The following is a 127,040-nucleotide window of genomic DNA, read 5'->3' on the forward strand; positions in this document are numbered from 1 at the left end:
ACACACTATATGAAATACACACATAAACATAGGCACATTAAACACACGAAAATGCAGAGATACACACACTTATATGAAATACACACATAAACATAGGCACATTAAACACACATGCACAATAGACACACTTATATGAAATACACACATAAACATAGGCACATTAACACACATGCACAATACACACACATATATGAAATACACACATAAACATAGGCACATTAACACACATGCACAATACACACACATATGAAATACACACATAAACATAGGCACATTAACACACAAATGCACAATACACACACATATATGAAATATACAAATAAGCATAGGCACATTAACACACATGCACAATACACACACATATATGAAATATACACATAAACATAGGCACATTAACACACATGCACAATACACACACATATGAAATACACACATAAACATAGGCACATTAACACACAAATGCACAATACACACACATATATGAAATATACAAATAAGCATAGGCACATTAACACACATGCACAATACACACACATATATGAAATACACACATAAACATAGGCACATTAACACACATGCACAATACACACACATATGAAATACACACATAAACATAGGCACATAACACACATGCACAATACACACACTTATATGAAATACACACATAAACATAGGCACATTAACACACATGCACAATACACACACATATATGAAATATACAAATAAGCATAGGCACATAACACACATGCACAATACACACACATATATGAAATACACACATAAACATAGGCACATTAACACACATGCACAATACACACACATATGAAATACACACATAAACATAAGCACATTAACACACATGCACAATACACACACATATGAAATACACACATAAACATAGGCACATTAATACACAAATGCACAATACACACACATATGAAATACACACATAAACATAGGCACATTAACACATATGCACAATACACACACATATATGAAATACACACATAAACATAGGCACATTAACACACATGCACAATACACACACATATATGAAATACACACATAAACATAGGCACATTAACACACATGCACAATACACACACATATATGAAATACACACATAAACATAGGCACATTAACACACAAATGCACAATACACACACACATATATGAAATACACACATAAACATAGGCACATTAACACATATGCACAATACACACACATATATGAAATACACACATAAACATAGGCACATTAACACACATGCACAATACACACACTTATATGAAATACACACATAAACATAGGCACATTAACACACATGCACAATACACACACATATATGAAATACACACATAAACATAGGCACATTAACACACAAATGCACAATACACACACACATATATGAAATACACACATAAACATAGGCACATTAACACACCATGCACAATACACACACATATGAAATACACACATAAACATAGGCACATTAACACACATGCACAATACACACACATATGAAATACACACATAAACATAGGCACATTAACACACATGCACAATACACACACATATATGAAATACACACATAAACATAGGCACATTAACACACATGCACAATACACACACATATAGAAATACACACATAAACATAGGCACATTAACACACATGCACAATACACACACATATATGAAATACACACATAAACATAGGCACATTAACACACAAATGCACAATACACACACTTATATGAAATATACACATAAGCATAGGCACATTAACACACATGCACAATACACACACATATATGAAATATACACATAAACATAGGCACAGTAACACACATGCACAATACACACACATATATGAAATACACACATAAACATAGGCACATTAACACACATGCACAATACACACACATATATGAAATACACACATAAACATAGGCACATTAAACACACATGCACAATACACACACATATGAATACACACATAAACATAGGCACATTAACACACATGCACAATACACACACATATGAAATACACACATAAACATAGGCACATTAACACACATGCACAATACACACACATATATGAAATACACACATAAACATAGGCACATTAACACACATGCACAATCACACACATATATGAAATACACACATAAACATAGCACATTAACACACATGCACAATACACACACATATATGAAATACACACATAAACATAGCACATTAACACACATGCACAATACACACACATATATGAAATACACACATAAACATAGGCACATTAACACACATGCACAATACACACACATATATGAAATACACACATAAACATAGGCACATTAACACACATGCACAATACACACATATATGAAATACACACATAAACATAAGGCACATTAACACACATGCACAATACACACATATATGAAATACACACATAAACATAAGGCACATTAACACACATGCACAATACACACTATATGAAATACACACATAAACATAGGCACATTAACACACATGCACAATACACACATATATGAAATACACACATAAACATAGGCACATTAACACACATGCACAATACACACACATATATGAAATACACACATAAACATAGCACATTAACACACATGCACAATACACACACATATATGAAATACACACATAAACATAGCACATTAACACACATGCACAATACACACACATATATGAAATACACACATAAACATAGGCACATTAACACACATGCACAATACACACACATATATGAAATACACACATAAACATAGGCACATTAACACACATGCACAATACACACATATATGAAATACACACATAAACATAGGCACATTAACACACATGCACAATACACACATATATGAAATACACACATAAACATAGGCACATTAACACACATGCACAATACACACACATATATGAAATACACACATAAACATAGGCACATTAACACACATGCACAATACACACACATATATGAAATACACACATAAACATAGGCACATTAACACACAAATGCACAATACACACACACATATATGAAATACACACATAAACATAGGCACATTAACACACATGCACAATACACACACATATGAAATACACACATAAACATAGGCACATTAACACACATGCACAATACACACACTATATGAAATACACACATAAACATAGGCACATTAACACACATGCACAATACACACACATATATGAAATACACACATAAACATAGGCACATTAACACACATGCACAATACACACACATATGAAATACACACATAAACATAGGCACATTAACACACATGCACAATACACACACATATATGAAATACACACATAAACATAGGCACATTAACACACATGCACAATACACACACATATATGAAATACACAATAAACATAGGCACATTAACACACATGCACAATACACACACATATATGAAATATACACATAAACATAGGCACATTAACACACATGCACAATACACACACTTATATGAAATACACACATAAACATAGGCACATTAACACACATGCACAATACACACACTTATATGAAATACACACATAAACATAGGCACATTAACACACATGCACAATACACACACTTATATGAAATACACACATAAACATAGGCACATTAACACACATGCACAATACACACACTATATGAAATACACACATAAACATAGCACATTAACACACATGCACAATACACACACACTTATATGAAATACACACATAAACATAGGCACATTAACACACATGCACAATACACACACATATATGAAATACACACATAAACATAGGCACATTAACACACATGCACAATACACACACATATATGAAATACACACATAAACATAGGCACATTAACACACATGCACAATACACACACATATATGAAATACACACATAAACATAGGCACATTAACACACATGCACAATACACACACTATATGAAATACACACATAAACATAGGCACATTAACACACATGCACAATACACACACAATATGAAATACACACATAAACATAGGCACATTAACACACATGCACAATACACACACATATATGAAATACACACATAAACATAGCACATTAACACACATGCACAATACACACACATATATGAAATACACACATAAACATAGGCACATTAACACACATGCACAATACACACACTATATGAAATACACACATAAACATAGGCACATTAACACACATGCACAATACACACACATATATGAAATACACACATAAACATAGGCACATTAACACACATGCACAATACACACACATATATGAAATACACACATAAACATAGGCACATTAACACACATGCACAATACACACACATATATGAAATACACACATAAACATAGGCACATTAACACACATGCACAATACACACACATATGAAATACACACATAAACATAGGCACATTAACACACATGCACAATACACACACAATATGAAATACACACATAAACATAGGCACATTAACACACATGCACAATACACACACATATATGAAATACACACATAAACATAGGCACATTAACACACATGCACAATACACACACATATATGAAATACACACATAAACATAGGCACATTAACACACAAATGCACAATACACACACTATATATGAAATATACAAATAAGCATAGGCACATTAACACACATGCACAATACACACACATATATGAAATATACACATAAACATAGGCACAGTAACACACATGCACAATACACACACATATATGAAATACACACATAAACATAGGCACATTAACACACAAATGCACAATACACACACTTATATGAAATACACACATAAACATAGGCACATTAACACACATGCACAATACACACACATATATGAATTACACACATAAACATAGGCACATTAACACACATGCACAATACACACACATATATGAAATACACACATAAACATAGGCACATTAACACACATGCACAATACACACAACATATGAAAATACACACATAAACATAGGCACATTAACACACAAATGCACAATACACACACATATATGAAATATACAAATAAGCATAGGCACATTAACACACATGCACATACACACACATATATGAAATATACACATAAACATAGGCACATTAACACACATGCACAATACACACACATATGAAATACACACATAAACATAGGCACATTAACACACAAATGCACAATACACACACATATTGAAATATACACATAAGCATAGGCACATTAACACACATGCACAATACACACACATATATGAAATACACACATAAACATAGGCACATTAACACACATGCACAATACACACACATATGAAATACACCCATAAACATAGGCACTATAAACACACATGCACAATACACACACTTATATGAAATACACACATAAACATAGGCACATTAACACACATGCACAATACACACACATATATGAAATATACAAATAAGCATAGGCACATTAACACACATGCACAATACACACACATATATGAAATACACACATAAACATAGGCACATTAACACACATGCACAATACACACACATATGAAATACACACATAAACATAAGCACATTAACACACATGCACAATACACACACATATGAAATACACACATAAACATAGGCACATTAATACACAAATGCACAATACACACACATATGAAATACACACATAAACATAGGCACATTAACACATATGCACAATACACACACATATATGAAATACACACATAAACATAGGCACATTAACACACATGCACAATACACACACATATATGAAATACACACATAAACATAGGCACATTAACACACATGCACAATACACACACTTATATGAAATACACACATAAACATAGGCACATTAACACACAAATGCACATACACACACACATATATGAAATACACACATAAACATAGGCACATTAACACATATGCACAATACACACACATATATGAAATACACACATAAACATAGGCACATTAACACACATGCACAATACACACACTTATATGAAATACACACATAAACATATGCACATTAACACACATGCACAATACACACACATATATGAAATACACACATAAACATAGGCACATTAACACACAAATGCACAATACACACACACATATATGAAATACACACATAAACATAGGCACATTAACACACATGCACAATACACACACATATGAAATACACACATAAACATAGGCACATTAACACACATGCACAATACACACACATATGAAATACACACATAAACATAGGCACATTAACACACATGCACAATACACACACATATATGAAATACACACATAAACATAGGCACATTAACACACATGCACAATACACACACATATGAAATACACACATAAACATAGGCACATTAACACACATGCACAATACACACACATATATGAAATACACACATAAACATAGGCACATTAACACACAAATGCACAATACACACACTTATATGAAATATACAAATAAGCATAGGCACATTAACACACATGCACAATACACACACATATATGAAATATACACATAAACATAGGCACAGTAACACACATGCACAATACACACACTTATATGAAATACACACATAAACATAGGCACATTAACACACAAATGCACAATACACACACTTATATGAAATACACACATAAACATAGGCACATTAACAGACATGCACAATACACACACATATGAAATACACACATAAACATAGCACATTAACACACATGCACAATACACACACATATGAAATACACACATAAACATAGGCACATTAACACACATGCACAATACACACACATATGAAATACACACATAAACATAGCACATTAACACACATGCACAATACACACACATATATGAAATACACACATAAACATAGCACATTAACACACATGCACAATACACACACATATATGAAATACACACATAAACATAGCACATTAACACACATGCACAATACACACATATATGAAATACACACATAAACATAGGCACATTAACACACAAATGCACAATACACACACATATATGAAATACACACATAAACATAGCACATTAACACACATGCACAATACACACACATATATGAAATACACACATAAACATAGCACATTAACACACATGCACAATACACACACATATGAAATACACCCATAAACATAGGCACATTAACACACATGCACAATACACACACTTATATGAAATACACACATAAACATAGGCACATTAACACACATGCACAATACACACACATATATGAAATATACAAATAAGCATAGGCACATTAACACACATGCACAATACACACACATATATGAAATACACACATAAACATAGGCACATTAACACACATGCACAATACACACACATATGAAATACACACATAAACATAAGCACATTAACACACATGCACAATACACACACATATGAAATACACACATAAACATAGGCACATTAATACACAAATGCACAATACACACACATATGAAATACACACATAAACATAGGCACATTAACACATATGCACAATACACACACATATATGAAATACACACATAAACATAGGCACATTAACACACATGCACAATACACACACATATATGAAATACACACATAAACATAGGCACATTAACACACATGCACAATACACACACTTATATGAAATACACACATAAACATAGGCACATTAACACACATGCACAATACACACACTTATATGAAATACACACATAAACATAGGCACATTAACACACATGCACAATACACACACTTATATGAAATACACACATAAACATAGGCACATTAACACACATGCACAATACACACACATATATGAAATACACACATAAACATAGGCACATTAACACACAAATGCACAATACACACACACATATATGAAATACACACATAAACATAGGCACATTAACACACATGCACAATACACACACATATATGAAATACACACATAAACATAAGCACATTAACACACATGCACAATACACACACATATATGAAATACACACATAAACATAGGCACATTAACACACATGCACAATACACACACATATGAAATACACACATAAACATAGGCACATTAACACACATGCACAATACACACACATATGAAATACACACATAAACATAGGCACATTAACACACATGCACAATACACACACATATATGAAATACACACATAAACATAGGCACATTAACACACATGCACAATACACACACATATGAAATACACACATAAACATAGGCACATTAACACACATGCACAATACACACACATATATGAAATACACACATAAACATAGGCACATTAACACACAAATGCACAATACACACACTTATATGAAATATACAAATAAGCATAGGCACATTAACACACATGCACAATACACACACATATATGAAATATACACATAAACATAGGCACAGTAACACACATGCACAATACACACACTTATATGAAATACACACATAAACATAGGCACATTAACACACAAATGCACAATACACACACTTATATGAAATACACACATAAACATAGGCACATTAACACACATGCACAATAGACACACTTATATGAAATACACACATAAACATAGGCACATTAACACACATGCACAATACACACACATATGAAATACACACATAAACATAGGCACATTAACACACATGCACAATACACACACATATGAAATACACACATAAACATAGGCACATTAACACACAAATGCACAATACACACACATATATGAAATATACAAATAAGCATAGGCACATTAACACACATGCACAATACACACACATATATGAAATATACACATAAACATAGGCACATTAACACACATGCACAATACACACACATATGAAATACACACATAAACATAGGCACATTAACACACAAATGCACAATACACACACATATATGAAATATACAAATAAGCATAGGCACATTAACACACATGCACAATACACACACATATATGAAATACACACATAAACATAGGCACATTAACACACATGCACAATACACACACATATGAAATACACCCATAAACATAGGCACATTAACACACATGCACAATACACACACTTATATGAAATACACACATAAACATAGGCACATTAACACACATGCACAATACACACACATATATGAAATATACAAATAAGCATAGGCACATTAACACACATGCACAATACACACACATATATGAAATACACACATAAACATAGGCACATTAACACACATGCACAATACACACACATATGAAATACACACATAAACATAAGCACATTAACACACATGCACAATACACACACATATGAAATACACACATAAACATAGGCACATTAATACACAAATGCACAATACACACACATATGAAATACACACATAAACATAGGCACATTAACACATATGCACAATACACACACATATATGAAATACACACATAAACATAGGCACATTAACACACATGCACAATACACACACATATATGAAATACACACATAAACATAGGCACATTAACACACATGCACAATACACACACTTATATGAAATACACACATAAACATAGGCACATTAACACACAAATGCACAATACACACACACATATATGAAATACACACATAAACATAGGCACATTAACACATATGCACAATACACACACATATATGAAATACACACATAAACATAGGCACATTAACACACATGCACAATACACACACTTATATGAAATACACACATAAACATAGGCACATTAACACACATGCACAATACACACACATATATGAAATACACACATAAACATAGGCACATTAACACACAAATGCACAATACACACACACATATATGAAATACACACATAAACATAGGCACATTAACACACATGCACAATACACACACATATGAAATACACACATAAACATAGGCACATTAACACACATGCACAATACACACACATATGAAATACACACATAAACATAGGCACATTAACACACATGCACAATACACACACATATATGAAATACACACATAAACATAGGCACATTAACACACATGCACAATACACACACATATGAAATACACACATAAACATAGGCATATTAACACACATGCACAATACACACACATATATGAAATACACACATAAACATAGGCACATTAACACACAAATGCACAATACACACACTTATATGAAATATACAAATAAGCATAGGCACATTAACACACATGCACAATACACACACATATATGAAATATACACATAAACATAGGCACAGTAACACACATGCACAATACACACACTTATATGAAATACACACATAAACATAGGCACATTAACACACAAATGCACAATACACACACTTATATGAAATACACACATAAACATAGGCACATTAACAGACATGCACAATACACACACATATGAAATACACACATAAACATAGCACATTAACACACATGCACAATACACACACATATGAAATACACACATAAACATAGGCACATTAACACACATGCACAATACACACACATATATGAAATACACACATAAACATAGCACATTAACACACATGCACAATACACACACATATATGAAATACACACATAAACATAGCACATTAACACACATGCACAATACACACACATATATGAAATACACACATAAACATAGCACATTAACACACATGCACAATACACACACATATATGAAATACACACATAAACATAGGCACATTAACACACATGCACAATACACACACATATATGAAATACACACATAAACATAGGCACATTAACACACATGCACAATACACACATATATGAATTACACACATAAACATAAGCAAATTAACACACATGCACAATACACACATATGAAATACACACATAAACATAGGCACATTAACACACATGCACAATACACACACTTATATGAAATACACACATAAACATAGGCACATTAACACACATGCACAATACACACATATATGAAATACACACATAAACATAGGCACATTAACACACAAATGCACAATACACACACATATATGAAATACACACATAAACATAGCACATTAACACACATGCACAATACACACACATATATGAAATACACACATAAACATAGCACATTAACACACATGCACAATACACACACATATATGAAATACACACATAAACATAGGCACATTAACACACATGCACAATACACACACATATATGAAATACACACATAAACATAGGCACATTAACACACATGCACAATACACACATATATGAATTACACACATAAACATAAGCAAATTAACACACATGCACAATACACACATATGAAATACACACATAAACATAGGCACATTAACACACATGCACAATACACACACTTATATGAAATACACACATAAACATAGGCACATTAACACACATGCACAATACACACACATATATGAAATACACACATAAACATAGGCACATTAACACACAAATGCACAATACACACACACATATATGAAATACACACATAAACATAGGCACATTAACACACATGCACAATACACACACATATGAAATACACACATAAACATAGGCACATTAACACACATGCACAATACACACACATATGAAATACACACATAAACATAGGCACATTAACACACATGCACAATACACACACATATATGAAATACACACATAAACATAGGCACATTAACACACATGCACAATACACACACATATGAAATACACACATAAACATAGGCACATTAACACACATGCACAATACACACACATATATGAAATACACACATAAACATAGGCACATTAACACACAAATGCACAATACACACACTTATATGAAATATACAAATAAGCATAGGCACATTAACACACATGCACAATACACACACATATATGAAATATACACATAAACATAGGCACAGTAACACACATGCACAATACACACACTTATATGAAATACACACATAAACATAGGCACATTAACACACAAATGCACAATACACACACTTATATGAAATACACACATAAACATAGGCACATTAACAGACATGCACAATACACACACATATGAAATACACACATAAACATAGCACATTAACACACATGCACAATACACACACATATGAAATACACACATAAACATAGGCACATTAACACACATGCACAATACACACACATATATGAAATACACACATAAACATAGCACATTAACACACATGCACAATACACACACATATATGAAATACACACATAAACATAGCACATTAACACACATGCACAATACACACACATATATGAAATACACACATAAACATAGCACATTAACACACATGCACAATACACACACATATATGAAATACACACATAAACATAGGCACATTAACACACATGCACAATACACACACTTATATGAAATACACACATAAACATAGGCACATTAACACACATGCACAATACACACATATATGAAATACACACATAAACATAGGCACATTAACACACAAATGCACAATACACACACATATATGAAATACACACATAAACATAGCACATTAACACACATGCACAATACACACACATATATGAAATACACACATAAACATAGCACATTAACACACATGCACAATACACACACATATATGAAATACACACATAAACATAGGCACATTAACACACATGCACAATACACACACATATATGAAATACACACATAAACATAGGCACATTAACACACATGCACAATACACACATATATGAATTACACACATAAACATAAGCAAATTAACACACATGCACAATACACACATATGAAATACACACATAAACATAGGCACATTAACACACATGCACAATACACACACTTATATGAAATACACACATAAACATAGGCACATTAACACACATGCACAATACACACACATATATGAAATACACACATAAACATAGGCACATTAACACACATGCACAATACACACACATATATGAAATACACACATAAACATAGGCACATTAACACACAAATGCACAATACACACATAAAAAAATGTCATGCACACATATACACACGCAGTCATACACATGTGTACAAGCACATTCATAGCCCTTACGAGTGATAACTTACGGTATATAAGTTGTATTTTTAGGCACAGTTTTTCCATTCAGATAGGCAAGTTTAAATGGCGAACAAAAAGCAATTGCACCCCTTCATTGACGTCAGACACCATAAATGGTGTCACCATAAATAATGTATTCACACCATTGTATGACTTGTTAGGATCACAGGGATACAGAATATACTGTGTGTCTTAATAAAAAACTTTAGAAATCAGTAGATAATTAAGTGTATAACAAATATGTAATCACAGTATTGAACTATAATTGATTTGCACCTTTATTTTTTACTACATTTTTAAAAACATTTTTACTATTCCACTTTTAGCTATAGAGCACGGTCTTATATAGATATATCTGTATGTCCTTGTACAAAGAATACTATTGAGGTCTGACTATGTGGGGAGTCAGGAGAAGACAGCAGCGCGCATCCTCTATAAATGCAGAGCGATGTCCCCAGGCAGATGGCATGGTACCAGAGACAAACGCAGATCAGCTTGGCACACGCGGTGCTAGGAGGGCACCAGGGCCCTCCACTAGTGTCCTAATGTCTCCCCTTTGTAAGCCACTGCTGTGTGCAATAAGCAGACCAAACTTCTGTAATTGTTTTGTCATATAAAACACAATAAACCCTTCTTTGTTTCCTATGCTAACATTAAACATATTTGACATATTTGATGCATAGTTCTAAAAGTGTGGCAAAGGTAGCCATGAAGTCTGGCCTATGATCACTGAATAGCTGCATTCACCAGTGCTATCTCCATCCACACCAGTACGAGCGCTCAGTAACGCGGCGGAGTAAAGAAAACAGGAAGCAGCATGTGCATGTAGTACATTCCTGGGCTGCTGGCCGGGGCAGAGGAGCGATCAATGGCGCTATTATAAGGCCGAGCCAGGAACGTATAGTGACACCTGTATTCCTGGAAATACATTTCTCTATGGGTGGATGTAGGGCAGCAGCTGTACTGAGCAATGCTGTAACCACAAATGCTGGGTAAGGCCTTAGGTTAACTGTATGGTTACCATAGCATGTGAGTGATAGTACAGTAATTATAGAAATGTATGTCTAAGATTATGAAATCATCCATGATAATTTACTTGATAGGGCCCTTAATGAAAGTCAAATTAAGACTCTGAATATAGATGTCTTACCGGGATATCAAGACCCCTACTCTGGGAGAACGCTGACCAGGGGTGAAATTGGATGCTTTCTCAGCCATTACTATGTTTGGAAAGAGGTGAGTGAATAAACTGCTGAGAAATCTCCAACAGGAACACACAGATCATTTGTAGGAATTTTATTAGGCCTCATGCAAATGACTATGTTTCCAGATTGTATGTGGTTCATTCTATTTTACTTTGTAACATGGAGACCATGTTGGTCACATTAGGCAACACACACATCGATATGGCTGTATGAGCAGACAGCGCGTCCGTGCCACATGCTCCATCACATGACAGGGGAATTCTGCCCATGAGCCTGAAATATAAATGCAATACAGATGCAGAATTCACAATCACCATTTTTGTATTACAGATCATTGTTATAATATTTATGTAAAAAATTTACACATGAAAATAATGTTTACCACCCAATATAAACAACCATCCTAAATCAGTAGTTCCCATCTCCTCCTCTCCCTATCTCCTGCACCAAACACTCACTTTCAACTCTCCAAGAATCCATACACAGGTGACAGAAATCAAATTCATTTTCACTTTCAATAAGAGATCAGGTTACAGCTGATGCCCATATTAGCCTATGGAGATGATGGAGTTGCTGATCCATAATTTCCTCCTTCCTGTGCATGTAAGCAAAAGAGATGTAGAGCAGGATATCATGTTACATCTGTGTTCGATTTCAAGAAGCGCCCCCCCCCACCCCATCAAAATATTTCTCCTCTTAATATATTGCAGTCATCATATTATACAGCACTCTGTACTTATAATTGCTCATTTTGCCTGTGTACCCAGCTAATTCTTCTGTTTTCCATCAGGTCTATGACATCATGTGATTAAAAACTGACTAGATGAATCCTTTTAAGCTCTATGTAGAAACAGGAGGTCAATTGTCCCTGTATAAGTCATAAGTCACTGCAAAAGTCCCTGACAGGGGAGCAGAGAGCAGCTGGGTCAGGGGTTGAAGAGGGGAATGATAAATGCAGGGACAAGAGACTTCCTGTTTCTATATAAAGCAGGATAAAGAGAAGAATTAGCTGGGTAGAAGGGGAAAATGAGCAATTGTAAGTACACAGTGCTGTATAATATGATGACTGCAATATATTAAGAGGATAAAAACTTTGATGGGAGGAGGAGCGCTTCTTTAACAGCAGTAGTATGGAGAACATTAGCAGAAATTAACAATGCTTCTATAAATCTAGTACTGGTTTGAGATTACTGGAAGGAGCAGCAAAATCTATGCATGTATTTGGCTTCATCTTCAGATGCTTTCTCCTCCGTCCATAGACTTTTATGACCAGTAACTGTAACCAAATCTCTTAGAAGGTAGGCAGGAGGAGAAGGTTTGATAAGTGGAGAGAGCTTTTTTTGGTAATAAGATATATTACAATGTTTTTTTTATCGTCACTTGTAATTATGATTTATACAGTTGTGTAAAGTTGGAGGCACACTTTAAGTAAAATGCTGACACATAACTGATGTAACTATTGAGCTAGATGCACAAAGCCATTTGTATTTCATATCCTATCAAACACCATGTTCTTCCATGAGAAATGACTCTTTACCTGACCATTTTATTCCAGGTGGTTGACCGTGGTCTTCAGAAGACGCTGGTGATAGAAGATGATGTGCGATTTGAGTATCAGTTCAGGAGTAAACTTGTAAAACTCATGAATGACATTGAAACAGTTGCTTTAGATTGGGATTTAATGTAAGTATCTGCAGTTATAATTCTTATAAGGTGATATTGATAACCATGTACAGTGCCTACAAGTAGTATTCAACCCCCTGCAGATTTAGCTGGTTGACACATGCGGAATTAACTTGGCATTGTGACATTTGTACTGTAGATCAGCCTGGAAGTGGGAAATGCACTGCAGCAAATTTTTTTTTTTTTTTTAAAAACGTAAAAAGTTAATTCAGAGTGTCATTTATTATTCAACCCCTCAAACCACAAGAATTCTGTTTGGTCCCCCTAAAGTATTAAGAAGTAGTTCAGGCACCAAGAATATTGAGCTTCACATGTGTGGATTAAAGATCTATTTTGCCAGCCTTTTCTGACTATTTAAGACCCTCCCCAAACTTGTGAACAGCACTCAGACATGGTCAACATGGGAAAGACAAAGGAGCATTCCAAGGCCATCAGAGACAAGATCGTGGAGGGTCACAAGGCTGGCAAGGGGTACAAAACCCTTTCCAAGGAGTTGGGCCTACCTGTCTCCACTGTTGGGAGCATCATCCGTAAGTGGAAGGCTTATGGAACTACTGTTAGCCTTCCACGGCCAGGACAGCCTTTGAAAGTGTCCTCCCGTGCCGAGGCCAGGCTTGTCTGAAGAGTCAAGGCTAACCCAAGGACAACAAGGAAGGAGCTCCGGGAAGATCTCATGGCAGTGGGGACATTGGTTTCAGTCAATACCATAAGTAACGTACTCCAGCGCAATGGTCTCCGTTCCAGACGAGCCCGTAAGGTACCTTTACTTTCAAAGCGTCATGTCAAGGCTCGTCTACAGTTTGCTCATGATCACTTGGAGGACTCTGAGACAGACTGGTTCAAGGTTCTATTGTCTGATGAGACCAAGATCGAGATCTTTGGTGCCAACCACACACGTGACGTTTGGAGACTGGATGGCACTGCATACGACCCCAAGAATACCATCCCTACAGTCAAGCATGGTGGTGGCAGCATCATGCTGTGGGGCTGTTTCTCTGCCAAGGGGCCTGGCCATCTGGTCCGCATCCATGGGAAGATGGATAGCACGGCCTACCTGGAGATTTTGGCCAAGAACCTCCGCTCCTCCATCAAGGATCTTAAGATGGGTCGTAATTTCATCTTCCAACAAGACAACGACCCAAAGCACACAGCCAAGAAAACCAAGGCCTGGTTCAATAGGGAAAAAGTCAAGGTGTTGGAGTGGCCTAGTCAGTCTCCTGACCTTAACCCAATTGAAAACTTGTGGAAGGAGCTCAAGAATAAAGTCCACATGAGACACCCAAAGAACCTAGATAACTTGGAGAAGATCTGCATGGAGGAGTGGGCCAAGATAACTCCACAGACCTGTGCCGGCCTGATCAGGTCTTATAAAAGACGATTATTAGCTGTAATTGCAAACAAGGGTTATTCCACAAAATATTAAACATAGGGGTTGTATAATAATTGACCCACACTTTTATGTTTAAAATTTAATAAAATTCAACTGAGCAACATAACTTTTTGGTTTGTAAGATTTATGCTTCTGTTCATAAATCCTACTCTCGTTTGCAGTTTGAAGGCTCTAACTTATTTGCATCTTATCAAACCAGCTAAATCTGCAGGGGGTTGAATACTACTTGTAGGCACTGTATGTGAAGAATGAGGAATGGAAGGAAAAAAGGAAAATAATACCCGCAGCACATCTTATCATTTTTAGCTCAATAGAAGGTAGTGTTAAATTCTGTCTCATGTATGAAAGAGGTTGTCCACTTCAACATTTGTTTCCAACTGGCTTAAAATTGGTTAAAATAATATAAGTAATAACACCCACCTTTACCAAGCCCCGGCCATACCGGGTTTGATGCTGCATGGTCCCTTGATGGTCTCTACGTCCTGCTGAATCAGCGATGTCTTCACCCAATCTGACGTCGTCACTGTATTATCTTAAGCCATTCTGAGACATTAACAATGTATAATGCTTCCCACTATGCGCTTTTGGTGAGTTTTTGACGCTACAGATTTTCTGCACCATTTCTGCACCTATTATTATTATTATTAGGTTACTTGTGGTTTCTCATTGCGTTTTTCAGTGCGTTTTTTTTACATGCATTTTTATTACATTTCTGACGCTGCGAGTTTTTTGTCTCTTGTGGGTGTCATGCTTTAAATAAAGCTGCTTTGTTTTTGATACTTCTTGGTATTTGGCTTTGACAAAACTTTATTGCTATAATTAGCTGCGGATTACATGCATTTTTGATTTGTATGCATTGCAGAAATGCACTAAACACGCATATGTGTCTTTTACCTGCAGGTTTTCCCCATCTAATGTAAGTCTATGGGGAAAATCCACACAGAAAACTCAGTGTACCCAAATTTACAGGTCACACATTTGAAACACGCACCGCAGGTCAGTTTACGTTCAGTTAAATAAAGCACAGCGGACATGAGATTTCCATAAATCCCATACACTTTGTTAGAGCTGCAGCAAAAATATGCAGCATCAAAAACGCACCAAAAGCTCAACGTGGGAACAGAGCCATAGAGGATAACCCCTTTAACAATTTGCAGCCGTATAAACAAAAAATCCCAACATGTTGGCATGAAAATTGCCAGTAGAACAAGACGTTGTACTGTAAGGACGTGTATTTCTGGGGTGGTTTCATGCACAATGTTTTTTTGATAAATGTCACTGCAGTTTTATATGCAGTTTTTGCAGCTAAACCAAGAAGTGTATCCAGACGGAGCAAAATAATACATTCTTCCTTCATGTTTCCCGTTTCTTTTGAATCTTCTTCAGCTATTTGCTGAAAAAACTGCATTAAAAATCAGCATCATTGGTGTATGTGCACACGCTGACCTTTTCAGGTGGATTCCACCACAGAAACCACTTGAAGAACCTATCTGAAAGTGCTCAAAAGAATAAACAGATTCATTTCTATGTAAAAATGACTTGCTACATATGCTCAGGGCTTTTGAACATCTTTTAACCACTTTAGTTTATGAAAGAGACCAAACATTTAAAAGTGGCATGTCCATTCTGCTGGCATTTTCCAATCTGAAGACACTCTGTATTTTACAATACAAGTCAACAGGAAAGCTCAAAAGATATGTGGACGTCTTTTGGAGAAACTTGCCAATGTTTCTGCTTAAAAACACTAGTAATTTCTTCATTATTGAAAGGAGTGAAAAAAACGACCAAAAACCACAGTAAAAAAGACGGCATAAAAACCCTCCAAAAAACGCCAGCAGCAAAAACTGTTGCTCTGAAGCATCTTCTGCTTGAAAACTTGTGGGCTTTGACTCCTGAAAAAAATTCAGTGTGAACATAGCCTTAGACCAGGATTTCCATTCATAATAGGATTCAAAAATAGGCCCATATTATGATGTAATGTGTAAAATTGTACTGTGTATGTTTATAGCCATTGGGAAAGGTTGATGAGCTGCTAGAGCCTCCATCATGCCAAAACAGTGCTTGGTACTCTGACATTGGGCACCCGTCAGGTTGACCCCATACACAAGTACAGTCTTCAGGAATTGCTTCATGTACATGGTCTTATGTAATTTACATGAAAGATTTATTATACATACAGTACAGACCAAAAGTTTGGACACACCTCATTTAAAAATTTTTCTGTATTTTCATGACTATGAAAATTGTACATTCACACTGAAGGCATCAAAACTATGAATTAACACATGTGGAATTATTTACTTAACAAAAAAGTGTGAAACAACTGAAAATATGTCTTATATTCTAGGTTCTTCAAAGTAGCCACCTTTTGCTTTGATGACTTCTTTGCACACTCTTGGCATTCTCTTGATGAGCTTCAAGAGGTAGTCACCGGAAATGGTTTTCCAACAATCTTGAAGGAGTTCCCAGAGATGCTTAGCACTTGTTGGCCCTTTTGCCTTCACTCTGCGGTCCAGCTCACCCCAAACCATCTCGATTGGGTTCAGGTCTGGTGACTGTGGAGGCCAGGTCATCTGGCGTAGCACCCCATCACTCTCCTTCTTGGTCAAATAGCCCTTACACAGCCTGGAGGTGTGTTTGGGGTCATTGTCCTGTTGAAAAATAAATGATGGTCCAACTAAACGCAAACCGGATGGAATAGCATGTCGCTGCAAGATGCTGTGGTAGCCATGCTGGTTCAGTTTGCCTTCAATTTTGAATAAATCCCCAACAGTGTCACCAGCAAAGCACCCCCACACCATCACAGCTCCTCCATGCTTCACGGTGGGAACCAGGCATGTAGAGTCCATCCGTTCACCTTTTCTGCGTCGCACAAAGACACGGTGGTTAGAACCAAATATCTCAAATTTGGACTCATCAGACCAAAGCACAGATTTCCACTGGTCTAATGTCCATTCCTTGTGCTCTTTAGCCCAAACAAGTCTCTTCTGCTTGTTGCCTGTCCTTAGCAGTAGTTTCCTAGCAGCTATTTTACCATGAAAGCCTGCTGCACAAAGTCTCCTCCTAACAGTTGTTGTAGAGATGTGTCTGCTGCTAGAACTCTGTGTGGCATTGACCTGGTCTCTAATCTGAGCTGCTGTTAACCTGCGATTTCTGAGGCTGGTGACTCGGATAAACTTATCCTCAGAAGCAGAGGTGACTCTTGGTCTTCCTTTCCTGGGGCGGTCCTCATGTGAGCCAATTTCTTTGTAGCACTTGGTTTTTGCAACTGCAGTTGGGGACACTTTCAAAGTTTGCCCAATTTTTTGGACTGACTGACCTTCATTTCTTAAAGTAATGATGGCCACTCGTTTTTCTTTACTTAGCTGCTTTTTTCTTGCCATAATACTAATTCTAACAGTCTATTCAGTAGGACTATCAGCTGTGTATCCACCTGACTTCTGCACAACACAACTGATGGTCCCAACCCCATTTATAAGGCAAGAAATCCCACTTATTAAACCTGACAGGGCACACCTGTGAAGTGAAAACCATTTCCGGTGACTACCTCTTGAAGCTCATCAAGAGAATGCCAAGAGTGTGCAAAGAAGTCATCAAAGCAAAAGGTGGCTACTTTGAAGAACCTAGCATATAAGACATATTTTCAGTTGTTTCACACTTTTTTGTTAAGTATATAATTCCACATGTGTTAATTCATAGTTGTGATGCCTTCAGTGTGAATGTACAATTTTCATAGTCATGAAAATACAGAAAAATCTTTAAATGTGAAGGTGTGTCCAAACTTTTGGGCTGTACAGTACATCTTCTATTTTTTAAATGTTTTTGATACTAAATGAAGTGTTGTATGGTACAATGTTCTTTTGCTAGCATAGCCCAATACGATAATTTATAGTGGCACTACAGGTTCTTCTTCTTCTTCTATAGCTACATTGGAAGGAAGAGAATGCAAGTGAAACGTCCGGAAAAGGCAGTCCTGAATGTAATGAATCTGGTTGAAGCAGATTATTCATATTGGACATTGGGTTACGCCATCTCACAGAAGGGAGCGCGAAAACTCATTAATGCTGAACCGTTGGGCAAGATGTTACCAGTGGATGAATTTATTCCAGTCATGTTTAACAAACACCCAGTGTAAGCATACCCACACATTTATTGTTATTTTCATGTAAAAATACATAATATAATTATCGACAGCCACCAATTTTGACCAGGCACTTTTTCCAATACTTAGGTATGTGGATGGGCTTTCAGCGTCATATCAAATGTAACTCTTTTATTACCATTTCCCACCTTTCTACATTAGGACTAGTGCAGGTTTTTAAAAAATGTTTACTGATGAAATGTGCCATAACACGACTGATTCTTTATTGTCTGCACCTTGACATGCAAAATGCATTATTTTTAAAGGGAATCTGTCAGTAGGATCAACCTTACTAAGCCTCATTACCTATGTCTAAAAGTGAATAAAATGGTACCTTAATCTCTGCAATCTGATGTCTTATTCCAGGGAAATATGTTAATATGTAAATGATCTGTTAAGCTCTATGGGAGAGACACTGATCTGCATGAGAACCTGCCTCCATAAATGAAGCATTACCAGTGTGAGACATGTAGATCAGGAGAGCAGACTGTCAGTCATTACATACAGAACCTAAAAGCCATCCCACCACGACAAGGTGTACCCCAATCTGGATGGTACATAACTCTTGTAGGATCAGTCCTGAGCTGCCCTTATCTATTTTTACGCCTGCTGATACATAGTGAAGGGAGCAACAAGAGCTAGGACCCCTCCTGATTGGGGACACCTTGTCACTGTGGGACGGCTTTTGCGTTTTTTTGATCAAAGCAGTGTTAACTATGTTATTTACATGTACTATTACTATTCATTTATTTACTTACTATAGGGGATTTGCTCATTTTGTTTTTATTTTAGGTTCTGCTTGTTAAATGGCCACAGTGTGAATGCACACCTATTCATTGCACTTATACAAACAAATGGTCCAGCTCAATTTTTTATTTTTTTTGTTTTGTCAGTCATTACATGTCTCACTCCAGTAACAACCCCTTTCATTTATAATAAGCTTTGGAAGCTGATTGTCAGGGAGATCAGTGTCCGGCCCATAGCCCTGAACAGCTCATTTACCTATAAGAAAAACATGTATATCTCTGGATTAAGACATCTGATCGCAGATATGAAGGAATCATGTTAATCAGCCCCATGTGACCCACATGCCCGTATAGACGGAGTGTTGATCCTTTTGACAGACTCCATTCAAAGGGTACTTTTTGCCACTCTGGCTAAAATTGTAAAATATTTGCTTTCCCAATGCTCTTGCATTTACCCATCTACATCTACCCAGCATACAAATTGAACTGTCCGAGGGGTTAGTGCAGAACACAAGTTCTTCAGCCCACTAGAGTGCCATGCAGAGAGATCACGTCCTGTCTTATTGGTTTAAGAAAAAAGTAAAATTACGAGTGATGAAAGCAGGGATTTTACTGGGCTTTTAATTATGAAGATGTGAAAACTTTTCTGTAAACCTTAGATAAACCCAGATTAGGCTAAAGAGGGAAAGCAGGAAAGAGATAGGACAGAACGGAGATAAAAGGACCGATACACTGCACCTAATGAAGCTGTACACCCTGTGACTGCATGATGTGCCGAATTGTTGCATGGTCGGGTAAAAAAGGGTAGCTCTAAACCAATTGGCATAACAAAAACTGAGGACTAATAGAATTGTTGGGGATGCTAATCACACCCCAGAACCAACCTCCTATTACCCAGTACCACATCAGAATAGAAGCCTTTTCAGTGCCATAGTAGATATCGGTATTTACAACTTGACCTTCTCCCATGCCTCCTCTGGATCATTCAGAAGGTCATTGGTGAACTTCAAATGGGCCTGGACATGTGCTGGTGTGAGTAGTGGGACCTTGCGTGCCCTGCAGGATTTTAATCCATGACGGCGTAGTGTGTTACTAACGGTAATGTTTGAGACTGTGGTCCCAGCTCTCTTCAGGTCATTGACCAGGTCCTCCAATGTAATTCTGGGCTGACTCCTGACCTTTCTCAGAATCATACTTACCCCACGAGGCGAGATCTCGCATGGAGCCCCAGACCGAGGAAGATTGACAGTCATCTTGTGTTTCTTCCATTTTCTAATAATTGTGCCAACATTTGTTGCCTTCTCACCAAGCTGCTTGCCTATTGTCCTGTAACCCATCCCAGCCTTGTGCAGGTCTACAATTTTATCCCTCGTGTCCTTATACAGCTCTTTGGTCTTGGCTATGTTGGAGAGTGATTGATTGAGTGGGTGGACAGGTGTCTTTTATACCGGTAACAAGTTCAAACAGGTGCAATTAATGCAGGTAATAAGTGCAGAGTAGGAGGGCTTCTTAAAGAAAAACTAACAGGTCTGTGAGAGCCAGAATTCTTGCTGGTTGTTAGGTGATCAAATACTTATTTCATGCAATAAAATGCAATTTATGTATTTATTTAAATATCATACAATGTGATTTTCTGGATTTTTTTAAGATTCTGTCTCTCACAGTTGAAGTGTACCTACAATAAAATTTACAGACCTCTGCATTCTTTGTACGTGGGAAAACTAGCAAAATCGGCAGTGTATCAAATACTTATTTTCCCCACTGTATAGCAGCGATCAGGTTAAAGGCAGTCTGTCATGTTGAAAATGGTATCTTATCTGCAGGCATAATGTTCTAGAGAAGGAGAAGCTGGTCAGATTGCTATACATTTTATGGTAAAAGATTCAGAAAGGCCTCGCTCAGATATCCATTTTTCACGTACCTGTTCAATCTATGATTTTCACAGATAGAATGTTTATTTATTTATTTTGTGTACCCATTATAGTCTATGGGGCTGTGCACAAGTCATTGCCCCTTTGTGGACCATATGTCCATTCAAAAATTAAAGAGACATTTCCGTATTATATCTGCGTCATGGTTAAAAATGAACCATACAAGTCTATGAGTATGTGAAAGTCACGGATAGCACGTGGAAGGCATCAGTGTACAGTCTGTGTGCTGTGTAATTTATTTATTTTTCCATATGTAAAATCACTGATGAAACACAGACCAAACACTGAAGGTGTTTTGGGGGCTCACTATAAAGGTATGCAATCCTCTTAATTGTCTGCTGCCGAATCTGATGTCAAATAAGGTGTGTGCACGCCTGGAGAATAACACACTTGATTCTCAGGGAATCAAATGCAGAACTCTCTCCTTATTAAGGAAGTAATACATGCTTATATAGCCAATCTCTTGGGAGTTCCCAAGGGTGCGTATCTTTATTCAATAGGTACAAGCAGCAGTTATTGCCTTTTATAATTCTGTTATCCGTAGCTGTGCAATAACCTTTATAAGAGAAAGTCCATACAAGTCTTATGATCTCTAAATATAGCATTGGTGCGGTCCAGGATGCTCACGCCATTTTGGATATCTCCATTGATTACTGATATACTTAACAAATGAGGCCTTAAGTTTGCATTTTATTAATTGAAATCTTAGGTGTTTGCATGAATAGGAGTCCAGTAGGCTTTCCTATTCAGTGATTGACAGCTTTCTCCATATGACTGTGCATGTAGAGATAACTGTCAATCACTGAGCAGGCCCTTCCACTGGACTCCTATTCATGCAAACATGAATAAAATACAAGTTATACTGAATCTTTCCCAACAAACCTGTATATCATTCTGCTCTGCTTCTTCTCTACACCATGCTGTCCACAGATCGGTGTGCATGTACAACGTGACAGGCTCTCCCTATGGTGCAGTGATTCAGTTCTCCTGTAAGCTACAAGGAGTACATTATGTACATTGTACAGTATATATAGAATTGGTTGATAGTGTGGTTTTGTTAGGATTACTGAACTGGTCCTCCATTCTATTCCTGCAAGCTCTTTCCTGTTCTCCTGCATTAGCCTGATTGTAATTTATAGAGTTTTATATGTTCATAATTCAAGTGTTTTAATATATTTCTCTGGTGGGAAATGATTTTTTTGCTCAAACATTTGCTCATCTTTTTTTGCTCAAACATTTAGGAAAAAAACTAAATACTCTTTCCTTAGGTTTAATATGCTTTCTTATTGTGTTATAATGCTTTCACATTCTCTTATTGTGTCTAGAGAGAAGTATATGGAACACTATTACCCACGGGATCTCAAGGCCTTTTCTGCGGAACCTCTGCTTGTCTACCCAACTCATTACACTGGACAACCAGGATACTTTAGTGACACAGAAACATCCACCATATGGGACAATGAAACGGTGGCAACTGATTGGGACAGGCAATACTCTGGAAAGACAAGACAGCAGGGTCAAATACACACGGATGCTCAGAATACAGAAGCATTGTCACCGCAGACAACACTGGACACATCATCTCGGGATGAACTATGATTAATAGAAACTTGCGTGTACAGAACCTAGATTTTGTATAGAAAAAAATGTTTACTGTGAATATTTGGAAATAGCAAATCATTTTCTATGGGTGAGCACATGTCTCTACCATTGCCTACTAATGACCCTCCCTATCCCTCTACATCTACAGGTTTTTATAAAAACGTTTCTGAATTACATTTTTCCATGTTTGGTGATGTAGTTAATGACTACAGTACTATGACACCAAGAAAATCGCAGGAAAATAAAATTAAAATTTTTTCATTTGCTTGTTGTCTTAGATAGATTTCATATTTTTGTGTATCGTGCTCCGAATATGGACCATAATGCACGGACTGTCTGTAGGTCTCATGACACCCGCGGCCAGTGCATGTATTGTGGTCCGTACTCGGACCGTATTTCACGGACGCCTGAAATCGGTATCTTGTATTTTCTGGTTCTTAGCATGTACCTCTTGACTGCAAGTGTTGCACTACTGTTATGACCCTTGTGCACATTGAGTCCAAGACAACATTTTTTTTACATCCTCATATGATACAACAAACTTATCGATAAGATGAAAATAGATGCAAGTCTCCCTAATATAAACCCGATAAGATTCCAATGGAATCCTTTGTAGAATATATTTTTAGGTTTCTATTAATGTACATTAAAACATATTCTATGTGCTATGTGGTCAACTTTGAACATATTTTGATACTGACTATTTTGATACTAAAACTATTTTGACTTTGATACTTCAAACTGTATCAGTAATTATGCTATCAAGACTGTGTGCAAATTATTTAAGTTGGATATCTATAACGTCTTCATTACGGAATCTGAAGATATTCTAAGATTAAAAAATAAATCATACAATTATTGTTTGTTATTGAACATGCGATGTTAAATAATTCTAGAAAGTAAGTAATAATTCTTAATATTAATAAAACCCATGGAAATACTCAGTGAAACTTGTTGAATTCAGTGCTAAGAAGAATAACTTGAGAAGCCTGCAGAGACTGGGAGGGGGCTACAAAATAGCACATGTGGCATGTGTGTTACAGGGAATACAGTCACATCTTAGGTTGCCAACTATTCATTTTTATTTTTTAGTTTTTTTTCTGCTGAAAAACAAGTATAATGAGAATTTTGGCTAAGTGGAGCCTTTTTATAATTTAAAAAGAAAACGTATTGCCACTATACTGGGACTGAATTGCCAACTATGTAACCTTTGACAGATTTGTTTTAGGAACATTATTGGGCTTTTTTTCCTCACCTGGATTTAACAGTAGATTGTTTCCTTTTACGTTTGTATATGTCTGCTATTAAATTACAGTATAAAAAAAGTATATACCTCAACATATACAATCTTTTTGTTGTGTCCTTGTTTGTATCTTTTTTGCAACCCACTTTTACCGATACAATCAAAAAGATGTTTTCCGACACCTAGGCGTAAAGTCAGGATACTCTTAGTCTTCCCTATAGAAGCAGAGCCAGACTGCCCATCTGGCAATTCTGACAAATGCCAGGTGGCTCATCCGGCAGTGAACCACATCGGCCAGCAACACTTTTTAGCGGTATTTGCATCCTCAGTACACAGATACTGTTAACAACTATGTCAGAGCAGAGTGCCATCGGCTCTCAGGCCGAGGCTGGCACCACAAAGGGGACATCAGATATCCAAATGACATCACTTCATCATGTGGTCTGCACCGAGCCAGAGACTGCAGTGTGTGGAGCGGGGAGTGGTGATTATTATTCTTTGCCAGGCACAGTGGAAGTATTTATATTATAAGGAGGTACATGGGGCATTATTGATATAAGGAGGTACAGGAGGTATTATTATTATTATTATTATTATTATTATTATAATGAAGTACTTCATTATAATGGGCATTTTTACTATAAATAGGCAGAGTACGGCATTATTATAATTATTATTATTATTATTATTATTATTACAATGAGACACAAGGGGCATTATTATAAGGAGGCAGGGGTATTTTTATTATAAACAGGCACAGGGGGACATTATTATTGTAAGAAGGAACAAAGGGACATTATCATTATAAGAAGCCACAGGGGCAGTATTACTATAATGAGGTACTGTGGTGTATTATTACTAGATGGGCAAAGAGGGCATTAGTAGTTTGCAGGGGCAGAGAGGGAACACTATTACTGTATGATGCACAAAAGGAGAGTACTATTACAGTGCAGGGCACAGAGGGGGCATTACTTCTGTCTAGGGACAGGTTATTGCACAATATGGTTTATGTAGCGGAGGTGAATGTGAGGAGGGTACAGGAAAAGCAGTAATCCAAGAATGTCTCTGTGTTCCTTACTGCAAGGACGAATTATGGATGGAAGATACAGTCATGACGGTCTGGGCCAAATGGAAAAATAAAGGGAAAATGAATGAAAACAATCAGCGAGAATGTTACTGCTGAGTCCGTGGATTTATCTATACTACAGTATATTCTGCAGAGTACTTGTGTGGAGCATATACAGTGGCATCTAAAAGTTTGGGCACCCCTGGTAAAAATTACTGTTATTGTGAACAGTTAAGCAAGCTGAAGATAAAATGATCTCTAAAAGGCTTAAAGTTAAAGATGACACATTTCCTTTGTATTGTAGGCAAAAAAAAATATATTTTACATTTTAAAAATTAAGAAAAGGAAAATAGGCCGATGCAAAAGTTTGAGCACCCTGCATGGTTAGTACCTAGTAGCACCCCCTCTTGAAAGTTTCACAGCTCGTAAATGCTTTTTGTAGCCAGACAAGAGTCTTTCATTTCTTGTTTGAGATATTTTCATCAATTCTTCCTTGGATAATTCTTTCAGTTCTGTAAGATTCCTGGGTCTTCTTGCATTCACTGCTGTTTTGATGTCTAGCCACAGATTTTCCATGATGTTCACATCAGGAGACTGTGAGGGCCAGCTTGCACCTTTTGAGAGCCAGCTTCAGCTTGTGCCTTTTGAGGTGGTCTATTGTGCATTTTGACATTTGTTTAGGATCATTATTAGTGATGAGCGAGCATGTTCTGGTAACCCTTTCAGCGATCATGCTCATAAATCTCGAGTAATGAGCATGCTCGCTCATCACTAATCATTATCCATCTGTAGAAGCCATCCTCTTTTCAACTTCAGCTTTTTTACGATGGTGTTATGTTTGCATCAAGAATTTGTTGAAATTTCACTGAATCCATTTTTCCCTATACCCGTGAAATGTTCCCCATGCCTTTGGCTGCAACACAACCCCAAAGTATGATTGATCCACCCCCATGCTTAATGGTTGGTGAGATTAAATTTTGTGCCCTTTTTTCTCCACACATAGCTTTGCTCATTGTGGCCAAAGAGTTCTATTTTAACCTCAAGGTCCACAGGACTTGTTTCCAAAATGCATCAGGCTTGTTTAGATGTTCTTTTGCATACTTCTGATGCTGAATTTTATGGTGAGGATGCAGGAGAGGTTTTCTTCTGATGACTCTTCTATGAAGGTCATATTCTTGCAGGTGTCTCTGAACAGTAGAACAATGTACAACAACTCAAGAGTCTACTAAATCTTTCTGAAGGTCAAATGCAGTCAAGCAGGAGTTCTGATTTGCCTCTCCAATAATCCTATGAGCAGCTCTTACTGAAACTTTGCTTGGTCTTCCAGACTTTATCTTCGCCTCCACTGTACCTGTTAACTGACAATTCTTAATTACATTTCGAACTGAGGAAAGGGGAACTTGAAAACGCTTTGCTATCTCCTTATAGCCTTCTCCTGCTTTGTGGGCCTCCACCATTTTCATTTTCAGAGTGCTAGGCAGCTGCTTAGAAGAACCCATGGCTGCTGTTTTTTGGCACAAGATTAAAGGAGGCTGGGTTTTTATAAAGCTGGGACATTTGCATCACCTGGACTTTCCTAATGATAGTGAACAAGCCATAACCCTAGCAGGCTAATTAAGTTCTGAAACCTTTTGCAGCTCCCTCCTGTGTGGCAACCCCTGGACAAGAGACTGAGCCACAAGTGTGTAAAATCAGGCTGAATGGTTGTCCTGTCACATACCTACTAGACTCAGGTAGTCTCGTGACACCAGTACATGACAGCCTCATACCCGGAAGTCATATACCCAACAGGTTTATACAGTTAGGTCCATATATATTTGGACAGAGATAACATTTTTCTAATTTTGGTTCTAGACATTACCACAATGAATTTTAAACAAAACAATTCAGATGCAGTTGAAGTTCAGACTTTCAGCTTTCATTTGAGGGTATCCACATTAAAATTGGATGAAGGGTTTAGGAGTTTCAGCTCCTTAACATGTGCCACCCTGGATTTAATTTTGAGGCCACATAATAGTTACGCAGCAGCTTACCTAGATGATATGGTTGTCTTCAGTGCAGAAGCCATCTGTGAAAAGTGCAAGCTGTACTAAATGTAATCAATGGGGCAGGTCTCACAATAAATCCAGAAAAATGTGCCTTAGGGCTAGAGGAGGCCAAGTACCTGGGGTTTGATATTAGCAGGAGCTTGATTAAACCTTAAATTAATAAAGTTTAGGGCATACAGAGTTGGTGTAGGCTGGTAACTAAGAAACAAGTGCAGGCTTTTTTAGGGATCATCGGCTACTATCAGAGGTTAGTGCCAAATTTTGCCTCAAGGGCAGCACTGTTGACAGACCTGACAAGGGGAGGTAAATCTGTAATAATGTCATGGACTCCTGAAGCGGAGCAAGCCTTTCAGTGCCTTAAGTCAGCACTGTGTGAGCAACCCGTGTTAATTACACCAGATTTTAAAAAGGAGTTATTGGTTCAGACAGACACCTCGGACACGGGGTTGGGAGCCATCTTGTCTTAAACTATAATTAGAGAAGAACACCCAGTACTATATTTGACCAGGAAGTTGACTCTGACAGAAAAAAAAACTATGCTATCATAGAGTGCAAATGCTTAGCTGTGAAGTGGGCACTAGAATCTTTGAAGTATTGCCTCTTGGGTAGAAGATTTAAGCTTGGGTCAGATCATGCCCCGCTGATGTGAATGAAACATAATAAGGAAAAAAACACTAGATTGACAAGGTGGTTTCTCTCAATGCAGAATTTTAATTTCTCCATAGACCAGGAAAATCACAGGGGAATGCAGATGCATTATAATGAATTCATTGTAAGAAGTAGTCACTCTATGTGAATCCTCCCAACGCACGCACTGCACGCTGTGAGTATTTGCCGCTGTCAGTGCTGGGAATGGCGGTCACGTGACTGTAAGTGTGCGATATGCATACTCCCAGCCAGAACCTGACTAGACTGTTTCCGGTCCACTCAATATAAGTGTATTGCGTTAGGCTGAATACAGCACTTCTCTTCATCAAGACTGACTTGAACAGTGCTGGTCTTCGTGAATCGAGCCTCTTTATTACTTGTTGTCTTTTCCATTAATTGTATCATTTCATATTCAACCTTTTCAGCTGTGTTAGCAACTTACCATTATTGCTATCCTGATGGATATTTACACATACAAATTCTACATTGTCGCAACGCCCCCCAATGTCTTCATTGAGCACAGGTCTTAAGTTGGATTCAACAAAAATGCAAACCCCTCCAACTTTTTTGTCTTTCCTGTCCTTTGTTACGGATCCGGGTGGTGGAACCTCTGTGCCACGGTGCAAGGAGGGACCCAGAGGGGCGTAACTAAGAATCAACTCAGACCGACCTTGGTCGTACGGCGGCTAACGACTCCGTGACCAGGGAGGGACCGAGCAGAGGGACCAGGTGCTACTCAGGGGATGATCTTGTAAGAGAGCAGGTGGCTCCCATGTGTCAGCAGACTGGGACTGACCGGTATAGCGGATGGACACAACAGGCAGGCAGAAGTCTCTGGATAGTAGACAGGTGGTCACGGCACATGACGGCAGAGCAGGATGAAGTCTCTAGGTAACAGACAGGTGGTCACGGCAAGTGACAGCAGGAGCCTCCAGGTAGGCTACGGCAAGTGACGGCCAAGCAGGCTGAAGTCTCAAGGTTAGCAGGCGGGTGGTCACGGCAAGTGACAGCAGGAGCCTCCAGGTAGGCTATCAGGTAACAGGCAGGTAACAGGTGAGTGCTCCCAGGTGAGCGGGCTAGCAGGCACGGCAGGTAGCAGGCAGGTAACAGGCAGGTGCTTCCTGGTAAGCAGGCGGACTTGCCCATAGACAGACTGGCGGGTAGAACGGAAGGCAGACTGTTGGGCTGGAGAGAAGTCAGACTGGCGGACTGGAACAGTAGTCAGGCTGGCAACTGGACCTGAGGGCTGAAGCAGAGGTAAGTATGCTGTGCATCAACTTTTGCTCGGGCACCTCCATTTTGGAGGAGGTGCCTTATATATGGGAGGACCCTCGGCTATTGGCCGGGGACTCCTTAGGATGGCGCGCTCGGCCCCTTTAAGAGAGAGGGAGCGCGCACGCCCTAAGCACAGTGCCCGGGAAGCTGCGCGCGCTGATAGCAGCAGGAAGAGGAGCGCAGGAGGACGCCGCGCGGGGAGCGGGGTAGGTGAGAGGGACGGCGTCTCTGCCTGGCAGGGGGCAGAGACGCCGATGCTACATCCTTTCTGAATGTAGTGTAACCCTCTACGTTTGTTACCCAGTCATGGCTTTCTTCCAGCCAGTTTTCCGTAAAACCCATCACATTGTAATCTGACAAAAGAGTCTAAAATTTGTGCATTTTTTTTGCAAGACTTCTTGCATTTGCCAGCAGACATTTAATACTATTAGTATATATATTACTCCTACTCACCTCACTACTTTCCTTGGATATCCCAGGCCCCACTAAATCCCCATTGACCCCTACTGTCTATATCTCTCTGTCTGCTCTATCTATCCCTTTTTTTGTACACCCACTCTCCCATACAAAGATTCTAGTTGACCATTTTTTCCCCCAGCATAGCAGCACCCTCCCCATTGAGGTGCAGTCGTTCCCTACCATAGAGTCTGTAACCGACAGAGAAGTTGGCCCAGTTCTCCATGAACCCAAACTGTTCTTGCACCAATTTCAAAGCCACTTATTTATCTCAGTGAGCTCCCGCTGCCTTTCTAGTGATGCTCATGGCATCGGCAGTATTTCTGAAAACACCACCTTGGAGGTCCTGAACTTCAGCTTTCTTCCTTGTTCCATGTACTTGTTTCTAAAGACCTTCCATCTCCCTCTGACTTTGTCATTGGTGCCAATGTGTACCATGACCACTGTGTTTTCTCCAAGCTCACCCATCAACCTGTCTATCTGATCATTATGTGAAACCCGAGCACCAGGTAAACAACACACTGTTCAGCTTTCACGATCTTGGTGGACAGATGACCCTGGCTGACCGCCCAATTATGGAGTTTCCACCCACCAACATCTGTCTGGCCTTTGCTGCACTCCTATTTCCTTCCTTCTGGCATATTTACTAGGTTGTGCCAGGTCAGGGCTGGGCTCACTGGCACTTTTCCCCCTACCTCATCTTTTAAGGGCAGATGCAGACGGCCATATTATCAGTCAGAGTGCGATCAGACAAAACATCTCATCGCACCCGGACCGATGTTAGTCTATGGGGCTTTGCACATGTCTGATCTTTGCTTGAATTGAGGATCCAAGGAAAAAATCTCAGAATGCCCGAGTTTGAGCTGATATTCTTGGAAACCATCGACTGCCCTCAGATGAAATCTGAATGCCGTCCGATTTCCAAACACTGACAGAATGGAGAAGATGGAAAAATTTTGTTCTTCATCTTCTCCTCATCTGAGAGAATCAGATTACACTATGCTGACACTCTGATCAGACTCTGATCAGAGTTTGATCAGAGTGTCATTTGCAGGAAGCTGGCGGGGGCAGTGCACACGCAGATTGAGAAGTCGGCTTCCGAGATCTCAGGAGACAAGATTTGAATCTATGCATGTGCCACCTCCAGCAGCCATTTTCCCAAAACCTTCCACAGGGAAATCAATGGGAAACTGTGGGGTCTCTGCTCATCGCCGACATTTTCTGACAGCCTAAGGCCCGCAGCCTCATAGCGCCAGGATACCCCATCCTCCCAGCCCAGGGCTCACAGCATCACCCCACTCCTGGCACCGCCAGTTTCCTGCAGCAGCGACCATGCCTCCTGTGACTTGCTCCATCGCAGCTGCATCCCCGGTAAGCTATCGTAAAATCGGACTATAAAATGCACCACCATTTAGAAAAAAATAATTTTTTACTATTTTCCTCTCCAAAATTTGAGGTGTGTCTTATTTTCCTCAAAATACGGTAATTTTGGTCTCATATGGCTTCTGTACTTCGAATTGCTACTGGTACTATACACTGTCACTATGATGAAGACATTCTTGCTGTTCGCACAGTAATTTTAGTAATTTTTATTATCATTTAGCCTTTTTGCAATTACTTACACTGAAAAATAACTGGGCTTTAACAGGGATCTTAAAAACGTCTGTTTCTCATACTCTATTTCAGTTAACTCTCTTTTTACCTGAACTTTGATTCCCTCCAAATAAATCGGAAGGATTTATTTATGTATATTTTTAAAAAAATATGTAAAACATTATTATCGTTTACTACATTTCTTAACTCATCAGTGTTGTTTTATATTTGACACCTTACATTTTATTAATTTGTGATTTTTGCACTTTTTTATATTTGTTCATACAAATCGGTAAATTTACTAATTTGAAATCTTTTCCCGTCAATTGACTTGAGTATATAAACTTTGCAATGTGTGTGTTCCCTTGTACCCGATAAAGGCTCGCTTATCAGAGTAGAATTGGGTTATACGTTTGTTCCCAAATATAGTGGTCAATATTTTTCATATTTAGAATCCACATTCTCTCCTGTGGGGCAACACCGCAAGGAAAAAGTCCATCTTCTTGTGTAGATCCCTAATGATGTCTATGCTTTGTTATTTACAGTATGGGCTTTTTTGCAGCAATTTTATAAAAATGATGTAGGGAAATTTGTCAATCAGCAGCTAGAGAACAGGGTAACATTGCACATCATGAATTCATTGGACTTTTCCAGCAAAGCAGATACAAATTCTACAATGCTGCTAAACAAACCCAAGTGACAGAATGCTGAAATCAGCATGTTTGTATCTACTTATGGACCTGACAGGTTCACTTTAATTAATTTCCAGCAAAACATGTTATACATTTTTAAAGGATATTATTATAATAGTGAATGAGAGTTGTGGAAGCCATAGAATGCTGTCCACTCAGCTGTTTTCTGAGCTCTAACCAATTGCGGCTGCTCCATAGATACAGTTATTTCCATCGCAGCCATGAATTGCTAAAATGAAAATAGAAAAAAAACGTTATAATTGGGGAGCCCATGTTTTGGATACCCATGCCTTCACACAGATTGAATGGATTGTTGTGTTGTAATTTCCTGCACAGGTGGCCTGCAGCATCGCTGTACAAGTTATAGCATATACAAATATCACACACAAAGAAATATATACTGTATATATGTAGAACATATACACACTTACATATACACATATGTATATCTATATACATTTTTGTAAATTCATTTTTCTAAATGCATGGTGCCTGTAATGAAATGTGGTGGCAGTGTCCTTATGTGGGACTCCATGAGTACTGCTGGTGTCAGGGAGCTACATTTCATTGATGGTATCATGAATGTGAAGCAAGGCTCAGGGTTGGTGCTGTAGGCCTGCTGCTGCTTAAAGAAGTTGGCCACGACTTTTTATTATGCCCCCAATGTATCCCCCCGGGGCCCATAAGTGTCTTTGTAATTACCTTCTGTTGCAGGTTCTGCCTGTGAGCGGGGCTATCAGAGGCCGCTCACAGGCATCACGTGACCCTGCACTGACATCACGACAAGTGAGGCGTGACTCAGCGCTGGAGTCCCCGCGGTGGGCGATGTCTGCGGCAGCTCCCGGATGTTGTCATGATGACCCAATGTCGTTATGACAACATCCGGGTCACCAGACAGCAGGAAGTTACTTTGGTCACTCGCAGTGCACGACCAAAGTAACTTCTCCCTGTGCAGCGCTGACAGACTGTATAGCACAGTGATGCTGCGGCATCCCTATGCTATTGGTAGATTGTGGAAAGTGCTGCGGAATATGTTGGCGCTATAAAAATAAAAATTATTATTATTCTAACCCTCCTGTTTGTTTTTTTCCATCTTGTGTCTTGCGGTCACGTGACCATCTGCCTTTATATTCCAGATCCGCCCTTTTGGCTGTGCTGGACTTCAGTGTTTGACTGTTTCTCTAGCCAGGTGCTTCGGTGCCTTTCTCTGTCAGTTCGCTTGGTCCTTCTGGGACCTCTAGTACCTTTTTGTCAGTTTGTATTTTTGTGTTCTGCAACAACTTCTGTGTTTAGGAGGTGTCCCATTTTTGTCCCAGTCCTTAGTTCTTTTAGGGACCCCTCCCCTTATGCTATAGGTCTTCGTTCAGACTAGCCAAGGACAAAGGTGGGTCTTTTCGCTGGGAACAGGCAGCCCGCTACATTGTAGGGACTCAGCTTAGTCTTACTGTAGGGATAGCTTTCCTCCTTCTTTCCTTAGTACTTGTTGCAGATCATAACAGTAAGTCCAGCCCAAAAAACTAAAAGGAAAGAAATTCGGGGATCAGTATGGTTTCCGTCCAGGATTTGGCTCAACGCTTGCAGAGATTGTCTCTGGAGGTGGCCGAGTTACAGCAACACGTGAGTAGCTGTTCTGGAGCACATCTTGTGGAACCCAAGGTAGGAATGCCTGATGTATTTTATGGTAAACAGCAAGATTTATATCCCTTTAAAAATGCTTGTTTGTTATATTTTCGTTTGAGACCAAGGTCCTCTGGGAATGAATCACAGTGCATTGGTTTTATTATGTCACTATTGCGCAATGAACCACACGGGTGGGCCTTTTCTCTCCAACCTAATGATCCATGGTTAAGGTCTGTAGAATAATTTTTTTCTGCTATGGGTCTATTATATGACGATCCTGATATAATCTCATCTGCTGAGGCAGAACTCAGGCGTTTGAATCAGGGGTCAGATGATGTTGAAAATTATTGCACACACTTCAGAAGATGGGCTTCAGAAGTCTTATGGAATGATCCTGCTCTGAAATGTTTATTTCTTGCTGGTCTGAGTGAAATGGCTAAGGATCTGCTAATTGCATTCCCTGCACCTGAGACTCTGCAGGATGCCATGCAATTAGCTGTTCGTGTGGACAGGAGGCTGAGGTTCAGGCTGAATGAGGTAAAGACTCCTGTAATGTCAGGTCCTAGTCCCCAGAAAATCTGCTCAGACGGCAGAGAACCAATGGAGGTTGGGGCGATATCACTCCGCTCTCAGGAACGAGACTGGAGGTTTGCTGAGGGATTGTGTCTTTATTGTGGTAAAGCTGACCATTTGATTAAGTATTGTGAGCTTCTTTTAAGTAAAGAAAAAAAAAAGGTCAGGTACGCCCGTATTGCTTGTTTATGCTCTACAGGAGTATTTCTTTCTGGGAGTACTACTTTGCAGGGAGATTTGATTGAATTTCAGGTATTTGTGGATTGTGGTTCAACACTTAATGTGATTGATAAAGGGTTTTTGGAAAACCTTAAATTGAAATCCAAACCTTTGTCATCACCTATTTCTGTGATTGCAATTGATAACACTCCCTTGAAATGTATTACTCACAAGGTTGCTGCATTTCCCCTCACTATCAATGGAGTTCACCAAGAAATTTTGGACTTGGTTGTATTAGATAATTTACCCTCTCCGGTTGTTCTAGGATTGCCTTGGCTCAAACTGCACAATCCTTTACTGGACTGGTCTACTATTGTGATTAAGTCTTGGAGTCCGAAGTGCTATGATAAATGTTGTAATGGTCGCATTGTTGCTGTGGAAAAAGGGGAATTACCGGTACCTATTCAAGATTTTTGGAGGGTTTTTTCGGAGGAGGAATCCCAAGTTTTACCTCCTCATAGGGATTATGATTGCGCCATTGAGTTTGTTCCGGGAGCTACTCTTCCCAGGAGTCGCTTGTTTAATCTGACTATCCCTGAAAGAAAGGCCTTGGAGGAATACATACAGACTAGCCTGGCTGCTGGTCACATTAGACCTTCTAAGTCGCCTGTGGCAGTTGGATTTTTCTTTGTTAAAAAAAAGGACGGGGTTTTACGTCCATGTCTGGATTTTCGTGAAATTAATAAGATTACCGTACACAATTCCTACCCATTGCTGTTAATTCCTGACTTGTTTAACTAGTTAGTGGGAGCCAAGTGGTTCTCCAAAATTGATCTCCGGGGGGCATACAATTTATTACGAGTGAAGGAGGGTGATGAATGGAAAACTGCTTTTAACACTCCGATAGGTCATTTTGAGAAATTGGTGATGCCTTTTGGTCTTACCAATGCACCTGCATTTTTTTTCAGAACCTTATTAATGACATCCTGAGATCTTTGATTGGTAAGAATGTGGTTGTGTATATGGATGACATTTTGATTTATTCACCAGATCTAGAGTCCCATTGGCAGAGTGTACGTGAAGTTTTGCAGTTATTGAGTGACAATTCACTCTTTGCTAAGCTGGAGAAATGTGAGTTCACTGTGCAGAAAATTACTTTTTTGGGCTACATTGTCTCCAGCGAGGGCTTTGAGATGGACCCTGTGAAGGTTCAAGCTGTGCAGGAATGGCCTAGGCCTATTGGTTTGAAATCTATACAGAGATTTTTGGGTTTTGCCAATTATTACAGGAAATTCATTAAGAATTTTTCTGTAATTGTTAAACCTCTAACCGATCTCACCAGGAAAGGTGCGAATACGGTCCAGTGGACTACGGAGGCCATTGAAGCGTTTGAGTATCTCAAAGAGAGGTTCAGTTCTTCCCCTATCCTTATGCAGCCTGATGAGACCAAGCCTTTTTTGGTCGAGGTCGATGCTTCATTGGTGGGGGTCGGAGCAGTTTTGTCTCAGGAGCATAGGGATGGAGTACATCCTTCTGCCTTCTTTTAGAAAAATTTTTTGGAAACCGAACTGAATTATGATGTTGGAAATCGGGAGTTGCTGGCTATTAAACTCGTGTTTGAACATTGGCGTCATTTTTTGGAAGGCGCTAGATTTCCTATTCAGGTTTTCACAGATCATAAGAATTTGATCTATCTGGATGCTGCCAAGCACTTGACTGCCCGTCAAGCTAGGTGGGCACTTTTTTTTTCTCGGTTTCATTTTTCTGTTACCGATATCCCTGGTACTAAGAATGTTAAAGCCGATGCTTTATCTCGCAGCTTATCTCCTACGGTCGGTGCCGAGGAGGAGGAGAGCATTTTACAGAAAGGAGTTGTGGTGGTGGCATTGGACTCCGTTTTGGAGGATGGGATTCTGTAAGCTCAAGATGATACCCCATCTAACACTCCCCATGGGAGGTTGTTCGTGCCTAGAACCTTTAGGAGAGATTTGTTTGTGCAGTGTCATGAGTCTCGGTAGGCAGGTCATCCAGGAATTTCTGAGGCTAAGAGACTTATTAGTCGCAGTTTTTGGTGGCTTGGATGGCAGAAAGAAGTCATCAAGTGGGTGCATCAATGTATTGTGTGTGCTAGGTCAAAGGCTTCACATACTCCTGCTGAGGGGTTGCTTTGCCCTCTGGAGGTTCCTAGTGCGCCTTGGACGCATCTCACAATGGATTTTATTACTGATCTTCCTGTGTCCGAGGATCTTGCTGTCATCTGGGTGGTCGTGGACCGTTTTAGTAAGATGTGTCATTTGGTTCCATTCATTAAGTTGCCCTGCGCCAAGACACTCGCTAAGGCGTTTGTTAAGGAGATGGTCAAGTTTCATGGAGTTCCCACGGATATTGTTTCTGATAGAGGACCTCAGTTTGTGGCTCGCTTTTGGCATGCTTTTTGTGACAGGTTGGGAGTCCATTTGTCATTTTCGTCTGGGTATCATCCTGAGTCTAATGGACAGACTGAAAGAAAGAACCAGGATGTAGAACAGTTTTTGCGTTGTTTTGTGGCGGACAATCAAGAGGTGTGGTCTGAGTTTCTGCCTCTCGCGGAATTTGCTCTTAACAATCATACATCCTCCTCTGCTGGGTGTTCTCCTTTTTTTGTTGTACTGGGAGACATATGTCTTTTGGTTGTTCTCCAAATTGGGGTCGGCGGTGCCGGAGGAGGAGAATTTTTCCGGTGATTTGGAGAGAGTTTGGACTAATGTACGTTGCAACCTTCAAGAGGCTAACAAGAAGTCCAAGAAGTATTTTGACAGGAAACGTAAGGAGGTTTTGTTTACTGTGGGTGACATGGTTTGGTTGTCCTCAAAGAATCTGCGGTTGAGGATTCCCTCTTAAAAACTGGGTCCTAAGTTTGTGGGTCCATTTAAAGTGCTTCAGGTTGTTAACCCGTCTGCTGTTACGTTGGATGTCCCTACTTCCTGGAAGATTAATCCTGTGTTTCATGTTTCCTTGTTGAAAAAGGCTGATGTGTCAGATAGGGATGCCACTGTCACAGTTCCTCCTGTGGTGGAAGACGGCGAATATGAAATTTCTCGTATTTTGAATTCTAGATGGCATAGAGGGATATTACAGTATCTTGTCTCCTGGAAGGGTTTCGGTCCCGAAGACAGCTCCTGGGTAAGGACGGATCATGTCTCTGCTCCTAGGCTTATTAAAGCTTTCCACAAGAGGTTTCCGGATAGGCCTGGGCCTGGAGGATCCAGAGGATCCTCATAAAAGAGGGGGTACTGTTAGAACCCTCCTGTTTGTTTTTTTCCATTTTGTGTCTTGCAGTCACGTGACCATCTGCCTTTATATTCCAGCTCGTCACTTTTGGCTGTGCTGGACTTCAATGTTTGACTGTTTCTCTAGCCAGGTGCTTCGGTGCCTTTCTCTGTCAGTTCGCTTGGTCCTTCTGGGACCTCTAGTACCTTTTTGTCAGTTTGTCTTTTTGAGTTCTACAACAACTTCTCTGTTTAGGAGGTGTCCCATTTTTGTCCCAGTCCTTAGTTCTTTTAGGGACCAATCCCCTTATGCCATAGGTCTTCGTTCAGACTAGCCGAGGACAAAGGCAGGTCTGTTCGCTAGGAACAGGCAGCCCGCTACATCGTAGTGATTCAGCTTAGTCTTACTATAGGGATAGCTTTCCTCCTTCTTTCCTTAGTACTTGTTGCAGATTATAGCAGCTATACAGCCAATCAGGCTGCAAAAAGTGAAAGTCCCATAGTAGGACATAGTTTAAAAGATCTAAAAGTGTCAGAAAGTGAAAAAAAATACTAAATATATATATATATATATATATATATATATATATATATATATATATAAAGAAAAAAATAATCCCCAAAAAATTAAAATATATTGTACCCATAATATTTATTTATTCTGAAAAAAAAACAAAAAAAAACAATAAAAGTACACATATTTGGTGCATCCGGAGCGACCAGACCTATAAAACTTTTAACCCCTTTAGTGAACACCGTAAATAAATAAAATAAAAAACGAAGCAAAAAACAATGCTTTATCATCAGACCTATCAAACAATGCCTTATCATCCATTCAAAAAATGGAATAACACGCAATCAAAAAGACGAATGCAAATAAAAAATGTACAGCTGAAAACGTTATCTTGTCCTGCAAAAAACAAGCTGCCATACAGCTCCAAAGACCGAAAAATAAAAAAGTTATAGCTCTCAGAATAAAGCGATGCAAAAACAATTATTTTTTCAATAAAATAATTTTTATTGTGTGAAAGTGCCAAAACATAAAAAAACTATAGAAATGTGGTACCGCTGTAAACGTGATGACCCGAAGATTAAAGCTACCTTATCAATTTTACCACACGCGTAACGGCATAATTTTATTTTTTTTTTTAAAAACCAATTCCGGAATTGTTGATTTTTGTTTATTCTGCCTCCCAAAAATCGGAATAGAAAGCGATCAAAAAATGTCACGTGGTTGAAAATGGTACCATAAAAATGTCAACTTGTCCCGTAAAAAACAAGCTATCATATGACTCTGTTGGCCAAAATATGGAAAAATTATAGCTCTCAAAATGAAAATATGGTGATGCAAAAACTAGTCTTTGCAAAAAAAGTGTCTATTAGTGTGTGACAGCTGTCAGTCATAAAAACCCAATATGTATCTGGCATTGCTGTAATCGCACCAAAGCAAAGAATAAAGTACAGAGGATTTGGTTCAACAAAAAAGAAGGGAATTTAGGAGTATAAAACCATAAATTTTTGTTGATATATTTTAAAAGAATCACAAACAACAGTAATAACAGGGAATTAATAAAACCGTCAGCAAGTGAGACCCATCAAATAAAGAATTAATAGAATATAATTTCCAGCAGAGGACAATACCAAATCATAATATACACCATGCAGAGTCCCTGTCACAAACCCGGATGCCGCCGTTTCGCCTGATGCTTCTTCCAAGGGGCGCCCCTTGGAAGAAGCATCAGGCGAAACGGCGGCATCGAGGACCTGTTATTAGCAGTGAGTATCACCATTTTACTGTCCACCTTTTCCATTCTGTCCTTCACCCTGTGTTTTTCAACTCATGGCACTCTGTCTCTCCATTTTTTGAGGCAGATATATATGGGTATATATGTGGCTATATACAGTACAGACCAAAAGTTGGACACACCTTCTCATTTAAAGATTTTTCTGTATTTTCATGACTATGAAAATTGTACATTCACACTGAAGGCATCAAAACTATGAATTAACACATGTGGAATTATATACTTAACAAAAAAAGTGTGAAACAACTGAAAATGTGTCTTATATTCTAGGTTATTCAAAGTAGCCACCTTTTGCTTTGATGGCTGCTTTGCACACTCTTGGCATTCTCTTGATGAGCTTCAAGAGGTAGTCACCGGAAATGGTCTTCCAACAATCTTGAAGGAGTTCCCAGAGATGCTTAGCACTTGTTGGCCCTTTTGCCTTCACTCTGCGGTCCAGCTCACCCCAAACCATCTCGATTGGGTTCAAGTCTGGTGACTGTGGAGGCCAGGTCATCTGGCGTAGCACCCCATCACTCTCCCTCTTGGTCAAATAGCCCTTACACAGCCTGAAGGTGTGCTTGGGGTCATTGTCCGGTTGAAAAATTAATAATGGTTCAACTAAACACAAACCGGATGGAATAGCATGCCGCTGCAAGATGCTGTGGTAGCCATGCTGGTTTAGTATGCCTTCAATTTTGAATAAATCCCCAACAGTGTGACCAGCAAAGCACCCCCACACCATCACACCTCCTCCTCCATGCTTCACGGTGGGAACCAGGCATGTAGAGTCCATCTGTTCACTTTTTCTGCGTCGCACAAAGACACAGTGGTTGGAACCAAAGATTTCAAATTTGGACTCATCAGACCAAAGCACAGATTTCCACTGGTCTAATGTCCATTCCTTGTGTTCTTTAGCCCAAACAAGTCTCTTCTGCTTGTTGCCTGTCCTTAGCAGTGGTTTCCTAGCAGCTATTTTACCATGAAGGCCTGCTTCACAAAGTCTCCTCTTAACAGTTGTTGTAGAGATGTGTCTGCTGCTAGAACTCTGTGTGGTATTCACCTGGTCTCTAATCTGAGCTGCTGTTAACCTGCGATTTCTGAGGCTGGTGACTTGGATAAACTTATCCTCAGAAGCAGAGGTGACTCTTGGTCTTCCTTTCCTGGGGCGGTCCTCATGTGAGCCAGTTTCTTTGTAGCGCTTGATGGTTTTTCCAACTGCACTTGGGGACACTTTCAAAGTTTTCCCAATTTTTTGCACTGACTGACCTTCATTTCTTAAAGTAATGATGGCCACTCGTTTTTCTTTACTTAGCTGCTTTTTTCTTGCCATAATACAAATTCTAACAGTCTATTCAGAAGTACTATCAGCTGTGTATCCACCTGACTTCTGCACAACACAACTGATGGTCCCAACTCCATTTATAAGGCAAGAAATCCTACTTATTAAACCTGACAGGGCACACCTGTGAAGTGAAAACCATTTCCTGTGACTACCTCTTGAAGCTCATCAAGAGAATGACAAGAGTGTGCAAAGCAGTCATCAAAGCAAAAGGTGGCTACTTTGAAGAACCTATATGATGACCTAATGTTATCAAATTCTGTGTTGAACAAAATGTTCAATATACCCCTTGATAAAATCCTTGAGGGGTCTAGTTTCTAAAATGGAGTCAATTCTGGGGGGTTTCCACTGTTTAGGCATGTCAGGGGCTCTCCAAACGCGAAATGGAATCCGCTCTCGATTCCAGCCAATTTTGCATTCAAAAAGTCACACAGTGTTCCTTCCCTTCTGAACCCTGCCGTGAGCCTAAACAGTGTATTTTCCCCACATATGGAGTATCTGCATACTTAGGAAAAATTGCACAAAAGCTTTTGGGGTCTATTTTCTCCTCTTACCTTTGTGAAAATAAAAAATTTGGGGCTAAACATCATTTTTGTGGAAAAAGTTTGATTTTTTTATTTTCACGGCATCATGTTCTAAACTTCTGTGAAGCTCCAGGGGATTCAGGATGCTCACCACACATCTACATAAGTTCCCTGAGGGGTCTAGTTTCCAAAATGGTGTCACTTGTTGGGGGGTTTCCACTGTTTAGGCACATCAGAATCTCTCCAAACGCAACATGGCGTCCGCTAATTATTAAAGCAAATTTTACATTCAAAAAGTCAAATGGCGCTCCTTCCCTTCCGAACTCTGCCGTGCGCCCAAACAGTGGTTTTCTCCCACATTTGGGGTATCGGCTTACTCAGGAGAAATTGCACAACAAATGCTATGGTGCAATTTCTCCTGTTACCCTTATGAAAATGCAAAATTGGGGGCTGAAAAACATTTTTGTTGGAAAAATGTGAAAATTCTATTTTTATGGCTCAACGTTATAAACTTCTGTGAAACACCAGGGGGTTCAAAGTGCTCACCACACATCTAGATAAGTTCCCTGAGGGGTCTAGTTTCCAAAATGGTGTTGCTTGTGGGGGTTTCCATTGTATAGACACATCAGGGGCTCCCCAAACGCAACATGGCGTCCGCTAATTATTTAAGCAAATTTTACATTCCAAAAAGTCAAATGGCGCTCCTTTCTTTCCGAACTTTGCCGTGCGCCCAAACAGTGACTTTCCCCCACATATGGGGTATTGGCGTGCTCAGGAGGAATTGCACAACAAATTTTGGGGTCCATTTTTTAATGATACCCTTGTGAAAAGAAAAAAATTGGGGTCTAAAATAACATTTTTGTGAAAAAAAATAAATTTTAATTTCTTTCTTCCACATTCCAAAAATTCCAGTGAAGCACCTGAAGGGTTAATAAACTTCTTGAATGTGGTTTTGAGCACCTTGAGGGGTGCAGTTTTTATAATGGTGTCACTTTTGGGTATTTTCTGTAATAAAGGCCCCTCAAAGTCACTTCAAATGTGATGTGATCCCTAAAAAAAATGTTTTTGTAAATTTTGTTGTAAAATTGAAAAATCGCTGGTCAAATTTTAACCCTTATAGGTCCCTAACAAAAAAAAATGTTGGTTCCAAAATTGTGCTGATGTAAAGTAGACATGTGGGAAATGTTATTTATTAACTATTTTGTGTGACATATCTTTCTGATTTAAGGGCATGAAAATTCAAAATTTGAAAATTGCAAAATTTTCAAAATTTTCGCCAAATTTCCATTTTTTTCACAAATAAACACAAGTGATATCAAAGAAATTTTGCCACTATCATGAAGTACAATATGTGATGAAAAAACATTCTCAGAATCAGTGGGATCCCTTGAAGCATTCCAGAGTAATTACCTCATAAATTGACAGTGGTCAGAATTGTAAAAATTGGCCTGGTCATTAACATGCAAACCACCTTGGGGGGGTAAAGGGGTTAACATACAGTGTCCTTTTCCATCCATATTGTGCTGTGTACCCACGTTCAGGCCTGAGTCCTCCTCTGCATCCAGGTCCATGGGTCCAGGATCAGTCACACACACATCAGGAGTCAGTTGGTTCGTTTCAACAAAGTTCACTTTACTGGACAGTTCAGATACAGTCGTATGCAGTATGCGGTTATCAAGCGCAGCACCCTCCAATTGTGCATACGTTCACACAGTACATTGTGAGACACTGGCTCTGTTTCGCCTGGACTGTCACTATCTCAACAGACTCTGTTGCTCGTAGGAACTCCCCATCCGACAACGCAGCTTCTCTGAAACTCGCCACCGTTCCCTCTTGCTTTTCCCCGTCAGACTGCTTCCACATCAAAGAGAATGGCGCACACGTTCCAGTGCCCACTCCCGGCCACAGGTCCCGAACCTCACAAGGGCTTCCGCAAGATTCCTGGTGTGTCCTCATGCTGCCAGAACAATATGTACTTGTGGTGCCCACTGCAGACTGCACTCGAACTTCGACTTGGACCTCTCACTATCTTAGACACTCACTCTTACTCTGAGTCCCTAATCCAGGAAATGCCTTTTATTTAAACTGACCCTTCCCCCCACCCATGCTCATGCTGGGCTTGCCCCAAACATATTAACAGTCCCTTGTCCTACTATACCTACAGTAACTGCCTATCTCTAGTCTAAACACTTCTTCCTATTACTAATCTGTGCACAACAGCATCCTTCCCTATGCATTAACTTTGCACATTAATCACATAACATTAGTGTCAATAAGATTCTATGCAATATTTCATATTGTTTTAAAAACATACAATAAAACCACATTTATGCAAATACAATATAATCCCATTCTATAAAAGTTGTCTTACAGGAGGACAGGCAGGTGACCGTCACAGCCACCCCCTTACAAATGCACAGATATCCTGCTCTATATTGAAAGAGATGAGGCTCCATTACTGCATGCCCTTGGTAGACTTGCACTTTCCAACAATAATCCAAAACAAACATGTTACGGATCCGGGTGGTGGAACCTCTGTGATGCGGTGCAAGGAGGGACCAGAGGGGCATAACTAGGTATCAACTCGGACAGACCAAGGTCGCATGGCGGCTCAATCAACTCTGTGAACCAGGGAAGGACCGAGCAGAGGGACCAGGTGCTACTCTTGACTAGTCCTTGTATGAGAGCAGGTGACTCCCATGGGTCAGAAGGCAGGGACTGACCGGTACAGCAGATGAGCACGGCAGGCAGGCTGACGGGTGATCCGGGTAGACGGACTGGCAGACCCCACAGGTAACTGGCACGAGCCTCCAGGTAGGCTGGCTGGTAGGCACGGCAGGTAACTGGTACGTTCTCCGGGTACACAGGCAAGCCTGGCCGGCCCATAGACAGACTGGCGGGTTTGGACTGTAGGCAGACCATCGGGCTGGAGAGTGTACTTGGCTGGCGAAGATAGGTAGTCAGGCTGGCGGACTGGACTGTTAGTCAGGCTGGCGGACTGGACTGGTAGACTGGCGGACTGGACTGGTAGTCAGGCTGGCAGACTGGACTGGTAGTCAGGCTGGCGGACTGGACTGGTAGTCAGGCTGGCGGACTGGACTGATTGTCAGACTAGCAGCGGGACCTGAGGGCTAAAGCGGAGTTTAGAACACAGAGCTACAACCTTGCAAGGGCACCTCCATTTTGGAGGAGTTGCCTTTTATATGAGAAGTCCTCCGGCCATTAGCCGGGGACTCCTTAGGACAGCTCGTGGCCCCTTTAAGAGGGAGGGAGCACGTGCGCGCCCTAAGCACAGTGCCCGGGAAGCTGCGCGCGCCGGCAGCAGCAGCAGGAGAGCAGGAAGATACCGGGCCAGGAGCGCGGTGGTAAGGGGGATGGCGTCTCTGCCTGTCAGGGGGCAGAGACGCCGATGCTACAAAACACCTGTTGCATTTCAGAAGAACGGGGTGAAAGTGATTCAATGGCCAAGTATGTCTCCTGCTCTGATCCCAATCTAACACCTATGGGGAATTCTGAGGAGACAAGTTCATCACTCTGCATCCAACGTTCAGGCTCTAATAGAGGTCATTATAGAACAATGGAAAAAGATAGATGTTGCATTATGTTGTTCAGTATGTTGTTCAGGACATACAAAATACTGCATGTAGGAGCTTTTGTTGTGGGGTGTATTCATTTTTGCATCAACTAATTTGAGTAAAACTGAAGATTTTGTAATAAAAGTTATGTTATTAAACTTACGTTCATGTTATGGGTTAAAAAAGTGTTCTATGAAACTCAGTCTTGTCAAAATTTTTGAAATTGCTCACGTGTTCAGTGAGGTATTGATTAAAATCTTACTTTTTAAAGGGAGTGTACTCAATTGTACTGATCACTGTATATATTTATATATATATATATATATATATATATATATATATATATATATATATATATATATATATATATATATATATGACGCGCCCCCTGGGCCAGTGTTGTTTGGGGGATACCCGGAGCCGGATCAGATGGGGGTTGTAGTCTCCGAGTGGCGGTGACCCGGTCCGTGCCCAGGGTGTCAAGCTCAGTGTGTGGCAGTCCTACAGATGTTGCTGGATGTTCTTTAGTGTCGACTACGCCACCCGTTGATTTGCGGTCAATACGGCCGCCGCTGCAGCAGGGTCCGCTGAGGCTGGTGGTGTGTGTGCAGCTTCTGGTAGTATAACCCCCAACGGGAGGGGTATAGCCTCAGGGGGTCAGTTGTAGAGGGTGGTGGTTGTGGTGGTGCAGTGAGGATGGTATTAAGACTCAGAGTCGGGCTGTGCAGTTCAGGGTTTTTACTTACTGCTGTTGTTCTGGTCACTCCGGCCTTGAGTGACCGCCCGAGCCGTGCTGCGTCCACCAGGTCCTGGACTCGGCCAACCCCCAGGTAATTCTGGAGCGTGATCCTGAGCTCCCTTTCTGACGTTCCTTTTCTCTGGCCTTCCCCACCAGGGATCCACCTATGTCCGGCTCCCTCGGGTCTCTTGGTGGGTACACCTCTTCTGGGTTCCCTGACCCTATGCTTGGTCTGCCTTTCGGGTGGATTTAGTGGGGGGTCGTGGCAGATCCTGCCCACAACCTCCGGTCTCTGGCTGAGGATTAGTGCCCTCCACCAGCTTGGGATCCGGTACCCTTGTGCCAACCCTTCACCCTGTTGCTTGTATTTGGGCTCTTGGGGTTCCCTCTTCTTCCCCTCTGGGTCCTTCTGACTCCTCTCTCTCTCTTCTTTCAGGACTGCTTGACCCTCTACAACAGACTGACTAGTAGCTGTCTGCCTGTCTGACCCTGATCTAAGATGGTTCCCACCTTATATACTCCCTCTATGTGTGAGCTCAGGTTACCAGCACCCAATGAGCTCCTAGCATTACCCAGACTTCTCCCCCTATCTGCCCCTACACTACTGGGATGTTCCACCCCCCTCCCACTCCAGCCAGGGACAGACACTATCGTACCTGCACATAAACTGGTGGGAGTACCGTTGATCTGTCCCCCGGAAATGGGATCTATGTAGTGTATGCAGCCTACTGAGCTCAGTTCCACACTCCATCCTTACCCGGGAGTGGAATATCACACCTCTGGCTTGAGGTGTAATACCCCTGTAGCAGCCGAATCCTCAGGGTTCTACATTCCCCCCTGGTAAATCACAGCACGTCCTCGGGCTGTAAGAGAATAAACATCCAAAACACACAATTTTTTTTTCTTAAAACATAAACATATAAAACAATATATATATCAGCATAAACTTTTCATAAATAACATTCTTGTTCCTCCGGCCACGGTGCAACTTGTGACCGGGTAAAGTGCGACAGTCTCTTCAAGAAAAACAACAGTTTCCTATAAAACCGGTAGGGGGCGCCTTAGAAAGCGCAACTATATACAAGGGAAGGTATGGCCGCTCTCAGTCCTCGGCCAGTGGGATTAAGGGAAATACGGGTAACAGTTTACACTTGTCCCAACGGGGACATATTTAAAGCAGCAACAGTTCACTGTACCCGGACGGGTAACTATTTACAGTCTCTTTACCGCACTTTAACGACGGCGTCCTCCTGCTCCTTCTTTATCTTCAGACCCGTCCGGGTCCTCTTGCTCCTCCTCACACCGCAGCTCCTCCTCCGTCAGGCGATGCACATGGAGGGCGTAGGGTCCTTTGGCACACTTTTGCCGGGTGAACGTGACCTCGTCCCCTACGTACAGGTCACGACCTCTGTGTCCCTCCGGCAGATGGCTTTCTACGTCTCTGCGGGTTACAAAGACGTCGCCGGGGGTATGATGGTCTTTTATGAAGCCCCACCCATGCTGCAGGTTGAATTTAATCACAGTCCCGGTGGTACGGGGACCATGAGATGCACGGGGGTTCCTCCTGGTCCGGCTCTTCTGCCCTGCGCTCTGTTCCTGCAGCCGCTGCTCACGGATCCGCCTCTCTTTCCGCTCTTGCTCGAAGGCTGCCAACTGCTGGCGGCAGCACTCCACTCGCTCTGCTGCGGCTGCCCGTGTTTCTTGAGTGAACCCCATGAGATCTCCTCCGGTGGGGTCCCACTCGAATTGTGCTTCTTCTAGCGGGAGCGGGGTTCTCCTGACGGGCTTCGGAACCGGAATCAGGGGCTCATCTAGGGGTCTTTCTTTCCGGAGTCGGGGATGGTGAAACTCCGGTGGCCACACAAAGGGCTGCCCATCCGGGCATGTGTGCTGGGCAAATAGATCTTCGCCCAGGTGCGGCACTCGAGATGTTGAGGGCGCGTTGATGGTAGCGGCGCCCGGGTTGACCAGGCCTTGCGTCCAGGCTTGGGGCACCCTAAAGGTAAAGGGCACCGTAAGGACGGCGGCGCCCGGGGGTACTCGGTCCTGCGACCAGGCCGGTGGCTCCGCGGAGGTAGGGGGCGCTGTTGGAATTGCGGCGCCCGGAGGTACTAGACCTTGCGACCAGGCCGTTGGTATTTCCTGTTTGGTCGCGCTCAGGGTCGAGGCGTGTGACGTCACAGGGGTCGCGGCCGCGGCTTCTGCTTGAGGCCTAGTCCGGCACGGTGACGATGCAGCGACGGGCACGGCAGGGGGAATTTCGGGCTCTGCGACGGGGAGCTGGGACAGGTACACGGTTTCTCGGCTCGGGGTAGAGACGTCCCCTTTACCTGCCTCCGTCCGTTCAGCTCCCTTCTCGGCGCCGTCTCCGGCCTTCACTCCTCCTGCACCATCCTCAGAGGCGGTCTGTCTCCTCGTCTCGGGTGGCGTGCTCCGCTGACGGGTTCCGGTCTGCTGGGCCATCTCACGGCTCCACTCCGTCAGCGTGTCTTGCTGCACCTGGGCCATCCTCCGTGCGAGGCCCTCCAGCGCGGTCTGTGCACACTCCCGGTCTCGGGGGAGCTGTGCTAGGATCTCCACTAAGCCTAGTGGGGTTGTTGCTTGCAGCAAGCTCCTGACCACTGGGTCGGTGCTGCCTGTCTCTCCCTCCATCTCCGGGTACGCTTTCTCTGGACTCCTCTCCAGACTTCTTGTCTCCGGGTGCGCTCTATCCAGACTCCTCCAGGCTGCACCCATCTTCGTTCTTTTCTTCTGTCTCCGCCCACATTGAGGGTGGTCCCGGGGCAACTTTGTGATTGTCAGTTCCAGGGGCAGTTCTCTCACGCTGATGGACACTTCCAGCATCACAGTCTCTGTTGGTGGGCGCGGTTTCCGCTTTTGGCGCCATTCTTCGACCTGGCCCACGATGGGAGGTGGCCTCTTGCCACCCTCTGGCACGCCCATAATGGCGTCCGCTCTTCCAAGGCGGGAAATCTTTGGAAATGGCGGGAATCGTCTCCCTGTGGCGGGAAACTCCATGAATGGCGGGAAAAAGCTGCAAATGGCGGACAACCGGCGGGAAACGACCTGTGATGGGGTCCGTTGGCGGGGACCCTCCGGAACCGGTGGGAGACTTCTTTTTGAGGTAACGGTGAACTTTTCTTCAGGCACGCAGTACCCGGTTGTTGCGGGCACGTTATCCTGCCGACTACGCCAAAGTTGACGCGCCCCCTGAGCCAGTGTTGTTTGGGGGATACCCGGAGCCGGATCAGATGGGGGTTGTAGTCTCCGAGTGGCGGTGACCCGGTCCGTGCCCAGGGTGTCAAGCTCAGTGTGTGGCAGTCCTACAGATGTTGCTGGATGTTCTTTAGTGTCGACTACGCCACCCGTTGATTTGCGGTCAATACGGCCGCCGCTGCAGCAGGTTCCGCTGAGGCTGGTGGTGTGTGTGCAGCTTCTGGTAGTATAACCCCCAACGGGAGGGGTATAGCCTCAGGGGGTCAGTTGTAGAGGGTGGTGGTTGTGGTGGTGCAGTGAGGATGGTATTAAGACTCAGAGTCGGGCTGTGCAGTTCAGGGTTTTTACTTACTGCTGTTGTTCTGGTCACTCCGGCCTTGAGTGACCGCCCGAGCCGTGCTGCGTCCACCAGGTCCTGGACTCGGCCAACCCCCAGGTAATTCTGGAGCGTGATCCTGAGCTCCCTTTCTGACGTTCCTTTTCTCTGGCCTTCCCCACCAGGGATCCACCTATGTCCGGCTCCCTCGGGTCTCTTGGTGGGTACACCTCTTCTGGGTTCCCTGACCCTATGCTTGGTCTGCCTTTCGGGTGGATTTAGTGGGGGGTCGTGGCAGATCCTGCCCACAACCTCCGGTCTCTGGCTGAGGATTAGTGCCCTCCACCAGCTTGGGATCCGGTACCCTTGTGCCAACCCTTCACCCTGTTGCTTGTATTTGGGCTCTTGGGGTTCCCTCTTCTTCCCCTCTGGGTCCTTCTGACTCCTCTCTCTCTCTTCTTTCAGGACTGCTTGACCCTCTACAACAGACTGACTAGTAGCTGTCTGCCTGTCTGACCCTGATCTAAGATGGTTCCCACCTTATATACTCCCTCTATGTGTGAGCTCAGGTGACCAGCACCCAATGAGCTCCTAGCATTACCCAGACTGCTCCCCCTATCTGCCCCTACACTACTGGGATGTTCCACCCCCCTCCCACTCCAGCCAGGGACAGACACTATCGTACCTGCACATAAACTGGTGGGAGTACCGTTGATCTGTCCCCCGGAAATGGGATGTATGTAGTGTATGCAGCCTACTGAGCTCAGTTCCACACTCCATCCTTACCCGGGAGTGGAATATCACACCTCTGGCTTGAGGTGTAATACCCCTGTAGCAGCCGAATCCTCAGGGTGCTACATATATACTGTATGTATACTTTCAATTTTGTGCAAAAGTTTTAGACAGGAGTGGAAAAAATGCAGCAAAGTAAGAATGCTGATGACTGGTTTCATTTAAATGAACAGGTACACATAATCAGCATGCAACAGGGAAACCATGTTTGCATTTCTGCGTGAAAGTGAAGGGAATGTGGCGGTGACAAGTCTGCATTGTACAATCATTAGGACACACCTTGGTTGTACACAATACAAGGCGTGCAATAGTAACGGCTTAGCAACCACTTTGTCTTGTCCAGAAATTCATACAGCAACTTATCACATTTACTGAAGTGAGAACTCCGTGCACAGAACCTCTAACGACAGAACAGACACGGTAAGAAAATGTATTTTGTGTGTGTAATGATAATTAAATGAACTTTCTGCTAGTCTTCCTGGCAGTTATAGCGTACAGTCTGCTATATCAACGCACTACACTGTTTTTTCCAGAGACAGTTTCTATTTATGGGACAGATTACACTGTGCTTTATTGTTATCTTTAAATCTGCAATCAAAATGGTTCCAAAAATAATCTATGTAATTCTTATTTTAAATCAATGTGGAATTTTCTTCATAATTAACTGTTTATATTGGTAAAAAGCACTCAATAAATTAATGAGCAGATTTAGGATATCTTGACAAACTTTATTAATGTAATGTATTAATGTATTGAATTACATGAATTTTTAGTAAGTTTCTGTAGCAGAAATGCATTAAATATGTACAGTACAGTATAATAAAGTATAACAAGTGCTTTCTACAGAGCAATAAACATAATCATATTAAGACCGATGTGGCCATACAGCACCCACTTAATGTGAACCCCCTTATCCTATCTTTTATATAAAACAATCACTCCTTTAACCAGGACCAGAACCAATAGTCTGAGCAGCATCTCTTCTCCAAACTGCTCTATCTATCATATGCTATTAAACTGTATTTATGTAAATGTTACATAAATATAATATATATACATAAATACAGCAGGTGAAATAAGTATTGAACAGGTCACCAATTTCCTAAGTAAATATCTTTCTAAAGGTGCTATTGAAATGAAATGCTCACCTGATGTTTGTAACAACCCATCCAACCCACACAGGCAAAGAAATTAAACCATAGATGGCCATAAATTAAATTTTCTGTAATAATGAAAAATGATACAGGGAAAATATATTGAACACGCTTACTGAAATTTATTTAATACTTCATACAAAAGCCTTTGTTGGTGATGACAACTTCAAGATGCCTCCTGTATGGAGAAACTAGTCGCATGCATTGCTCAGGTGTGATTTTTGCCCATTCTTCCGCACAAACACTTTTCAAATCCTGAAGGTTCCTTGGGCTCCTTTGATGAACTCTGAGCTCTAGTTCCATATTGTTAGAACCTTGCTCTTAGTTTTTTTTTTCCTTTGCTGGTCACATGGCCTTGTTGGCCTGTTTAGGCCTGCTCCGCCCTTCTGGCTTTGCTGGACTTCATTGTATATCTACTTTCTAGCTAGCCTGTGCTCTGTGTCTTGCTCTGTTAGTTTGCTTGGTCTACTGACCTCTATGTTCTATATATTTTGTTTGTTCGTCTGTCTGCTACTATTTCTGTTAGGAGGTGTCCCATATTCCTCCCAGTCCTTAGTACTTGTAGGGATTCCCTCCCCACATCTATAGGTCTCCGTACAGACTAGCTTAGGACTTTAGCAGGTCTGATCGCAGGATCAGGTCCCCTGTTACATCGTAGGGATTAAGCTGAGTTCTATCGTAGGGACAGATCTCCTCTCTTTCCTTAGCTCTGGTAGCAGAACATAACAGTAAGTCCAGCCTGCAAATTCTCTAAGGAAAGATTTTTCTGTTCCATCATGGTGTCGGTTCAGGATTTGGTTCATCGCCTGCAGGGACTCTCTCTGGAGGTGGCCGAGCTCCGTCAGCACGTGAGTAACTGTCCTGGAGCACATTTCTTGGAGCCTAAGGTATGTTTGCCGGATTTATTTTTTGGTGAACACCGAGAATTTTTTTCATTTAAAAATGCTTGCTTATTGTATTTTCGTTTGAGACCTAAATCCTCTGGGGATGAATCCCAGCGCGTAGGGTTCATAATGTCACTTTTGCGCAAAGAGCCTCAGGAGGGGGCCTTTTCTTTTCAACCTAGTGATACATGCTTCAGATCAGTGGATAGTTTTTTTTCTGCTTTGGGACTATTATATGATGATCCTGACCGTGTCGCATCAGCTGAGACTGAGTTGAGACGTTTAAAACAAGGATCAGGTAATGTGGAAAAATATTGTACTCATTTCCGTCGTTGGTCTACTCAAACAGGGTGGAACGATTCTGCTCTGAAAAGTCTATTTCTTGCTGGGCTCAGTGAAAGGGTTAAAGACCTGCTAATTGCTTATCCTACACCTGAAGATTTGCAACAGGCTATGCAATTAGCTATACGGGTGGATAGAAGACTGCGTGCAAGGGTTAATGAGAGCAAATCCTCTGCTATGTCAGTTTCTGCGTATATGAGAATGTGTGTACTAACAGTGGTGAACCGATGGAGATTGGATCGGTGACACCTCGCTCTCAAGAAAAAGACCGTCGATTTTCTGAAGGCTTGTGTTTCTATTGCGGAAAATCTGGTCATTTGATTAAAGGCTGTGAGCTTCGTATGAAGAAAGAAAAAAAAATGGTCAGTCACGCCCGTATTGCCTGTTTAAATTCCAAGGGTGTATTTTTAGCTGCTTCCACGATTGCTCAGAAAAAATTAATGGAATTTCGGGTATTTGTTGATTGCGGGTCTACTCTGAATGTAATTGATGGGGGATTCGTGGAAAGACTCAATTTAAAACCTGAACCTTTATCATCCCCCATTGCTGTGGTTTCTGTGGATGGTTCCCCTTTGAAGAATATTACTCTCAAGGTCTGTGAATTTCCTCTCACTATTAATGGTGTTCACCATGAGAAATTGGATTTGGTAGTGTTGAATAACTTGCCTTCTCCAGTAATATTGGGATTGCCCTGGTTAAAATTTCACAATCCTGTACTGGATTGGTCTACCAGTGAAATTAAATCCTGGAGCCATAAATGTTATGACAAGTGTTGTAACGGGCGTATTGCAGCTTTGGATAGGGGAGAATTGCCTGTTCCTATTCAGGATTTTTGGAGAGTTTTTTCTGAGAAGGAATCGCAGGTTTTGCCTCCCCATAGAGACTATGATTGTTCTATTGAATTTGTCCCTGGAGCGACTCTTCCTAAAAGTCGTTTATTTAACCTTACTATTCCTGAGAGGAAGGCTTTGGAGGAATACATACAGACAAGTTTGGCCGCCGGTCACATTAGGCCCTCTAAGTCTCCTGTGGCGGTTGGATTTTTTTATGAAAAAAAAAAGGACGGCGGTTTACGTCCTTGTCTGGATTTTCGTGAGATTAACAAAATTACTGTACGCAATCCTTACCCACTGCCATTGATTCCTGATCTGTTTAACCAGTTAATGGGGGCCAAGTGGTTCTCTAAATTGACCTTAAGGGGGCATACAATCTGTTGCGCATGAAGGAGGGTGACGAATGGAAGACTGCTTTTAACACTCCTGTGGGTCATTTTGAGAATCTGGTTATGCCTTTTGGTCTTACTAATGCTCCTGCATTTTTTCAGAATCTGATTAATGACATCCTTAGACCTTTGATCGGCAAAAATGTGGTTGTGTATTTGGATGACATTTTGATTTATTCGCCGGATCTGGAGTCTCATTGGCGGAGCGTGCGTGAGGTATTACAGTTATTAATGGACAATTCGCTTTTTGCTAAGCTGGAGAAATGTGAGTTCGCTGTACAGAGAATTAGTTTTTTGGGCTACATTATCTCCAGCAAAGGTTTTGAGATGGATCCGGTTAAGGTTCAGGCTGTGCAGGAATGGCCTAGGCCTATTGGTTTGAAATCGATACAGAGGTTTTTGAGTTTCGCCAATTACTACAGAAAATTCATAAAAAATTTTTCTAGTATTGTCAAACCTCTGACTGATCTCACCAGGAAAGGTGCTGATGCTGTTCAGTGGTCTTCTGAGGCCATTGAAGCTTTTGTGTATCTCAAGGAGAGGTTCACCTCTGCTCCCATCCTTATGCAGCCTGATGTTACTAGGCCGTTTTTGGTTGAGGTTGATGCTTCCTCTGTGGGGGTTGGCGCAGTATTGTCTCAGGATAACGGGGATGGATTACATCCCTGTGCCTTTTTTTCAAAAAAATTTTCGGAGACTGAATTGAATTACGATATTGGTAATCGGGAATTATTGGCTATTAAACTCGCATTTGAACACTGGCGCCACTTCTTGGAAGGTGCGGAATTTCCCATTCAGGTTCTTACGGATCATAAAAATCTGATATATCTTGATGCTGCCAAGCGCCTGAATGCCCGTCAGGCTAGGTGGGCACTGTTTTTCTCGCGGTTTAATTTCTCTGTTACTTACATCCCTGGTACTAAGAATGTTAAGGCGGATGCCTTGTCTCGCAGTTTTTCTCCCATAGTCGGTGCTGAGAAAGAGGAGAACATTTTACAAGAAGGTGTTGTGATAGCTGCTTTGGACTCCGTTTTGGAAAATGAGATTCTTAAAGCACAGGAGAATGCCCCTTCTAACACTCCTCATGGGAGGTTGTTTGTGCCTGGGACCTTTAGGAGAGATTTGTTTGTTGAGTGTCACGAATCTCGGTTGGCAGGTCATCCCGGAATCTCTGAGACCAAGAGACTGGTGGTTCGCAGTTTTTGGTGGCCTGGATGGCAGAAGGAAGTCATTAAGTGGGTGCGTCAATGTACTCTATGTGAAAGATCTAAGTCCTCACATACTCCTGCTGAGGGGTTGCTTTGTCCTTTGGAGGTTCCCAGTGCTCCTTGGACACATTTGGCTATGGACTTTATAACTGACCTTCCCCCCTCTGAGGGTTTTACTGTCATCTGGGTGGTCGTGGACCGTTTTAGCAAGATGTGTCACTTGGTTCCCTTTGTCAAACTGCCCTGCGCTAAAACTCTCGCTAAGGCCTTTGTCAAGGAAATTGTCAGACTTCATGGCGTTCCTACTGACATTGTTTCTGATAGGGGTCCTCAGTTCATGGCTCGTTTTTGGCGTGCCTTTTGTGACAGGTTGGGAGTTCATTTATCGTTCTCGTCCGGATATCATCCTGAATCTAATGGCCAGACAGAAAGGAAAAACCAGGATGTTGAGCAGTTCTTGCATTGTTTTGTGACAGACAATCAAGAGGGGTGGTCTGAGTTTCTGCCACTTGCTGAATTTGCTCTGAACAATCATACATCTTCTTCTGCTGGTTGTTCGCCTTTTTTTTGTTGTTCTGGGAGACATCCGTCGTTTGGGTCGTTCTCCAAGTTGGGATCTGCCGTGCCTGAGGAGGAGAATTTTTCCGGTGATTTGGAGAGAGTTTGGACGGATGTGCGTGGTAATCTTCAGGAGGCCAACAGAAAATCTAAGGACTACTTTGATAGGAAACGACAGGAGGTTTTGTTCGCTGTTGGTGACATGGTTTGGTTGTCCTCTAGGAATCTGCGGTTGAGGATTCCTTCTAAGAAATTGGGTCCCAAGTTTGTAGGGCCCTTTAAGGTGCTTCAGGTTGTCAACCAATCTGCTGTTAGGTTGGAGGTTCCTACCTCCTGGAGAATTAATCCGGTATTTCATGTCTCTCTGTTGAAAAAAGCTGTTGTATCGGATTGTGACGCCTCTGCCTCTGTTCCTCCGGTGGTGGAGGACGGGGAATATGAAATTTCTCGCATCCTTAACTCTAGACTGTATAGAGGTAGTTTGCAGTATCTTGTGGCCTGGAAAGGTTTCGGACCCGAGGATAACTCTTGGGTGAGGTCGGATGATGTTTCCGCGTCCAGACTTATCAGAGCGTTTCACAGGAGATTTCCTGATAAGCCTGGTCCTAGGGGATCCGGAGGATCCTCTTAGAAGGGGGGGTACTGTTAGAACCTTGCTCTTAGTTTTTTTTTCCTTTGCTGGTCACATGGCCTTGTTGGCCTGTTTAGGCCTGCTCCGCCCTTCTGGCTTTGCTGGACTTCATTATATATCTACTTTCTAGCTAGCCTGTGCTCTGTGTCTTGCTCTGTTAGTTTGCTTGGTCTACTGACCTCTATGTTCTATATATTTTGTTTGTTCGTCTGTCTGCTACTATTTCTGTTAGGAGGTGTCCCATATTCCTCCCAGTCCTTAGTACTTGTAGGGATTCCCTCCCCACATCTATAGGTCTCCGTACAGACTAGCTTAGGACTTTAGCAGGTCTGATCGCAGGATCAGGTCCCCTGTTACATCGTAGCGATTAAGCTGAGTTCTATCGTAGGGACAGATCTCCTCTCTTTCCTTAGCTCTGGTAGCAGAACATAACACATATCATATTGAACTGAATATACAAATATATCTATATGTGTATATATAAATGTATATATAAGTGAGGTAGCGCTATTCATCACGCTAGGGGTACTCGCTTCACCGGATCAATTAAAGCACACATGCAATGTCTTTCCGGTATTTCACAGTCCAGCAGTTTATTACACATCATAAACTGCACATAACATAGTCCATCTCAGTGGCTCACCGACATATTACACATATAATGTCCAAGAGCCTTTCCAGTGACAGATATGCCCACTTGGCTCCCGATACAGCCTTCAGAAAGGAAACAATATCAATGTCCACATCAAGCAGCGTTTTTACCTTTGTCGGGTTTTAGCTGCTTCTCTCAGCTCGGTTCTGCCACAGCTGTGGCTTTAATACTTCCCAGACGTAGTCTCCAAGCCACGTGCCTTCAAAAGGCTACTGGTATCCTAGACCCAGCCTCTACCTTCCAGGCTTCACCAGGCCTCACCAGGCCTCTCTCTTCCAGCCTCTCCAGGCTAATGGTGTCCCACACACAGGGATCAGGCCTCACGCCTTTCACCCTGTTTCCAAACCACCAGGATTTATATATCCTTTAGTGCACACAGGACCTGCGATGATGTCACAGTCATGTGATCAGTCACCTGAGGGAGAGGTAAATGGTCAGCTAGAGCACACCCCCTGGACCATTACAGTAATGCCGCTGCATTACAATATATATATATATTATACATGCATATACAGTCATGGTGGAAAGTGGTGGCACCCTTTAAATTGTTCCGGAAAATGAAGTATTTCTCCCAGAAAATTATTGCAATCACACATGTTTTGTTATACACGTTTATTTCCTTTGCGTGTATTGGAACAACACAAAAAAGCAGAGAAAAATGCAAATTGACATCTTTTCACACAAAGCCCCAAGAATGAGCCGGACAAAATTGTTGTCACTTTTTCAAAATTGCGGGTAAACAACTTTGTTTCAAGCATGTGATGCTAGTTCAAACTTACCTGTGGCAAGTAAGATTTTCTGGAACAATGTCAAGGTTGCCAACACTTTCGACCATGAATGTATATATATATACTGTAGTACTTTGCAAAAAATTTAGGCGAGTATGGCAGAAATGTTGAGAGTTATTTTAAAAATAGTTTCATTTTATTAACCAAATGCATAGTGAACGAACAAAATAGAAATCTAAGTCAAATCAATATTTGATGTGTAACCCTTCCATTCAAAACAACATCAAGTCTTCAGGTACACTTACACAAAGTCTTTGAAGAAACTTGAAAGGGAGGTTGTTCTTGGAGAACTAACCACAAAGCACCTGTGAATATAGACTTGAGCAAATTCATCTGACCCTTCATATAATCCCACACAGACTTGATGATGCTGAGATCAGGGCTCTGTAGGCGCTGAAGATAATTCTTAATGACATTGGAGGTATGATTGGAGTTGTTGTCCTGCTGCAGAATACATTTGTAGCCAATCTTTTTCAGGGAGTTCTGCTTTTGTCTTGGATGCAATAACAGCTAGAAAATGGCCTAGAGACCACATGTGCAATGCCACGAGGAGGCCTTAAAGAAAGAATGTCATACCAGTCCTTCTCCTGGGATTATGTTGTGGGGTGACATAATGTATGGTAGCAGGACCCCTGTAGTCTTCATTTCATTTTCATTGGTTTGGTGGTGGAACGGTCATTTCTCCAAAGTGTCCCAAGAGACATTTTTCAAAATGATAACACCAAGCCACATGTAGCTTGTGCTACTTTAAGTAGCCACCATGGTCTAAATATGATACCTTGGCCTGCACCATCTCTGGACTTGTTTTCCATCAAGAACATCTGGGATGTCAATGGTAGACAATTATAAAGGTAGCTGCCAGAATCGGATCCTGATGATTTCCCTGCTCAAGTGGCAGAACATTCCTTAGATAACCATTACTAACCTCATTGATAGCAGCCAAGACATGCAAGTGTGGGGATTTCTGCATGTGGCGATGATACTCAATACTGAGTAAATTGAGATATTTTTAACATTTCGTTTGCATATTTTCATCATTTGCATATCATACACATCTATCCTGTGATTTAGATAATTCCAAGATTTTTACTTTTTGATGTCGCAATTTCAATGCTGAGGAGCATAAATAGGATTGTTTCTGCTGCAAGTACATGGATTTTTGTAAATCCTATTTCAAAGAAAAGGACAATTACAGATAATATGCAAGAATCCGCCACGTCATTGTATTTACCTTTCATAAGTTGCATTTGTTACTGATACTAAAGATATGTATTTTTTACATTTATCTGGAGGCATTTTTTACTTACCCCCAATAACACATCACAAATAGTGATGATTGAGCATACTCGCTACTGCTCGGTACTCGCCCAACCATCTCACTACTCGAGATGCTCGGCGAGTATTTCCGGGATGTTCGGGCAGGAGCTTGGGTCCCCGCCCTGCGTGTTTGGCGCTCTTTAGACAGCCAATAACCATGCAGGGATTGCCTGGTTGTGGCATTACAGTGGTTGGCTGGCCGCATAGCATCATCAGGTCTATAAAAGACCTGGCGACTAGTGATGGGCGAGCACTAAAATGCTCGGGTGCTCAATGCTCAGGTTGAGCACATTGGAATACTCGGGTGCTCGACCCGAGCAACGAGCCCAATGTAAGTCTATGGGAAACCCAAGCATTTTTCAGGCGGCTCTCCCCGGGGGTCTGCAGAGGGCCTAAAAATTGCCCAAATCGATGGGAACAGTGCTCAAATGACATGGGGACAGCATGGGGAAGACCCCTGGAAGCATTTCTGACTCCCAGGTCACTTCTGTCAACAACATAGTCAGAGGTATTACGCCACTTTTACGGACTCACAATAAAACATACAAAAAGGAAACCAAAATGGATTTTCCTGGGAAATATGTTAAAGAATATCCTTTCCAGGGTAATGACTTGTATATAAAGCAAAATAAATAACAAAAAACAAAAATGCTCCTCCACACCTTGGGCTATGTTGACACGTAGCGTTTTTGATGCGTTTTTTCAGTTTTGCATTGCTTTCAACCGTGACAAATGCATTCACCAGGAAATGTCATTTTAACATTTTACAACCTTATCTGGTCATGTGGTGTGTGAGATATCATCAGACACATCATGTTTCATTTATGAAGGAGGGACTCTGAAAGTCACAAAGCCTATTTTTATAGGGCCATCAGGCAGCCTTTACTATTCTTAAAGGGCCAGCAGTCGGCCCTCACTATTCTTAGTGAGCCATCAGCCGGCTATGTCTTATTGTTCCCATTACTAAAGAGTGGGTATCCTATACTGTTATTGTGTATGCAGTGAGTGACAGGGCTGCCCAAAATTTGGATGCACCCCAATACCACTTTGAAAATTTGGACGCACCCCAATACCCCTTTGAAGAGACTTAGAGGAGGGCCTCCTGAAAACAATGTTCCCATTATTAGGAAGTGAGTCTCCCATTGTGTTTGCCAATGCAGTGAATGCAAGGGTTGCCAAAAATTTGGAGGCACTCCAATGCCCCTTGGAAGAGACGTAGAGGAGGGCCTCCTGCAAACAATGTTCCCATTATTAGAAAGTGGGTCTCCCATTGTGTTTGCCTATGTAGTGAATGCAAGGGTTGCCAAAAATTTGGAGGCACTCCAATGTCCCTTGGAAGAGACGTGGAGGTCAAAGGGCCTCCTGAAAACAATGTTCCCATTATTAGAAAGTGGGTCTCCCATTGTGTTTGCCTATGCAGTGAATGCAAGGGTTGACAAAAATTTGGAGGCACTCCAATGCCCCTTGGAAGAGACGTAGAGGAGGGCCTCCTGAAAAAAAATGTTCCCATTATTAGGAAGTGGGTCTCCCATTGTGTTTGCCTATGCAGTGAATGCAAGGGCTGCCAAAAATTTGGAGGCACTCCAATGCCCCTTGGAAGAGATGTGGAGGAGGGCCTCATAAAAAAATGTTCCCATTAGAAAGGAGTGGGTCTCCTATACTTGTAATGCCCATGCACTAAGTGTATGGGCTGACAAACATTTACCCCTGGGGGATATACATGAACATACTGTATAAAAAAAATTCTTACGGGCATCATAAACACCCTTTAAAAAAATTCTGTGGGTGTTGCATCACGGACCACGGTCACCCTGGTGATATGGTGGTGGAGGATGAGGATGAGGAGAAGGAGGGGGACAAGAGCAAATAGCCAAAATCAGGAAGCGTATACCCATGTGTGGGTGTGAAGAGGTGCATGGGAATTCACCTACCAAAGAAAGACACTGGATTTGAGTTTATGTTACGCTGCTATCATTCGGTGGTGTTGAGAAGTCTGGCCCAATCCAGCCCTTGTTCATTTTTATAAAAGTCAGCTTGTCAGCATTTTCAGTTGACAGGCGGATGCACTTATCAGTTATAATTCCACCAGCGGCACTAAAAACCTGCTCTGATAAAATGCTGGCGGCAGGGCAGGCCAGAATCTCCAAGGCATAGAGCGCCAGTTCATTCCATGTATCCTGCTTGGATACCCAATAATTATAAGGCACAGAGGAATCACAGGGGACGTTGGTACGGTCGGCAAGGTACTCCCTCAGCATCTTCCCAAACTTTGTACTCCTTGTGAGAGTACCCCGCGCCTCAGGGCTTTTGCGATGGGAGGGGCTGAGAAAATTCTCCCAGAACTTTGACAGTGTTTCCCTGCCTCTGCTGGATTGAAGTTGTGTCTCTCTCGCCTGTACTCCTTGGTTGTCCAACGAACTGTGACCTCTGCCGCCAGCGTTTTCAGATGGGAATTTTTTTAATAGTTCCACAACAAGGGCCTTCTGGTACAGCCCCATTTTTGTAGACCTGTCCGCCTCAGGAATAAGAGATATAAAGTTCTCCTTGTAGCATGGGTCTAGAAGGGTCACCAACCAGTAATGACTGTCACCCAAAATTTTTAGAACGCGAGGGTCATTGGAAAGGCAGCGTAACATAAACTCAGCCATGCGTGCCAGACTGCTAACAGGCAAGACTTCCGTGTCCTCACCAAGAGGATGACTGACCATGCCTTCATCCTCCTCCTCCTCTCTGTCCTCTGGCCATCCACGCTGAACAGACGGTATGACAGCTGTGCAGGTAGTACCGTCTATAGCGCATGAAGCTAGCTCCTGTTCTTCCTCCTCCTCCTCTTCCTCATTGTCACCCAATCCACGTTGGGATGAGATGAGGCTGGGCTGTGTGTAATCACCCTGTATGGTTCCTTGCTCCATCTCATCGTGCTCCGCCTGCAATGCATTCTCTTTGATTGTGAGCAGAGAGCATTTCAGAAGACAGAGAAGCGGGATGGTGACGCTAATTATGGCGTCATCGACACTCACCATCTTGGTGGAGTCCTCAAAGTTTTGGAGGATGGTACATATGTCTGACATCCATGTCCACTTCTGAGGTCTTATGTGTGGAGTCTGAACTGAATACCGACGGCCTTGTTGATGCCGGTACTCAACAACTGCCCTCTTCTGCTCACAAATACTTCCCAACATCTGCAGTGTAGAGTTCCAATGCGTGGGGACATCACACACCAGTCTGTGAGCCGAAAGCTGCAAACGCTGCTGAAACACGGCAAGGGTGGCGGAAGCTGTAGGTGACTTTCTAAAATGGGCACACAGGCAGCGTATTTTAACAAGCAGATCCGGCAGCTCTGGGTAGGATTTGAGAAACCGCTGAACCACGAGGTTAAGAACATGGGCCAGGCATGGTACGTGTGTGAGCTTGCCTTGCCTCAGAGCCGCCACCTGGTTCCAGCCATTGTCACACACGACCATGCCTGGCTGTAGGTTCAGTGGTGTGAGCCACAGATCTGCCTGCTCTTTCAGAGCTGTCCACAACTCTTCAGCATTGTGCGGTTTGTCACCTAAGCATATTAGCTTCAGCACAGCCTGTTGCCGCTTGGCCGAGGCAGTGCTGCAGTGCTTCCAGCTTGTGACTGATGTGGTCATTTCGGAGATGGAGACTGAAGAGGAGGAGGAGGCTGAGGAGGATGAGGTGCAGGAGCTGTAGACTGTGGGGGCAACCCTGATTGACCTAGGGCCTGCAATCCTTGGCGTTGGGAGGTCGTGTTCCGTTCCAAGGTCCGACTGGGTCCCGGCTCCCACTATGTTAACCCAGTGTGCCATCAGCGAGATGTAAAGTCCCTGCCCACAAGCACTTGTCCACGTGTCCGAGATTAGGTGGACTTTCCCAGTAACTGCATTGTTGAGGGCACGGCTAATGTTTTGGGACACGTGCTTGTGTAATGCGGGGATGGCACACCGGGAGAAATAGTGGTGGCTGGGGACCGAGTACCGAAGGACGGCCACCGCCATCAGGTTGAGGAATGCTTCCATTTCCATGAGCCTAAAAGGCAACATTTCGAGCGCAAGCAGCCGTGAAATGTGGGAATTTAGTAGTGTGGCCTGTGGGGCGTTGGCTGCGTATTTGCGCTTGCGTTCCAAGGGGTATGGGCAATGACAACTGAATGCTGTGCTGGGCCAAGGACTTGGATGTGCTTCCTGATGCTGTTACTTGAGAGTGTGCAATGACAGGTGCAGGGCAGGAGGCATCTTCGCATGCACCATGGACAGGGGATTGGCCTGCATGGATAACAGCGGAAGAAGCAACGGTGCCACCCGCAGACACTTTTCCTGGACCCTGGAGTTCGGCCCACAAAGTCGGGTGCTTTGCTGCCATGTTCCTGATCATGCTGGTGGTGGTCAGGCTGCTAGTTTTGCCACCCCTGCTGATGCTGGCCTGGCAGGTGGTGCAAATGGCCTTTTTGGGGTTATTGGCAGAGTCTTTAAAAAACAATCAGACTCGGGAAGACCTAACAGTTGCACTGGCAACTTCCTTCGTGTTGGTGTTACGGGGAACGGTTGCCTGCCTTCTGTCTGCGGCTGCCACACTGCTTCTTCCTGCCTGTTGGGTTGCTCTGCCTCCTTCCCTCTGTGTGCTGCTGTCCTCGCTTTGCATGTCCTACTGCCAGGTTGGGTTAGTTACTATATCATCCACCACCTCTTCTTCCACTTCCGCACCCTGGTCCTCCTCCTTACTTTCTGGCAATTGTGTCTCATCATCGTCCACCTCTTGTGCCACTTTCCCATCATCGCCTTCGAGTGACCGTGGCTGTTCAAATATTTGGGCATCGCTACATGCGATCTCCTCTTATCTCGCTTCAAGTGGACTGGGCGAGAGGCCCGAATCTATAAATGGAAAAGTGAACAGCTCTTCAGAGTGTCCAAGTGTGGGATCAGTTGTCTCCGGGCACTCGGCATGGTGGGAGGAAGGAGGATTAGGGTGAGGAATATGCGGTCCAGACTCACAGCTACCGTGTGGAAGACAGGGTGGTGGTGATGGTGGTGACTAAGTGACTGGAAGCATTATTCGCTATCCAACCAATAACCTTTTGACACCGCTCTGGGTTCAATAGTGGTATGCTGCGGTCCCCTAGGAATTGTAATATATGTAATCCGTGTGATGGAGAAACCACAGTTTTAAATACCTGGCCTGTAGGTAACTATTTTGAACAGCAAACCGGTGCCAAAAACTTTGCTGACACACTGAAAAAAAATGTAAATGGAGGCCAAAAATGGCAGTATTTTCAGCGCAATTACTGTATATGTGAATGTGATCTGTGTGACGGCAAAACCACAGTTTTAAATACCTGGCCTGCCAGAAATGGCAGAATTTTCAGAAAACGTATATGTGATCCGTGTGACGGACAAAACACAGTTTTAAATACCTGACCTGTAGGTAACTATTTTGATCAGCAAACCGGTGCCAAAAACATTGCTGACACACTGAAATTTTTTTTAAATGGAGGCCAAAAATGGCAGTATTTTCAGCGCAATTATTTGTGAATGTGATCTGTGTAACGGAGAAACCACAGTTTTAAATACCTGGCCTGTAGGTAACTATTTTGAACAGCAAACCGGTGCCAGAAACTTTGCTGACACACTGAAAAAAAATTTGAATGGAGGCCAAAACTGGCAGTATTTTCAGCGCAATTATATGTGATCCTTGTGACGGACAAACCACAGTTTTAAATAGCTGGATTTTTAGTGCTGTTATATGGAAAGGACCTGGCTGTATTCTGCAGTGCCAACAAGCAAATGGCGCAGAAAAACAGTGTTCTCTGGATTGCTTTTTAAGCAAATAATGAGGATTAAGATTCAAAAAAAATTATTCCTGGCCCCTGAGACCTGGGCCTTTGTCTAGAAATATCTAACAGCAGCAGAAGGTAGAACTGGAATGGAGCCTCTTGTGCTATATGCACTGCAGTCTGCTATATACACTGCTTGCCTGCCTATATAGACTGCCTGCCTGATATCTCTGCAGATGGATTAGTTCTCAGAAGGACTGTTTGTTGAGATGGATATGTGTAATGTACTTGTTTTCTCCCTACACTACCTAATACACAACCAAATCTCTCCCTAGCTCAGCAGTACCTCTCCCTACACTGCCTGATTGCGGAGTAGATTGACGAGCACAGCGGTGCCAGGTCTGATATAGACCTGATGACGCTGTGTGGCCAGCCAATCACTGTAATGCCACAACCAACATGGCTGCAGCATTATAGTGAGTGGCAGGCACTCCCTACATGTTGATGGGAGCTCTAAAGAGTGCCAAACATGCAGGGAGGGGACCCGAGCATCTCGCAAGTACTCAGAGAGCTCCAATCATCTCGAGTACTGAGATGCTCAGGTGAGTACCGAGTACTTGCGAGTATGCTCGCTCATCACTACTGGTGATGCTAAGCTCATCACAGTCTGACCTTCACACAGGCAGAATAAGGAGAGGTGCTGCTGTGTGAGGAACAGAATTGGGGGTGTAATAGTTAGATATAGGTACTCCAGGAGTATATATATCCATCTGAACTAACAGTCCTTCTGAGGACTAATCCAGCTGCATATATTCAGTGGTGATAGCAGGAGTTAGGCAGGCAGAGATTGTGAACACTACACAGCACAATAGTGTCCATTGCACGTTCTGTCTGCTTCTGCTGCCTGATTATTTTCTTAAAAAAGCAATACAGTGAAACATTTTACTGCTCCATTTCCTTTTTAGCACAGCAGAATACAGCCAGATGTTCTCCATCATCAGACGTGATCACATTTTGCAGCGATAAAAATCCAGAAATTGTAGTGAACGTGTAAAATATTATCCTTCATTTACAGTTTGGCATCAGTGTGTCAGTGAAGCTATTCACACGTGTTCGCTGGCAATAATAGGAAACTACAAGGCCGCTCTTTAAAACCATGGGCGTCCGTCAGAGGTATCACATATGACTGCGGTACAAATCCAGTCATTTGTAGCGACTGTGGAAAATATTGTCCTCCATTTACAATTTACAACAGTGTGTCAGTGAAGCTATTCACACGTCATCACTGGCAATAATAGGGAACTACAAGCTTGCTATTTAAAACCGTGGGTGTATGTCAGACGCATCACATATAACTGCGGTACAAATCCAGCCATTTGTAGCGACCATGGAAAATATTATCCTCCATTTTCAATTTGTAGCAGTGTGTCAGTGAAGCTATTCGCACGTGTTCGCTGGCAATAATAGGAAAATGCAAGCCCACTATTTAAAACCGTGGGTGTCCGTCAGACGTATCACATATAACTGCGGTACAAATCCAGCCATTTGTAGCAACCGTGCAAAATATTATCCTCCATTTAAAATGGCAAGGCAGGTGGCAAGCAATGGGGAAGTGGACGTGATGGTGATGGTGCATGCAGAGGTCGAGGCCGGGGCCGTGGGCAAGCTGAAATTGTGCCACAACAAACACACCTTGTTGCCCGACCTTCCAGTCCCAATTACTAGGGGACTCCAGCACACCACTATTGAACAAAGAGCAGTGTCAAAAGGTTGTTGGTTGGATAGCAGATAATGATTCCAGTCACTTTGCCACCACCATCACCACCCTGTCTTTCACACGGTCAAGTCTCAGTAGCCGTGAGTCTGGACCGCATATTCCTCACTCTGATCCTCCTTTCTCCCACCATGCCGAGACAACTGATCCCACACTTTGACACTCCAAAGAGCTGTTCACTTTTCCATTTATAGATTCTTCTGGCCTCTTGCCCAGCCAGCTTCAACCAGGGCAAAAGGAAATCACATGTAGCGATGCCCAAATATTTGAGCAGCCACGGTCACACGAAGGCGACAGTGGGGGAGTGCAATTACTGTTACAAGAGATGGATGATGATGACACACAATTGCTAGAAAGTTAGGAGTAGGACCAGGGTGCGGAATTGGAAGACGAGGTGGTGGACGATGAAGCCACTGACCCAACCTGGTAAGGTGACATGCAGAGCCAGGACAGCAGCACACAGGGGGAGGAAGGCGTATCACCACAACAGGCAGGAACAAGCAGTGTGGTGGCCACAGACACAAGGCGGGCAACCATCCCCCGGAACACCAACACGACGGAAGTTGCTAGTACAACTGTTAGGTCTTCTCGAGTCTGGTTGTTTTAAGCCTCTGCAGATAACCCCAAAAAGGTAATTTGCACCATCTGACAGGTCAGCATCAGCAGGGGAAGCAAAAAGAGCAGCCTAACTACCACCAGCATGCTCAGGCACATTATAGCAAAGCACCTGACTAGGTGGGCCGAACGTCAGGTTCCAGAAACAGTATCTGCGGGTGACAGCACTGCTTGTTCCACTGCTGTGCATGCACACCAATCCCCTGTCCATGGCGCATGCGAAGATGCCTCCTGCCCTGCACCTGTCGTTGCACACTCGCAACTACCACCATCAGCGTCCACGTCCTTGTCCCAGCACAGCATTCAGTTGTCCCTGCGCCAGTCCTTGGAGCGCACGTTCAAATACGCAGCCTACACCCCACAGGCCACACTACTAAACTCACACATTTCTCGAATGCTTGCACTCAAATTGTTGCCTTTTAGGCTCGTGGAGACGGAGGCATTGTAGGCGGAGCATGATGAGATGGAGCAAGGAACCATACAGGGTGATTCCATACAGCCCAGCATTATCTCATCCCAATGTGGATTGGGTGACAATGAGGAAGAGAAGGAGGAGGATGAAGAACAGGAGCTAGTTTCCTGCGCTATAGATGGTACTACCCACACAACTGTCATACTGTCTGTTCAGTGTGGATGGCCCGAGGAGAGGGAGGAGGAGGAGGAGGAGGAGAGCATGGTAGGTCGTCCTCTTGGTGAGGACACGGAAGTCTTGCCTGTTAGCAGTCTGGCACACAAGGCTGACTTTATGTTACGCTGCCTTTCCGATGACCCTCGGGTTGTCCAAATTTCGGGTGACAGTCTTACTGGTTGGTGACACTTCTAGACCCACGCTACAAGGAGAACTTTCTATCTCTCATTCCTGCGGCGGACAGGTCTAGTAAAATGGTGCAGTACCAGTAGGCCCTTGTTGCGGAATGATTAAAAAAATTCCCATCTGAAAACGCTGGCGGCAGAGGTCACAGTTCATTGGACAACCAATGAGTACAAGCGAGAGTGACATGAATACGATCCAGCAGTGGCAGAGGAACACTGTCAAAGGTCTGGGAGAGTTTTCTCAGACCCTCCCATTGCACAGGCCTTGATGCGCGGGGTACTCTCACAAGGAGGGATAATTTTACAAAGATTTGGCCAGACTTCTCAACATCACCGAATGATAGCAGCGTAACATATACGGTGTCTATTTTTGGGGAGGAGGTCTATTTCCATGCACCTCTTCACACCGAGACATGGGTATACGCTTCCAGATTTTGTCTATTTTCTGTTGTCCTCCTCTTTCTCCTCATCCTCCACCACCATATCTCCAGGGTGACTGTGATGCAGCATCCACATATTTTTTTTAAGGTTGTTTATGATGCCCATAGGAAATGTTTGTTATACAGTATGTTCATGTATACTCCCCAGGGTTAAATGATTTTCAGCCCATGCCCCTAGTACATGGGCATTACAAGTATAGGATACCCACTCCTTTATAATGGGAACATTTTTTTCATAGGAGACCCACTCCTTTATAATGGGAACATTTTTTTCATGAGGCCCTCCTCTATGTCTCTTCCAAGGGGTATTGGAGTGCGTCCAAATTTTTAGCAGGCCTTGCAGTCACTGCATACGCAAGAACAGTATAGGAGACCCGCTCCTTTATAATGGGAACATTTTTTTCATAGGAGACCCACTCCTTTATAATGGGAACATTTTTTTCATGAGGCTCTCCTCTACGTTTCTTCCAAGGGGCATTGGAGAGCGTCCAAATTTTTAGCAGCCCTTGCAGTCACTGCATATGTGTCACCCTGGCCTGGATGCCACAAATGTATAATAAAGCTGTGTCTGAGAGCAAGGGGGAGGTTCTCTGGTCAGGGACCATTAGCTTGCAGCACCTCCTGTCCCAGGCCAGTAGGGGGAGCAGGCTGCCCCTATAAAAGCTGGAACTGGGGGCAAGGTTAGAGAGTTCTGGACGACCTGTCTCTGGAGTGAGAGGTGTCCCAGAGAAGGGAGAGCCAGTTCAGCTGAGACTGAGGAGGACGAGTGGCAGCAGAGTAGCCATGAGCCAGGCACGGAAGGCGAGGGAAGCCTGTCCTGGCTGAGAGAGAAACTGAACTACCGGACTTTGGTGTCCGAGGCTGTTAGGATTCCAAGTCCTACAGCAAATAACCAGTCCGCTGGGGATTGTATGTTCCTTGGCCTAAGAAGCCCGGAGGTTCTGCCACAGCAGAAGGGACCAGCAGAGCTGCACAAAGCCAAGAGTAGAAAGGGACCCAAGTTGCAAGCCATACGGGCGAGAAGACACGGTGAGCTCAGGAACGTGGGCTGTTACACCACAAGGAGGAAAATAGCCAGAAAGAGCGCAGAGAGTACGGTAGGCCTTCACCCTCACCCTGACCAGGGCTAGCTTCCCACTTGTTCTCAGACATCCAGGCCCCCTCCTAGCCGGGACTGTTTTTGGGTCATCTCACCTGTTCTAATAAAGACCCTGAACTGTTTAAGAGGCCTCCATTTCCTGGCTATTGCGGCCGGAATCATCCCCTCCATCATCCAGCTATATACTGCCCTGGGGCCATACTCCTCCCGTGGGAGTTGTACTATTCAGTGCTGCACATTTACATCTGCCCCAGCGGTCTGCACTGCAGCGGCGGTTAACCCTGACCGCAATCCACAGGTGGCGTAGTCGGACATTTAAAACCCTACAAATAGACTGCCACAACATTTGGTCTGACCACCCTGAGCCACGGACCGGGTTGCCACTACTACCCCCATTATTGCCCTGTTGTCCAGCTCCGAGTGCTCCACGGCCCAGGGGGCGAGTCAGCTTTGGCGTAGTCGGCAGGATTGTGACCAACCCGCCACAAACGGGTACTGCGTGCCTGAAGAGACTGTTTGCGTACCTTGAAAAGGCAGTTTCCCGCCATCCAGAGCCGTTTCCCGCCATCTTCAGCCATTTCCCGCCATCTTCAGTCGTTTCCCGCCATCTTCCGCTGTTTTCCCGCCATCTTCAGCCGTTTTCCTGCCATCGGACGCCATCTGCAGGACGCCGCGCGGGAAGACGAGAGGCGTGGACGTCCAAACTGCGCGAGACCTGAAGCTCCGCCCTACGCACCGACGCTGCGCAAGGTCCTGGAAGGGAGAGAGAGCGACGCTGACGTCACCAGAACGCGACGCAAGGTCCTCGTCCGGAGCAGCACCAGCGGAGCCGCGGCCTACAGAAGAGGATCGTCGGAAGGTAGGCCACGCTTAACTAGGGGGGAGGAAGATGACGGACGCGGAGGGACCTTCTACCACCAGTGTGGCTGCAGCAGCGGTGATGCCCTTCTCCATGCCCTACATCCCCGGAGCAGCCTGGCTGCCCCAGTACTCAGGGGAATCCCATACATTAACTGACTTTAAAGAAAGACTGCACAGTTTATTTAAAGTTTATCCCCTGACAGAAGAACAGAAAGTGAGCATTCTGACGGGGCAGCTAACCGGTGCAGCCCAGCGGGAAGTGAAATCATGGTCAGATGAAGAGAAAAGGACTGTAAAGGACATTCTGACCCGGCTGCGGAGTACCTTTGATACCCGTACCTCAGCAGAAATTAAAATGCGGTTCTATGGCTGTAAGCAGCGAGCCCAGGATAGTATCAGAGACTATGCCTTGAACCTGCAAGAAGCCCTGAGAGCTATCAAACAAGCTGACCCTGGTAGCGTGCAGGACACCGATAAGCTGTTAACTGACCAGTTCATAGAAGGTCTGCTGTCCAGCGCCCACAGGACCCAGCTGCGCCTCATGGCCCTACAGAACCCCGATTTGACTTTTGCGCAGTTCAAGGATAGGGCCATCCGGGTGCTCCGACAACCCCCACCAAGTGGCTCTGTAGCTTCCCGGCGCCCTGCCATTACTTACCACCAAGGGGCGGCGCCCTACCCTGCCGACCTTGTGGGGGCTGATGCGCAGGTCTCAAGCTCATCCCCGCCTGCAGACCTGCACCATCAGGTCCAGGAACTAACAAGAAGTGTTGCTGCATTGACCAGGACCGTACAGTCGTTACAGGTGGACCCGTCAGGACCCATCAAGCTGGCTTCCAGTCCGGAGGACGTCCCGTGGCGTCGACAGAGGAGGATCCCGCCGTTCAGAGGGAGGCCCGCCGACCGCTACACTGAGGATGGACAGCCGATTTGCCGCCGTTGCAGTCAGCCAGGACACATAGCAAGGTACTGTACTTTAAATGGGCCCAACCTGGGGCAGAGGGCCAACCCCCAGGCATAAGGTCACCAGGCCCGTCTAATTGGCGTGATAAGTATGTGGGGGGACGCCCGGTCTTACCCGTAGTGCTGGACGGTATCCCCATGAGTGCACTGCTGGACACCGGGTCTCAAGTGACTACCATCCCCTACGTACTTTTCAAGCGGTACTGGAATGACGCGGATATAACCCGTTATTCAGACGATGACTTAAGCATCATCGCCAGCAATGGCCAACCTGTGCCGCAAGTGGGGTTCAGAGAGATGACCATCAAGATTGGTAAGGTTGAACTGCTGGCACAGGGAGTGATCAATGTGGACATTGATCGCCGTGAGAGTCACCCTAAAATAACTGTGGGTACTAACGTGATTGAAAACTGTCTTTCAGAAGTAATTATGATTTTGCAGCAGGTGGCGATGAATGCTAGTTCCAGCCAACAGAGAGTCCTCAACAAAGAGATAAAGGCTCTGATGAGACAGCAGCAGGTAGAACTGTCTGGTGGTGAGATCGGTAGCGTAAGAATGAGTGACCCATTCCCCATTTCCATGCCTCCCAAAAGTGAAATGATGATCTGGTGTCGGACTGCAATCGGGTTGAGAGGCAGAGACTACCAAGCCATTATAGAACCCGTGTACTCAGACAGCAGGTCCACCATTTTGACAGCCCGGGGGGGTGGTTGATGTCCGTCATGGGAGGGTGCCCGTTCGCATTCTCAACATTGGGGAGAGGGAGGTACACTTACCCAGGTATGCTACACTTGCCAAACTGTTTGCTGTTGAACACAAAGCTATCAGGGCCGTGGAACCTTTGCCTCCATCTCCACAGGCGGAGGGTAATGGCTCCCAGAAACAAAAGGAGGACTGGTGCCAGGAACTCCATGTGGGTGCTGACTCCACTCCCCTGCACCAAAAACAAGGAGTCTACCAGGAGGTACAGGAGTACGAGAGAATCTTTAGTAAGCACCCGCTAGACTTCGGCAGAGTAAGAGGGATAGAACACCACATCCCCATGGGGAGCCACCCACCAATAAAAGAGAGACACAGACCTGTACCCCCTACACATTATCAGAACGCAAAGGGCATGCTGAGAGAAATGAAAGAAGCTGGGGTCATTAGAGATAGCTGTAGCCCCTGGGCAGCTCCCTTAGTTCTGGTAAGAAAGAAAGACGGTACCATGAGAATGTGCGTGGAATATAGACAAATCAACCGTATCACCCATAAAGACACGTATCCATTACCTAGGATAGAGGAGTCCTTGGCCGCCCTAAAATCAGCTAACTTCTTCTCTACTTTGGATCTTACTAGCGGGTACTGGCAGGTTCCTGTGGCAGAGGCTGACAAGGAGAAGACTGCCTTCACCACCCCGATGGGACTGAGCGAGTTCAACTGTATGCCCTTCGGGCTCTGCAATGCACCAGGGACCTTCCAGAGGCTGATGGAATGCTGTCTAGGGCACCGAAACTTCGAGACGGTCCTCCTTTACCTGGACGACATGATCGTTTATTCGAAGACTTACGAGGACCATCTAAAGCACCTGGCCGAGGTGTTCGAAGCCCTGGCAGGCTATGGCCTGAAGGTGAAACCCTCAAAGTGTCACCTGTTAAAATCGAAGGTCCAGTACCTGGGACATGTGGTGAGTGTAGAGGGAGTAGCCCCAGACCCCGACAAAGTGACAGCCATCAAGAGCTGGCCAAGCCCCTCTAACATCAAAGAAGTGAGGAAATTCCTCGGGTTGGTAGGCTACTACCGAAGGTTCATCCCCGGGTTCACTAAGATGGCAGCCCCTATGCAGGACCTCCTAATAGGACAGAAGCCAAAAGCCACCCTTCAAGTGGGACAAGCCGGAAGAGGAGTCCTTCCGCCAGTTGAAGATGGCCCTCACAGGGGATGAGATCCTGGCCTACCCCGATTATAGCCAGCCTTTTATCCTCCACACGGACGCCAGTAATGTGGGGCTGGGAGCCGTACTATCACAAAACCAACAGGGCAGAGAAAGGGTGATCGCGTACGCCAGCCGGAAGCTGAGACCCACCGAGAGAAACCCGGAGAATTACAGCTCTTTCAAGCTAGAATTCTTGGCAGTGGTGTGGGCCGTAACGGAGCGTTTCAAGCATTACCTGGCCTCTGTGAAGTTCACTGTGTACACGGACAACAATCCGTTAACGCATCTGGACAATGCTAGACTTGGTGCCCTAGAGCAGCATGGATGGCCCGGCTAGCAAATGATGACTTCACCATCAAGTACTGGGCAGGCCGAGCCAATGCTAATGCAGATGCCCTATCGAGAATTCCCCACTTGCCCGATGAGGGAGAAGATCCGGACGAGCAGGAGGAGGTAGAGCTCCCTGCATTCCACCGGTATGGGGCCACTCAATACTCCTACCGCGTGAAGGAGGAAGACTTAACAACCATCATAATCAATCCCCTACCTCACCACAGCTGGGCCGAGACCTAAGATAGTGACCATACAATCCGCATGGTGAAAGACCTGCTGACCCGAGAAGACACCCGTCTAGATCCGGATGCTCTAGAGGAAGCCAAGCAACTATGGAAAGAGAAGAGCAGGCTGTTCCTCTATGAAGGTAAGCTGTGCAGAAGACTGGTCAACCACCGGACGCACGAGCTAACCTGGCAAGTCGTGGTCCCAAGGCGAGATGCAGCTATGGTCCTGGAGGCTTACCATGACAGAGCGGGGCACTTCGGCTGGAAGAAACTGGAGCTCCTGCTCAGAGGACGGTTCTTGTGGATCGGCATGAGAGGGGCTGTAGAGAAGTGGTGCAGAGACTGTGGCCCTTGTAATCTAAGGAGGAAGGACCGCACCAGCCAGAAGACACCCTTGAGGCCCATCGTCACCAAGCAACCTCTTGAGCTGGTAGCTCTGGACTACGTCAAATTGGCTCCAAGCTGGTCGGGATACGTTCATGCCCTGACAATCGTGGACCACTATTCCCGATTTCTAGTGGTGGTCCCGGTAAAAGACTTGACAGCTCAAACGGCGGCCAGAGCCTTCCAGCAAAACTTCTGCCGCCCATACAGGTATCCGGAACAGGTTCTGACAGACCAGGGTCCAGCGTTCGAGGCTGAAATCTTCCAAGAGTTCTGCAACCTCTATGGCTGTAAGAAGATTCGGACAACGCCTTACCACCCACAAACCAACGGGATGTGTGAGAAAATGAACAATATAGTCATTGATCTCCTGAAGACGTTTCCCCTGGAGGAACACAGCCTGTGGCCAGAAAAACTGCAGGACCTGAGAAGACTTATACAACCATATCCCGGTGAATGCTACAAACTGCACCCCGGCTTACCTGATGCGAGCCAGACCAGGTAAGCTGCCCATAGACCTGGAGATGGGAGTCCTAACACCCGAGGACACCTCCCCAGATGCGGACTGGGATACGGAAAGGCGACTGCAGTACAAGAAGGTACAGGAGAGTGTGGAAAAGAGCCTGGCCCAGGTGAGAGAAAGGCAAGAGAGACTCTTCAACTAACACGCCCCTGCTGGTCCCCTAGAACCTGGTGAGCAGGTCCTGAAGTGAAAGAGACGGCTACACAAGCTGGACGACCAGTGGGAAAGGGAACCCTACACAGTACTGCAGTCTGATCACGACAACCCGAAGGTGTGCGTGGTCACTAAGGATGGAGGAGAAACCACTAGTACCATCTCCAGAGACCACCTAAAAAGGTGCCCTGAGCAACTACGGAATGCAGAAGAGGATCAAAGTGACTTTGAACCCACAGAGGACAAGGAAGAAATGATCAGCACCGTTCTCGGAGAGTTCCCCAGGACCTGGACTCGGATAAACGATGCCATAGTGGTACCCGTCCTGCATTTCCTGCAACCAATTCAGCAACAACCTACACCAGAGCAGGAAAGTGAAGAAGAACAAGCAGCTCCAGAGGCAGAAGAGCCTGTACCAGCAGCCCAGGAGAATCAACCCTCTGCTGACCGTGAGCCTGCCATGCCTGCGGTAAGCCAGAGGACCCGCAGACAGCTGCCTGCCCTGCCTGTAAGTCTAGCCAGTGATTGCACCCCGAGCGCTAGTGAGAAAAAACAGGTTAGACCACCACCAGACAGTGGGTTACGTAGGTCAACCCGGAGCACAAAGGGGCAAATACCAGCTCGCTGGAGAGTGTAGGGTATGATAGCGAATGTAAATAACCTACAAAATGTTGAATTGTTTAAAATGTAATCGCATGACCAGTAACTACGTGTTTTCTCAGTTTCTTTCAGTTAATACATGGACTAACAGGTTATGAACTGTGAGTAACCGAGACTTTCCTGTAAATATGTTTGGAGCTAACCAACGGAAGGAACAAGGTCTGTCAAAGACTTGGGGCTATGGCAGACCCCCGACCTGGTTAGAGCTCCCCGTTGTTGATGGTGAAATGGACACCCTGTCACAGACCACACTGTGACCTTAAGAACTCAACCTGTGTATCGTTTGCTTTTACTTGCCTAATAATGTTTTTATAGTCATGCATATTACCCTTGTTTCTTGTTTAGTCCCGGAGTACTAAATTTTACTAGGGGGGAATGTGTCACCCTGGCCTGGATGCCACAAATGTATAATAAAGCTGTGTCTGAGAGCAAGGGGGAGGTTCTCTGGTCAGGGACCATTAGCATGCAGCACCTCCTGTCCCAGGCCAGTAGGGGGAGCAGGCAGCCGCTATAAAAGCTGGAACTGGGGGCAGGGATAGAGAGTTCTGGATGACCTGTCTCTGGAGTGAGAGGTGTCCCAGAGAAGGGAGAGCCAGTTCAGCTGAGGCTGAGGAGGACGAGTGGCAGCAGAGTAGCCACGAGCCAGGGACAGAAGGCGAGGGAAGCCTGTCCTGGCTGAGAGAGAAACTGAACTACCGGACTTTGGTGTCCGAGGCTGTTAGGATTCCAAGTCCTACAGCAAATAACCAGTCTGCAGGGGATTGTATGTTCCTTGGCCTAAGAAGCCCGGAGGTTCCGCCACAACAGAGCTGCACCAAGCCAAGAGTAGAAAGGGACCCAAGTTGCAAGCCATACAGGCGAGAAGACACGGTGAGCTCAGGAACGTGGGCTGTTACACCACAAGGAGGGAAATAGCCAGAAAGAGTGCAGAGAGTACGGTAGGCCTTCACCCTCACCCTGACCAGGGCCAGCTTCCCACTTGTTCTCAGACATCCAGGCCCCCTCCTAGCCGAGACTGTTTTTTCGTCGTCTCACCTGTTCTAATAAAGACCCTGAACTGTTTAAGAGGCCTCCATTTCCTGGCTATTGCGGCCGGAATCATCCCCTCCATCATCCATCTATATACTGCCCTGGGGCCATTCTCCTCCCGTGGGAAGTTGTACTATTCAGTGCTGCACATTTACATCTGCCCCAGCGGTCTGCACTGCAGCGGCGGTTAACCCTGACCGCAATCCACGGGTGGCGTAGTCGGACATTTAAAACCCTACAAATAGACTGCCACAACATTTGGTCTGACCACCCTGAGCCACGGACCGGGTTGCCACTACTACCCCCATTATTGCCCTGTTGCCCGGCTCCAAGTGCCCCACGGCCCAGTGGGCGAGTCACATACGCAAGAACAGTATAGGAGACCCGATCCTTTATAATAGGAACATTTTTTTCATGAGACCCTCCTCCTCGTCTCTTCCAAGGGCTCATTGGAGTGCGTCCAATTTTTTGGCAGCCCTTGCATTCACTGCATGGGCATTACCACTATCGGAGACCCACTCCTTTATAGCGGGAACATTTTTTTACTGAGACCCTCCTCTATGACCCTTCAAAGGGGTATTGGGATGCGTCCAAATTTTTGGCAGCCCTTGCATTCACTGCATAGGCAATAACAGTATGGGAGACCCACTTCCTAATAATGGGAAGATTTCTTTCATGAGGCCCTCCTCTATGTCTCTTCCAAGGGGCATTGGAGTGCTTCCAAATTTTTGGCCGCCGTTACAGTCACTACATATGCAAGAACAGTATAGCAGACACACTTCTTTATATTGTGAAGATTTTGTTACTGAGGCCCACTTCTATGTGTCTTCAAATTGGTATTGGGTTTTTTCTACATTTAGGCAGCCGTTGTAGTCACTGCATACGCAATAACTGTATAGCAGAACCGCTCCTTTGTAATGGGAACATTTTGTTTCTGAGACCCACCTCTATGTGTCTTCTAATTGGTATGGAGGTTTTTCCTACATTTAGGCAGCCATTGTAGTCACTACATACGCAATAACTGTATAGCAGAACCGCTCCTTTATAATGGGAACATTTTGTTACTGAGGTCCACCTTTATGTGTCTTCAAATTGGTATTGGGGTTTTTCCTTCATTTAGACAGCCGTTGTAGTCACTGCATGCGCATTAACTGTATAGCAGAAAGGCTCCTTTATAATGGGAACATTTTGTTACTGAATCCCTCCTCTATGTCTCTTCAAAGGGGTATTGGAGTGCATCAAATTTTTTGGAAGCCCTGCCACTCACTGCATATGTTAAAATAGTATAGGAGACCCTCTTCTTAATAATGGGAATAACAAAGCATAGCCAGCTGCTGGCCCTCTAACAATAGTGAGGGCCAACTGCTGGCCCTTTAAGAAAGGTAAAGGCCGCCTGATGGCCATATAAAAATAAGCTTTGTGACTTTCAGAGTCCCTCCTTCATAAAAGAAACAAGATGTGTTTGATCATGCCTCACACACCACATGGTAGATAAGGTAGTAAAATGTTAAAATGACATTTACCGGTGAAGGTACGTTTCACCTTTGAATGCAATGCTAAAGTGAATAAAACGCATAAAAAACGCTATGTGTGAACATAGCCCAAGGTGTGGAGGAGCATTTTTTTGGGAGGTTATTTATTTTGCCTTATATGCAAGTCATTTCCGTGGAAAGGATGTTCCTTAACATTTTTTCCAGGAAAATCCATTTTGGTTTAGTTTTTTTGCATGTTTTATTGTGAGTCCGTAAAAGTGGCGTAATACTCTAACAACATTGTTCTTAACAGTGACCTGGGAGTCAGAGATGCTTCAAGATGTCTTCCCCATGCTGTTCCCATGTCATTTCAGCACTGTATGGATGTGTCTGAGCATGTCACACACACCACATGGCCAGATAAGGTAGTAAAAAATGTTACCGGTAAATGTATTTTTCACCATTGAAAGCAATGCAAAAGTGCAAAAACGCATCAAAAACGCGACGTGTGAACATAGTCCAAGGTCTGGAAGAGCATTCTTGTTTTTGGTTATTTATTTTGCCTTATGTCATTACCCTGGAAAGGATGTTCCTTAACATTTTTCCCAGTAAAATCCATTTTGGTTTCATTTTTGTATGTTTTATTGTGAGCCCTTAAAAGTGACGTAATACCTCTGACAACATTGTTCACAGCAGTGACCTGGGAGTCAGAGATGCTTCCAGGGGTCTTCCCCATGCTGTTCCCATGTCATTTAAGCACTGTTCCCATCGATTTGGGCAATTTTTAGGTCCCCTGCAGACTTCCGGGAGGGGGGAGGGGGTAAGGGCCGCTAGAAAAATGCTCAGGTTTCCCATAAACTTACATTGGGCTCGTTACTCGGACCGAGCACTTGAGCATTCCAATTTGCTCAACTCGACCGAGTACCCGAGCATTTTAGTACTCACTCATCACTAATCACTATGTAACCAATCCATCCTTTTGTCCCTATTGTTACATGTGCTCGTCATGAGGATGGGAGACTTTTGTGCAGCAATAATATCTCTATGTCTATGCTTGACATGTCTGATTGTCTGCTAAGTGGGACACTTAAAACTGCACAAGACATCTATGTGAGACCATCATGCATGACAGATTTTTAATTTGATCAGTCAAGATTTATATTATGTTTCTTCGACGTAGCTATGTAGCTACATATTACTAGATGTGGAGTGCTTATCTAGTGCTTGGAGTAGGTAATGAAGATATAAAACAGGCAGAGAACAGATGATTTTTTCATGTACTGTATGTACTGGAATTTCTGTAATTAAGGTGGTCCATCATATCTAATGTAGTTATTATAACCCTGAATTATTTGGAGTGATATATTCCAGACACCAATAAACTGCAATTACAATACACACCTGACTTTTTGACCATTTATCTAGTATTGAGAGCAGATTAACATCATGACACACAGGATTTATTGCGAATGACATAGGGCCCTCATTCTAGAACACTACATGGACAACAGGGTGCTAGCTATTGATCTTTAGAAAAACCCTCATCAGTATTTGTGGGACATGCATGGAAAGGAGTGTAAGTCACAAACATGTAGTAAGAAATGCTATGTTATTAAGGTAGAATTTTTCAAAGCTATATCAAGGGGGTAAAAATTATATGCTTTTTTTCAGATTGCACAGATAAAAATAATGTTGCATCGTTAACCCCTTTAACCCCCAGGGTGGTTTGCACGTTAATGACCAAGCCAATTTTTAAAATTCTGACCACTGTCTGTCACTTTTTGAGGTAATTACTCTGGAACACTTCAACGGATCCCCCTGATTCGGAGACTGTTTTTTCGTGACATATTGTACTTCATGATAGTGGTAACATTTTTTCGATATCACTTGGGTTTATTTGTGAAATTTGGCGAAAATTTAGAAAATTTCACAATTTTCAAACTTTGAATTTTCATGCCCTTAAATCAGAGAGATATGTCACAAAATAGTTAATAAATAACATTTCCCACATGTCTAATTTACATCAGCACAATTTTGGAAACATTTTTTTTTGTTAGGGAGCTTTAAGGGTTAAAATTTGACCAGCGATTTCTCATTTTTACAACAAAATTTACAAAACCATTTTTTTTAGGGTCCATGTCACATTTGAAGTCACTTTGAGGGGTCTTTATGACAGAAAATACCCAAAAGTGACACCATTCTAAAAACTGCACCAATCAAGGTGCGCAAAACCATATTCAAGAAGTTTATTAACCCTTCACGTGCTTCACAGCAATTAATTGAACATTAAAGGAAAAAATGAACATTTAACTTTTTTTCACAAAAATTTTACTTTAGACCCCAATTTTTTTAATTTCACGAGGGCACCAGGAGAAATTGTTGTACAATTTCTTCTGAGTACGCTGATACTCCATATGTGGGGGAAAACCATTGTTTGGGCGCAAGGCAGGGCTCGGAAGGGAAGGAGCGCCATGTGACGTTTTCAATGCAAAACTTGCTGGAGTTGACAGCGGACCCCATGTCGCTTTTGGAGAGCCCCTGATGTGCCTAAACAGTGGAAACCCCCCACAAGTGACCCCATTTTGGAAACTAGACCCCGTAATGAACTTATTTAGATGTGTGGTGAGCACTTTGAACCCCCAAGTGTTTCACAAAAGTTTATGACGTAGAGCCGTGAAAAAAAAAATAATTTTTTTCCCACAAAAACTATCTTTTAGCCGCAATTTTTTTAATTTCAAGAGGGTATCAGGAGAAATTGGACCCCAAAAGTTGTTGTGCAATTTCTTCTGAGTACACTGATACCCCATATGTAGGGGAAAGCCATTGTTTGGGCGCACGGCAGGGCTCGGAAGGGAAGGAGTGACACTTTGTAATGCAGACTTTGATGGAATGGTCTGCGGGCTTCATGTCACGTTCTCAGAGCCCCTAATATGTCTAAACAGTGGAAACACCCCACAAGTGACCCTATTTTGGAGAATAGGACCCTCATTGAATTTATCTAGATGTGTTGTGAGCACTTTAAACTCCCAGGTGCTTCACAGAAAATTATAATGTTGACTTGTGAAAATAAAAAAAACACATTTTTTCTACAAAAATGTAAAAAAAAAATATTTTCACAAGGGTAACAGGAGAAAGTGGGCCTCAAAATCTGTTGTCAAATTCCTCCTGAGTATGCTGATACCCCATGTGTTGGAGAAAACTACTGTTTGGGCGCACGTCAGGGCTCGGAAGGGAAGGAGTGATGCTTTGGAATGCAGACTTTGATGGAATGGTCTGCGGGCGTCATGTCATGTTCTCAGAGCCCCTGATGTGCCTAAACAGTGGAAATGCCCAATAAGTGCCCCCTTTTTGGAACTGATACCCGATTTGTGAACTTTATAATGTAGTGCTATACATCAGTTGTGTAGGACAACCTGACGAACATTACACAACTGAAGTATGACAACCTGACGAACACTACGTCAGTTGTGTAGTGTTAGTCAGGTTGTCATACGTCAGAAATTAATTTAGTAGTGCATGGAAGTATGGTACCTTTTGGAACATTCTTCCATGCATAGGCCAGGTTTGTCGGGGCAGGTGTCGCATTGGTAAGTGGTGTCCTTGCGTATTCCCCTTTTGGAACACACTCGGCACCTCTTTTGTGACTTACCTTTTTTTCCTGTTTGAGGGACCTCTTCCGAGAAATGCTGGCCTGGTACAATTCCAGGTCCTTCAGTTGCGGTAGTACTGAGGCCTGCTCCGTCACCGCTGCCAAATATCAGGGCCTTGATAACTGTCTCCTGGAAGTGAAGGTACGATGTAGAAGTCTGGCCTGCAATTTGTGACAGAAGGAAAGCGTTGTGCATTGCCATCTGAACCATGTGCACGGCCAGCTTCTTATACCATACCTTGGCCTTTCTCAAAGCACTGTACGGCTGGAGGACTTGATCAGAGAGATCAACTCCCCCCATGTACATGTTGTACCCCACTACACAGTCTGGTTTGACGACCTGTGTAGTGGAACCTCGTACAGTGCTGAAGGTGCTGCCATCACCATGTATGGTGGTCAAGAGAAGGACATGTGGCACCCTGCTACACACAGGTACCACAGGGCCCAAAAGGGTGCATGGACGGACTTCTCCACAAGAGGCCCTTACTACACACAGACACCTTCACCCTTCCACCTCATACCACCAGAGGGAGCCCTGTTAGGGATATATATACTGGAGGGTGGAGTTAGTTAGGCAGAGTGTGCTGGCACTTGAGATCAGTGAAGAAGCAGCATCGGTTGAGCTGCTGTGCTGAGGGCCTCGGGCGTGGCCGGAGGCAAGGAGAGAGGAGAGAGGAGTTAAGGGGGCAGAGGAGCATCTTAAGCTCACCCCAGAACACAAGCCGGACACCGGGCTTGCGCCTACAGGGTCCTCTTCACCCAGTAGGGATAACCAGCATACCAGGAGGATTTCAGACCCCTGGTCAACCTGAAGCTACCATCATTTACCGAACTAGGAACCACGAAGGCCCCAGCGTCCAGGGATAGTGGTAGCCAGAGAAAAGTTCTACTACCAAGCAGACAGGTGAGAGAGTGAAACAGTACAGAAGCTAGGCCTAGTTCCAGGCTGGCCAGCAGCTTTAGAGAGGGGAAGAAACGGACCAAGAGGCCTACTACCCGCTCACTGGGGAGAGTCCAGAAGTGCACTTTTCCTACTAAGTACCCTGGACCATACCTGACGTTTATACCAGTAAAGGTACTGAAGCGAATCCCCTGTGTGCGTGCCTGTTATTCTCCTCTTGTAAACAATGGTGCAGCGGTCTCAGGGAGCGCCAAAGGAATACTGGACAATTTAATAGATGATAACCGACCTGTTTTTACCCCACCTGATGAAGACAGCTTAGACTGTCGAAACGCGTTGTGGCAGTGGTATTGGAGGAAGAATAAAGGTCCGTTATCATCTATTAAATTGTCCAGTATTCCTTTGGCGCTCCCTGAGACCGCTGCACCATTGTTTACATGTGAAATATATCCATACGGAGCCAAAGCGGCAGGAGCAGCCTGGCATATTTGGATGTTTGAGGACCTGCGGTTATCCAGCCACCGGGATAAACAACTGAGGACCCGCGGTGACGTGGTATCCGGTCTGGCAGGATCGCGTGACCACCCGAGGAGCATGGAGTTGCGATGCAAACACCGACAGGACGGTATTACAAATAGAGAGAGGCGACCCGGAGCCTCATTAATCACACGCTTAATCTTGGTTGTTTAGACGTACACAACCATCACAGGTGAGTGCACTGGCACTTTTTAATTTATATAAATAGCCCTGTGAGTCTACACATGCGCCCTTTCCCTTTTCTTTTTGCATGTTATTCTCCTCTGACCCGGCCGGGCCACCTCTCACCTGCATCCCTTCCATCAACCCTGCCCCGGGGGGCCCGCTTCGCCTGTGGGGAGCAGAAACATCTCAGCTGCCATCCCATCACCCCCAGAGGTCTGCAGCAGCACTGGTACCCATTACCGGGAACCACAGGTGGCGTCACGAGACAAAACCGTTCATCATCCCTTCAAGCAACAACCACCTTTTTAAGAGTGACCCCAGGGTACGGGCCCGGGAGCCGACCGCCGTGACATCCCAAGAAGGTAAAGGCCCAGGTACCGAGTCCCCCATATTCCCCTGGGCGAGTCATCTCTTCCTGGCGTCGCGAACAGGATTTCGTGCCCGTTGCCACCGGGTACTGTGTGCTGTAATTGAACTTTGTTTGAACTGTGGTGAACATCGCCGCCATTACCGTGTCGCCGCGCGGGAAGAAGAGGGGTGTAACCGCGGGAACCAGAGAGGAGTGACCATTGGTAGCGCGCGATGCCCAAGCCCCGCCTCGTGCTCTGACGCCGCACCAGGAAGCTTCAGGTCCTGGAAGGAGACCGTGATCTGCGGAGCTGCGGCCTACCTGATAAAAGTAAAGAAGGTAGACTACGGTTTACTAGGGGGGCGCAACCATGGCCGACGACCAGCAAAATGCCAGAGCACCGGTTAATGCTCCCGATGCTCAACTCGCGCCCGGCGCTGCTCAAGCCGGAGCGGCCGCCCCACCAGCAGGGGTCGTGACTCCAGTGATACCCATGGCCCTGCCGTACGTCCCCGGAGTGAAATGGCTTCCCCAGTATGATGGCAAACCAGACACCCTGTCTGGGTTCAAGAGGAAAATATGCGGTGTATAGGACATGTACTCAATGACTGGTAAACAGAGAACCGCTGTTGTGCTGGGACAATTGGCTGGTGCCACAAAGCGGGAAGCTGAAACCTGGCCAGCCGCAGACCAGGAATCAGTGTCTATTATATTTAAGAGACTGCAAACTGTCTTTGAAAACCGCACTGAGACAGATCTTCGGATGAGGTTCTACCACTGTACCCATAAACCTGAGGACAGTATCCTGGACTATGCCTGGCATTTACAAGAGGCCCTGCAGGCCCTGAAACAGGTTAGTCCAGCCAGCATACATGATGAGGACAAAATGCTGATAGAACAATTCATCCGGGGGTTAAGGTCCCAGGAGGAGAGCATAACTGTACCGTGGTGGGCCTTAGATGATCCAAATGCCACCTTTGACGCCCTGAAGGACATGGCTATTAAGGGCCTTCAGCCCCTGGAAACATCAGATACTGCTATCCAGCATTACCAGGGTGGGGCCACCCCAATGCCCGCAGCACTCACTGCCCCTGAGGCAAAAGTGCAAACAGCACCCCCTAGCGAGCTGGACTGCCTGCGCTCTGAACTGCGGCAGCTAAGTAAAACCCTGATCACCGTCCTGAGCAACCTGCAGCTACAGACGGAGCCCGAGCCGGATGGAAGGATCCTACTCGCCGATAGTCATGAGGATGTCCCCTGGATGAGGAGAAGAAGGAGGACAACGCCACCCCGTGGGAGGACCAACGACTGACCTCGCCCTCCAGGTGAACTCATTTGCTACCGCTGCCACAAGGCAGACCACACCACATGGACCTGTCCTTTAAACGGGCAAACCCTGGGGCCAAGGGCCGACACCCAGGAGTAGATCAACCAGGCCCATCGAGCTGGTACGACCGGTCTGTAGGAGGAAGGCCTTTCCTATCCATCGTGCTGGACGGCATAGCAACACCTGCACTACTGGACACCGGGTCACAGGTAACCATCATACCTGATGTCCTCTACAAAAGGTACTGGTCCATAGATGAACTCCACCCGCCAGACCCATACCTCTCTGTGTATGCCTCCAATGGCCTTCCTCTTAACCTAGTTGGGGTTAAGGACGTGACAGTGAAGGTGGGAAGAGTGGAACTAAAGGACCAAGGACTGATTGTAATAGAGTCTAACCCTGGTGATACAAACCCATATATGATACTTGGTACAAATGTTGTTGGTAACTGTTTGGGAGAAGTGTTGTTCTTACTCCAACAGATTGCTGACACTGCCAGACCAGGGCAGAGGAAGGTGCTCCAGAAGGAAATTCGTGCCCTCCTGTACCAGCAACAGGTAAAACTAACAGGTGGTGAGATTGGTAATGTATGGGTGACAGACCCGATACCCATTGTGATTCCCCCACTAAGTGAAATGCTGATTTGGTGTAGGGCAGCAATAGGTCACAAGGGACAGAACTACCAGGCGGTAGTAGAGCCCGTTAACTCAGAGCACAGACCTACACACCTAACTGCTAGAGGGATAGTTGATGTGCGCAATGGGAGGGTACCCGTACGCCTCCTAAATTGTGGGGAGAAGGAAGTCAAATTGCCAAGATACGCCACTGTTGCCAGACTGTATACTGTGAATAATAATGCCATACACACAGTGGAATCCTTGACCCCACCAGATACGGTGGAGGAAAATGACTCCAAAACCCAGCTGGAGGAATGGTGTCAACAGCTCCATGTTGGAACTGACGCCACTCCTGTCCATCAAAAACACGGTGTATACAGAGTGGTTCAGGAATATGAACAGGTGTTTAGTAAACACTCACTTGATTTTGGAAGGGTCAAAGGGGTACAACACCACATACCCACCGGTAACCATCCACCCATTAAGGAGCGTTACAGACCCATACCACCAGCACATTACCAAAAAGCAAAAGAAATGTTGCATGACATGAAAAAGGCAGGGGTAGTAAGGGATAGCTGTAGCCCCTGGGCAGCTCCTCTGGTCCTGGTCAGAAAGAAGGACGGTAGCATGAGGATGTGTGTAGATTATAAACAAATTAATCCAATAACACATAAGAATGCATACCCTTTGCCCTGTATAGCGGATCCCTGGCTGCACTAAAATCTGCCAATTATTCCTCCACATTGGATCTCACTAGCGGGTACTGGCAAGTCTCTGTTGCTGAGGAAGACCGGGAGAAGACAGCCTTCACCACCCCGATGGGATTATGCGAATTCAACAGCATGCCATTTGGACTCTGCAGCGCACTCGGAACATTCCAGAGGTTGATGGAGTGTTGCTTGGGACACCGGAACTTTGAGACAGTGCTGCTATACCTGGATGACGTTATAGTGTACTCGAGGACGTATGAAGACCATCTAAAGCACCTGGCGGAGGTATTTGAGGCATTGTCCCGGTATGGGATGAAACTAAAACCTTCCAAGTGCCTCCTGCTCAAACGGAAGGTTCAGTACCTAGGACAGGTAGTCAGCTCAGAGGGGGTTGCACCACACCCGGAGAAGGTCACTGCCATCCAGAAGTGGCCTGAACCAAGGAACATCAAAGAAGTACGTCAATTTCTTGGACTGGTCGGGTACTACAGGAGGTTCATTAAGGACTACACCAAAAAGGCAGCACCTTTACAAGATCTCCTATTAGGACAGTCCAAAAGAGGTAAAAGTCCCCCATTCCAGTGGGGCAAAGAACAGACTGAGTCCTTTGCATTGATGAAGGAAGCCCTAACCGGTGAGGAAATCCTGGCTTACCCCGACTACAGCCAACCTTTCCTGTTATACACAGACGCCAGCAATGAGGGACTGGGAGCTGTGTTGTCCCAGAAGCAAAACGGCAAAGAAAAGGTAATTGCCTATGCCAGTAGAAAGCTTCGCCCTACTGAGAGGAACCCGGAGAATTACAGTTCCTTCAAGCTGGAGTTCCTGGCCTTGGTCTGGGTTATCACCGAAAGATTCAAACATTACCTAGCCTCAACTAAATTTACAGCCTTTACAGATAATAACTCCTTGACACACCTGGAGACAGCCAGGTTGGGAGCCATTGAACAGCGTTGGTTGGCCAGATTGTCGAATTACCAGTTCACAATCAAGTACCGGGCAGGTCACAAGAACACCAATGCTGATGCCCTGTCAAGAAAGCCCCACCAATCGGACACCGAGGATGAAGTGGATGACCTAGAAGAAATTGAATTACCTGCTTTCCACAGAAATGGAATGGTCCACGAGCAACACACCTCCAGAAGATGTCATGGTAAGACGCTAAACCCTTTACCTCATCACAGCTGGAAGGAAACCCAGGACAGTGACCCGGTTGTCAGCCTCATCAAAGGACTGATAACCCAAGAAGGTTCTCACCTGGAGAAGGATGCTCCTCCACAAGCCAAACACCTGTGGAATGAGAGAAGCCGGCTGTTCATCTACAGAGAAAAGCTGTGCAGAAGGTATTTCAACCCCAGAACCCATGAAATGGTGTGGCAGATTGTAGTACCCAGGACGGATATCCAGATGGTGTTAGAGGCCTATCATGATCAAGTGGGTCATTTTGGCTGGAAGAAGCTGGAAACCCTGCTGAAGGACCAGTTCTATTGGGTTGGAATGCGGAGTTCCATAGAAAGGTGGTGCTGGAATTGCGGGCCCTGTAGCCTCAGAAGGAAAGACTACGGAAGTCAGAAAGCACCCTTGCAGTCCATCAAAACAACCCAACCCCTGGAGATTGTCGCTCTGGATCACGTCAAACTGTCACCCAGCAGATCAGGCTATTCCTATGCCCTGACCATTGTGGATCACTATTCCCGGTTCCTGGTGGTAGCCCCTGTCAAGGATCTGACTGCAGAAACTGCAGCAAGAACTTTCCAAACCTACTTCTGCAGGCCCCATGGATACCCGGACAAGGTGCTAACAGATCAAGGCCCTGCCTTTGAAGCTGAGCTGTTTAAAGAATTATGTCACCTGTACGGATGCAAGAAGATCCGGACTACACCATATCATCCTCAAACCAACGGTATGTGCGAGAAAATGAATAACATCGTCATTGACCTGTTAAAAACCCTACCTTTGGAAGAGAGGAACCAGTGGCCAGACAAACTACCTGACCTGGTGGACCTGTATAACCACATACCTGTGTGTTCTACTAATTGTACCCCAGCGTACCTCATGAAAGCAAGACCTGGAAAATTGCCCATGGACCTGGAGCTCGGAGTGGTAGAACCTGCTGCAGATATGTCCACTGAAGACTGGGACACAAATCGACAAGAGCAGTACAGGAAAGTACAGGCCTGTGTTGAATACAGCCTAAACAAAGTAAGGGAAAGACAAGAAGACCAGTATAGCAAGCATGCACCAACAGAACCCTTGGCACCCAGAGTAATAGTGCTAAAGCGGAAAAGAAGAGGTCACAAGCTCGATGACCAGTGGGAAAGAGAGCCCTACACCGTGTTAAATTCCAGATTTCACAACACCAAAACCTGCCTGATCAGCAAGGATGGAGGTAGGACAACCACAACAGTCTCAAGAGATCACTTGAAATTGTGCCCAGGTCTACTGAAGACACAGGAGGAAGAAGTACCTCTTATAATACCGGAAAAACCCAAGGAAGATGTAGTTCATACAGTCTTAGGAGACTTCCCCGTGGACTGGCCTCAAATTGATGGAGCAGTTATCATACCAGTGATACACTTCTGTCAGCCACCAGAAGAACCACCACCACAAGAAGAACCTGTGAGTGCCCTGGAAGAACCTGCTCAGGGACAGGAAGAGTCCCCAGTAAGAGAAGGATCACCAGTTGAAGCAGAGCCTGAGGGTTCAGTAAATAGTGCACTTGCCAGTCCTATAGAGATGTTGAGGCAGTTCTATAACTTACCCGCATGTAGATCTGATAGGTTAGCGGATAGTGCATGCACAGACACCAGTATCACCCCAGTGCTACGTAGATCCACACGCAGCACACAAGGCCAAATCCCTACCAGGTATAGGGAATAAGGTACAAAATGCCTACAGTGTAAATAGCTACCCGGAAGGGTATAGCATTGTTTGTGTGAACTGAAAAAGTTATATGTGTGCATTTAGTTACCCATAAAGGGTATAAAGACTTGCAGGCTGAGGACTGTGAGCAGCCGAAAACTGTCCATTGTAAATAGTTGCACTTGTTAAAGTGCCCCCTATTGGTTTTATATTAAGAGACCACTGAACAAAAACCCTTTTGGCGTGGCCGAAGACATGGTCCAACACCTGGATCACTTATGCCCTTTAGCCACGTCCAGGGCCTACATTGAGGGTTTTTAGACGGGTCCCTCATGCTCCTCATGTTGCACCTTCACCAGTGAGATGGACACCTGGTTATGAGACTCACTGTAACTTTGATATGTGTTATTGTTATTGTAATTGTTGTTATGACCTGTTTACAAAAATGCTTCCGTCCAGGAGTACTGAGTTGTACTAGGGGGGAATGGGGCACCCTGCTACACACAGGTACCACAGAACCCAAAAGGGTGCATGGACGGACTTCTCCACAAGAGGCCCTTACTACACACAGACACCTCCACCCTTCCACCTCATACCACAAGAGGGAGCCCTGTTAGGGATATATATACTAGAGGGTGGAGTTAGGCACTTGAGATCAGTGAAGAAGCAGCACCTGTTGAGCTGCTGTGCTGAGGGCCTCGAGTGTGGCCGGAGGCAAGTAGAGAGGAGAGAAGAGTTAAGGGGGCAGAGGAGTAACTTAAGCTCACCCCAGAACACAAGCCGGAAATCGGGTCCACGCCTACAGGGTCCTCTACACCCAGTAGGGATAACTGGCATACCAGGAGGATTCCAGACCCCTGGTCAACCTGAAGCTACCATGATTTACAGAACTAGGAACCACAAAGGCCCCAGCGTCCAGGGATAGTGGTAGCCAGAGAAAAGTTCTACTACCAAGCAGACAGGTGAGAGAGTGAAACAGTACAGAAGCTAGGCCTAGTTCCAGGCTGGCCAGGAGCTTTAGAGAGGGGAAGAAACGGACCAGGAAGCCTACTACCCGCTCATTGAGGAGAGTCCAAAAGTGCACCCTTCCTACTAAGTACCCTGGACCATACCTGCCGTTTATACCAGTAAAGTTACTGAAGCGAATCCCCTGTGTGCGTGCCTGTTATTCTCCTCTGACTTGGCCGGGCCACCTCTCACCAGCATCCCTTCCATCAACCCTGCCCCGGGGGGGCCGCTCCGCCTGTGGGGAGCAGAAACATCTCAGCTGCCATCCCATCATCCCCGGAGGTCTGCAGCAGCGCTGGTACCCATTACCAGGAACCACAGGTGGCGTCACGAGACAAAACCGCTCATCATCCATTCCAGCAACAACCCCCTTTTTAAGAGTGACCCCAGGGTACAGGCCCGGGAGCCGACCGCCGTGACATCCCAAGAAGGTAAAGGCCTGGGTACTGAGTCCCCCATATCCTCCTGGGCGAGTCAGACATCCCTCTTGTGCTTGTACTTGACCACCAGCAGACTGTTGCTAAATTGGGCTATGCTCTCACCCCTTCTGAGCAGCTGCCCAATTAGCGTCTTTGGGAGGCCTCTCTGATGTTTGCGGACATTACCGCAGGCTGCGGTACATCACGCAGAGAGGGACTTGAAGAGCGGTATACTTGTATAAAAGTTATCCACATACAGGTGATAACCTTTATCCAGCAGTGGGTGTGCCAAATCCCACACAATTTTCCCACTCACTCCCAGGACAGGGGGGCATTCAGGGGGTTCAATCCGGGAGTCCTTCCCTTCGTAAACTCTAAACTTGTGTGTGTACCCTGAGGTACTCTCACTAAGTTTATACAGCTTGATTCCGTACCTGGACCTTTTACTGGGCAGGTACTGCCGGAATCTAAGCCGCCCCTTAAAATGGATTAAGGACTCATCCACGCAAATGTCCCTTTGGGGCACATACACTTCAGCAAACTTATTGTTGAAGTGTCCGATTCCGCCACGAAATCAGGAATCAGTGGCTCTTAATTTTCGGGGGGCGAGGGCCATACGAGGTCAGTAACGGGGGGCGCTGGATCATCTTCTATCCTGGGGCATCTTCATGGCGGTCCAGCAGCACCTGAGGAGGAAGAGGAGGAGGAAGAAGAAGAGGAGGAAGACGAGGAATTAGAAAAGTAAAGAAATGTGGGATCCTCGTCCTCGCTGTCAGTGTTGGAGGCAAGGAAAGCGTATGCCTCCTCTGCTGAACAGCGAGTTTGGGATGAGCGGGACATTTTTTGCTGTGTATGTAGTGCGTGTGTGTCAGTACTTTACTTAGAGTGTGTGTGTCAGTGTGCTTGGTGTGAACTTTTTTTTTTTTCTGGAGAAAAAAAGGAACAACCGTAGGTGGTTAAAACAGCGTGCACGAGTGCGGATCGGTGAACTATGTCACTAATCAACTCTCGGCAGTTGCTGGGTGTGCGCGTGGAAGTGGTGCAATTGAGGGGGAGTGTAAAACAGCGAGCACGAGTGCGGATCAGTGATCTGTGGTCACTGATCTGTGCTCGGCCGCTGCAGAAAGCATGAAAACAAAAAACAGACAAAAGTCGAGCGTTCAAGCACTGATCAAGTAATGATTAGCACTTGGTGGCAGAAAGGCGGATGGGAAGGGGGGAAGAGGAGAGGGGAGAGAGGGGGATTGGGGTGGATGAGGATAGATCAAAAAATCCTACTTACAGTTGTCGTCTTTCAGATGTCGTCTTTCAGATGTCTTCTGTAAGATGTCTTCTGTCAGGTGTCTTCTGTAGCAGGATCGGCGATTGTGGTGTCACAGGCTTCTGTGGCACTGCAAGGCCCAGCACGGCGCACAATCAGACAGCGCGACCGCCCTCTACAAAAAAAAAGTGTAAAGTAGCAAGCGCGAGTGCTGATCGGTGATTTGCGACACCGATCAACATTCAACGGCTGCTGGATGCACGCACAGAGGTGGTGCAGAGTGGGAGGGGGGGGGGGGAAATGGACAGTGACAAAAAAGTCCTGGAAAACAGTGAGCACGGACATTGATCAGTGACGTAGTCACTGATCAGCGCTCGGCTGCTGCAGGACACACGAAAAAAAAACGCGCTCGGTGGCAGAAAAAGGGGATGGTAAAAAGAGAGGGGTGAGGGGAGGGTAAAATGAGGGGGGGAGGAGAGTTGGGGTGGATGAGGGGAGAACAGAGATGGACTTACCAAAGTCTTCTCTGTTCTTTTTTCAGCAGGATCAGGAGCAGACTCAGGAGCAGGGTCAGTAGCAGGATCAGCAGCAGGAGAACAGCAGCAGGAGGAGACCGAAGACCTGCGCAGACCGGAGCAGGAGATCCAGGACACCGCAGCAGGACTGGAGCAGGACACCGGAGCGGCAGCAGGACACCGGAGGAGCAGATCCAGAAGACCGAACACCGGAGCAGGTAGGAGAAAGGTCTTGCAGTGTCACAGAAAAACTGTGTCACTACAAGGCCCAGCACAGCGCAGATCAGACGTGACCGCTCTGCAGAAATCCTCACCAAGTGTGAGGATTTGCAGGGCGGTCACAGAGAGGTGACAGGGTGGTGACACGCAGGTCACAGGCCGGTCACCACCCAGTCACCTTCCGGTCAGGTACTCTGATTGGTGCGATCGATGATGACAGCGATCGCACCAATCAGAGATGGCTGGGGCCTGGGCACGCACCATAGGGGGTCACAGGGAGGTGACAGGCAGATCACAAGCCGGTCACCGCCCTGTGACTGCCCTGTCACCTGTGTTCAGGTACTCTGATTGGAGCGATCAATGTCATCATCGATCGCTCGAATCAGAGGTGGCTGGGGCCTGGACTTACATTGCAGGGGGTCATGGGGCAGTGACAGGCAGGTCACAAGCTGGTGACTTCCCCGTTACCGCCCTGTCACCGCGTGGTCGTGGTATGAGTGGTGCGATTGATGTGATCGGCGATCGCACCGATCATAGCAAGTTGGGGCCAGGGCTGGGGTCTCCTAGCAACAGCCTAGGATCGGTGCTCTTAGGAGCCACTGATCCTAGGCTGCGCATCACTGTTTCCGGCAATCTGATTGCCGGAAACAGTGAGAAATGCTGTGATTGGCTGTTCAGAATTGAACAGCCAATCACAGCGATCGTGGTAGCGGGGGGCGGCAACACCCCTCTGAGGTAAGATGGCGCGGCAATTTCGGTCGCGGGATCGCATTAAAGATCGCGCGTAATAGTACGTAGCTGGTCCTATAGGCCCAGGGCGCAGCTACGTACTATTACTGACAAGGTCGGAAAGGGGTTAAAGCCCAGACTATGCCACACAGTGGTAAGGAAATATGTATATTAGAGACCATTATCATGTTTGGGGAGGTAGCAGTGAGTTGGAATGAACAGAGCTATGTATGACTGCAGATGTTGGTATATAACAAATTCACAAATCTCTGTCCTTTTTTATTCCCTTCAATCAGTTGCCACAGTATTCCATTATTTTATGTTTGCATGTTTTACATAAAGCCCCTCATGTGACAATGTATAATGGATATACAGAGACATTGGGGCACTTATATTTTCAACCCCTGAAGAAGCAGCCTGAAACGCATGTCGGGTCTAGTGGGAGAGACGTAATATTTGGACATTGGGTTTATCATGTAACTTTTTTTTTTAATAACATGTGGGTTTTTTTTTGTTCCCTTCATGTATTTTCCCTGCCTCTAATAATATTTGCTATATTATATTGTATGTTATATTTTGCTAAACTACTGAAAATACATTTTTGCATTATATACAGTATATCACATAAAGAGATACAAATACTAAATAAAAATATATATTCTTTTACTCTATGATAATTACTGGATCCTGGCTCATCCACTTGTTTTTTGTGCATCTGTATGTTTTTTAATCTTGATCTTGATTCTTGATCTTTTTTTAATGATATAAAGTTTGTTATATTTTATCATTATTTTGTCCCTGAACTTGTTTTTTTTTATTTTCGCGGTATATATTGTCAAATTGATGTCAGATTTAGTCCACGCTCCTGCTCTTGATGTTTTGTTTTATGTATACTGCTTTTCATCCAAGTTGGTTTATTTACAATGTATGGAGCCAACATAGTGTTTGTATGGCAAGAAGCACACAACATTAGAACTGTATACACCAAGTAAATAATGCTAATTACTTTTAACTGCACTTGATGTTTTCTGTACATCAGGAAAGAATAAACTATTTTAAATAGCTCCCAAATGTATGTGCCATGTACAACAAAGAAATAACTACAAAGTGTCTGCACTTACATTCTGTGTTATTTGTAGAGGATGGAGACTTCTGATGTACAGTCATTTACTGATCCTCAAGTCTTAAAGCAGAGCACAACCATTTGCCAGAGAAACTGCTGTCATCATACTGAACATTACTAAAATATTCTTGTGTTCAATCTCTTCTATGCGGATTCATCTAGGTTTCTTGATTCGTTTTGCACTTTATCTATACAGGGAAGGTATTGATGCATGTTTTTAACCGAGAACAGAAGTGGAACCAAAAAGGAAGTGTTGCATCTGTGCCGGCTCCTGTCCCTTTTAGTTCCTGCTTCAGCCGCTAGGTGTCGGTGCACCTTTGTTGCTGGTAATGTGTGACAGCATCGGTTCTGTTTTATTCCTCGCACTTCTGGTGCCACTAGATGAGGGTACTATGGAGTTAATTGCCTGGTCTTTTGATTACTCCTTTCTGACAGCCTTGGGCTGGTCTGCCTACTACTTAAACCAATACCCCTGGATCTGACGCCCCCTGGGCCGTGTGTGGGGATACCCGGAACCGGATGCTGGGGGTTGTAGTCCTTGCGTGGCGGGGATCCGGTCCGTGCCCAGGGAGGTCAAACCAAATGGCAGTCTATATGCTGAATGTCCAACTACGCTACCCGTGGATTGCGGTCAGAGTGAACCGCATCTGCAGGGCAGACCGCTGAGGCTGGTGTTGTGGGTGCAGCAGAGCATAGTATAACTCCCCACGGGAGGAGTATAGCCTCAGGGCAGTAAATAGGGATGTTGGTGGTGATAGTGCGCGGGAGCAGCAGTAACCACACGGAGTCTGTCATGCAATTCAGGGTCTTTACTGTTGGTGGTATTAAGGGACCTGTCCAGAATACAGGTTAACAATGGAGGCCTGGTCAGTCTGAGAGCAACTGGGAAATCCCGCTGGTCAGGGGGAGTTTGTAGGCCTACCATGCTGACTTCACTCTTTCTTGGCTATCCCGCTGTAGTGTAGTGGTAGCCCACGTCTCTGAGTGTACCGTGTTGTTCTCACCCATATGACTGGCGACTCGGGCCTTCCATACCTCTCACCCCTCCGGGGCAAGTAGTGGTCCCTCTCGTGTGGCTGAGCCTCCGGGCTTCCTTGGGCCAGAGGACTTGAAGTCCCCTGCGTGGTGGTTTTCTGCTGCTGGGCTTATAACCCTCACAGCCTCGGACTCCAGTGTCCAGCTTTGTAAGTCTCTAGCCAGGATGAGCTCTGCTAGCTCCCCTCCTGGCCTCGTGTTCCTCCTCTGCCTACAGGGACTCCTCAGCCTGCTGCTGACCTGTCCCTATCTGCAACTTCACTGGAACTTGTCTCTAACTGGTCTCTCTAACCCCGCCCCAGATCCAGTCTATAAAGGGCAGATTTCTCCCCTCCCTGGAATGAGGCAGGAGGTGCTGCATGCTAATTGTCCCCAACCAGGGAACCTCCCACCTGCTCTCAGACATGACATTGCTGCCACTGTGGCGACCAGACCTGGGGTGCCACAGATCTCTTGTTTCCACTGTCAGTCAGTTAGTTTTGCTACATGACTTGTGCTTTAGTCCCTCCGTCTGCTGTTTTATTGATTCCTCCTGTTTGACCCAAAGTTTGCAATTTTCAAAAGGGATAAAAGGAGAAAATGTTACTCAATTTCTCTTGAGTATATCAATACCCCATAAGTGGTCGAAAACTACTTTTCAGGCACAGTGCAAAGCTCAGAAGGAAAGGAGCGCCATTTTACAGTGCAGATTTTACGGTTGTGGTTTGCAGGTTACATGACCCACTGGGAGAGCCCCTAAGGTCCCAGAAGAGCAGAAACCCCCCATAAGTGACTCCATTTTACAAACTACACCTCTCAATTAATTCATCTAGGGGTGCAGTGATCATATTGACACCACATGTGACTCACAGAAATTTATACCATTGGGCAGTGAAGAAAATTTTTTTTTATTTTTACAACAAAAAATTGTTTTAGCCCCAGATTTTCACACGAGGAAGTGGGTAAAAATGGTGCCCAAATGTGTCACACAATTTCTGCTGAACGTGGCAATACCCCATATGTGGCTGTACAGTACTGCTTAGCCATACGGCGAGACTCGGGAGGAACGGAGCGCCACTCAGCCCTGATCTCTATATCCAGCTACTGGAAGCCGGTTGGTTCACTAAGCTTGAACTCAGGGGTGCATATAACCTGATCCATATAAGAGAAGGTGATGAGTGGAAGACAGCATTTAACATACCTGAGGGTTACTATGAATATCTTGTGATTGCCTTTTGTTGTTTCTCAACATTTTGTTTATTAATTTCTTTTTCTCGCTTATATAGCACCATCATCTTCTGCAGCGCTTTGCAGTTATCAGCAACAATGTCCCCAGTGGGGCTCAGAATCTAAATCCCCTGTCAGGATGTCTTTGGAGTGTGGGAAGAAACTGGAGAATCCCGAGGAGACCCACACAAATATGAGGAGAACATACAAACTCCTTGCAGATATTGTCCTTGCTGGGATTTGAAACCAGACCCCAGCGCTGCAAAGCAACAGTGCAAACTACTGAACCACTGTGCTGCCCAATTAATGGCATGTTAATGACATATTCAGAGATATAACTGGTCAATATGTGGTTATCTACCTGGATGACATTTTGGTTTATTTACCTAATATCAAATCACACATTCTACATGTTTAGTATGTACTGTACTCCAAAGACTCAGAGACTATTTTTCATCTGCTAAACTTGAAAAATGTGTGTTCTTGGTTCAAGAAATACATTTCCTGGAGTTTATCCTATCTGCTAAAGGTTTCCGAATGGAAGCCTCTAAATTCCAAGCTGTTAAGCAATGGGTACAACCCAAGTCTCTGAAGGCCTTGTAGCGTTTCCTTGGATTTACCAACTGCTATCGTAAATCTATTAAACTTTTTTCCAAGATTGCCAAACCACTTACTGACTCGACTAAAAAGGGGGTAGATGTGGCTAATTGGAAGCCTGAGGCAATCCGTGCCTTTACTGAGTTAAAGAGGTTGTCCACTATGTTTACATTGATGGCCTATCCATAGGATAGGTCATTAGTGTCTGATCGGCCAGGGTCCGACACCCGGCACCCCCGCCGATCAGCTGTTATCGGTGACGGCGGTGTCAGCTGGAAGTACTCACTTGCGGAGCTGCTCTGTCTACTTGTAGTGGATGGGGCTTGGTACTGCACATCCAACTCCTATTCAAATTGTTACGGATCCGGGTGGTGGAACCTCTGTGCTGCGGTGCAAGGAGGGACCCAGAGGGGCGTGAATATGTATCAACTCTGACCGACCGTGGTCGTACGGCGGCTAACGACTCCGTGACCAGGGAGGGACCGAGCAGAGGGACCAGGTGCTACTCTGGGGACGACCTTGTAAGAGAGCAGGTGGCTCCCACGGGTCAGCAGACTTGGGACTGACCAGTATAGCGGATGGACACAACAGGCAGGCAGAAGTCTCTGGATAGTTAATGGGTGGTCACGGCACGTGACGGCAGAGCAGGTAGAAGTCTCTAGGTAACAGACAGGTGGTCACGGCAAGTGAAAGCAGGAGCCTCCAGATAGGCTATCAGGTAACGGGCAGGTAACAGGCGAGTGCTCCCAGGTGAGCGGGCTAGCAGGCACGGCAGGTAGCGGGCAGGTAACGGGCAGGAACAGGCAGGTAACAGGCGAGTGCTCCCAGGTGAGCGGGCTAGCAGGCACGGCAGGTAGCTGGCAGGTAACTGGCAGGTGCTTCCTGGTAAGCAGGCGAACTTGCCCATAGACAGACTGGCGGGTAGAACGGAAGGCAGACTGTCGGGCTGGAGAGTAGTCAGACTGGCGGACTGGAGAGTAGTCAGACTGGCGGACTGGAACAATAGTCAGGCTGGCAACAGGACCTGAGGGCTGAAGCAGAGGTAAGTATACTGTGCAACAACTTTGCTCGGGCACCTCCATTTTGGAGGAGGTGCCTTATATATGGGAGGACCCTCGGCTATTAGCCGGGGACTCCTTAGGACGGCTCTCTTTAAGAGAGAGGGAGCGCGCGCGCGCCCTAAGAACAGTGCCCGGGAAGCTGCACGCGCCGGCAGCAGCAGGAAGAGGAGCGAAGGAGGACGCCGCGCGGGGAGCAGGCAGGGAGGTGAGAAGGACGGCATCTCTGCCTGGTAGGGGGCAGAGACGCCGATGCTACAGTACCCCCCCCTTTACGCCCCCTCTTTTTTAGGCCAAAAAAACATTTTTCAAGGAGAAGCGGGGCATGGATGTTCTTCCTGGCTTCCCAAGTTCTCTCCTCTGGGCCAAACCCCTTCCAATCCACCAGAAAAAAGGGTTTTCCTCTTACCCTTTTGGTGGCCAGAATATTCTCTACCTCAAACACGTCCTCAGCAGACACCGGAGCAGGGGAAGAACCTGGATTGTTGGAAAAAGAGTTAAGGATAACTGGTTTGAGGAGAGATACGTGGAAGGAGTTGGGAATCCGTAAGGTGGCTGGGAGTTTTAACTTGTAGGCCACTGGATTGATTTGCTTAAGGACTTCAAATGGGCCGATGAACCGAGGAGGGTATTTTAAGCCAAACATGTTTGGAGGAGAGCCAAACCTTGTCTCCCGGACGGAATTGAGGCGGATCCAGACGTCTCTTGTCAGCATGCCTCTTCATCCGCTCAGAGGACAGAAGAAGTGCGGACCTAGTGCTCTCCCAAATGGTGGAAAATTCGCTGACCAGAGACTCCGCGGCAGGGTTGTCCACAGAAGCAGAGACGGGAAACGGAATCCGAGGATGTTGAACATAGACTATAAAGAACGGAGACTTGGAAGGTGATTCGCTCTCGTGGTTGTTGTAGGAGAATTCGGCCCATGGCAGGAGATCCACCCAATCAGTATGGTGAGCGTTAACAAAGTGCCGGAGGTAGCTGGTAAGGATCTGGTTGATCCGCTCCACTTGACCATTGGACTGTGGATGATAAGTGGAGGAGAAATCCAGGGTGACATCCAGCAGCTTACACGTAGCTCGCCATAAACGAGAGGTGAACTGAACCCCTCGATCTGACCCAATGTGGAGGGGTAGGCCATGGAGACGGAAGATGTGGAGGAAGAAGTCCTTAGCTAGCACTGATGCAGACAGGAGTCCGGGCAGGGGAATGAAGTGAGCCATTTTAGAAAAGCGGTCGGCGACCACCCAAATGACTGTACAACCGGCAGAGACAGGGAGATCTGTGATCAAGTCCATAGCAATGTGTTGAAATGGAGCATCAGGTACGGGAAGCGGCAGGAGATGACCGGCTGGTAGATGTCTGGGAACTTTGTTGCGGGCACAGGACGAACAGGCTGAGACGAAGTCTACCACATCCTTGCCCAGGGTAGGCCACCAGTAATGCCGGGTGATGAGCAGGAAGGTCTTCTTTTGGCCAGCATGGCCGGCTAGTTTAGATGAATGGCCCCAGCGAAGAACCTTCACACGATCTGGTACTGCTACAAACGTCTTACCGGGTGGAAGACGAGTCAGATCCAAGGGGGCCACATTCATCACTTTGGAGGGGTCGTTGATGTGCATAGGCTCCTTCTCTTGATCGGAGGACAGAAAGGATCGGGACAAGGCGTCGGCCTTGACATTCTTGTCTGCCGGGCGGAAGTGTAGGACGAAGTCGAAGCGGGCGAAGAACAAAGACCACCGGGCCTGACGCGGGTTGAGTCTTTGGGCATTCTGGAGGTATGCCAGGTTTTTGTGATCCGTATAGATGATCACCGGGTAAAGAGCCCCTTCAAGCAGGTAATGCCACTCCTCCAGCGCCAATTTAACGGCTAAACGTTCTCGGTCTCCTATGGAGTAGTTGCGCTCCGAGGAAGAGAAGAGTTTGGAGAAGAAGCCGCAGGTTACCATTCTCCCTGAAGAAGACTTTTCGGTGAGCACCGCTCCGGCTCCGGAGGAGGAAGCATCAACCTCCAGGTAGAACTGTTTGTTGCAATCTGGACGGTGCAGCACTGGGGCCGAGGAGAAGGCTTGCTTTAAGGAAAGGAAGGCCTCCTCAGCTTCGGGAGACCATTCCTTGGGATTTGCTCCCTTACGGGTGAGCGCAGATATGGGAGCAGTCCGAGAAGAGAAGTGCGGGATGAAGAGACGATAGTAGTTGGCGAAGCCCAGGAATCGCTGACTCGCCTTCAACCCCTCCGGACGGGGCCACGTTAGGACAGCAGAGAGCTTCTCAGGATCCATTCGTAGGCCAGTCTGGGAGATAACATAGCCCAGGAATGGAAGAGAGGTCTGCTCGAAGAGGCACTTCTCGTATTTTGCAAAGAGGTGGTTCTGCCTGAGCCTAAGCAGGACCTGACGAACATCCCTCCGGTGTGTGGGAAGATCCGGAGAGAAGACCAAGATATCATCCAGGTATACCACCACGCAATAGTAAAGAAGATCACGGAAGATGTCGTTGACCAATTCTTGGAAGACAGCGGGAGCATTGCAGAGACCGAAGGGCATCACACGGTACTCATAGTGACCATCCCGGGTATTGAAGGCCGTCTTCCACTCATCTCCTTGACGGATTCAGACCAGGTTATACGCTCCACGTAGATCCAGTATTGGAAAAGATCCTGGCGCCCTTAAGGCGATCAAACAACTCGGAGATGAGCGGCAGGGGATATTTGTTTTTTACCGTGATCTGATTGAGTCCTCTATAATCAATACAAGGGCGTAGCAAGCCATCCTTCATCTTGACAAAGAAGAATCCGGCTCCAGCCGGGGAGGTGGATTTCCGGATGAATCCCCTAGCCAGATTCTCCTCAATGTACTCAGACATGGCCCGGGTTTCGGCCGCCGACAACGGGTAAATACGCCCATGGGGTGGAGTGGCGCCAGGTACCAGGTCGATCGGGCAATCATATGGCCTATGAGGTGGCAGTGTCTCTGCTTCCTTTTACCGAAGACATCCGCGTAGGACCAGTAAGGAGCCGATAGACCAGGTAAATTAGCTGGGGTAGGTGGAGGACGAGGAGGGCGAACCGGAATCAGGCAGGTCCTATGGCAATCCTGCCCCCACCGGAGTACTTCACCGGATTGCAAGTTCAGCACGGGTTCATGTGTCTGGAGCCAGGGTAGACCTAGCAATAGGGAGTGAGGGAGTCCGGACAGCACATGGAAGGAGATTTTCTCCGAGTGCAGCATTCCCACCTGCAGGGTAAGGGGCTCAGTGACGAGCAGGATGGTCACCGGAAGGAGTCTTCCATCCACGGAGGCGACGGACAATGGTTCAGCCAGAGGTTTGGTGGGAATTCGGTATCTCTCTACCAGGGACTGTGAAATGAGGTTTCCAGCAGCTCCAGAATCCAGATGAGCAGTTTCAAAGAGACGGTTCTCTCCCCAGGAGATAGAGACAGACAAAGTCAAGGATGGACTTTTGCCTAGGATGACCTCTCCGAGCAGTCCTAGACATTGAAGTTTCCCGACCTCTCCGAGCAGGATCGGATCAGGTGCTCTTTACTGCCACAATAGAAACAGCTCCCCTCGGCTCGACGTGACTCTTGGCGAGATTTGACCATCTTGGTCTGGTCGATCTGCATAGGTTCGGGCGAGTGCGCCCGGGGAGTGACTTGCTGAGAGGCAGGTCTCTGAAAAGTAGGAGCAAGGCAGGGAAACTTTCTCTCCCGGGTGGTCTCTTTGGTGCGTTCTTGGAACCAGATGTCAATCCGGGTAGCAAGTGACACCAGGTCATCCAGGGTGGTAGGAATGTCCCGACCGGCTAGCTCATCCTTAATCTGACCGGAAAGGCCCTCCCAGAAGACGGACAGCAGAGCCTCGTTATCCCAGCAAGCTCAGAAATCCGGGGACCGGGGCTGGATGCCATGGTATAGGTGGGCAGCGGCGCTGCCGGAGCAGGAGTCGTACAACTCAAGGTGGACGCAGGAGGGACAGGCAGTGTGTCTAGGCAGGAGTTGACACTCCGCAGGAAGTTCAGGATGGTTTCCTGTTGGGATCTCTGACGGGACACCTCCTGGTATAGGTCAGAGAGCGAGGGAGCTTGGGTGCCACCGGGTTCCATGGCCCGAGCAAACTGTTATGGATCCGGGTGGTGGAACCTCTGTGTCGCGGTGCAAGGAGGGACCCAGAGGGGCGTGACTAAGTATCAACTCAGACCGACCCTGGTCGTACTGTTAGAACCTTGCTCTTAGGTTTTTTTTCCTTTGCTGGTCACATAACCTTGTTGGCCTATTTAAGCCTGCTCCGCCCTTCTGGCTTTGCTGGACTTCATTGTTTAACTACTTTCTAGCTAGCCTGTGCTCTGTATCTAACTCTGTTAGTTTGCTTGGTCTACGGACCTCTTTGTTCTATATATTTTGTTTGTTCGTCTGTCTGCTACTATTTCTGTTAGGAGGTATCCCATTTTCCTCCCAGTCCTTAGTACTTGTAGGGATTCCTTCCTCACATCTATAGGTCTCCGTACAGACTAGCTTAGGACTTTAGCAGGTCTGATCGCAGGATCAGGTCCCCTGTTACATCGTAGGGATTAAGCTGAGTTCTATCGTAGGGACAGATCTCCTCTCTTTCCTTAGCTCTGGTAGCAGAACATAACAATAAGTCCAGCCGAGCAAATGCTCTAAGGAAAGATTTTTTCTGTTCCATCATGGTGTTGGTTCTGGATTTGGCTAAACACCTGCAGGGACTCTCTTTGGAGGTGACTGAGCTCCGTCAACACGTGAGTAACTGTCCTGGAGCACATTTCTTGGAGCCTAAGGTACGTTTGCCGGATTTATTTTTTGGTGAACACCGAGAATTTTTTTCATTTAAAAATGCTTGCTTATTGTATTTTCATTTGAGACCCAAGTCCTCTGGGGATGATTCCCAGTGCATAGGGTTTATAATGTCACTTTTGCGCAAAGAGCCTCAGGAGTGGGCCTTTTCTTTGCAACCTAGTGATACATGCTTCAGTTCAGTGGATAGTTTTTTTTCTGCTTTGGGACTATTATATGATGATCCTGATCGTGTCTCATCAGCTGAGACTGAGTTAAGACGTTTGAGACAGGGATCAGGTAATGTGGAAAAATATTGTACTCATTTCCGTCGATGGTCTACTCAAACAGGGTGGAACGATTCTGCTCTGAAAAGTCTATTTCTTGCTGGGCTCAGTGAAAGGGTTAAAGACCTGCTAATTGCTTATCCTACACCTGAAGATTTGCAACAGGCTATGCAATTAGCTATACGGGTGGATAGGAGACTGCGTGCAAGGGTTAATGAGAGCAAATCCTCTGCTATGTCAGTTTCTGGTTATGAGAATGTGTGTACTAACAGTGGTGAACCGATGGAGATTGGAGCGATGGCACCTCGCTCTCAAGAAAAAGATCGCAGATTTTCTGAAGGCTTGTGTTTCTATTGCGGAAAATCTGGTCATTTAATTAAAGACTGTGAGCTTCGTATCAAGAAAGAAAAAAAAATGGTCAGTCATGCCCGTATTGCCTGTTTAAATTCCAAGGGTGTATTTTTAGCTGCTTCCACGATTGCTCAGGAAAAATTAATGGAATTTCGGGTGTTTGTTGATTGTGGGTCTACTCTGAATGTAATTGATGGGGGATTCTTGGAAAGACTCAATTTAAAACCCGAACCTTTATCATCCCCCATTGCTGTGGTTTCTGTGGATGGTTCCCCTTTGAAGAATATTACTCTCAAGGTCTGTGAATTTCCTCTCACTATTAATGGTGTTCACCATGAGAAATTGGATTTGGTAGTTTTGAATAACTTGCCTTCTCCAGTAATATTGGGATTGCCCTGGTTAAAATTTCACAATCCTGTACTGGATTGGTCTACCAGTGAAATTAAATCCTGGAGCCATAAATGTTATGACAAGTGTTGTAACGGGCGTATTGCAGCTTTGGATAGGGGAGAATTGCCTGTTCCTATTCAGGATTTTTGGAGAGTTTTTTCTGAGAAGGAATCGCAGGTTTTGCCTCCCCATAGAGACTATGATTGTTCTATTGAATTTGTCCCTGGAGCGACTCTTCCTAAAAGTCGTTTATTTAACCTTACTATTCCTGAGAGGAAGGCTTTGGAGGAATACATACAGACAAGTTTGGCCGCCGGTCACATTAGGCCTTCTAAGTCTCCTGTGGCGGTTGGATTTTTTTTTGCAAAAAAAAAGGACGGCGGTTTACGTCCTTGTCTGGATTTTCGTGAGATTAACAAAATTACTGTACGCAATCCTTACCCACTGCCATTGATTCCTGATCTGTTTAACCAGTTAATGGGGGCCAAGTGGTTCTCTAAAATTGACCTTAAGGGGGCATACAATCTGTTGCGCATGAAGGAGGGTGACGAATGGAAGACTGCTTTTAACACTCCTGTGGGTCATTTTGAGAATCTGGTTATGCCTTTTGGTCTTACTAATGCTCCTGCATTTTTTCAGAATCTTATTAATGACATCCTTAGACCTTTGATCGGCAAAAATGTGGTTGTGTATTTGGATGACATTTTGATTTATTCGCCGGATCTGGAGTCTCATTGGCGGAGCGTACGTGAGGTATTACAGTTATTAATGGACAATTCGCTTTTTGCTAAGCTGGAGAAATGTGAGTTCGCTGTACAGAGAATTAGTTTTTTGGGTTACATTATCTCCAGCGAAGGTTTTGAGATGGACCCGGTTAAAGTTCAAGCTGTACAGGAATGGCCTAGGCCTATTGGTTTGAAATCGATACAGAGGTTTTTAGGTTTCGCCAATTATTACAGAAAATTCATAAAAATTTTTTCTAGTATTGTCAAACCTCTGACCGATCTCACCAGGAAAGGTGCTGATGCGGTTCAGTGGTCTTCTGAGGCCATTGAAGCTTTTGTGTATCTCAAGGAGAGGTTCACCTCTGCTCCCATCCTTATGCAGCCTGATGTGACTAAGCCGTTTTTGGTTGAGGTTGATGCTTCCTCTGTGGGGGTTGGCGCAGTATTGTCTCAGGATAACGGGGATGGATTACATCCCTGTGCCTTTTTTTCAAAAAATTTTTCGGAGACTGAACTGAATTACGATATTGGTAATCGGGAATTATTGGCTATTAAACTCGCATTTGAACATTGGCGTCACTTCTTGGAAGGTGCGGAATTTCCCGTTCAGGTTCTTACGGATCATAAAAATCTGATATATCTTGATGCTGCCAAGCGCCTGAATGCCCGTCAGGCTAGGTGGGCACTGTTTTTCTCGCATCCTTAACTCTAGACTGTATAGAGGTAGTTTGCAGTATCTTGTGGCCTGGAAAGGTTTCGGACCCGAGGATAACTCTTGGGTGAGGTCGGATGATGTTTCCGCGTCCAGACTTATCAGAGCGTTTCACAGGAGATTTCCTGATAAGCCTGGTCCTAGGGGATCCGGAGGATCCTCTTAGAAGGGGGGGTACTGTTAGAACCTTGCTCTTAGGTTTTTTTTCCTTTGCTGGTCACATGACCTTGTTGGCCTATTTAAGCCTGCTCCGCCCTTCTGGCTTTGCTGGACTTCATTGTTTAACTACTTTCTAGCTAGCCTGTGCTCTGTATCTAACTCTGTTAGTTTGCTTGGTCTACGGACCTCTTTGTTCTATATATTTTGTTTGTTCGTCTGTCTGCTACTATTTCTGTTAGGAGGTGTCCCATTTTCCTCCCAGTCCTTAGTACTTGTAGGGATTCCTTCCCCACATCTATAGGTCTCCGTACAGACTAGCTTAGGACTTTAGCAGGTCTGATCGCAGGATCAGGTCCCCTGTTACATCGTAGGGATTAAGCTGAGTTCTATCGTAGGGACAGATCTCCTCTCTTTCCTTAGCTCTGGTAGCAGAACATAACACGTACGGCGTCTAACGACTCCGTGACAAGGGAGGGACCGAGCAGAGGTACCAGGTGTTACTCTGGGGATGACCTTTTAAGAGAGCAGGTGGCTCCCACGGGTCAGCAGACTGGGACTGACCAGTATAGCGGATGGACACAACAGGCAGGCAGAAGCCTCTGGATAGATAATGGGTGGTCACGGCACGTGACGGCAGAGCAGGTAGAAGTCTCTAGGTTACAGACAGGTGGTCACAGCAAGTGTCAGCAGGGGCCTCCAGGTAGTCTATCAGGTAACGGGCAGGTAACGGGCGAATGCTCCCAGGTGAGCGGGCTAGCAGGCACGGCAGGTAGCGGGCAGGTAACGGGCAGGAACAGGCAGGTAACAGGCGAGTGCTCCAAGGTGAGCGGGCTAGCAGGCACGGCAGGTAGCTGGCCCCTTTAAGAGAGAGGGAGGGCGCGCGCACCCTAAGCACAGTGCCCGGGAAGCTGCGCGCGTCGGCAGCAGCAGGAAGAGGAGCGCAGGAGGACGCCGCGTGGGGAGCAGGGAGGTGAGAAGGACGGCGTCTCTGCCTGGTAGGGGGCAGAGACGCCGACGCTACACAAATCAATAGGAGGTTGGATGTGTAGTACAGCCACTACAAGTTAGTACATCCGACCGGCAGCCGCCGCCACCAAGAACAGCTGGATGGCAGGGGTAAACCCAATATTGGTTCAGCCCAATCTTGAGCATCCTTTTATTGTGGAGGTTGATGCCTCTGAGGTTGGAGTTGGAGCTGTACTATTGCAAGAGTTAGCCCCTGACAATACTCCTTCCCAAAGTTTATTTGTACCTCCCCAGTTTCGTCTACGAGTACTCAGCCTCATGATTCAGTCATAGCAGGTCGCCCTGGGATTAGCAATTCAATCTGAGTAATAACTAAGAATTTTTGGTGGGCAACCATTGGTTGATATTGTAGAAAATATGTTAATGTTTGTGAAATTTATGCCCGAACAAAAAAGTCCTTGGACCCACATCTCCATGGATTACATTGCTCACCTTCCACCCTCAGAAGGGAAAACTATTATTTCGGTTGTGGTAGACAGATTTAGCAAACAGTGTCATTTTGTTCTTTTGTCTGAGTTGCCGAACTCGTAAACCTTAAGTAAGTTGTTTATCAAACCCATTGTTCGTCTACATGTGATTCCTGAAAATATTGTTTCCGATGGAAGAACTCAGTTTATTTTAAAATTCAGGAGGGCATTCAGTAGTAAAATTAACATTGAATTGTCCTTTTCATTAGCGTTTCACCCAGACATCAATGGTCAGACTGAACGTGCCAACCAAATACCGGAGCAATTTATTCGCTGTTATGTCTCTGACCATCAGTCTGACTGGGTGGAACATCTGCCGTTAGCAGAGTTTTCCATTAATAATAAATATCAAGAATCCATTAAGAACTCCTCTTCTGTCATCTTGGGTGTCATCCACAGTTTGGTTCCATTGTGACCTCTGTAGTTGATACTTCAGAGGCTGGTAAATCCATAGACAAGTTGAGACAGGATGGACAGACCTTTTTTGGTAATAAGAGGAACATAGAAGGGCCAAGATTTGCTATTGGGGACAAGGTGTGGTTATCCACTAGAAACTCAAAGTTCTCTCTGGTAAGTTGAGTCCCAAGTTCATTGGCCCTTTTGAGATAATTAACGTTGCCAATCCAGTAGCCTTTGTGTGAAACTTCCTCCCTCATTCTGGATTCCCAATGTTTTTCGCAAATCCTTACTAAAGATGTATTGGGTGCTGGTGCTCCCTGTTGATAACCCTACTCCACCGTTGTTGATTACAGGCAGTCTCGAGTATGAAGTGGTAAAAATCCTTGATTTCAGGATAATAAGGCAATCCTTGCAGTACCTTGTTAATTTAAACAATTATTGACCAGAGGAAAGATTGTGGTTGTCTGCTAATAACATCAGTGCTGACAATTGCATCAGTAAGTTTCATCAGTCTTTCCCTATTAAACCTGGTCCTAAGTGTCTGGAGGACCCTTGTAAGAGGGGGGTACAGTAACATCTGTGCTGGCTCCTGTCTCTTTTGTTCCTGCTTTAGCCATTAGGTGGCACCGCACGTTTGTTGTGTGTGATGCGTGACAGCATCGGTCCTGTTTTATTGCAGGGACTAGTGGTGCCGCTAGATCAGGGAGCTGTGGGGTTAATTGCCTGGCCTTTTGATTACTCCTTTATGAGAGCCTTGGGCTGGGCAGCCTGCTATCTACACTCCTGAGTCTCTGACTTCCACTGACAGTCAATTGCTACCTGACTTGCTGGAGATTGCGGTATGAGTAGACACTGAACTCATACCGCGATCTCTGGCGCCATACTTACATACTTACCTGACTGGGAGGAGCGTTACCGCAGCGCCTCTCTTCGCCTGAGACCGGGGCAGGAGTGAGGCATCGGAATCGATCGGCGCATGTGCATAACGCTATCCGGCGCCATTTTACTGAAGACACATTTGCAGTGTGTCTTCAGCAAAATGGCGCTGGACAGCGCGGTATGGACACGCTCGTACTCCGGCGCCTCACTCCTCCCCTGGCCTCCGACAGAACAGGACACCGCAGCACTGGAGCACAGGGAAGAAAGGTGAGTATAAGTGTTTATTTTTTTTGTATGTGTGTGGGATGAGGGGCCATGCATACCAGGATAGGGATAAGGGGTACCATGTATACCAGGATAGGGATGAGGGGCCATGCATACCAGGATGAGGGGTGCCATGCATACCAGGATGAGGGATGAGGAGTGCCATGCATACCAGGATTGGGGGTGAGGGGAGCCATGCATACCAGAATTGGGTATGAGGGAGCCATGCATACCAGGATTGGGGGGAGGGGTGCCATGCATACCAGGATTAGGGGTGAGGGGTGCTGTGGCAACCCTGCGGGTCCAGTTGCCACAGAGGTACTGCATCTCACCCAGAGGTGTGGTACCCCCTCTCAGGTAAGGACGGAGTACTACCCGGGACCCACACACCCACATCCAACACTACACCACTCCAGACCAGCAGGAGGGGCAAGATGCACTTATCCACTGCTGAGCCCTGTCCCTATTTGGAAGGGGGGGAACCAAGAGAGGGGGAACCATGTAGTGGGTGTGGATGGAGGAAGTAGATCAATGGAGCACAGACAGAAAGAGTATAAGAAGGAGGGGAACCATCTAGAAAGGTCGAGTCCTGCTCAGAAGAGCAGTGCAGAAGGGTTCAGGCTCCTGGCTTCAGTGCTTGGAGCAGGAGTTCAGTGGAGAGAGAGGAGTCGGGCCTAGTCAGAGAGGCCCAGGAGGAGAGACTGAGAGAGGACGGGAGCAGAGGGAAAGGCTCCAGAGACAGAAGGGATCCCAGGGGCATGGTGAGTGCAGGAAGCCACCCATGCGCCCGAATTCACACGCATGTGGAGGGATCAGGCCACAGAGCGGGACCGGCCCCAAAACTAGTGGAGAACAACTAGGCTCAGCTAGCCAACTGGAGGCTGCAGCATTTTCAAGGTGTTGCAGCCAAAACCCACAATTATATCGCTGAAAAGGTGGCCACATAGCGTCCAGGGGATTGCAAGTCGCCCGACAAGACCCAAGGCCACTGGCTTGGGACACTGATTGTGAAGTGCATGGATGGAGGGTGAGAGCCAGCGCAGTGAGACGACCGGGAAAGGTACATAGAACGGGGTCCCGTTTAAATGCTCCTAAGGTACCAGAGAGATTGCTGGATCCCTACCCCGGAGGGCACAGGATGACGTGGGCAGTCATTCCCGGCTGCAGCGGTGACTTGGAACTGCTTTGAACTGTGAGTAAAGCCTGAAGACTGCACCCCACTGTGTCCTTGACTCATTATCTGCGCCATCACCTGCATAACACCGCACCAACAACATCTACCTCATAAAATCACCATCTACTGCCCTGGAGCTTAGCTCTACCTGTGGAGAGCTGAACCAACTCTGCTGCGTCACCATCAGCTCCAGAGGATCTGCACCGAAGAGGCGGTCCCATATAGCCGCATACCACAGGTGGAGTCACGAACATTATATCTAAAAACTTTATTCCCCTTTAATTGACCGCCCTGGGTCACTGCCACCGTGACATCCCCAGCACCGACCGGCCCGGCACTGAGCACCCCACAGCCCCAGGGGGTGCGTCAGTGCCATGCATACCAGGATGGGGATGAGGGGTGCCATGCATACCAGGATAGGATGGTGTAGACAGGATGGAGGCAGCACAAATACCAGGATGGGGGCAGCAGAAATACCAGGAGGGGGATAGCACATACCAGCATAGGAGACCATATACCAATAAAAATGCTCGCCACCCGGGCGTAGAACGGGTTCAATAGCTTTAGTATATATATATATATATATATATATATATATATATATATACATATATATAAGTATATATACAGAATTTATGTGTCTGAATTTATGGAAATTACCCACCTCCCATCTTCTCCTTCACAATCATGACGCGCCCCCTGGGCCGAGTGTGCGCGTGTGTGGAATACCCGGAGCCGGGTCTCTGGGGGTTGCAGTCTCCGTGGCGGCGACCTAGTCCCGTGGCTCAGGGTGGTCAAACCAGTGGCAGTCTTTATAGGGTTTTTGTGGTTTAATGTCTGACTACGCCACCCGTAGATTGCGGTCAGGGTGTACCGCCGCTGCGAGGCAGACCGCTGAGGCTGGTGTGGTGTGCGCAGCAAAGGATGGGATAACTCCCCACGGGAAGAGTATAGCCTCAGGGCAGGGAACGTGGATGATGGGAGTGATGGTGCGCGGGCGTCCCAGTACTAGTAGTGCTGTATGCGGTGAGAAAGCAGGAACGACTCAGAGTCTTTGCAGTGCAGTTCAGGGTCTTTACTGATGATATTAAGGCAGACCCTCCCGGGAGTACTGGCTAGCATAAGGGGCCTGGTCAGTCTGTGAGCAAGCAGGAGTTCCCCTGGCCAGGTGGAGTTGTAGGCCTCCCCGTCTATCTGCACTCTTCCTGGCTACCTTGCTGTAAGCGAGTGGAAGTAGCCCATGTCCCTGAGTATACCGTGTGGTGCTCACCCGTATGGCTGGTGACTTGGGGCCTTCTGATAGCCTCCGCTCCTTGATGGCGGTGCTGGTCCCTTCCTTGTGACTGAGCCTCCGGGCTTCTATGGCCAGAGGACCTGGAATCCCCTGCCGGCTGGGTTCTGCTGCTGGACTTAGAGGTTCCCACAGCCTCGGACTCTGTTGTCCGGTAGTAGTCTCTTCAGCCAGGACGACCAATATATCTGCTTCCAGTCCCTGGCACTCAGCTCCTGCTCCTACAGAGCTCCTAGCTGTTTCTCGCCCTGTGTCTGGAACTTCACTCCATGCTCTGACTGACTAATCCCGCCCCAGACCCAGTTTATATAGGGCAGATTCCTCCCCTTCCAGGTCTGGGCAGGAGGTGTTGCATGCTTAAGGGCTCCTGACCAGGAAACCTCTCACTTGCTCCCAGACGTAATATTTTTATTACTGTGGTAACCAGACCCCTGGGGTGCCACAATCATGTGTCTGACTTTAAAGGCCTCATGCTTATTAAATGAAAGTTGTCTAATCCAGTTGATTTCGATGGGACAGGTGGACCATCTGAGGTGTATGGGGCCTTCTTCTCTCCCTGAGAAATTATGTCAGAGGAAAGAAGGATTGGATAATTAAAATTGCAACAGCTGATTTTGTTTCAGGGGAGATTGCAGAACCTTCATTGAGAGTGAAACAGTGTAAAGGGGTAAGGGACGGAAGCCACGGGCGAGCCACTTGTCTGGCGTGCCGGGCACATTACATGAAAGTGGAGGTCCTGGTTGGGTGTGTAGATTTGTGCTGTGAGGGCGTCACAGCCATGCAGGTCGCATGTAACTGATGTTGCGGGTTTGCCAGGACCAGATGTTTCATAGTTCAATGAGAGAGACCACCATTCACTAATAAACTTTTTACTGAACAGCAACTTGTTAACGATTATATGCAATGGATAGCGGGTACAAAGTCTTATGGACGTTTCCTTTACAACTTGAAGCATTTTCACACAGTATCCAGGTATCCCCTGAACCTGATAATCGGAGTACTTAGCATAAAGCCTGTCCTTGGAAGATCTAAGGCTATGTGCACCGACATTATGTTTTGCTGCGTATTTTGCAGCAGATTTTTATGCAAATTTTCAGCTGCGTCTAGCAGTACCAGCAAAGTCTATGAGAAAACAGAATTCTCTTTTCACACTTTTTGTTTGCTGCGTATTTTCTGTCTGTTTTTGGAAAATAGAGCATGTCACTTCTTTCAGCGTTTTTTCAGCGTTTTTGCAGTGTTTTTTCACCCATAGGAAGTAATGGGTGTTGAAAAAAACACTGCAAAAACGCAGCAAAAAACGCACCTGTGTTCTTTTGCTGCGTTTTTTCGCTGCGTTTTTTCAGTGTTTTTGATGGCAAAATAGAATGGGAATCTTTTTTTCACAAAACTTTATGTACATGCCTAAATAGAGACAGAAGGACAGTGAAAAAAATCCTGCAAAAATGCATTAAAAATGCATCAAAAAACGGAGGAAAACCTGCATTTTTGACGCAGCTGTTTACCTGCCAGAGAAAAGTTGTCAGCACATTTGAAGCAGATTTAGCTGCAGAAAAAAACGCAACGTGTTTGAACATAGCCTAAAGCTGAATCTTAGGCCACCAACTATCTTATATCTATTGCCAGCTTAAAGGGGTTTTCAACCTTAAGAGAAATAGACCCCAAATGCTTTTTATATTCTTAACATTAGAAACAGAGCAGGTAGTCATCCTCTTCTGGTCCAAGGCCAGGTCTCCGCCACTGCTACACTTTCGGTATAGTAACTAGCTGGGCAAAATTAATGTTTCAGTGAATATTTTGAATTGGTAAAGGAGAAATAAGTAATAAATTAATACATTTTTCTAATATATAAACTTTTCATGAAACTAATGACATCATCTTTGGTTTATTTTTTACAATTATGTGACAAATCATAATGAAAATAAATAACTTATTTATATTTGTTTTGCAGGAAAACTTCATGGTTGGTGAACACAGCCTGGAGCCTATACCTTTTTTTCACCTGTACATGGAAACTATTTTTCAGGAATTCTCTGCATGTAATGGCACATTAATAAAGCCGTATTACTGGCTCTATGCAAACCACAATTGTGTGAAATGTCCCTATCATATTAGAACAGGAGAAGAGTCCCGGGTTACTTATGGAGAGTTCTACGAGGCATTTGGCTTTCCACATGGACCAACAATGCCTGAAAATAAACAGCTGATATTTTATGAAATAAAAGCTTTTAATGGAGCAGTCATACAGAAAGGCCAGGCTACAAACTGCACTCATTCTAACCTTCACTCAGAGTCCATGTTGTTTGAAAAAAATGGATATCTAGATGCTTTCCTTTACCAGCATTACCCAGTTGGCTACTTAACTCTTTACACTAACTTTACTCCTTGCAATGAGTTTGGACATTGTTGCATCAGTAAAATGTATGATTTAATAATGAGGTATCCAGAGTTGCGCTTAGATATCTATTTCTCACAGATGTACCATGTTGCAGAAGAGTTCCCTGCTTCTTTTTGGAACAAAGAAGCTTTAAAAAGTCTTGCTGCTCACTGGCCGAGAGTAACGCTGAATCCACTGTGTGATGGAATTTGGAAAACTGTTCTATATTCCTTTGTGAAAGAGGTTCCCCAGAACACCCTGTACCAGCCCATTCTGCCTGCTCGGGCTTCAGCTGATAGTTATAATGCACACATGATTCATTTTATCACTGGGATTAAGCCTTATTTTATTGACACTCCTTCGATTTCTCAACCTCAAGAAACTAAACGTTTTCAAGAGTATCCAAGAGACAAGGTCAATCCTACTCAGCAACAAAATAGCTTATTTCAGTACTATCCTAAGTTTGTACCCCGCATGCCCTTCATACCTGCATCACATGGTCCAAAAGAAGTTGTTTCCAAACCCAAACAAATTGTCCGACATCTAAACATGCCCATGGATATACCGGTAGGTGAAGAAATAGACTCAAGTAACACTGTACCAAATGCAAGAAAAATAAATGAAGTTATAATTACTGAGCAAGTGGTAAAAGGAAAGGATAAAGAAGCAAAAAGGAACAGAAGGAAAAATAACGCTGATTCTGTGAAAAAACCCAAGCGCTAAGACCTATGCTGAGTCAGTCTGCACAAGATAATTATTTATTTTATATATGCACAATAACATGCAGAAAAAAAATAATGAAGATGATTTTATGTTATGAAGTTTTTCATCATAGATCTAAAATTGTTAAAGGGCTTTCTGCTTAAGTTCTCATATTTTGGGCATATACAGGGTGATAGCCTGGCAATTTTCTTTCACGGTACTTAAAGGGGTTTTCCCACGAACAAAAGTTCATTTTAATAATTGGCGGTGTCTGACCGTGTACAGAATGTGGTCTGATCATACCACAGCTCCTGGACAGGGGAGGAAGCAAAAGAGTATATAGACAGGACAGCAGGGGATCACAGAGGATTCATTTTGTGAGGTCAAATATTGTATAAAAACAGCCAGTGAAATGTTTTACCTCACAAAATGAATCCTCTCTGATCAAGTGCTGTAATGTCTGTATACTCTTTTGCTTCCTCCCCTGTCCAGGAGTTGTGGTATGATCAGACCAAGTTCCATACACGGTCAGACAATTATTAAAATGAACTTTTGTTCGTGGGAAAACCCCTTTAAGTGCAGTGGCCAGATACAGTGATGCAGTGCAAGCTTGTTTAATTTATGGATATGTAAAGTGTAACCACTCCAATGCATCTGACATAAAGTAGAAATAAATTGTTATGCTCTAGACAACTGCTTTAACAATGGATGTTTTATTCCAATGACTTCTATATAAAGCAGGAGTGAAGAACCTTTTTTTCTACCAAAAGACATTTGGACATTTATACCATCATTCGTGGGCATTATAAATTTATCAGATTAAAAATAATCCTCCTACATTTGGATAAACATTTAAATAACCCACCCCTAATGTGATAGCTGGATCTGCTTCTCTTTGGTGAGGCTGTGATGTTAGGTGGTATTGATGATGTTGCTTCTCGCAACTGCTTTTCCAGGTTTGCGCTATTCTAAAGCACAGACCATGGTAGCACAAGACCCATTGATTTTCCCGGAAATTCTTAACCAATATAATAAAAAACACGTGACACACTAAATTTGTGGAATAAATAGCCCGTGATGTTTTTATTAAGAGTTACTTTAAATTAATATGAATAAATACCATAAATAGTTTTAATACTATCATCCATAAATTTTAATACTATAAAATTCTCATAAAACCATATAACAACCATAAACAAAGACCAACTCCACCCAGCAAAAGCTGGGCGATTATCCACCAGCCAGGACTAAAAGACGTGCCCCCCCCCCCAACAAAAACATCACAGCCATTTCTTCATAGCATTTTGCAAACCCAAATTAAAAACATCCAGACCCATGTCTGACAAATGTACTAAATCTCTCCTAAATAAACCTGGTGCAAATCCCTCTAAATCAAAATACCTGTAAGAAAAACCTCCTAGCAAATTCGTAAATTTTTCCATCAATCTATTCAGTCTTTTCCTTATTTTCTCAAAAACTTTAAATCTATCTAAACCTGACCAAACTAATCTTGGGACTATTTCTGAATAAACTAAACAAGCATTGGGAAACCAACATTTTTAATTAAAGAAACATCTCTACGCATTAACCAAAGAAGGTGCAAAGTTTTTAGCTTACCTGTGTCGTTTCCACCTGCATGAATTATAATTAAATGTGGATTCGGCCATAACAAAGATACTTTTTTCATTTTATTAGGAACATTTTCCCACCTTAGACCTCTAACACCATACCAGAAAACATTGAAATGTTACAAGATCAAAAGATAAGTTTCCAGAATAAGACCTCTTGTTTGCCCTCTTCTGGGCCCAATGAATATACGAATGACCCAGGATCCAGATAACCATTGTACCTGAGAAATGAATATTAAAGTTTAACAATTAATTCTGGTCTTACGTAAATCTTTTATCAGTTAGATTCCCATCTACCTATCTTTGTAATTGTGCTTTCATTCAAACCTGAGATGATATCTTCATTTTTTCCAAACCTAGTTTCAGTAAAAAAAATGTAAGCACTGCATTGAATTTAAATTTCATAATTGGAATAAGATCAACTTGTATAAATAAAGAACCTTTATGAACTGGTCTAATGCGTAACCATTTTAAGAGGTTAAAAACCGGGCATAAATTAACATTCTTCAAACTATGTACCCTAATCCAGCTGCCTTTCCCCCTTCCGATCTGTTTTTGATCTTTTTTTTTTTTAAATAACCTCTTCAAACATTAAACCAGAAAATCTCTTCTTACTCTCAAAAGCAGCTCACCAATTCTTAACACAGAGAAAAAGGCCTATAGAAAAATTGCTCTAAATAAGCATGCTTCAAAATCTTTAAAACAAACTTCAGCTAAAACTAAAGTGTAACATCCCAGGCGGCGTGCTGGCATGGCTTACCACCTCCCACCATGCAAGACCGCCATCTTACCTATCAGTCCAGTCTGCGCACTTTGCTCCAGTACCTGCTGTGTGCATGTCTCTTGTCTGATTGCTTAGGGCGGCGGTGCGGTTACTGCCTGATTCTTATAGTTACTGTATGTGCACTCCTAATGCGTCCCCAGCCTATTGCTGTGAGTCACTGGATACTTAAATCCCCTCCACCCAGTAGGAGGTGCCTGAGCAACACTTTCTTTCAGTGTGTTCTGTGCAACTGAGTTGCCAGGTCCTGTCCTGTATCTTGTCTGTCCCCTCGGGGCTGTATACCCAGGCCCGTTATCTGTATCTGTGACTTTTAGTCTGTTCCGCCACCCTGGGGGCTGTATACCCAGGCCCGTTATTTGTATCTGTGACTTCTAGTTTGTTTCCGCCACCCTGGGGGCTGAGTTCCCAGGCTCGTTCCTGTATCTTGTTCCAGGTTCAGTTCCTGTCTGAACTGTGTTCTAGCCTGTTACCTGTTTGTCTCTATGTCCATACCTGCCCTTTTCCTGCAGTGTCTGAACCTGCACCTAACTCCAACTTGTAGTCTCTGTTCTTCTGTTTGTGAGTTTTGTGTCCACTCGCTACTTCATTGTAAGTACCTTGTATGTATCTGGTTCTGCTTGTCCCGTTTCCCTGCCTCCGTATCTACCTCCTGTGTTCTAACTATCTTCCTGTATTTTCCAGTCTGTTCCATGTGAACAGAGCCCTGTCCTGTCTGTCTGCACCTTCAGCTCTGTTTTGCTCTGCTTGTTCACCGCACCTGCGGTTCCGCTCTGCTCTGCTTGTTCACCCCACCTGCAGTTTTGCTCTGCTCTGCTTGTCCACCGCACCTGCGGTTTCGCTCTGCTCTGCTTGTCCACTGCATCTGCGGTTTCGCTCTGCTCTGCTTGTCCACCGCACCTGCGGTTTTGCTCTGCTCTGCTTGTCCACCGCACCTGCGGTTTCGCTTTGCTCTGCTTGCCCACTGCATCTGCGGTTTTGCTCTGCTCTGCTTCTCTACCACACCTGCGGTTTCGCTCTGCTCTGCTTGTCCACTGCATCTGCGGTTTCGCTCTGCTCTGCTTGTTCACCGCACCTGTGGTTTCGCTCTGCTCTGCTTGACCACCGCAAATGCGGTTTCGCTTTGCTTGTCCACCGTACCTGTGGTTTCGCTCTGCTCTGCTTGTCCACTGAACCTGCGGTTTCGCTCTGCTCTGCTTGTCCACCGAACCTGCGGTTTTGCTCTGCTCTGCTTGTCCACCACACCTGCGGTTTTGCTCTGCTCTGCTTGTCCACCGCACCTGCGGATTCGCTCTGCTCTGCTTGTCCACCGCACCTGCGGTTTTGCTCTGCTCTGCTTGTCTACCGCACCTGCGGTTTCCCTCTGCTCTGCTTGTCCACCGCACCTGCGATTTTGCTCTGCTCAGCTTGTCCACCGCACCTGAGGTTTTCGTTCTGCTCTGCTTGTCCACGGCACCTGCGGTTCTGCTCTGCTAGTCCACCGCACCCGCGGCTCTGTTCCTGTATCCCAGTCTGTGCTGGTCCCTATCCAGCTTGCATTCCTACCTGCCAGTAACTGCCAGTCTGCATACCAGCTGAGCCTGCCAGCACCCGCCTGTCTGCATACCAGCTGTGCCTGCCAGTACCCGCCTGTCTGCATACCAGCCGTGCCTGCCAGTACCCACCCGTCTGCATAGCAGCTGTGTCTACCCGTTTCTGCATTCCCCAGTGTAGGTCAACAGCTGTGACCGGGGTGTGACCTGGAGTAGCACCTGGTCCCTCTGCTCGGTTCCTGCCTGGTTCACGGAGTCGACTGAGCCACCATGCGACCTTCGTCAGACCGAGTTGATACTTAGTCACGCCCCTCCAGGCACTCCTCGGTTCATGGTCCAGTGGGATCATTAACCACGCTCACGCCAGTCAGTCCGGGCATGTGCGTAATATAAAGAAAGCTTTTGCAGCAAAACAATTGAAATTGGTCCCGTTGCATGCACTCTCCTAAAACCTTTTAAAGCCTGCTTTACAGGAAAAAATACATGTCAAAGGAAAAAGATAATTTTTTAGAGAACAAATAATTTAAAAATAATAAAACAGATTCTAATATGATAGGTGAGTTGGGCAAGGGATCCGTTCTTGATCCACTTTTGGAAATAGTAAACAAAATGCTTCCCACTGGTGGAGAGAAAGGGCGTTAGCTATAAATTTATTGCCATTCTCTATCAACAAGCTTTTACCTATATGTTCTGTTTAAGACAAAAAAAACAAACTAAATGTCTAATTAGTTTTGCTGAGCAAAACCATTTTGAAGTAAGAGTATTCAGTGCTAAAACAACACCTTGATCATCTGAAAGAAATATAATTCTCCTATTCTGCAGCTAAGTACCCAAAATAACCAACGCCACTAAAATAGCAAAATGCTTTAATTTTACCAAGCTTTTAACCTCTTTTGATTACACTAAAGAGAAAGGCCATTCAGCCGTTGATCAATTGACCATCAAAAAACACTCTATAACCATAATTAACAACAGCTTCTGCAAACAAAATTCAGCCCTTCTGAAGAAGCAAAATCAAACTGCAAACAACTACGTCCATTAAAAACTTCTAAAAATTTTTTCCAAACAGCCATATCTTCTTTTATAGCTTTTGTTGAATGAATATGACATTTTGGAGACTTAATACCTTTCGTGGCATCATACATCCTTCTTCTAAACACGATACCCATAGGGATGATACGAAGAGAAAAAATTCAACAATCTTAATACAGACAGAAGCTCTTTAAACGTTGTTTTATCTTTCGTAATATACTTTTCAATAAGCCAAGCAATCTACTTACTCTATTTAAAGGTAATCTACATTCCATTTTCAAGAAGTCAATTGTGATACCAAAAAATTCCAAGCAATTACAAAAACAAACCGTCTTTTCTTCTGCTAAAGGTACACCAAACCACTTAGACAATTCTTTAAATTTTAATAACAACTTCAAACAACTATCAGAGCCATAATTACCTATAAACAAAAAGTCATCTAAATAATGCAAAACCCCTCCCTCCTTTACCTAAAACTGCAAAGCCCAATGTAAAAAAGAACAAAAAGCTTCAAAATAAAAACATGATGAAGAAAAACCCATAGGTAAACACCTGTCAAAATAAAAATTCCCTTTAAACTGAAAACTAAGTGAATTAAAACCTTTAGTATTAACTGGTAACAATCTAAATGTAGATTTAATGTGAGTTTTTGCCATCAAAGCTCCTTTACCAAAGGATTTCAACAGATCAACTGCTTGATCAAATGATGCATATTTGACTGACAACTCTGATTTACTTATCTCGTCATTCAATGAAGCACCAACAGGAAAAGAGAGCTGGTGGATCAAACTAAAAGATCTCACGTCCTTTTAAGGTACTACTCCAAGAGGAGATAACCTAAAATTTTCTAATGGAGGAAAAGAAAAAAAAACTGATATTCTCCCCATCTCTATTTCTTTCCTTATCTTTTCTTCAACCACATTTTCAAACATTTTTTACGGCAGACAAATTTTCCACCCAGCAGCACCATTTACCAAAAAACTCAGGTACATTAAACCCATTCTTGAATCCTTCAAAAAACAAATCAGCCTTGTCCTGGTTTGGGAACAGCTCGAGCCATGGACACATTCTTTCCAGCATCACTGGCTTGCACTCTTTTAAAAAGTTCTTGTGATCCTGGTTGCTGCTGATTGGATTGTTTATTCTTTTTGAAACATTTCGACATGGGGTGCATACCCCCCCTGAAGAGCATTCATTCCAAAATCTACAGTTGGTTTGCCATTTGCAGGCCGACTCATTGTAAATGAAGCAAAAACCTCTTTTAGTCATTACAGGAACTGCTGTCCTGGAAAAACTGTTCATCTGTAGTAACAATGTTAATACACAGCCCTACGTCTTTTACACCCCATTTTAGTGAATTATGAACTGAAAGTTTCTGTCTAAACATGTCGTCATAATTGTACAAGGCCATACCTTCAAAATTGCGGTATGCCTCCAATACAATATACTGTACATATATTGGGATAAGCCCGAACACAAATGAGATTTTTTTTCGCCTAAAAACAGAAGCTTAAATGGAAAAAACCTGAACCCAATTGTTGAAAGATTTAATAACCCCTTTTTTCTTATCATCGCTTTCAGATTTTTCCATCCCTTTTATCCTGCTTAGGAAAATAATCTCTTAAAGGGAGCAATGAAAAAATGTATATGTATTTTAAATTCCAAATACGCTCCTTAACCTAAAGGAGAGATTTCACAAACTAATCCTTCTTTGAGACAAGTCTCAGACACACCAGATCTTTAAGGAACTGATTTGCTAGACCTATCCAAAGAAACCTAATATTAGATAAAAACTCAGGCTCTTTAAACATGTCAAAAACCATTTCTTTAACTGTCTCTTTAAAAAAGTCTACATTAATATTAGAAGGAGGGACAGACAATGGCATATAAAATTTCTCACCCCTCCTTTCTGCTTCACGGCATCTATCTGGTCCTGGGGTAGCTGTGACGTCTTCTTCAGCGCTCATAACCTCCTGTAGTGGTGAGCACCAATGCCGCTAATCTTCTTTAGATCTTGCTGCTGCTTCTTCCTCAGATGATATATCGCTGGCGTCGCACCAGGCACTGGACACTGATGCACTTACTTTTCTTGTGCGTCCCCTAGCAGCCTGCACTGACAAAATAGCGCTTACTGCAACTTGCTCTGATGCTTCCGGTGTCTCAAGGATCACCACCAGTTCATAGACTCTCTTTGCTGAGGTAACGGACGCCGCCTTATGACGCCCGCGACTCGGCCTTCAAACTTATGATAGGCGGTGACTTTTTTCTGGATCCGGTCTTTTTCCTGGCGGTCAGCGGCGGCAGTGAGTACGCATTACGGCACCTCCGTTTCTTTTTCAAGTTCAGATAGCTCTGATGCTCGTCCTCAACCGCTGCTGCTGAATTCTCTACAGGGCTTACTTCTTGCTGAAACCCACTCGGTCTTCTCTCTTCTTCAGCAATTGATTGAAGATGTTGCTCCTTAATCATCTCTTCAGCCAATCTTCCCCGCCGGCTTCCCTCGCTCTCCTCAGCAGCTGTTCAATAAGGCTCTCCATCTGTCTTCTTTCTTGATCTGACGGTGAATGCCAGCAGGTGACTGGAACTGTTATTTAAATATAAGAGCAAACTCCCGCTCTTTTTGATTCAACCAATCATAACTCTTCAAAAGACCGTGCACCATAACTGCCAAGAACCAGATCAAACCTGCAAGAATAAACTGAACACAACTGTTAATAATATATAACCTTATAAATGAGCTATAATAAAATACTCTCTTTATAGGGTCTGTGCGACCATGTATCCCCCATTTTAATATGGCAAGCCCCTCACTCTTTGCAATATTGTTTGCAATGTATTGCTCGCAGCACTAAGTTGTTAACTAATAGAGTTAATGGGGCGTGTCCAGGCCGGGTTTACAAAATGCAGCAAAGTAGGTAGAAACCCTACAATACATATAACAGGAGACACTGAGACTGCTCTATAAATCACATAGGATGCACTGATGCACTGTAACTCTGCTATATATATATCACATATACATCACATGGGCGACACTGAGGCTGCTATACAGTGGTGTGAAAATGTGTTTGCCCCCTTCCCGATTTCTTATTCTTTTGCAGGATTCTCACACTTAAATGTTTCAGATCACAAGAAGTAGGTACCTGGGTAACAGTTAGAAGAAGGGGTAAGGGAGAAAGTGCCAGGGAGCCCAGTCCTGATCTGGCACAACCTGGTAAATATGCCTGTTTGGCTGATATTAGGAATGCTAGCCCAGGGCTGGGATCACTTCAGCAGGACATTGCTTCTAGCAACCAGGAAGACGACTGCTGTAGGAAGGAGGGAAATAGGAGTGCAGCAAAGGCCAGACAGATGTTGGTGGTAGGGGATTGTATAATTAGGAGGACAGACAGGGTCATTTACCGCCAAGACCGTGAATGCCGAACAATGTGTTGTCTGCCAGGTGCTCGGGTTCGACATATTGCGGATCGGATAGACAGATTGCTGGGTGGGGCTAGGGAAAACCCTGCGGTCATGGTACACATCGGTATCAATGACAAAGTTAGAGGGAGGTGGACGGTCCTTAAAAATGAGTTCAGGGAACTAGGAGAGAAGCGAAAGGCCCGGACCTCCAAGGTGGTGTTTTCATAAATACTGCTGTTGCCACGAGCGTCACTAGAAAGACAGCGGGAGATTAGGGAGATAAATAAGTGGCTTAGACATTGGTGCAGGAAGGAAGGGTTTGGGTTCATGGAGAACTGGGCTGACTTCGCTGTCGGCTACAGGCTCTACAGTAGGGATGGGCTGTATCTCAATGGGGAGGGTGCAGCGATGCTGGGGGAAAAAATGGTCAGACGGATGGAGGAGCTTTTAATCTAGGATCTGGGGAGAGGGAGTGTATGCGTGCTTATAAGGGGATAGATAGAGTAGACAGAGAGAGTGGGACAGCAGGGGTTATAGAGGATCCAGAGGGGCTGGGATACGCAAGGAAAGTAGGGAGCTGAGTAGGAGTAACCAAAACTGCTAATTGTATTAAATGTCTGCTGGCAAATACAAGAAGCCTTGCAGACAAAATGGCTGAACTGGAGGCTCTAATATCGGTCACAGAATACGATATTGTAGGTATTACGGAAATCTGGCTGGATGAAAGCCCTGACTGGGTGATAAACATAGAGGGATACACTACATTTAGAAAGGACAGAAAAGACAAAAAAGGTGGAGAGGTGTGTTTATTTGAAAGATCCAACTTAAAACCTGTGCTCAATGACGACATTGGGGGGAGCTACGACAATGTGGAGTCCGTCTGGATTAATGTACATGGGGGTGGCCATAATGGAAAGCTTTTAATTAGAGTTTGTTACAAGCCTCCTAATATAGCTGAAATGGTAGAAGATGAAATGCTGGAACAAATTAAAAATGCAGCAAATAATAATAGGGTCCTTATTATGGGAGATTTTAACTATCCAGATATTCAGTGGGACATAGAATCTTCCAGTTGTGCTAAAAGCTGCAAGTTCTTATCCAAAGTTCAGGACAATTACCTCTCTCAGCTGGTAGATGAACCAACCAGGAGAGGTAATCTGCTGGATCTAGTGCTGTCAAATAGACCAGATACAATTTCAGATCTACAGGTCTGGGAGCATTTAGGAAACAGTGACCATAATATGGTAAGTTTCAATGTAATATTCAATAAAACATTTCAAAAAGGAAATGCTAAAACCTGGAACTTTAGGAAAGCTGATTTCAACAAATTAACGGAAGAGCTTAATCGTGTAGACTGGGACCATGTCATGGTAACTGGAGATATCGAACGTAAATGGGGCATGTTTTAAAGAAATACTACTAGAATCCTGTAGAAAATTTATACCCTCTGGTAATAAAATGTCCAGGAATAAAAAGAAACCATTATGGATAAGTAAGAGAGTACAAAGTATAATAAGAAAAAAACAAAGGGCATTCAAAATCTTGAAGGCTGAGCATACAGAAATAGCATTTCAGGAGTATAAAGACCTAAATAAGAAATGTAAAAAAGAAATCAAGCAAGCAAAATTATCTACAGAGCAACAAATCGCCAGGGACGTTAAATTAAATTCCCAAAAATTTTTATACATGCATCAATGACAAAAAGAGAAAATCAGATGGTATCGGCCCCTCAAAATACAATAATAACAAGATAAT

At 44.4% G+C, this 127,040-nt stretch overlaps 2 protein-coding genes across 3 annotated transcripts in view; both read left to right on the plus strand.

The window, feature by feature from the left end:
- Nucleotides 1-26,870, plus strand: part of COLGALT2 (collagen beta(1-O)galactosyltransferase 2) — a 229,492-nt gene extending 202,622 nt beyond the window's left edge. Inside the window, exons 9-12 of the mRNA XM_073642973.1 lie at nt 14,338-14,470; nt 15,995-16,122; nt 21,437-21,643; nt 25,656-26,870. Coding sequence (XP_073499074.1) covers nt 14,338-14,470; nt 15,995-16,122; nt 21,437-21,643; nt 25,656-25,929 — 742 coding nt within the window. The 3' untranslated portion in view covers nt 25,930-26,870. The remainder of the gene's footprint in view (nt 1-14,337; nt 14,471-15,994; nt 16,123-21,436; nt 21,644-25,655) is intronic.
- Nucleotides 26,871-53,150: 26,280 nt separating this feature from the next.
- APOBEC4 (apolipoprotein B mRNA editing enzyme catalytic polypeptide like 4) lies at nt 53,151-117,200 on the plus strand. Of its 2 annotated transcripts, XM_073642560.1 has the most exons (3): nt 53,153-53,261; nt 80,948-81,059; nt 115,783-117,200. In XM_073642560.1, the coding sequence occupies exons 2-3, from the start codon at nt 80,997-80,999 to the stop codon at nt 116,929-116,931; spliced, it is 1,212 nt and encodes a 403-aa protein (XP_073498661.1). In that variant the 5' UTR covers nt 53,153-53,261; nt 80,948-80,996; the 3' UTR covers nt 116,932-117,200. The 2 variants fall into 2 exon arrangements, with proteins under 2 accessions (XP_073498662.1, XP_073498661.1); XM_073642561.1 differs by lacking the exon at nt 80,948-81,059 and having other exon boundaries at nt 53,151-53,261.
- Nucleotides 117,201-127,040: the final 9,840 nt, after the last annotated feature.

This window comes from Phyllobates terribilis, unplaced genomic scaffold, assembly GCF_046119375.1.
Source record: "Phyllobates terribilis strain yellow unplaced genomic scaffold, ASM4611937v1 Scaffold_8__6_contigs__length_399053987, whole genome shotgun sequence".
Classification (NCBI taxonomy): Eukaryota; Metazoa; Chordata; class Amphibia; order Anura; family Dendrobatidae; genus Phyllobates; species Phyllobates terribilis.

Bases quoted from the DNA above. Each gene is read 5' to 3' on its own strand.
- APOBEC4 (XM_073642560.1), top strand. From the start codon at position 80,997: ATGTCATTTCAGCACTGTATGGATGTGTCTGAGCATGTCACACACACC. The intron at 81,060-115,782 runs GTAGTAAAAAAT...TTTGTTTTGCAG, and splicing joins ACACCACATGGCCAGATAAG to GAAAACTTCATGGTTGGTGA.